Below are 129,092 nucleotides of genomic sequence, written 5' to 3' on the forward strand. Positions count from 1 at the left end.
GTTTGTCACTGATCAGTGTAAATCTGACATGATAAAGTCTGTGGGTGTAACCAGTAAGCAAAGTACAATGTGCCATCAGAGAGGGACATCTTCCCTAACTGCATAGTCCTTGAAATATGCTGAAAAAGTCAAGCTGTCATTTACCCTAACGGTGACACAGCGCTGACAGAAATCTAGAGGGCAAGACTCAGCAACTGCAAGAGGATAATTACTTAGTAAGAGTCAAACACAGAAGGCTGGAGTACTGACTGTATTTCTTCAGGGATCTTTGACTCAAGCAAGACCAGTCCCTACTTGGAGCTGTACATTACTGAGCAGTGCTGTGAAAAGGTAACAGCTAGTTTGGGGAGAAAATGTCTGTATCTGAGTTATACTGGATTAGCTTTAATTTTAAAGGTTTTTTTAAGAGAAGCACTAGGCTTCCTGCTGTGAATCAACATTTCTTGAGGTAACATGGATTATGTGGATGAGATTCTTTTTCTGTGAAGGCTGATGAAGAGAGACTGGCAATGCAGTAAGGGATTAAAAGTGCCTAAATGCTTTAGTGAAATGGCTATAGTGAAAGTAGGTAATTTACACTCATCCTGAGGTTAAGAGCAAAATAATCAGTGTAATATCTCATCTTTCAGCATTGTAGTGATGGATATTTATAATCCAAGTGTGATAAAGAACTTGAACAACTAAATTAAATGGTCCCTTAGCACAGCCTCCTGAGGATGTAATAGATAATAACTACGTGCTCTGCCCAGGATGTGATTAGTGTCAGTGTAATTATTTGTACTAAAGTTCTTAATAGAAAATTCTGTTCTCCTTCTTATGCTTCGCATTGTGCTTTGACACTCCTATATGTTATACTAGTTAAAGCAACACAACTTTTTTAACTGTCACAGAAGAAAATCAATCAGTGGCCCACCTTAGCCTTTTGAAGGGCAGTTTCAGATGTCAAATCTACCGCAGGTCTCTTGAGCCTGACATAGGCTAAGGCTTTAAACCTCCCTGCACATCCATTGTCCTTTGAAAAATGCAAAGATAAGTGCTTCCTCACTTCTTAGGAACAGGAATAAATTCATAAGTACAATGAGAACCTGAACTACTGGAGTAATGCAGGTCATAAAAATCCCACACTCAATAAAAGTGCGTTGTCAGAGGCCTCCCTTGCATCTCCAAGTCTTTCTGAAATCACTGGTAGATCATCAGCACTTCCAGAGCAAGGTAGAAAACCTGCACTGTTCTGCTTAAATTGGGGCTGCTGGCACGTTCCTGAGGGCACTCAACCCTGACAAAATTGCTAGACAATGATGAACTGGATGTCAAAAACCTTTTACTCTATGCTACATTCTGGAAGTTAGAACCCTGGACTCCTCATACACTTATAATGATAATGACTTTTTAAAAAGATAGTTGGCACAAAGATTGAGCATGTAACAAGGTACTCACAATGTGGTTATTAGTTCAGATACTCATATTATCAAGGGCAAAAGGGAACTATCCATCTCCCTAGAGCACCAACCTCTCTTTTCAATGGCATAACCTGTCATTAATTTTTCCCATATGTAGAGAGACATATTCTGGGCTCAGACATGACACAATATCATATCATGCAGAGATAATTGAGTTAGTTTGCTGTGAAAATTGCTGCTTGGACACCTAAGCTAATTAACTCTGCTGGGAAAAATTGTCTACTACCTTGGAAGTGTCCAAAGTTAAGGCAACTTCAGTAGCTCTCACGTCTTAACTATCTCAGCCAAAGCTAACTTATTAACCCCTACATGTCAGAGCACTGAGTTTTTTTAATTTATCCTGGAAAGGATAACATTCCTATATCAGGCTTCAGAATTAGTACAGAAGAAAAAAGGTCTGACAGCTAGAAGAGAAACTTGAGTGTATAAATAAATGTCAGGTTACAGAGAATAGATACAGCTATCTTCATACATAGGAAGTAGCAGCTGCACTTGTAATACATAAAAAATTAAATGATGCCAGTAGTTTTAATTTGATCAGCCTTACTGATGGCAGTGAACTAGGAGAGACGTATGATAAAAACAATTTATCTAGTTTGTTACTCTAGTAACCAGTCTTCCACCATCAGATTTAGTCTTCTCTCCTTACTGAAATGTGGGGTAGATTTTTCAGAGATCACATCTCTTGCTGGCTAGCTCTGCTGCCTGCAGAGATTTTTCCAGGGGAACTGCGAGTTGCCCTCCTTAAGGAACTAGTTAGTAAGATGAAAATACAAGTCTTCCAGACACCCCATGGAAAATGGCTGAGGTGCTTTCTGTTCATTATTGTAAGTTCCACACAGACAGGAATAATGTGGATGAGGTTTGTTTCCCTTTTGGTGTAGACTTAATGCATGCAAAAGCAGACAGATGAATCCTTGTTTGGAATAAAAGTAGTTTCCTCACAAATAGCCATTTACAATTCATCCAAGAAAGAAAGCAATCAAAAGAAAAAAAAAAACAACCAAAAAAAGGGCAGAGGGGTGGCACTTTTTTTTTTTTTTTTCTTCCCTAGACTACTAGAACATAACTTTGCTGCTTTGGGACAACAAACTTTTTCATATTTCAGCACAGAGAGGTGCCTACCTTCCTTACTCCCCAGAAAGCTGCTTTGTGGCATATTTCCACCATATATTACCTATGGAGAGCTATGGTTACAGACCAGCATTTAGCCATGAAATGAGTTTCGTGGATCCAGCTTCAGTCTCGGTGGCACTTTGCCCACAGCAGAAATCCACCACACATTTGAACAGAGTTGGCAGCCACAGCTTAAAAGAGAGAGACATTACTGGAATAACAACTGTGTTGAAAGCCAGGACTGAGGGGTACTGGCAAGGCTCTGGCTGGCTGGCCTCTGCCTTACACAACCATTGAACTCACCTTCCCTGGAAAAGAAAACAACAACTATTAACATTTATGTTGAGAAATCTAATCAGGAAAATAACCATGTAACTTACTGGGGAAACTAAATAGTGGAGAATAGTTAAATGTGTCAGTTTGCCCTGCAGCAGAGGGAGAAAAAGAAATGAGGTAGCAAGTCAAGTGGTTCTGCACTGATCAAGCTTTGCAGTTTTGCAAAGCTTTCTAGAGCCCTCACAGATACCATTTGAAATATGAGGCTGTATTGCTTGCACATGCAAAACTTCTCCTGAAACTGATAGGCATGCATGAGCAATGGTGTTCTAAATGCCCAAATATAAGAACTATTTATATCTCAGGCATTCGAAGGCTTGCACATGCACCTGACCTTGTGCAGCTAGGTACTCTAGCTGAACAGATAACAATAAATACATGGATTAATCTTTGTAAAATTAAGTAATAAGCATAGGTGGGAAAGGCCTAAAATCTACAGTGACCAGGAAGAAATCTACACTCACCACTATGCTGCCTATCAGGATTACTCAGAACTTCATAGTGATGGGTGGGAGGTTGCTTAGGATGGCTGCTACCAAAAGATAGGTTTCTATTCCATTAGCAGCTTGCAACACAGGATGAATGGAAGCAGGGTTTTTTCCATGATAAAGCAATGATCAGAATGCATACAGAAAGAAAAACACCATGTCTGTTTTTGATGTCTTGTTAATGGAAATAATTTCAAATCTAAACATACAAGGCCAAGATAGAAACTTTTCACTTACATTTTATACTGTAACTGACAATGAAGTCTGTCAATTAAAAATTTATTCTGTCAAGAACAGTATTATGTAGATAAGGATTTTGGAACTGTAGATATTCCTCAATTGAGTTGACACAAGGTAGAGATTTTCAAATAACTTCTAATTTTTTTTTTCTAAAATATCATTCCAGTATCTTAACACACTTTAAAAATAATATTTGGCTCCTGATTTTACAGTTATGCTTGTAAACACATTTAAAAATGTAAACACATTTAAAAAGTGATATCTCTGTGACTTTGACACCACCTAAACGGAGTCTTACTATTCATTCATGTCATTTAAGACCCTCTCCCCTATTTGACTGTGTCTTCTCAAAATGCAATACTTTCTAAATCTCACCTGTTTTCTCCAAGAATGCTCATGATCTGATTGCTGTAGCAGTACAGAGGAGGCTAACAGCTTGATGCATCACTCCAAGCTTTATCTGGAAGGCCCCAGTAGAGATGCCAGGCTGCCTACGTTTGGAGACAGGAAGTGGCAAATCGGTGGGCACAAGGCTGCAACAGAATCTCCTTTGATAAGGGTTTTACAGTGTACACATGCTGGCATCATGGCACTTCATTACTATGTTAGCATTTCATGCTCAACAACCAGGAACTCTGTCTTTACTATCATGAGATTTGTGCCCAAATGCACAAAGAATGTAAGTAAGTCCATCTCCTAGTTTCGTAATTATGACATTAACTTGCATTAAAAATAACATAGATTGGAAACTCTGATACCCATAGTATGTTTTAAAGATCAGTTCTCTAATACTGTCTTATAATTGCACTAATTCTGATTTAATTACTATTTTAGGTAATTGCATAGCCTGTTAGCTGAGTGACAGAGACCACCTGTTTATCCTGTTCTGTCCTGTAAATCAGGTCAGACTGAAACCAGTTGTCTTGCAGAATTCCGCCTTTTGGAAGGTTGCTGAAGGAGACAAAAAGTGGCCTTGGCATTTTGAGCAGGCATATAAAACACATTTCTAAATGTATTTTCTGTTTGGCTTTTTTCCTGTTGCTTAAATATTAAGTTGAGACATATATTGTTTTATCCTATGTCTGAGCTTTGTCCAGGGAAGAGGTGGGAGCGTCAGGGAGCTTGGAGGGAATGAAATAATGAGGATTTGTCAATATCAATATGGCGCAAATATGCCATGATTACTTTCTTTAGAGGGGAGTTAAGGTTGTTGCTCACCTCTACAAAAACCATTCATTGAGACCATGGGATCCAGCTGAGATACAGAGATCACAAAGAAGTCCCCTCTCCCCCAACTACAAATGCCCTCAACCATTGACTCTTCAGTTTCTCTATCCAAATGGCTTTTTTGACTTGACTGAGGATCTCACCAAATGTCATATTGAGGAAAAATTCAGGTTTATAATTCTTACCCAGCAATTGCAGTCAAAGCATATGGCTACAAATGATAGCAAAATTAGTGCAGCACAAAGCCAGTAAGTACCCCTTTTTTTGTTACAAAACATGTTGCAGACAGAAAGATTGCACTCTGCTGCCCATGTATGTAATAATTGAGTAAAAGTTTATACTATGAGTTCTGGGCTTTCATTGCCCTGGAGCAGTTAAAACCCACAACACCCACTTTTTTTTCTTCCCTGTGGGTACTCTCTATTCACCCAACACAAATAAAAATCTTGAGTAAGGCTCCAGGTGGATAACAAATAGGCCTATGACTTGCAACACATTTCAGGGAGAGCATACATGTAAGACATGAAGAATCCTGAGTTTTGTTTTCCAAACTATTCGTATCATTTTAGTTTAGCTTAATTTATTTTTTTTATAACTAGGCACTTAGAAAAGCAGAAAAATGATTGCTTCATTGATTTACTGAAGATGATCTCATATCTTATTTCATGGTATTTGTCACATGAGTTATTGCTGATCTCCTGCTGAAAAAATAAAATAATTAAGTGCCTATTCAGTCTGCTGCCTCACAGTTTGATTTTTCCTCGTGCCTAACCTCGTGCCCAAGCATGGACTGCATTCATGTAATTTCCCATCTTCTTTGTCCAAACTGTTATGAGTGGGATGTGTTCACCCAAAGTACTTGCTGTACAGAAAATTGCTCTGACTAACCATACTGCTGTAATAACACTCTCAAAAAAAATGGGAAGGAGAGGAAAGAAGCAATTATGGTATCTAATAATGGGACCAAATTGGACAAGAAACACTTAGCCAGTTTTACATCCAGTCATCCCTTCATGATAGCATAAAATTTCCAGATATAAAATTTCCAAACTTAGATATAAATGGTTCAGACTTATATTTGAGCTCAGCTCTAGCAATTAATCTTTGTTTCTTTAATTATTACTTGGTGATACCTTCCAACTTCACAGCCTCTGCAATTTCCTTTACATTACTGTGTAGCTACCTTTAGTAAAAGTGATTTATGTCTGAGAAAGCCATGGAGTTCCCATGCTTTAAAACACTCAGTCCCTGACTGTAAACGCTCATAAACTTCTCACCTTAAAGAATGCATTTTCTTGTGTTCCTCTCTGCTCTGTGTTGTAAAGAATCTCTCATTGTATTCTGGAGCTAAAAATGTTTGCTCTTCTGAAGTGTTGTTAATAACTTTACCATTCTTAGTGAGAATTTGGAATATATTATTTATAGGATTTTTTTTGTCACCTTTAGTATAAAAAGGGAAAAAGGGCAAAATCAAACACCTGCTGTTCTTTGGCTTTGCTAGCTGGGTATCTACCTCACCTTGATAGCTTTAGCTTCCCTTTTTTTTCTTTATGAATTACCATTTCTAATGATAATTTGTTGTTTCCTCGTACATCTCATACTTCTTACAGCATTAATTTAATCTCTTAGACCATGCCTTGATCATCACACTTCTTAAACATACATTTACATGGTTTCACTGGAGCCAAAAAATCTGTAGGCTGTAACATGCCTCCCTGCCAGGCTGGGTTATAGCATCTAGCATCGTGCATGCTCAGGACCCAATTTGATCCAAATACTTGAGGCTACTGCCTTATGAGAAATAGACTGTGACTGTGGATACTGATAGTAAGTAACAGGAACTCGAATTAGCAACAAAATTTAGAATTTCTGAATCTCAAATAACCATGTCAAGAGTTTTCTGTATTTTGTACAGAAAAGTTCAGAGTGCTCCTACTGGGTTTTCTTTGTAAGGTGTTCTTTTCACTCTGCAGATGAAATAATGTTGAAGATAATTGGGAAGAAAATGTCTGCACAGAATGTCTGTAAACATTGTTTTGTTTGTTTTAAAGTCTATAGCCCTCATCTAATCTTCCCTTTTGTTGTTCAAAAGAGAAAGAGGTACTTCCTTCAAATTCAGCTCACTGCAAAATGCACACCTGAAACTGGTCTGAGGAACCCCACTCTGAGAGTGCCTGTTTCTTCCTATAGACTGCTACAGAAGTGTGTGTGAATGCAAGAAGCTGGAGGAGATTAATCTTACTCCTGGAGCACACACATTGTTTTTCAAAGCTCTAAACTTTAAAGTATGAGGGATAACAGAAAATTAGGCTAATCATCCTCATCTGTAAGATAATGTATTGGTTTTTACTTTTAGAGCAATTTCTAAGCTTTATGCATATTTGTAGTAATGCAGAGAGCAAATTGTTTTTATTAATTGAGTTATTTTCCTCATTGCCTTTGTGAAGTCTTAATTTCTCTTTCACCCTTTGACATAGCTGCAGGACCATTTATGACATCCGAATAACTCCTGAATTTTAGTTGAATAAAGTAAATTAAAAGAATGATAAAAGATTTTTCAAACGCTTATGAGGTCCAGATTGGCCTGATGACCACCCTGTCCTGTGGGTAGAAAATTTGACTGTATCATGAAATGTTTCTATATGAAGACTAAATTAATCCATTAGTATTAATATGTGAAATATGGCTTTAATCTTCATAACATTTTAAATACACATTTCATGCCATGGTAATTTTTTTAAGGCGGTTACTCTACAGCCTCTCCTTGTAAAGAGTATTTCTACACTAGTGCTTTAGATCAGGAGTCTGGTTTTGAGACACTATTCCAAATTATTGCAAACTTCTGTTCACATTAAGGAGCAGTCTCAGAACAGACAAAGTGGATTGTTTTCACCCAAAATAGAGCAAGCCACATGCTCTGAGAGCACAGCTTGTGGATGCTAGCTGCTACTAGACATTTACCCCAGGGAAATAGCTTAGAAGTAGTCCAAACTAAATCTTCCAAAGCATATACAGTGGCAGGCACTGGGACCTCAGCTGTGGCTGTTTAACTGAACTAATTTGCTCTTCTGGTGTTACCTGTTTCTGTGAACCTTGCCCAAGAGTCAACACCAGTTATGACTTCCACCCAAGAGCTGCTCGAACAGACAGATGTCTGTACCACTGCATTGCTTTCAGGACCATTCAACTCAGTTAAGATTTAACTGAGGATGCATAAGATGTAGATAAATTGCAAATTATGACAGGTTGTAAGCATGTGTTTACCTGGATAGTGTTTGCCTTCTTTCAGTACATGTGCCATCAGTTTGTGCATGCAACCTGAAACTTTATCAGGCATTTGACTTATACTCTGAAATGAGGACAGTTTAATGAGGAATAGCAAATGTGATTTATTTCAATGTAAAATATTATCCTTTTTGAAACTTAAGGTAAAGTACCTTTTAATTCTAGGTCAGGATTTCACACTGAGTTTATAGATTAATACAAAGCAAATTTGTTCTAATAGTTCATTCTAATGAATTATTAATATTCTAAAGCTATTTTTATTGACACACAATAGTGAGATCCTCACATTTTATTCATGCAGATACAACACAAGATATTGTAATATCTTTTTATCTTAGAGTGCTAATGAAAGGAACTCAAAATACTGACATCATGCACTTTACTCATAGATATTTCTTAGAAAGAAGCAACGATTAGTGGCCTAGAGTTGACTTTTCCATCTGTAATAAATTGACATGGTAATTGTATAATATTATCATAACAAGAAATATATTACTATGCTGACAGTAAGATAACGGCATGTGAAGAGAGGCCATACAGATATAAGTACTTTTGTCTTATTGTTTCTTTGTTACTTTTGTCTTATTGGGATTTTTTTGGTGTGAAATCTTGAAAAGCATCTTAAACAGCATTTTCCACTCTATGAGCTGTATTTCAGGTTTATATAACAGCAGGGAGACAAATTTATAGTTAAGGCACATGACTGGGCACTTTGTCAAGTCCCAGAATGTGCTCTGGCACTTTGATGACTGAGACAGGTGTTTGTCAAGAGACAGGTCATTGTTTGCCTAAGAAAAAGACAGAATTGTTACCTCCCTCAGCTCTAACTGCCCTGCAAAGATTTTCTAATGGAGCCTAATTTCTTCACCTACTGGTTTCCAGCATTTTATATTTACAGACTCAGGTCTGTATCTGCTGTACAAGAAGATCATTGTTAAACTGGTGTTATTTTGCTTTGCTTTGGAAACCTCAAACAGAGTTGCCAATACAGACAGCCATTCTTTGAATATTCAATTAAAAGCACCACAAGACTGCTCCTATGGAAGGAAATGTGAGGATGTGAAAGTAAGCTGAGGGGTAGTATAAATCATTCAAGTCCCTGGTTAGTAGCTTGTGTTGTAGCAATAGCAGTCACTGACAGAGCTCTGTTGGAAAGGGAAGATGAGTGGCAGATGCTCCTTTGTAATTTCCTGCTATCACCAGAGAGCATAACAGGCATCAATCTACTGGTTTAATCAAAAGTAATAGTACGACCAGGGACCTACCACTTCCAAGGTGCAAATGCAATTGCTGTTGTTGTACATTTGTCCTAGAGGGCTTGTTAGGCAAGTGGATGTCATAATATTTCAGGAGTCAAAACAATCTGAGTTCATGTAATTTAATTATTAACATATTTCCCTTTTCTTAAAAGGAAGGAATGGAAGCATCATAAATCATGATGTCTAATCTCATTCATTTTCTGTTGTTTGAGAACAACACTCAGGCCTTTTGAAGCTTGTGTATTATTTGTTTCACGGAGAAAAATTACATTATAATAACCCTCAGAAGAGCTTAGAGAGAAAATTCTGTTGGTTTTGGATATTTTTATTTTAATCCAATCCAGTTTCTCTGTGTCATGAAGGAATCTATGTTTGGTTTAGGCAGAACCATCTGAGATACCACAGTTGCTTCAAATTGTGCAGCTCATTGAGACAAAACAAAAAGTCTCTTGATAATTGATGACTGAATAAACAAAGAGGAAACTGGAGGCAGATGTGTGCTGGAAAGCTTTCTGAAATCTAGGATGGGATGGGGAGAGTTTGATTTTAATCAGAAGCACCACAATTTTCTCTTCCCTTGAACATTTCCTGCTTTACATTTTTAATTCTTAACCTTTCTTGGGGGAGATTGTCACTGATGTTTAATTTTAAGTGAATTTCCAGTAGTAAATCTAGAAAGATTTTAGGCTAGCAGCTGTGCAGCCTCAAGTCCTCTCTCTGAAAAACAGGCTCTGAAGGTGGAACAGCATAAATCCCTCTGACACTGTCCTGCCAGAAAGCTTCTCCCTGACATGGAAAGATCATGTGCAAGAATTGTTAAACTACTACCACCTTTGTACATCTGTTTTTTATATTCTTGCTGAAGCTGCCACAAAGAGTAACAAGATGTGCTGCAGGATCTCATATTATGGACACATTTAACTCCTTCAGCAGGAGCTGCACGAGAAGCACAGGTTCACAACCGCAGGGCCCATCCTTCAGCTCCTGTCTTTATTTCTTCTTCCACTCCACTTGATTCTCTTCTAATCAAAAACTTGCTTGTCTTTGACAACAAATATGCATCTAAGCTGGCTGGAAGAAGAGTCTCTTCTGAAAGATTTGACAAAAATTGTCTTCCAGAAATTTGATCCTGTAATTACACTTCGGTTAAAGATGAAAACTTTTGACTCAGATTAAATAATTTTTAGTGGAAAACCTTTGACCAGTAACTTTCCATTCAGAAAAGCTGCTGCAATTTTTTTTTCCCAGTCACAGTCATTGAAGGTCTGTACATTTCAGTCTTTTATGTGAAATGTGCATCACTGTCTTTTACTGATTTACTCTGGCATATGAAAGGACTCCCAAGTGACACCTCAGAAGAAGGTCAGCTTGGTTGAGTAACCTCAGACAGAGGAAAATAGGATAATGAGACAGGCATGCTAAGGCTCACCTGAGGAATTCCTACAGCATCTCCAAATCCAACAATAGAAAAATTCCCTGTGAAATGGTAGTCAAAAGTCCAGTTTTCTACCATGTCTCTTGATTGAGCTTATTCACATAGAGATAATAAGTAAGATAGCTACCAAAATACAGCAACACTGCTTTGTGGTAATAGCTTATCTGACACAAAGGCAGACAGATATGGGTTAACACAGGGACAGAAATGACATAAGAGTTCAGGAGCTGATGTAGAAAGTGCCTATGCCAAGTGCAGATCAGTGCTGTTGAGTGGCTCATGAAATTGTCCAGCTGATGGAGGAGCTTTCTGCTTGACAAGATATAAAATTTAGCTCTTAACACTCCTTGCTCACTCATGATCTTGTGGCATCTCTCTTTGTAACAGCAATTATTACAGCACTCTAAAAAAAGGATTTCTTCAGTTGTAAATAAGTAAACTCAATCTTTTATTCCCTCTAATTGTTGTTGCAGTGTGTAGCAGCACATTGCTCTAAACTGGATTTAATTGGGCAAGGAAAAAGAATGAAGGAGGGATTTAGTCATTCTCCTTCCATTTCAGGTTGGCCAATGCAACACCTGCTCCCATATCCTAAGCTGCTATTGCACGAATAGTTGTCAGCTAGCCTTTGACTGTGACAACAAAACCCAAAAATGAGCTGGTTCTAATCAAATTTCCCAAAGCCAGGCCATCAGAATGAGTGCATCTGTCTTGGTAGAACATTTTTTTGCTTTTATTTAACTTGTCTTCAGAAAGCTGCCCTAAAGTGTTGGGTGGTATGTAATGCAAGGCTTTGCAGGAAGTTATTTGTAATTTCTCCTAGGCAAAACATCACAGCAATTTGTGTCTGAGTCTCGGAGTGCCTGAGAAGTGCAAGTGTCAGTTCAAAGGGGAAATTCAAATATGTATCCATTAAAAAAAGTAGCAACACGGGGAATTGGCACAGGCTCTGTCTTCTATAGTTCTTAAGTATTGAAATACTCACTCCAGTCCCAGCAGGGCTTTGAAATCATATGGTTAAACTTATCAGCCAGTTGGGAAAAGAATATGAAGAAACTAATGACAAACAGTCTGTGTTGACTTGAAGGCTCTCACTCCTGCATCTGATTTTACTCACAAGCACCTGATCAACTGTTAAACCACAGAGAGCTACTGTAAAACTAGTTTAATTTATGAAAGAAAAAATGAAGAAAAGAAATGTCATAAATAAAAGACTGGCTTTAAAAGCCAAAACTAAATTCCATTTTAAAATTACAGCATAATCTGCTGCAATTAAAATCTCACACTACTAAAGAAGCCTTCGTATACTGTGGTCTCTGAACTAGGAGTCTCCATAAAAGCAACAAAATTCAAGAGCAGTCTGTGAAGCATAGAATAGATTCCCCTTCTCCCTCATCCTAGCTTCATGTCATAGTCATTACACTACACAGACATTTCACTCTTGCACACACACACACACACCAAACCCTGAATTATTTTTTGCATGGAAAAGCTGCTCCTGCTCAGCACATCTAATGCTGCGGGCAAGGAGTTCTGCAGGGAGCAACAAGTTGTAGAAGAAGCATTCACCCTGGCAGACAGTGAAATTTAATCTGCTCTCCTCCATCTTATGGATAACCCAAGTAAATGATAAACTGCTACATAAATTTCCATGCACAGTTTTGTTGTTATATATAAAAAAAAGGCATCTTTTTCTCCTAGTCTAGTTTTGTAATGGTCACCAGTAAAGCTTGCAACGAGTCACACTCTGTACCTGGCACATGCTGAGAATGGTGATGGAGTGAACACAAGGAGACTGCAGTAGTGTCCCCTTGTCAGATCTGGATGCAGATAGGATGGAAACATGAAAGAAGCAGTGTCTTCTGAGCTCTGCCCTCCTATTCTGAGGTGCTATTGAGCATGCTCATGCTCAGATCTTTCAGACATCATCTGGGTTTTAAGGTTAAAAATCAAGCAAGCAAAGCAAGAAGTCCGCACCAGGAACAGTGTTGAAGCATTTTCAATGTCAAACAAAAGTTAAACAGGAGTTTTCAGGGTCTTATCCTGGAATTTAAGCACAAAATCCTATTTGGAATTCCTAAATCCCGTTTTGGGAACATTTTTTGGATCTAGTCCTTAACGTCTTGATGACCTATGCCATATTCTCACATTCAATAAAAAACAGAGACTGATAGGTCTTATCTGTAATATCTATGCATAGCAGCTGTAGGCTGCTTCTAATCATCAACATTCTTTAATTATTAATAAAAGTTTTATTGGCCAGGAGTCAAAAGCTTCTCTTTTTCTGACAAAGGGCTAGAAAGATAATTTTTCCTTCTAACAGTAGCTGTTTTTAAAGCAACAACCCAACATTTAAACCAGATTCATACATATTAAATGCAAATTCCCAGATAATTAGCATATTTTATAGCTAAATACATAACATACCAAGTAGCTATTTCTCTTAAAGAATATCACCAACAATGATGTAATGCAATCCATGCCTTCTTTTTCTACTTTATAGAGTTTGTTCTTTTTCTAGTACAAGATACTACCGTACAAACTTCATCCATGTCACCTTCTATGCTTAGGAAACATTTGAATGATAACACTTATTGCTCAAATTACAATTTTCAGTGTTTGTTGCTTATGAGATCTAAGGCTAATAAGAAATGTGTGTGAGAGTGATTGATCCCAGTACATAAAAGACCTTTTTCTCCCAGTGCAAGACGTTTTTGTCTTTGTACTTCACAACTACTGGCAGTAATGAGAATGTGGAGTGAAATCAGTGCAACTCAGAAATACGCACTGAAGATTTTCTATATGAATTTGCTGCTTTGTCTCTTACGGGAAAGACTGCCCCTGCATTCCCCAGCTATAAAGGAGGAAGTGCAATGAATGCAGTTGGTTTATCCCCCCCCAGGAGTTCCCTTTGGTAGAGTATGTCAAAGTACTCCCAGCCGTCAGTCTGTCAGGTCTGCTCAGATGTTTTGGAAGACAGCATGCTCTGAATGGGAATGTAACAATAGGAGGCTGATTTTTCAGCAGCCAGCACTGATAACTCTGATAAACAGTCTTCTTGAGGTAAGAAGTGACGCATATCAGAGGTTCCTGCCTTAGACGCCAAGGTTATTTGTCATATAATTGGATATTGTTGGAGAAAACGATAATTATCCCAGATTTAAAGGCATAAGGCCATCTAGTTGATAATATGTGGTTAAAGATAATAATTTGCTGCTGAACCCACTTTAATCTTTCCTATTCATTTACTTTTAAGAGATGTGACCTCACTAGGTCTTATTTAAACAAAGCTGTGACTTACTGGCTTCATGATTATTGTTAAATTATAGACCTGCCACTCTTGGAATTTCATTGCTACAGCAGGGTAAAACTTAGACTCCCCTAATTTAGAAGTCCAGGAAGTTATCAGCTGACAAAAACGAGGAACATGTACCTCCCCCAGCAGACGTGGAGGTCCAATTCTAGCTCCACCCAGCAGAGAGCATCTGTACTGAATACCAGCTACTGTTACAAAGTTCTGCTTACATGCTGGTTTATTTCACCCTGCAAGTGCAAAACAAAAAGAATTCCAGCTGACATATAGGTGGGGTCCATCATTTAACTGTGCCTGAATTTGCCACTTTCAGCTGATCCTGGGAAACTTCAGAAGGCCTAGGCAGTTTGCTACTCCTATCTTTATCTACCTTTTGTCCCTGCATCTGCTCTCTGACTGCTCAGATCACCTTCAGCTAAATTGTGTTAGCACTGGGTGGTAGCAGTATTAATAGTCCCCTTGGAACTGTAGTGGGAGTTTTTATCACATTGCCCATTGACTGACCCAGGAGATTCTAGGAAGTAGCTGGCTTGGCTGCCCAGTGTGCTGAAGCAATTAATCATCTGGTGGGCCATCTCCTGCTTCCAGGAAGTCAGAGACTATCACATCACAACAGGTTTTAGCTCCTGCCCCCAGGGAAATAAACACATGAAAGCTCACAAAGTTATACCAAACAAAGTAATTCCTCTGGCTTGGGCCAGCTGCCGATCCCAGCAGCCTTCTCCCTCGCACCTCCTGGCACCAGAAAATTTATATACCTCTTCCCTTCAATCCTTTGCTCAACCATGTGATAGGAAGTCAGATTCCCTACTGTGCTTGCTGTCTCTTTCATATGCTAATGCACACTTTTGCATTTCTCATTATAAACATCCACAAACTCTCCACATAAACATTATAAAAACTTAATTGTATACAAATCCTACAACCCTAAGCGCTACCTTTAAAGACAGATTTTTGCTTGAACAGCGTCTTGCTTGCTTTTTCATATTCCTTGCATGGCAACCATACATTACAATACTTTATTCCATAAAGGCTGCACAAATAAATGAGGTTTTGGCTTTTCTCCAGGTATTTGGCCATTGTTAACAGGAATATCTGTTTTTAGACGCTTTCCCGTTTTTCTGTAAAGGTAGCCTTATCTTCTTGATCCATCAGTAACAGTTCGTTACTGATGTGGAACTCAGGCTCTTTGAGGTAGCCTTTCCTGTAATTACTGTTTCTGTCATTAACTGTCCCCTGAAACTTGGGCTATCTAAATGGGATTCAGTGAAATTCCTCGGGCTTTTATATAGGAAAAAAAAACCACCAAACCTCTGAGTTCTTGAGAGGCATTTAATTTTGTTTTCTCATCATTATGGGATAGCAGTGTTTGTAAGCTGTTTTCCCATCAGAGGGTGCTTATGGAAATAGATAACCCTGGATAAAGCTCGAGATTGGTTTTGGTGAGTGAAGTGGGAAAAAGCTTGTAAGAAACTGGTACTGAGCCAAAATATCAAGACTCGTATAGATCGTAGGCTTGTTCAGTCATGTCTTATGCATAGATCCAACATATTTTCATGCATATTTTTCCATGCATAGATGCAACATATTAAATAAATTTACAAAAGAAATTATGGATCTTTATAATAAAATGTGTCCTAGTTCTGAAGCCGCCTTGGCCTATATTCTCTTACTCCATTTAATTATTGCTTAAGAAGGAATTTCATCTTGAAAAAAGAAAGAAGGCAGGGCTAGTAGAAAGGCATTGGAAGAAGTGGTTGAAGAGTTCCTCTGCTCTAAGCAAGGAATTTATATTGCACAATAGTGAGAATGGCAAATTCTCTTTGCAGATAGCACATAGCATTACCAGGCAAGCGGCATGCTCTCTCCTTAACTCTTTTGTACCTTTGTATGTGTACAGTAACAATGTCATATATGAGGCTTCCTGACAGTCAGCAGAAAAACACAGGCATTTTGAGAGCTCTTTTCAGCTCACAGTATAGCAATGCAGAGACCTGACATGAATCAAATGATCGATTTCTTTTGTTTCCAAGAGTTTCCTTTTCTGTGAGGAGGCATAATAATAAGAGAGGGTAATAAGACTTTGAGAAGGCTCACATGTATGAAGATGTCCAAGACACTTAGCACTCATCTGCTCAAAACCTTCTGATGCCCTTCAACTGACCAAGTCATATTTAAAACCAGCCAGATCTGATTAAGGAAATTTTTATACACTTGATTGCAGTTAGTGTCCAGTCTGTTAAAAAAAAAAATCACAGGTAAGTCAGACAGAGGCACAGAGAGGCCCTTGCACATTGCATATTCTCAATGTTCAACATGTACGTATGTGGGAGTTGGTATGTTTGCCTTGTCTTTCTACATCTGTATGTTAAAGTAATTTTACATGGTATAATGGAGAAAAATCAGTAAATTGGACATGCTTCATGAATACAGATAATATTCCATGACATGGGAAGAATTAGTCCAGCCAAGACACATGACTCATGCTGGAATGTGTCCAGAGAAGGGCCAGAGAGGGTTGGAGCACCTCTCCTGTGAGGACAGACTGAGAGAGTTGGGGATGTTCAATCTGGAGAAGAGAAGGCTCTGAGACCTTATTGTCCAATATCTGAAGGGGGCCTACAGGAAAGCTGGTGAGGGACTTTTTAGGGTGTCATGTAGTGATAGGAAAAGGGGAAAGAATCCAAGCTAGAGGAGGGTAGATTTAGATTAGATGTTAGAAATAAGTTCTTCACCATGAGGGTGGTGAGACACTGGAACAGGTTGCCCAGGGAGGAGGTGGAAGCCTCATCCCTGGAGGTTTTTAAGGCCAGGCTGGATGTGGCTCTGAGCAATAGGATCTAGTGAAAGGTGCCCCTGCCCGTGGCAGGGGGGTTGGCACTAGATGATCCTTGAGGTCCCTTCCAGCCCTGACAATTCTGTGATTCTGTGAAATTTGGTTCTTTAAGGGACAATGATACCTTTTCCTCAACTATTATATCTTTTCCATCGTAACTCAAAACCTCCGGCTATGATTTTATGATACCAATGTGCAAAATACTAAAAAGATAACCTTCTTAGATGGTACTTATTCATTAGTTCCTGAAAATCAATTCATTTTGGATGTTTCTAATTGGATTGCTTGGTATCAGGACACCCAAATCAACGGTTGTCTTGAAAAACTGCTGCTTCTAGGTTTTACAATTTACTGATTTATAATGAAAAGGTATTTAATACATTCAAATGCTTCTTAGCTTAGCACTAAATTCTTGGTGAAATTTTAACAACAAAATGAAACAAGTACCTTTTGTAATGTGGAAAGTAGTAGTGGAAGAAATGTATGGAAATTGCTTACAGATATTCAGTGACAACTTTCCAAATTCTATTACTGCCCATCAATTCTGCTCAGGAACAAGACACTATCACCTTCAGGTACGAAGGGAAGATCTTCCCACCCAAGGCCACATAGATCTGGAGCAGAAAAATCACACAGAGGAATTTGTCTCATGTTGATGAAGCGCAAACTTGCTTGCCTCAACATCAGCAGTACTTTTTTGGTATTTAGGGAGGAAGGCAAGGATCTGTGCAGCCGATTTCAGTACTGCAGCATGCAGTGCTAGCAATAGGCTAGACATGGCAATTGTTGAGCATGTCTCACTTCCAGAGCATCTCAGCTTCCAGCCAAGCCCACAGGTTTGCCTAGCGTGGGCCAGGCTGCAAGTGTGGCTGTGGCTGCCAGCTGTAAGCACTCAGTTGATCCATAAAAGATGAATTAGTTAAGCACTCTTCCCTGTGTTAAATTAAGGGAAATAACTTGTCCCAAACAATATAAGGGATAAAGTAACTGAGGCCTTTGTTACTTGTGGCTATAAAAGCTGATTTTTAGAATGGATCCTTATCCCACTTTTCTGCCAGAACTGATCTTTAGCCCACTTTTCTGACCAAAATACTGCTTTGGCAAATTTTCCGTATCAAATAGTCAAGATACATACAACCCTTCTCAGTAGTGTTCACACTTCAGCCACGGGTGAACAACCAAGCTTATAGCTATTACCACAGTTTGCAACTGTCCCCTGAACTAATTAGCTCAGAGGTCACTAGCAAGACAATAAATAGTATTTGGTATCATAAATAGTAATAATAAAAAAAAAAGTGTTCAAATGTGAAGGGACAAAAAAAGTCTTTTAAATATTTCTTCAGAATAAAAGCATCTACAGATGTAAGACACTTTTTACCAATCATAAGTGAAGTGGACAATAAGATAGGTCAAGGTCAGGTTGGATGGTGCTCTGAGCAACCTTATCTAGTTAAAGATGTTTCTGCTCACTGCAGGGAGGTTGGACTTTAAGATGACCTTTAAAGGTCCTTTCAAACCCAAAACATTCTATGATTCTATGATTGCTGGACATATCTAACACCTCTTGAACAATGCACCTGCTGTGGATATCAGGGGTGGCTGCAAGTACTTCATCCCTGCCCACAACTGCCAAGGGGAAGGCTGCTCACACATCCTGCAAACCAAGACAATCAGGCCTGGAGGTTAGCTGAAGAGACAGCATTTTGCAAGGTCATGCAGGGTTGCCAGCGTTACCTGACATGACTCATAGGCATTGCAAAGTGATGAACTCCTACACAACTCCCTGAGGAAAACACCACCATTCCTGAACCTGGCTAACATTTCAACATGTATTTGTTATTTGTACTGCCTTGCCAATTACCTTTGAACTCTGAGAGTGCCCAGACAGTTACAAATCTTAATAGTCCAGAATAACTATGTTTGAGCTAGATCCTTAAAAAATACATCTAAGAAGAGGTATATAGCTTCTTTTACTACAGTATGCTAAAGGTTCATTATTCCTAACACTCATTTTGGTTTTACTCCTTGGAAGAAAAGTAACAATATTCCCATATTAGCCATGAGAAAACAGTTACATCTGTAAAATTTGGTAGACATAAGATGCTGCAAGTCATTTAATTCTGGTTGCTTTATCAACTAACATTATCCAGTGCAGCATGATGCTTTTGCAGCTTACATCTCTGGGCTTCTAGAGAAATCAAGGGGAAGAGAGAAAGGAGAAGTAGGTTCCAGATCTCATCCCAGCCTGAGTTGTCTCACATCACCAACCCTGGAACCAGGAGGAACTCTTGAGTTTAGGCAGGTTAGATACAGCTGAAGTGATTAAAACAGATTTTGTAGTATGACACAGGCAATGCCCTAGACCAGGGAGCTGAATTTGTATCTGCTCAGAAAAGAAGCACAATACTTTTTAAGAGTATATGTAAAGTGTGACAGATCTTTTGGATACTCTTGAGCTGACATCTGTAGATATGCAAGGCCATTACAAAAGCCCAGCATGTTTTCCTTTATTTTTCCACAAGGACTGTACAAGGGAAAGGGGAAGGGAGAGATTGTAATTAATACAGCAAAATTCCATATATAAGAACAGATATTGTGGAAACAATAATGTTTTAGTTACTCTCTTAACTTACAAATATTCATACACCCACTACCATTGCTGTTTTCTTGAGCTTCAAAATCTGAATTTGCAAAATCTAAACTTTCCAAGCAATACCACTGGTATAAATAGGTAATAAGCAAATATCAGAAGTTTTATGAGTCCGTTTTAGTTAAAAAAAAAAAAAAAAAATTCTGAATATTTGATTCATTTTATCTTAACATCTTGGAATTCAGACATAAAACCTAAGAGATGAGAATTTTCTCATGAGATCCTTCTCTGGAAACAACTGAAGAGTGGCACCTTCTGCACTGTTCTCATCCTTCCACTTCTGATCTCAGCAGAAAATTAGAGGCAGAGATGACTCCAGTACCTATTTATTTAGAAAGCAATGGAATATTTTGAACCTCAAAACTAAAAGGAAAGTTTAGTTGTCTGGATTTCTATCAAAGATGTGATGAATTCTACTGAACAGTAGTTGTTATAATTCCGGGTGTTTGGTCTGTGCCAATGTTACTCCACAGTGCATTATTGCAATTTAGGGTGCAAGCAGCTTACCCAAGTACCAGCACAAAACTTGGCTGGTTAACTTATTCAGCTGTTTTCCCATGGCTCCTCTTTGAATCAAAGGGAAGACACAGGCTCTGTGATAAGGTGATTCAGAATAGAGGTTAATTTGGGTGGTTTGAAATGTACTCTTGATGACTGTCTCATTCTCTGTTTAGGTTAGTGGCCAAGCTAGATATCTAAAGTAGGTGTTGTAAAAGTCTCCCTGCTTCTTCCATTGACCTTTGTATGATAATTAGGACCTATCTGTATAACATCTAGTAACACAAGGCTCCAACCACACAGACATCTGTTAACAAATTGATCCAGTCCAAAATGATTTGTACTCCCACATACACATGGAGTTACATTGGCACTTAGTAATAAAGGAGAAAAGTTATTAGGAAAGTTATATTTGGATTTATGCTGCAAGGAAATTACAAAAATAACCTAAGAATGTTGTATGCATTAAGTGAAACTTCTATTTGCCTTTAAGACTTAAATGTATAATCTATGAAGTTAGTATTTTTCATCTTACCTCCAACCAACTTCCTCCTTTCATTAACTTTTTAATAAGGTAATTAACCACAGCAAATGTCTACCAATCACTGAATGTATATAGTTCTCCTTTACTATTCATTCTCTCCTGTTTATCTCTCCATAATCTGACATGACAACAGGGAAATTTCTGCCAGTTCCTCTTACCACTGTATATCACATCCCATTGGTCCCAGCCACAGCAAAGGGCATCAACTGCAGAGATGCCAAGGCTGATTTTCTACCACTGTCAGTTAAAAGATATTTGAGTGCTACAGAGATGGTATCAGGTCTTCCTCCCTCTTCTGTGCTACATACAAGACATCAGCAAGGCATTGAGCTCTTTACCCAAATGCATCCTCATTTTTGCATTCATAATGTCCAGTGCTTGCACTTGCTTCCACACACTTTCAGGTGGAAAATGTTCATAAAGACACCTACAGCAAGCTGGAATTTTTTTTTCAGTGGTGTAGAGAGAAGGCAATGTTAGAATTCTTTTCTAAAACTAGGATTTTTTTTTCTATTCATTTATTATTAATTTTTTCTACCAGGGAATGTTGCTTCTCATTTCTCACTTTCTTAAGAAAACAACCAGCATTACATCTTTCCTAGTAATTTTCCTTCACTACTGTTTTGATAATTTATTTAGAATTTAGTACTTTAACGTGTTTATTCAATGTTATTCAAATACCAGGTTAAATGTTATTCAAATATCTGGTTATAGGATCTCTTATTCTAAAGCTATGTTTTGAAGTTATCTCAACAGAACACTTGGTACATCAAAAGGAAAAAATATATTTTCTCATAAGTCATTTAGTGCAAATTTTTAAAATCTGCCTGATGGATACTTGGTTTTAACTTCCAATTGCTAATAAAAGCAAAGTCTGACACTTTTATAAAACAAATTCTGCTTTCCAACTGGCTACTGTTAACCTTGGTTTTATTATGTTAGCAATTGTATTCTGAACTTTTAAAAGAAAATAGTAAGGAACCAACAGGCAGTCCTAGATCAGCAAGCACTTCTGTTTATGCTGTGACTAGAAAAGAAAGTTTATATTCATGTAAAATGAGACTTAAATAAGTATTTCTTATTGGATTTATACAAGCATATGTGATGGCAGAGTTGGAAACCTGAGATTTAGCCATTAAAACAGTAGCCAATGTAGATGGCACATGTCAGCAAATGAGATGCAGCTTACTCTCCAATTCATTAGCATAGGAAGCTAGTGGTTTAATAGAGTGATAGTCCAACTGATGTTTGATTTTTTTCCATACAGGCACAAAATCTGATAAAAGTTACATCACTTCCTTGCATGTTAGCCTCACTAAACTGTTTCCTGAGGCAGTGTTCCAGCTGAAATTGGAAATACTGAAAAGCCAAAGTTAATGGTGGCTGAAATCACTTTCACCTGGTATTAGTTGAATATTGGTATTATACTTTTAAAATAACAGCAAAAACTATGGAATGGGTTTCACTGAAGAGCGTAAGAAATTCCTGATAAAAATAACGGAAACCTTTTACTTATTTAGTGTACATGTAGTATTCCATTAAATACAAGATAGCATTAGCAAGAAGATAGACAGGGACATCACTTGGACATTTTGTTATCTCTGATTTTGGGACACTCTGTAACATCTCCAGTTTTCAAAGCATGAGCATGAACAGAGCTGAATGGAAAGTGAATACAGAACTGGGGAGTGCAGTTGTCCCTATCATTTCAGTGCTCCCTTGAGTACTGAAATTTTCTTTCCTTGGCTGATGGAGACACATAATGATCTCCTTCTCTGAGTGCAGTCAGAACCTTGCAGACTTCAAAAAAAAATGGACATGCTTAGAGAGAGAAGATAGTGTCTGTCATTCTAAGGATCTGAGCTGAGTTTCTCAATTAAGCATCTTCAGAGAGCAACTGTGGGTGTCAGTTTGTGGGAGCAATCAGTTATGTTTATCTCTCTCATCCCCCCAAAAGTGGCTGAAAATGGTTTTGTTGCCTCCTCTGTCAGTAGGAGGTAAGATAAAGAGAGTAACCCAAAAGTCTAAAAATTGTGAGATTAACTAACCAGTGATGTCTTGTAATTGACTTAGCATATGATATTGCACTCCTCAGAAAAACAGAACAAGCACAGGCAAATATAGTCACTAGTATCAGAGAAATAGTGAACAGGAAGAAATTTTGTCCTGACTGTTCTACCTGAAAACTTCAGAAATGACATTGCTACTGATGGAAACATATTTTTATGAACAACAATACTATGATCAAAGCTCACATTTTGATCTGTGGCTAAGGTCTGGGGGGAAATATGCATACGGTACAGTATTTGCATAACCAGTTAATCAAAACAACCTGAATACTTTTCTCATTTACTAAGCTTTTTATCAATTATGTGCTTTGGGCATTTTTAGTAATGTTCCTTACAATTACCATGTATCTAAATGAGTATGTCTATCACAGAAGCTGTGCAGAGCCCTGCAAAATATATATTGTAACAGATATCACAGTATCACAGTATATCAGAGGTTGGAAGGGACTTCAAGAGATCATCAGGTCCAACCCCCCTGCCAGATCAGGATCACTTAGGGTAGTCTGCACAGGAATGCATCCAGGGGGGTTTTGAAAGTCTCCAGAGAAGGAGACTCCACAACCCCCCTGGGGAGCCTGTTCCAGTGCTCTGTCAGCCTCACTGGAAAGAAGTTTCTCCTCACGTTGAGGTGAAATCTTCTACGTTCTAACTTGAACCCATTGTTCCTTGTCTTATCACTGTGAACCACTGAAAAGAGCCTGGCCCCTTCCACTTGACACCCACACCTCAGATATTTATGACATTGATCAGATCCCCTCTCAGTCTTCTAAGACTAAACAGCCCCAGGGATCTCAGTCTCTCTTCATAGGGGAGATGCTCAAGTCCCCTAATCATCCTCGTGGCTCTCTGTTGGATTCTCTCCAGCAGTTCTCTGTCTCTCTTGAACTGGGGAGCCCAAAACTGGACACAGTATTCCAGGTGTGGTCTCACCAGGGCAGAGTAGAGAGGTAGAAGAACTTCCCTAGACCTTCTGGACACACCTTTCTTGATACATCCCAGGATCCCATTGGCTCTTTGGGCCACAAGAGCACATTGTTGTTCCATGGAGAACTTGCTGTCCACCAGTACTCCAAGGTCTTTCTCTGTGGAGCTGCTTTCCAGCCCCTAACCTGTACTGGTGCCTGTTAGGCAACACTGAAAAGCATTTATAGTTTTACATATGGCCAGGATATCTTGGGAAGCATTCAACAGCTGGAACTGCATGACTGAAACCAGCCTGCCCAAATACATCTGAGAGGAAGAGTTTTTCCAAAAAGCCTGCCCTCCATCTGCAGATCTAGTGGATGCCTTTAACCCATTATAGATGGCTTTTCCTCCTATACTCTCTACTTGGAGAATTTTTCTTTCTGCAGCATCACCACTAGCATGACTACCTTTTGAGTGGAAGCTGTAATGAAGAATCAGCATGTGTTTGTGTGATTATCAATGGGTTTTGGATGGCATGGTAATAAAATGTCAACACAGGGGTGACTGCAGAGCTTCAGAGCTGCTGATTCTGGTGGAGCTATATTTACACAAATGCATTTGTAAGAAATGCAGGGAGCTTGATTACAGTAAATATGGGCTGATTTTGCAGTCATGAGAAACTAGGTCAGAGGAAGCTTAGTTTATCACTAGGATGCTTGTGCATCTCTCTTAGACCTTTCCCACGACTTCCCAGCTGCATCTCCTGTCCATCCCTGCCACAAACTGTGCTCACTGATGTCATGCAAGAGGCAAGGAGGGAAATGAAGCTGTAGAACTTCTGTGAGAGGGCAAATAACCTCATCTTTTGTGTATGCTCATCACTCGAAAGCTGATGCGCAGGCAGAATAAAGTGTGGTTACAGCATAAGCATGATTGTAGAAATGATACTCAAGTACCATAGATATTTCATCTCAAATACACATCTGTATTGGTTCTACTATTATTCAGTGGCCTAGGTATTCCCTCAGACCAAAGTATCAAGATTATTTAGTCACTGCTACTATTAGGATGTACACAGCATCAGACACAATGTAGTTCAGTAATATTCCTTTACTGTCACATTCCAAATAGGAATAAATGTGGGAGATGTCTGCACAAGGCCTACCCCTAACCTATGCCATCCTACTGCTCATTATAAGGTCTCAATGGGATTACACACAGAGATAAATCCACCATTAATTAAGTAAAAAAAAGACAAAAACTGAAGAATTTGAGTAGATATTCTACAATATTAATATATGCAGACATCAGATATCTAACACATTTAAAAAGTTAAGAAATACATATTAATTTTATTTTAAATGGTGCTTCTTTTACTAGCCAACTATTATTTCCTCTCCATTTTGAAATCTAAAAGAAAAAACTAAATTATATTTTGTGATACCTGCTTCACAAATGAAGGAGTAAGCCCTATTATTCTTCCTATTTTTATGGTTATATTGATGTCCCATGTATTCTTACTGTACTGTTCTTTCTTTGACAAAAATTTAAACTAGATATTGCTTAATGCAGATTTTTCAGCTATTCATTTTATTTTTATCATTTCTTCAAAAGACAGGAAAAGACAAAATCACAGCTGCAAGTCTTTTCCAAATACCATACAGGGCAAGGACACCATAGGCTGTACAGCCACTAACACTCTCTCATTAAAAGGTAACAGGTGAAAGAAACATTTCAAATGTGACACATCTTTCGTCTTTCAGACTGCTGCCATCATTTTAGATACTTATGTCTCAACAGACAGAATTACATATGCACATGCCCAGACAGCAGAAGTCCTTTGAATAAATTGAATTCATCCAATTACTTAGTATAGTTATGTGTGTAAGGGACATGCATCTCAAAAAAAATAAGAAAAAAAAAAAGTTAGTCCCTTTTTCTACTATCTTTTTTCACTTGTTAACAAAAAGGAATCCTGCAGGATGGAGCAGTTATTCTTGTCATAGGGTTATTACACAAAGATGATGACTAGCATTTCCCATGTCTGATATAATAGGTTATTATTTACTGTCCACCTTGTTTCTACCTACTTTTTCAATCAGATGCGGTGTTATAGAATCAGAATTGCTTTGGTTTGACAAGACTGTTCTTAACCTCCTGCTCCATTACTGCAGTACATTACCAAGCCTCTTGCAAAATCATTGCAATGATCACTGCTTAACAGCTTCTTTTGGGATGGCAATGTGTTTTTCTTAAATCTTTTGACTTCATCTTGTCTCAGGTAAATCTCACTTGCATGTAAGAACTGAGGGAGGAAATAAACTAATAGAGTACATCAGATACATTATGCAACAGTTTAATACAGTGTTGGCAGTTCCCTTCTTCTTCACCTTACTTTTTTCTTTTTAGGGTTTATTAAGCTAAGATGAGTCTATTATCTGTTATTTCCTTTAAAGCCACATAGAATTTCACCGTGTACTGTGGGAGATTTTAAGCATTAGACTCAGTATGCTGAACTTTTAAGTTTTCAAAAGCAGGCAATGGAAAAATTACACAACCTTGCTGTTTCCAATTAGTTATGGAGTTCTGTTTATTCCTTTACCACAAGCATTTTTTCTTAGTTAGTAGTACAAATTGTTAATCACAAAAGTGTGCTATCTCACATGTGTCAACTGCGAAAAAGGAATTGGTTCCTTGCCCTACAGAACTCAAGCAATTCTCACTTTGTTTCCAGAACCTTTTTCCAAGGAATCTGACTGAAAGACAATAACAAAAAGATTACTGTGAACCCACACAACACTACTGTCCATCTTTGACATTTCCTTGTAGGGAAGATTCTCAAGAATTGATGTTACATGCAGCCCAGGCAATAACAAATAGTCCTTCCTACTATTCCCTCAGAAATTCATTTCATTACACCTGACAATGAGATGGTAGCAGATTTTTAAAATCTCCTACTATATATCTCAAGTATGCATCAAAAAAAGTTTCTAAATTGTTAAGAATGCACAGGGAAAATATTAAAATAATGTCAAGGTCAGGAAAAAGTTTTTAGATAAGGTTACAGAATTTAGTATGTCTGGTCTAAAGCAAAGACATAGTTACTGTCCACAAATAAATATAAAATTATTCTTATTTAATATATTATTGGCAATGATAGAGATAACTCAGACTAATTGTTCTTGTTAGTAAGAATAAAAAATAGACTTCTGAAATGAGACAAATGTGGGGCAAAGAATAAGAAAATTATGCTAAGATTTGTAAAGTAATGAAAGAAACCTTCCAGGGGTCATTAGAAAAATTCTTGCAAGTCCTGCATAACTCAGCCAGTTTGTGTTTCTTTTGTCATGTTCTCCAAGCTTCCTAGGCACTCTGTTCCCTTGTCCCTCTTAAAAGTTACTCATTCTTTTTTTTTTTTTTTTTTTCTATCAGTCCTTTTAGGCTGCCCTGAGAATGTGCAGCATCAGTTGTTTGGTGTTCTACTTCATGTGTAATGACTGTGCCCCAGTATTAACACTCTTTTATCATAAACTGACATCACACCCCTGAAGCCCTCTAAAGCTTGATTCCAGGCATGGTGTCATCATTTCATTCTGACCTCCAGCAACAGCCTAGCCTATAGTTTCTGCATGACTCTGAGACTGCTAGGACAGAGGCAATGGCATACTTCTCACATGTGACTACTGATTTCAGATGATTCCACTAATAAGTGCCATCTAAAAGCACATGCCTTCATACTTTCTAAAACTCAGCTTCTGATAGGTTTTGAAAATTATCTCCACATTTGCAGTACTTAATGTTTCTAATCACTTTAAAAATTAGGTAGTCTTTTTCCAGTTTGTTTGGATTTGGGGGGGATGTTTTAATCAGGTGCTGTATAAATAGGCAATATCAGGTCTTTTCAGGTGTTTAGGTGTCTGCTTGGGAATATACTATTATTAAGTTGTGAGACAATGCAGTGGTAGGGGTTAGCTGAAATAATAAAATTTCCAGTAGTAACGAACCTGCCACTCTAGTAATTTATGAGCCTTTTTTCCAGATATTTGCTATCAGATAGAAGTGAGGGGAATAATAGTACATAACTTCTCCTGTTAACACAGAAAGGCAAAGATGCCTGTACTCTAAGGAAGCTGTTGGCAAAGTCACAGGCTGGAGGTCCCAGGATCACTTACAATACTGGCAAGCAGGAGGTAATTTCTGGGGAATGAAGCTTGTGGAGAGAAGCAAAAGGAAAAGACTGGGAGGGTGGAGGGGGAAAATCAAGGATCTTTCTTCACTGTTCTTTTTTTATAGCTTTTGTATGCCTGGACTGATTTGTTGTGGGAGAGCTGCTGGAGACAGTTTATTTGGCACAGGGCAGGGTAGCTCAAAGCCAAAATGATGGTGCTATTGCCAGTTTAAACCATGATTTGTTGTTCGGTCGGTTGGTTGGCTTTTTTTTTTTTTTTTTCCTGTGTGTCTTTCCCCTTCCCTCCTTTTTTTTTTTAAGGAAGGAAAAGAAAAAAGGGGAAGAAAGAGACTTGCAATTAAAACCAGAGCACTGGATTAACAACAGCCCGGCAGGCTTCAGTAGACTGGAAAGATACACGAGGCACTTCCTCTACCATCTGGCATGCAATTCTGCTGTTGCTGCTGCTCTTAGTACATAACTCTGGAGTGAATAAGCAAACAAGTCAAACTTTTTAAGAGACACCAGTCATGAAACAACAGCTATTAATCTGTCAGTTTACTCGCTTCCCTTTTCTCCAACCACAGTCTTGCTTTAAAACTTCAGGTCTCTTCCAGTTCTTGTGTCTGCCTGTGAAAATATGCACTACCTTGTCAGGTTCTCAGATGGCTCCGTTCAGCTTTTCGTTGGTGTTGCTTCTCAGAATGAATGAGGGCCAGAGCTAATACGTTTATATTTCTTTTGTAATCATTGAAGCTTCTTTGACTCAGAGTCATAGAGAAATGCAGTTAGTAGCAATAAAGCCATCCATCTCTGTTGAAAGATTTCCTTCAAGTCTGGATGGAAGTGAGAATGCAAAAGAGAATTTTTAGGTGAGCCGAACTTGCTCAAGGACTGTTTAAAATGCAGTCACAAATGGCTGGGTACATTGCCATGTTTTAATTCTGATTATTTTTCTCAAGAGAAATGAAAAACATTATGTTGAGGTCATATCTTCAAGTTGGGTAAATCATCACAGCACAACTTAAGTCAGAGAAACAGTAAACTTGCAAAACCTGAGCATTTTGTCTCTTAAAAGACTCTGAGTGATGCTACAGATGATTTTTTAATGATGAAAACCTCATAGTCAGATACATGCCTTGCAGGCTTTCCTGTGAGCTGCTCTTATCTGGTTTCATTCTTTTAACCAAAAAAAAAAAAAAAGACATAAGGAAAGTCAATCAGTAATAGCAAAATTTTGGATGAATTAAGGATAATCACTGAAATGTAGTACAACTGTGACAAACAAGTTTAGTAAGAATAAGATGTATTTATTTACTGACATTGTCGTTAATGTCAGGCAACATTTCTTTACACAATCTATCTTTTTCACTTGCAACTGATGATCCTTAAATCAGTGAGAAAGCAGGGGGAAAAAAAAAAAACAACCACTAACAAAAACTCACCAGGCAAGATCAGGTGCTTTCACTTGACACAAATTTTCACAGAAAAAAAAATATATAGAGAGAGAGATATATACTGTCTGTTAGGTTTGTAACATAGTTTCTTGAAACACTAAAACTGCAACAACAGATCACAGTTTCCATTTGGTTTTTGACCGGTCTCCTGCTTTGCATCTGTAAAATTCTAAGTGAAAACAAAACCAACTACAGTGTTTCAACAAAAACAACAATTAGTGTTTCCATTCCGACTGCCTGATCCTATCCACACAAGGCAGATTTATACCAAAGTGACCCAACCAAAATCTTCATAGCATTAAGGATATAAAAAGGAAGTTCAGATTTTGAAAACCCAAAAGCACTTCAATATTCAGATAGCCATCTAAATATTGGGCTGGGCATCTGTGAATACATTCTCTTCTAAGACATCTGGTGTTTTTTTGCATCCAGTAAAGCTGGAAATGCCACAAGGATAGCCTTTCTTTCACAGTGCTCTGGTACTTCTGCTCTTTGCCCAGTGGGGAGCAGGAAGTACAGAGGTAAACAAAGAGGAAAAAGAGTAACTGGGGGGGAAAAAAAAGTTACTGAAGTTACTGCAACTCCTTGTAGCTCAAAACCAAAATGAAGTAGCTGGGATGTAAGGTTTAAGTTGCCCAGTAGGCAAGTAGTCTTATATGTCTTTTGGACTTCAGTTGCCTAGTTTATCCCTCTTTAACAAGAAAGAAAAATAAAATAATATTTTTTTTTAAATAAAGAGAATGCACTAACATGACGAGGCTAAAATATCACAAGAAGCCCATATGAACTTAAAACCAATAGTTTGCCTTTCCACAACATTATAACCATTAGATTGTACAAATATGTTAACGCCTGTGCTTCTGTACTGCACGTGATCATCTATTTGTTTTCTTTGCTCTTAACCCCTTTGCTCCAAGAGTCAGGATATCCTGATGCTAAGAACTTTGGAAAATAACAGTACAACGACAGCAGCAGAGTACATTTTAAGCACTTCACAACTTCAAGACAGAGCCACCTGACAGTGTAGTATGATAATAGTATGGCACTACAGCCTGCAGCAAAAATAGGGCTAGTTTTTGAAAAGCTGTAGTTATCACTTTGAGGTGGGAACATTAAGATCAGAGTGGCAGAGGATCCTAGAACAGGGGAAACAGCATGTTGGCATGAGGAGAAAAGGCTTACACACTCTTTCCCACATGTAAGGCTGTTTATTAACTTTCAGTCCATTCTCTTGGCTCCTCTCTCACTGTGAAAGAAAGTCCAGCTTGTTCACCAGTTTATTTTTCCTACCTGGCGAGAAGGCACAACATTAATTGTAACCCAGAAAAGACAAATTTATTAACTCTGTGTTAGGAAATACTACAATGTCCATTAAAATCCCGTTAAATAAGTCTCCTCAAATTTTATGGAAAATTAAGTGCTGGTGCAGGAGCCTCCACCTCCCTGCTGTATTAACAGCCGAAGGACAGACCAGGACCAACAGGAGGGTAAAAGGAATCTTCTGTATAAAGTCAAATTAAAGTTCTGTAAATCGCAAGACCTCTCCCAGTCAGGGGTCCTAGGGTGCTGCTGAGGTCGGTGTCTGGCTAAAGCCCAGGGAAGGTGCTAGCTAAGGGGCTGCAGAGCCGCGGCACGCCACCTCATTTATGCGTGAGACCGAGCACTCTCCGGGCGGCTTCGCCTTGTTTTTAAAGATTAGCGAGGAATAATTGTCTTCTCGTTGGAGTCTATGAGTGATCGCTGCCACCAGGCAGTGTCCTAACATGAACCCATTCAGGTGGAGCTTTGCAGCCAAAACGATGACGACGCGGGGCAGACCCTGTACCCACCCTTAAACCGGTAATTTGAGCAACTCGTTGGTCTCCGTCCCGTCAAGCGCCAGCACCTTCGCTGCCCTTCCTGCATGCCCGTTTTGGCTACTTCCCCTCGGCCTGGCGTCCTAAAGCGGGGCAGGCGGAGGGACAACACACACTGCAAACGGACTTGTGCCCTGCTCCCGGCCTTCGCAGCCAGCGCAGGACTGTCATCCCGGCCGTAGGGCAGCCGAGGTTACCACGGGGTTTGACTAAGAGGCCAAAACCTCCACCCGGTTCCGTAGATAACCTGGTGAGAGCGAGGAGGAAGTCCAAGGGGAAGGGGGGATTCCCACATGGCATCAGGGCAGGGATAAAGTCAAACCGCCTCCTCCCTGCGCTCTCCACAGTGCACGCAGAGGTGGCTCTGCCCAGCCAGTCCCGCTGCCCCCGACCGACTGCCGCTGCCAGGCTGCGCCGGCCCCCGCACCACGACGCCGGCGGCGGCAGCGGCCCTAGCCCCCGCCCCCGCCCTCGGGGCTCGACGCTGCGCCGCGCCGGCATGAGTTGCGTCTCCGCGCCTGCCCGTCAGCTGCTTCGCCCCGGCTGCCGGCGCTTGGCGGCGGGCTGAAGGCGCGCAGAGGGCGGGCGGATAGCGAGCGCGGCGGCCGGAGCTCGGCGCTCCTTCCTTCTGTGCCCGCAACGCGGGGCCGGGGCTGAACGGCGACGGGGGGCGCCCCCTGCGCGTGGCCGCGGCGGTGGGCGGCTGGGCGCCCCCGCACCGCTCTGGATGCCCATCGCGGCTGCTCGGGCCGCGGGGCACGGGCCAGGATGCCGGTGCTGGAGCGCTTCTTCCCAGCGGCAGAGCCGGGCAGGCGGAGGAGGACAGGGGAAGAGCCAATGCCCTTTCCCATGGGCAGTCTGCCTGGTTATCAGCAGGGGACCCTGGCCTGGGACTTGCCCGAGATGATCAAGATGGTAAAGCTCGTTTGGAAATCCAAGGGAGAGCTCCGCGGGGCGAAGCACAGAGGGGTTTTGGAGAGCGAGGATGCCCTGGGCGGTTCGGCAGGTAGGTTTCCCCTGCCCTGCTGCTCGGAGGACCGGGGGAGAGCAAACGTGACTAGGGATCGGTGGGTGGCGGGGAGCTGTGGCTGGAGCCAGCCTGTCCCGTTGTGGAGTAGACCCGTTGGGGGCCGGGGCTGGCGTCACCTAAGCGGGGCGGGATGGGAAGGCGCGGGGCCGGAGAGCGCTGCCCGACGAGCGTCCGGGTCTTAAAAAGTGCTTTTGGCAGCCCTAGTGCTGTTCCCCCGCGGACATGGACACGGACACGGACACACGCGGAGTTTGTACTGGGTCTGGCAGCCAGATCCAGTTGCTGATGGGGCTCCCCTATGCAATCTGTTGCGTGCGTTTTTCAGCGGGGTGATACAAGCTCAGCTAAAAAATAGAGCAAGTGGCTCCGCAGCTCTGAGGCTGACCTCAGCCGGGGCAGCTGGGCTTGATGCCGGCGCGGGGGAGCCTCTGCCCGGCCCGCACGGAGCCCCGTGGTCAAGGTGATGGGGCCGCCAGGCAGCTCGGCCGCGTCGAGAGCGGGGGCGGCTGCGCCCGCCCAGCGCCGAGGGCTTCCTCGGTTGTTTGAGCTGTGGCTTTATAAGCGCATGGCCTCGACTCTTAAGCCGCCAAACTTCACCCTGATCTTTGATTGTACTTGGCTCATTCCACATGGTGTTGCTGTGCTGCCCGTCTGCTTAGCAGAGCAACGCTCTGGTTGAGTATTGTTAGCTACCAGTATTAAAAACTCGAGACCTGTTCCTGAAATAACACTTCTCCGTCCCATACTTTCTTTTTTGAACATGATGTATGACTGGCTAAAGAGTTCATTACTGTATAAATCTTTTTTCCTAACTCACTAACATGAAGTCTTATGGCACCGTCTCAAATGCGTTTTTGAAGTCCAGGTTGGACTTCCCTGCATTTTCGTTAGGTAGAAATGAGTTGTCATGTAAGCATGGTATTTCTTACTTTTGATTAATTGATACTGCATTTTATTCCATGCTCCACATTGCTCACTGTTAAAACCCTCTTGCCTTCTGTTGGAGGTAACCTCTTGCCTCCTTTAAAACCTCGTGACTTCTGTTGAAGTCATGCTCATAGCCCTACCACTGCCTCAGTATCCGTTGATAATTTTTTTATATTCTCTTGTCATTCCACTACTGTGGCTTCACAGACTTAATGCAACTGTATGGCTCTGTCCTGTAGAACTGTGGATTATCTCATTTCTGTAACCTGGTCGCTAAACTCTTCAGTGCATTCAGGCTTAAAAGATTATGTTTGCATTGTCCTTTGCTGTATGCTTTATGGAGATATAGTTTACAGCATTTTGTACTAGAATAATGCAATTTCTTATGTAGAATAACCTCATTGCAGGTATTTCAAAGCGTGTGTAACTGTACCTATGAACTTGAATAGTAAGTATGTACCTGCGTAATTGCTTTTGGATGCCTATCAAGCTGGCTGGTTGGCCATTGTATGTCCATTATTTCAGATGTTTGCAGGTAAACCGAGAAATGCATGGTTTAGTTCTGGTTTGAAAAAGATAATACAAATTCTCAGACTCCTGCCACTCTATTCTTTGAGAATCACTTCAGTTTAAAAAAATAAGAATGCTGTGGATAAGGAAAGCAGAGATCAAATTGCTCTTTAAGACTTGGAGCAAGTCAGCTGGGAATGGACCATAGCCAGCCAGGGGGATTGAGGTTTGTGTGGTGAGTGTTTGGAGACGGACCTTAATCAAATAGAACTTAAGACATGCTGCATTGGTTACACCTCATGTATGAGTAATAGTGGTTTTTTAGCATGCTTGTGTTGTATCAGGTGAAATTAGTTTCATTAGGTAACAAATGAGATTCGCCTTCAGATTCCTGGAGGCAACTAAAAATATGCGTGAATATACAGAGACAGATTAGTCCACTAGCAGGATATGAGTAACTTGCATTTACTCAAGTGGCTATTACTCGTATCCTGTGAAGGCTCAGTCCTCTTCATGGTGCCAGATCCTATTTCATAAGCTTAGTTGACTTGTACCAGTACAAATCAGAACAGAAGATTACTCTAAATCTCAACACTTTAAATACGAATCATCAGACAGTTTGAGTGAACCAAACCTGGGTTGCTGGTTTTTCCTCCTCAGCAACAGTCATGCTAGTAGTTTTCCCTCTTGTGGTTTCATTTTAGTCACTTTAAGTATATTGGAGTATGTGGGAAAACCAGTAAATGCTGAAATCTTACACTTAGTTAGGTACAAAATCAAAGAATGCAGAAATGGGAAGGCAGGATGATAGTTTGGCAGCATCTGAGGTACTCAGCTTTGTGTTTGTATGGTGGTTGTTATGTGTTTGGCCTTCAAAAAAAAAAAAAAAAAAGACCCGAAACAATTATATAACTTAAATCTTATAAAAAGGCAGTACTTAGTAGGAAATCAGATTTCCTTCAGGTGAAGCTAAAGCAAATAACTTCTGCTCAAGGTACTGCTAGCTAGGCAAATAAAGGTTGATTACTTAGTAGTAGAGTTCACAGCATTTTCCACATCAAGGGCTTTTTAATTTAAATTTTTAAGTGTTCATGTGATAACTCATGTTCTGTTATCACATCCTCATGAAACTACTTTGCTTACAGTAGAAGAGGAGAAAATAAATAGTTTCTGGAAAGAAACTGTCAGGATTTCTGCTGTTTGGTCATGTTTAATAGAGACCTGGCTAAGTAAATTCCCTTGTCCTAGTCTGAGTGACTGAACTCAGCTTTGGGCTGGCTTTCTAGAAAGAAACAACCCTCTTAGCCCTAGGTAGTGAGGAAGAAGGAGAACTGTATTTGAATGTGATGTCAGTTCTATGAATGGTAATGTCTTGGGGACCCTTATAGCTGTAATTCATACCACATTCCTCTGTCTTGGGGCAGGACTAGGGAATACTAGAGAGCAAAACTGTGTGTCCTGGGCTCTCGAATAAAAAAGCTGTATCTGGGTCTTTCATCTTGTTCAGTACTGAGAATAAGCTACTCAGTCTCCCTCCCAAAAAAACCCTCTTTGCAATACATCGTGCAGCATATAGTTGGGATGAACAAAGAACCTAGACCTAGTAGAGACTGTCTGTCTGGGGTTTCTAATGATGATTTATTTTCCCTTCCAAAGCAGTAAAATTCGCATCTTGAGCCTTCTCTTAGTACCACACTGTTTTTTTAAAGTTAATACCAATTAAGACTGCAGACCTTTCTCTTGCTCCTGGCCTGCTGTTGCTTAGTAACTCTTTTTCTCCCTGTTTCAATCTGTGACCAAGTCAGCTCAAAACTGTGGTTTGGTGAAGAACTCTGGCTGTGCCAGAAGCCATTTCACATACTCAAACTGGTCACATGATAGTAAGAAAGTGCAACGATGGAACATAATTAATGTGGAAAACGTTGAGTGGGAAATGGATATAATTCAGTGTCATTCTTTACAGTGTTTCAGTTTATTTGCAAGCCAACACTTTTTACTTCAATAAAATAACAGCATGTGTTGATATTATTACAATTGAATTATTCAAATAATTCTTAATGGAAACCATTTTCATCTCTAGGAGAGAACTGTATTCTGTTTATGACCCTAACTTTCTTGCCACAATCTCCTAGAGTTCAGCAGCATCTTTGCAGAATGAGTACAGGTGTGCCTCCAAATGTTTTCTTTGTGAGCATTAGCAGTCTGTTAATTTCATGGTCATCCCAGCTAACTCCAGTGAGACTTTGTGTACTGAGTCTTGGAGATGTGCAGGCATGCAAGACTTTCAGAGGAGGTGCAACACTACTTAGAATTATCAAGGTCTGCTGAGATGCTGATCTCTGTGGGTTTTTTTGAAATAACTGAATATTTTTTTCCATCTATGTCTGTAAATGATTTCTCAGAAATGTAGCTTCTGATTCATGTGTGCATCACACTTATTGTTAACTGATGAGTCCCTTTGCCATGAGAAAGAAAACAAGCAGTACCACACATCACTTCTATTACAGTTCACTGCTGGGAAAATTTCCACCAATTATTGGTGCGCCTGTTCACTTTGCCCCTTCAATCAACTGTCTCTTTTCCTACTCAGTAATCTGTTCAAACTTACTGCCATCATCCAAACAGACCTTCTTCTTTCAAACTTCAGAGTTGCGTGCTTAGCAGTCTTGTGATATACCTCTTAGAGAAGTCAATCATCTTTGTATTTCTTCAGTGCTTGCTGGAAGGTCTTCCGTAAAGTTATTTGCAGGACCTCCCAAAGACTCAGTTCTTCTATGATGTCCAAGGAAATATGCCTTCTATTTGTTTTTCTTTTGCAAAGAGCAACTTTTGTCATGCTGTGCAGTAGCTTTGCTGTGCATGGTAAAAGAAACTTCATGCTTCCCCTTCCTGTCAGTACTTAGAGGATCACAGAATGATTTGCGTCAGAAGGGACCTTTAAAGATCATGTAGTCCCCCTCCACCTCCCCTCCCTACAGGCAGGGACATATTTCACTAGATCAGGTTGCTTAAAGCCCCATCCAATCTGACCTTGAATACTTCCAGTGATGGGGTATCCACAACTTCCCTGGGCAACCTGTTTCAGTGTGCATTTGCTGCATCATGTTTAGCTGTGACATCTTGAAATTCATGCATGCTTTTGTAGTCCCACTGCAGTAATTAATAATCATTAAAATGCTTTAAATTTGAATCTGTGGATTACTGATAACCAAATGAGCTTAGAAAGCTGATAATTTTGTGTAGTTGATGTTGAGCATGTAGGTGCCACAGATGTAGGTCCCAGCAATAAATAGAATGCAGGACCTATCAGGTGACATTGTCTTATCATTTGACCAATCTCTTTCATTATTCTTTAGACTGGAAAAAACCTTCATTTGTGTCCTACTGAGAGATGCAGAGCAGGGTGGTTTTTTGGGGTTTTGCTTGGGTTTTTTGTGTTGGGGTTGTTCATGTGTGTATGCATGTTTTTTTTTTTAAGGTTTACGTTGAGACTTGTTAAATCCATTACATTGAGTAGAGACAAAGAATGTGAATTTGATAGAATCAATGCTACCCATAGCAACCTCAGTTGCTCTCTGAGTGTCATGTTGGAACTCCAGCCTCTGACAACAGGAAGCATGCTCTTCTATACTCTTGTGAAGAGTTAGTTAAATCAGCAAATCTGTGAAGCAAGAAGAGTGAAAATCACACAGTATGAAGTACCATTTCTATACTGTTTGGAGACCAAATGATAAAAGGCTTAGAATTCAGAGCATATCAGTAAACTGTGCTGTTCAGACGTATATCTTCAGTTTACTTACTGAACATAGGTTAGTAATAGATGTGACTGAGGTGTTTTGTTTTTTTTTCCAGAATATTTTACTAATTAAGGAATTGGCTTCAAAAATTAACAAACCAAAAAAAAAAAAAGAAAAAAAAAAGGTCAGTCTGAGACATTAAATCATGGTCACTGTTCAAATTCTGGTTCTTTTTTAACACTTAACACTTTATTTAGAAGTATTTTTTAAATGTAGTGTACATTGAGATGTTGAACTGGTGTTAAAAGACTTTGGGTTTGTCCTGGGTTTGCTGTGACACAATCCCAGGCCAGCCATGGGCTGCAAGCCATCAACAGTTCTGAATCAGCCAGGACAGCTGACTGGAGTTTGCTTATAGGTGTATCCCATACCATGAGCATCACACTCAGTATAAAGGAGGAAGTTTGCTAAGGAGAGAGGAGCTTCCTGCTAGGGCTTCCTCCTTACCCTTTTTCCTGTTCTTGGGGACTGCATTCCTGGATATTGTGACTGCTGCATTTTTGCTGGACTGAGTATAACTCTGCATGTCCTGTATTGGCATTGGGATCAATTTGGTTATTTCATTAAATCAATGTTTGTTTCAACCTATTTCCCAATTCCCTTTCTCTGCTGTGTGGTGGTACAATAGCTCTATTTTAGCCCAAGATGTGGGCTAAAGGTAGAGAAGTTTTGAACATGTCAAAATGAACTGATGTCAACCCTTTAATTTGGGATGAAAATTTTCATTCAACTCTCTATCACTCTCCTTTACTTAATTCTTACGTAAATTTTCTGTTGTGGGTTTGTTAGGTTTTTGAGATATTTGGAGTCATAGAATTGTAGAATTGTAGAATTGCTTAGGTTGGAAGAACCTTTAAGATCACCAAATTCAACTGTTAACATAGCATTGTCATGTCCACCAAAAAAAAAAAAAAAAACCAACCAAACAAACAAAAACCCAAAGTAGACTGAAGTAAACACTAGAAAGAAATCTGAAAGTCTCAACAATTTCTGAGTGGTCTTTCAGTTCAGCCTTCCTGGCACGTTTGTTGTTTGTGTTATTGTGAATGTTGGAAAACAAATTCTGTTTGCAAAAATACTTGGATAAGCTCTTTGAGCAGCTGTTCAAGTATGTACAGCTACAGAGAAGGAAAGAGATTGCACTATAGAGTTAAGGCTTCAGGATAAAGTGAGCAGATAAAATATAACTGCCCAAGCTGGTTGTTGGCCAGCATGTAGAAGGTAACGCTGCTGGTGTGCTAGAAAAGTGACAGAGGTTGTATTGATACATTTAACTTGGAGACAAATCACTAGCCTGCTAAAAACTATGAACACAAATAGAGCAAATTGCAGAGAGCTGTAAAATTGAGATCTGTTGCTTTCAGTGAAGCTCTTATCAGGAGGCAAAGATGTGGCTTTGTATATAAAAGTAGTGTTTGTAAAGGAAAAAGCTCTACTGTGCTATAGTGCAGACAGGCTTTTTGATGTTCGGAGGTTTGAAGGGTTTTTTTGTGTTTCTTTGCTTCATTAGGATTAGAGCTGATGGCTTTAGCTTCGGTTAAGTTGATTCTTAAGTTCTTTATACTCTACGAAAAATTAAACTGATAAACAGCTACCAATAGAAAGCAGTAGTGATGTTAGCCATGCCTGCCTAGTGGTGCTAACTTTCTGTATTACTTAAATGTTGTGAGAGAAACATGAGAAATGCACTGGGGGAGGCTTAATACTGCACGTAACTTCCAGTGTTTCTAAAGTAGAAGTAGTGTACTGTATGCAGTGTGTTTGCTATTTCAGTGCTCCTTGGTAACAAACTTGCAGCTTGTGGTCTATCATACTTCTTAAAACCGTTTGCTTGGAGACATGCATCCCAGACAGCTTTCTGAAGTCTGGTTTTATGAAGTGTGAGTTTGGCTTTCCAGGCAACACAAGGAAAAGGGTGCCTGTGTCACCATTTTCTCCACTATGATCTGTCCTGACCCCCTTCCCAGAGCTCTGCATTCATAATGTGTTAAACCATTTTACTTATAATTGCTTGCATGCTACTTAACTGCTTTCACAGTTCCAAGGGATATCTTTACAAATGGGCGAAATCCCCAGTGTCAGCTTTTTTAGGTTGGATGAAAAAACTCTGCTGACCTCAGGCTGTTTCTTCACAGTAGTTAGGTACCCAGTTCTGGTCATGATGTTGTAAAACATGCTAGTCCTCCTGTCTTCCCTTCCTAGTCTGGACTAAAAAGTGCTAATACTTAAATGAAACACTGCTGAGACTGTCAGCTTGGAACATACTTCAACAATTGTTAGAAACGTCTTGTAAGCCATCCTAACCTTGTTCAAAAAGAGCATTTTAGCCTACTTAATTATGGGATAAATTGCAGTAACTTAAGTACCTGACTGGTTCTTTGTGTAGACTTGCAAATCAAGATAAATGTCTCTGCTCTTCATTTTTTCCCCTCTGTTCATGACATAAAATTTCTTCTGCAAACGTTATGGTTACAGGCATCCAAACTCTGTATAAGAGAAAGAATAAATCCTTCTTATTAACTTCTGGGATAAAGCATTCTTTTGATTCTTCTGTGGATAGTCAGTTCTGACTTTTCCCTCTTCCCTCCTCAAATCACTGTAAGATCATAAAAGCTCCTTGTCTTAATCTGTCACCTGCTAGGAAGAGGTATCATCCTGTGAAAGTTCCTGCTGCTGCAAAGCTAAACATGGTTTGATCTAAGCAGTGTACAAAGAGGAGGGTCAAATGCAATAAGGGTTTAGCAGGCTCATCAAGAGTATTGCTTATTGTAGTAGCAATAAAGGGGCAAAATCCTTTCGTTGCTCTTTAAACAGAGTATCTTGGAATTCAGCTATTCTCCAAAGTTATTTCAGAAAATGAGAGGTTTTGACAACCCTTGTGAGTGCTGTGCAAGCTGATTCTGGGGATCTGAGGACCTCATTCAAATGGCTCTGAAGCCAGGGAGAGTCGTTACATGGACATGCATGGTCTTTGTTCTAAACTAGGATGTTTGGTGTTATTTCTGGTGAAACCCTGTGAAAGGTGTACTCTTGCACAGGAGACCATTTGAAGAGATTGCTGTAAACTTCCCTGGCTCTGATCCCTACTGAAAAGGGAGCATGTAAAGCTCCACTTCCCTTGTGAGTGTGTGAAATCTTTCCCTCTGTAGCCAGCTTTGGCTTGTGAGGATGTAATGTCCTTCAGATTTTATCTCAGTGTTCCTCTGCTATCCCTGACCTAAGATAAAGGCAAAGTATTAACTGTAAGGCCCACTTAAAAGATGGTCCATGCAGGTGCAGTTAGAAATGAAGCAGTGGCCTGGATGGTTTTCAGAACACCCTATGCTATGGCAGGCATTGCTTCATTCCCAGTTGCTTAAGAACCACCTTGAGATTGAATGTTTTGTTTTGAGCTGCTGGAATTGCAGATAAGCCAGACTAAGTACTACATAGTACTGTTTGAACTCTGCTCTTAAATTGTAAAGTAGATTCATCCAAGTAGAAGGAATTAGCTTTAAGCTTGGTGAAGCTGTGTTCCAAAATAGTAAAACAAAAACCCTAGTGTGTGGCACAGGTGACTATTCAATTGAAAATCTTCCAAAACAATTGGAGAAAGCAGGCACAGAACATCTAAGCCATCAAAATTTTGACAGGTGCAGAAAACACCTTAAGTACTCAGCCCTCTAGCCGGCTTTTAATAGCTTTTGGCTAAGTTCTTCCTTGTATAAGTGCTTCTCCAAACAAGCTTTCTGTTAGTCAAGGTTAGCAGCCATTAGTCCTTGGGGGTTTTCTGTGCATGTGTTTTTATTATCAGACATGGTTCAGTGAAGCACCCAGGTGGTCACCCAAATAGCTGTGTTTTCCAAACTTTGCTTATCCAAATGGTCCATGAGTGCAAAACTTAAGCTGGAAATCTCATAATTGTAGGCTTTCATGGAAGATTTTGTATTTCCTGCTTCCAGACAGAGTGGAGATGTACTGCAGGAACAGCTGCCTTCACAGTAATTCAGCAGTTGCATTTCTGATTCCAAATGGAGCTGAGAGAATAAAAGGGTGAGAGAGACTGGGCTCCTGTGAAATGCTGAAGAGTGATGTGATCCAGCTTGGGCTTTGCATGCAGGTTTGTCTCATTAAGAGAAGGGAGGGAGGAAGAGAATTCTGTACTCACTGCTTGCAGATTGTTTTAAAGCAGATGATGTTCAAGCACACTAGCATTGAGAAGCAGAAAACCATGTGTGAGACATTCTGAACCTTGTACGTACTGCAGTTTATTACTTGCTTTCTCTTCTTCCTGGAAGCACTAGTGAGCATACATTTCATGCTTTCATTTGGGAGCTAAAGCTAATTGAATACATTAGTACTGGCAGTAGCTCAGGGCCTTTCTTGAACTGAAGTTCATTGTGTGTAAAAGGTGTATTGCTTTCCATGACCACTGGAAAAGAGATGAAGCAGAGAAGAATTTAATGCACAGCTGAGAACTACAGCCCTAAAATGGTATGAGCGAGGCTTTTATGTGAGGCAGTGTTAGCATATGTTTCCAAATGAGGTCAGTTTGAACATCCTGCTTAGAATCAGTAAGCTGAAAGCTCTGAAGAAAGGGGAGCAGCAGGGAACAGCCAGCACTTTGACTCCAAAGTGTAGGAGATGGAAGGAGAGAAGAGGGATATCTTTAGTGCTGTTCAGTGCACTACTATGTCTCACTTCAGTTTATTTCAGAGTTCCCTCCTTGTCAGTCATGAATAACTCAGTGATTACTGCTGTATACCAGTGATGGCACATTTTTTTCCCCACCCTTGCTCTGTTCTGTAGTCGTGTTTGCTTACTGGAAACCATAATTGCAGCTGTGGCTCAAGGGCATGGTGACACAGGTAATCTGGACTTGATGCAATTTTGCACTGACTTGAAGACTTTTTTAAGGAGCATTTTGCGAGTTGTGAATTATCTTTTTAGCTTCATGCATCTCAGCCAAAGTAACAAAAAATAATAAGAATGGTAACTCTAGTTATGATGGCATGGGGGGCTTGTGTTGAAGTCATGCAGCAGGCGTGAAGATAGATGAGCTGTTACTGGACTACACTAGCTCAGCTTCATGAGTAATTGGAAGGTTTCATTATGATCTCTTCTGTTCCTTCCTCAATGCTAGTCAACTTAGATGTGGTAGAAGTGAAAGGGATAGGACTGAACTAGTGCTAGTGCAGACAGTGTGCTGCATGCAACCTGAAGTGCAGCTAATTGTCAGCACTGAGTTAGAGATCACTTGTACCCACTGAAAACACAGAAGTCCATGGGCTCTGATGGGGTGCATCCACAAGTGCTGAGAGAGCTGGCTGATACTGTTGCTGAGCCTCTCTCCAATTTTGAAAAGTCATGGAGAACAGGAGAGATGCCTGATGACTGGAGGAAAGCCAATGTCAGTGCAGTCTTCAAAAAAGGCAAGAAGGAACACCCAGGCAACTACAGACCAGTCAGCCTCACCTCCATCCCTGGAATGGAGCAGCTCATCCTGGAGGTCATCTCTAACCACATGGAAGAAAAGAGGGTTACCAGGAGTAACCAACGTGGATTTACCAAGGGGAGAGCTTGCTTGACTAATCCGATAGCCTTCTACGAAACCATGACCAAATGGGTAGACAACGGAAGAGCAGTGGATGTCATATACCTTGACTTCAGTAAGGCTTTTGATACTATCTCCCATAACATCCTTGTAGAAAAGCTCAGGAGATGTGGCATAGACGTAGTGGATTGAAAACTGGCTTGACAAGAGAGTTCAGAGGGCTGTGATGATGGCACAGAGTTAACTTGGAGGCCTGTGGTTAGTGGTGTTCCCCAGGGATCAGTACTGAGTCCAGTTTTGTTCAATATCTTTATCGACGACCTGGATGAGGTTGTTGTTTGCTGATGATAAAAAACTGAGGGAGTGGTTGGCTGACACCCCACCAGGCTGTGCAGCCATCCAACGTGACCTGGACAGGCTGGAGAGCTGGGTGCAGGCAAACTTCATGAAGTTTAATAAGGACAAGTGCAGGGTCTTGCATCTGGGGAGGAATAACAACAAGCACCAGTACAAGGTAGGGGCTTCCCTGCTGGGAAGCAGCTCCTTGGAGTGCTGGTGGACAGCAAGTTCTCCATAGGACGGCAATGTGCCCAGCAATGGCCACAAGGGAAATGGTATCCTGGGGTTCATCAAGAAAGGTGTGTCCAGCAGGTCTTCTGCCCCTCTACTCTGCCATGGTGAGACCACACCTGGAATACTGCATCCAGTTTTGGGCTCCCCAGTTCAAGAGAGACAGGGATCTGCTAGACAGAGTCACAAGGATGATTAGGGGACTTGAGCATCTCCCCTATGAAGAGAGACTGAGGGACCTGGGGGTGTTTAGTCTTGAGAAGACTGAGAGGGGATCTCATCAATGTGTATAAATATCTGAGGGGTGGGTGTCAAGTGGAGGGGGCCAAGCTCTTTTCAGTGGTACACACTAATAAGACAAGAAACAATGGGTACAAACTTGAACACAGAAGGTTTCCTTTCAACATGAGGAGAAACTTCTTTACAGTGAGGGTGACAGATCACTGGAACAGGCTGCCCAGGGAGGTTGTGGAGTCTCCTTCTCTGTCGACTTCCAGAATGTGCCTGGATGTATTCCTGTACAGACTGCCCTAGGTGATCTTGCTTTTGGCATGGGGGTTGGACTCAATGATCTCTGGAGGTCCCTTCCATCCTCTAACATCCTTCTGTGAAATTGGGCCTGGGGAGGAAAAAAAACCAGAATCTGGAAGAAGGGATTTTCTGAACTAGAATGGGATGCATTCACTGGGTGGTCCATGTAGTTTGTCTGCTTGGTGTACTCAGGAGAAAGATAGGATCTTTGACAGGATAGAACCTGGATGCTCAGATCTTCACTAGTAATTGGGTCTGAAGTTCTGGTTCATTCAGATACAAGTCTGACTTCAAGTGTCTAAGAAGCTACCTGATTAATGTCAAATAGATGCTTAAGCCACCTACAGAATTCAGTGTTCTGGTTTTCTGAGCTGAAAGATGGGATCTGTAAAACGTGATCATCTACTGAAGACTCATAGCTATTAAATCATAATTACATTGAAGAGATGGAATGCAAAATACAGTTATAACCTCTGAGTAGGCAGACTCTACAAGCTCATTTAATTTCCCAGTGGAATAGCAGCAGAATAGATCTTCCCTTCCCCCATTGCCAGCAGTGCACATCATTAAATATGTACTTAGTAGCTGGCAAAACAGACTGGAAGTTAAACTAACTTTGCTAATAATGGGCTGGAATTTTCATAATGAAAATGCAAGGTACCTTATTTAAATGTTGGCACCTTGACAGAATCTGCAACACAAGCCTCACAAGACTGTCACTAATCTTTTTGTAGGTGCCCTGTAACCAAAAAATGTGCTGATGTCTGGCTTTGCGCAGACTGGAGAGCTGGGAGATTATATGTTTTGAATAGGATCAAATGACTAGAAGGGAAAAGCACTCTATACTTAGCTGTCTTGTCCTACAGACAGACAAATGTTTTACATGTGACCTTGTTAACAGCATGAGTTAAGAGCAACACTACGAAGTGGAAGCAGAGCTACTGAAGCATAGATCATCACTGAGAATCTGTGTTTTTCTGGTCATCTGCTTAACTTTTTTTTTTTTCCTTCCCCCTCTTGTTCTCCCACTTAGACTTAGTGACTTCACTTTTCATGCTGACTCTGGATCAGATAGAGAGCTGAGGGTGAGAAAATGTAAGAAAACTAGAAGATTCCAGTCTGCTGGTCTGGTTCTCTTCCACATTAGAAAGGCAAATAAGTTTGATACAGAATTTATTTTTCACCATCACTAGCATGTGGTCCTTTTCTCTTAGTCATTTGTTCTCCTTTCCTACTGCAAAGTCTGTCCTGGCATATTCCTCAACCATCATGCCTTTGAATATCTTTCCAAATTATCATAGATCTTAGAATGGACTGGTTTGGAAGGGGCAACCTGTTCCAGTGTATCACCACCCTCATGATAAAGAACTTCTTCCTAATGGCCAATCTAAATCTACCCTTCTCTAGTGTAAAACCATTGCCCCTTGTCCTTGTGCTACATGACTTTGTAAGCAGTCCCACCCCAAGTGTCTTGTAGGCTCCCTTCAGGTACTGCAGGGCTGCTATAAGGTCTCCTCAGAGCCTTCTCTTCTTCAGGCTGAAAACTCCAACTCTTTCAGCCTGTCTGTAGGATGGGTGCTCCAGCCCTCTGATAATTTCCATGGCCCTCCTCTGAACCCTCTACATCAGGTTCATGTCCTCTGTTGGAGGCCCTAGAGCTAGACACAGTACTCCAAAAGAGATCTCACCAGAGCAGAGTAGAGCAGCAGAATCACCTCTCTTTATGTGCTGGCCACACTTGTTTTGATGCAGCCCAGGATGTATTGCTGGCTTATGTCCATTTTTTTGTCCACCAGTACCCCTAAGTCCTTCTGTGCAGGGCTGCTCTCTATCACATCATCTGCCAGCCTCTATTGATAATGAAGATTGTCCTGACCCAGGTGCAGGACCTTGCACTTGGCCTTGTTGAACCTCATGAGTTTCACCTGGGCCCACTTCTCCACCTTGTCCAGGTCCCATCCCTTTGCCATATCAACTGCACTACTCAGCTTGGTATCATCTGCAAACTTGTTGAAGGTGCACTTGATCCCATTGTCTGTATCATTAAAGAACATACTTAACAGTCCCAGTCCTAGTACCGACCACTGAGGGACACCACTTGTCACTCATCTCATGTGGATATAGAGCTGTTGACCATTACCCTCTGGGTGAGACCATTCAGCCAATTCCTTATCCACCAAGCAGTCCACACATTGAATCCATGTCTTTCCAACTCAGAAGGATGTTCTTGGGGACTATGTCAAAGGCCTTGCCAAAGTCCAGATAGACTGGCCTTCCCTTGTCCAGTGACATAGTCACTCCATTGTAGAAAGCCACTATATTGGTTAGGCAGGACTTGCCCTTAGTAAAGCCTTACTGACTGCCTGCAATCACCTCCTTGTCCTCCATATGCCTTGTCAGAGCTTCTAGGAGGAACTGTTCCATGATACTCCCAGGCACAGAGGTGAAGCTGACAGGCTGGTAGTTCCCAGGGTCCTCCTTTCTACCCTTTATAAAAATGGGTGTAATGTTTTCCTTCTTCCAGTCACCTGGCTGACAGGACTTTTGAATATCATGGAGAGTGGCTTGGCAACTACATGAGCCCATTGCCTCAGGACTCTGGGTTGCATCTCATCAGGTCCCATAGACTTTTGTATGTTCAGGTTCCTCAGGCGTTCATGAACTGTGAACAGGCTGACTACCTCACTACAGATTATTCCTATTCTGTTGCAATGCACACCCATATCTTCAATTTAGCTGATTCCCACAATTGCAGTCTTATTTGCCTCTTCTATTTTAGGTAGCCTTTTACATTTTCCTCTCCTGCAGCCTCCACCTCTCAGTACAGCAGATTCTCACCAATGCTGCTGTTGGCAGAAGCCTGACATTAACTGCAGTTAACATCCCCTATAACTACAATCAGTGTGCCCTACAAATGCAGCTTTCACTGTCTCTGTGTGAGTGGCTTGTGAAATGCCTCACAAATACTGAGTCCCTAGCTCAAGTCAGTAGAATTCTTACTTTTCCCCAGATAATCACCCCAAACCATTTTTTATTTGGAGTAGATGAAGCTAGTGTAATGACTATCACCATGCAAAGGCACACATTCTACCAAACAGCAACTATTTGATGTGTTTCAGCCAGGTGTATATATTCCCTTTGTCCAGAAGGAGAAAGTAGGTACTGGAACTTAAGTTTTCTGTGTAAACCTCATTATATTCTGGACCTGGAACACTGCAAACTCCAAAACCATAACACTTGTAGAAGTCAGCATCTTTCCTTGGTGAACTGTTAAGGTGCTGCCAGTAGAAGCTTGGTTGGTTTTAATACTGTTGCTCTAAAGTTATGTTCTTGTTCCCAATTCCATCTTTTCAGAAGGAGCTCAGCCTCTTGTGAGCAAGCATAAGTGGGAAATAAATGAGCAAAACTTTCTGTCCCATGTTGCTCTTACAGTTGGAAGCTGATAAAATAACACAGGACTGTCTGAGCCACACACAGAGACAGAAGTGTAAGGAGCAGAGATCAAATAATATGGAGCAGCATGATAGTAAAAAGAAAAGCATGTAAAAATATGAATGTCAGACAGATGGTTTGAGGGGGAGTGCAGCTAATCCATGGGAAATCAGAACAGTTGGACCACTAGTTTAAAATTTTTTTAAAGGGGGGAAATGGCAGTTTCTTCAGACGGGGTAAGGAGAGAGCAAAATAAGCCCCAGTGAAGTAAGGAAATAATGTTTTCTTAGACATTACTCATGTAGTGCTATCAGACACCACAAATCTAAGTAGCCCATCCTACTTAAATGCTGGAAAAGACCCCAAACTAATTTGAAAGCAAGGGCTTATGTCATCTCCACTGCAGGCTGTCATCCTTAAGGGTGAAAGAATAAAATGCTTTCTTAAAGGCTTGATAGCCATCAATACATGTCTGTGGACAAACCTCACAGAAACAGGGGCAGGGGTTGGTGGAAGGTGCCCAGTGAACAAGAGGTCACAATGCACATAAGAGTTGTCTTTCTCTCCCTTCTGGGAACAGGAGTACTTGTTCTTTGGAGGGAGGGGGAGATGAAAGAATTAAAACTGTTTTCTCTGTTACTTCTCTCCCACTTGTATCAAATGTAAAATCTGCAAGCATAGAAGTTAACAGTGGAACCAGGGAAGAGCTGGGCAAATATTTAATTTTGCTGTCTCTGTTTATGGGATGTTTCAACAATTAAGACATGGAAGGAATTATTTAAAAAATAATAATAATAAAAGGAGCTGTCTGACTGCTTGAAAAGATTTCTAGGAGAGGTGGAAGGAAGATGGGTGTGCTCTGTGTTGGGTTTTTATATGAGTCTTTTACAAGATGCAGAGAGGGGGAGTGAGCTGATTTTCTTCTATTTCTTTTTTTAGCTACCATAGAATCATGAAGGCTGGAAAAGAGCTCTAAGATCATCAAGTCTAACCTTCTACCCAACACTTCCATGACCACTAGACCATGTCCCAAAGTCCCACATCTACCTGTTTTTTTAACATCTCCAGGGATGGTGACTCTACTACCTCCCTGGGCAGCCTGTTCCAATGCCCCACCACTCTTTCAGTAAGGAAACTCTTTCTAGTATCCAACCTAAACTTCCCCTGGTGCAGCTTCAGGCCATTATGTCTTGTCCTTTCATTAGTTACTTAGGAAAAGGGGCCAACATGGGCCTCACTACAACCTCCTTTCAGATAGTTGTAGAAAGCAATAAGGTCTCCTCTCATCCTCCCCTTCCTCAGGCTAAACAATCTCAGCTTCCTCATAAGACATGCTCTTCAAACTCCTCACCAGCTTTGTTGCCCTTCTCTGTACCCACTCCAGCACCTCAATGTCTTTTTTGTGGTGCCCAAAACAGGACACCAGGACTTGAGGTGCAGTCTCACCAGTGCTGAGTACAGGGGCACAATCACTTCCTTCTGAAGGCATGAACTGGTTTACAGGAAAGGCTCTAGAGTTTGTTGGGTTTTTTTGGGGGGGGTGGAGGATGGAGAATAAATATTCTGTGTGTAACTTAATGCCTTCTAGGGGAAGTCAGCTAACAGTTAGAGCTCTTAGATTCCAGTGTGCAACAGATCAGAAATGAACTTGGAGTGTCAGCCATCAAAATACACAGAGAAACCCCTTTAAGGAAGCATGAATTATGCATGAGGCACTTGGAAGTTGCTCAGGGTTAACGGTGTTGACATGTCACAGGTGATCTGTGCCTCAATAGCGGTGGTCTGGTGGTGCCTTCTTGCTGTGTGGCAGGGGTTGTGTTTCCTGGGCTGCCGGGGGATGTGAAGATTGAAAGAAAGCAGACCTGTGTCTCTGGCTTGGGTTGCTCAGCACATGGAGAGTATAGTTGTACAGAACTAAGCAGGGCCACAAAATCGGGAATCAAAAGGAATGGTCTTCTTTCCATGCAGTTGGAGACCTCTTTGTACAGCAAAGTTAATCACCTTCAGGCAGGAGACATTTCAAGCTGCTGTGGCACCTTTCCAGGAGCTAATAAGAACTTGAAACAGAGCCCAAGCCCTAAATACACTTTATTTAGGCTCGGAGTGGCAATTTTTCTTACTGCTGTAATTCAGCAAGGAAAAGCTTATAATCTTTTCTTTTTGTTTCTAGCTTTGAAACTAGATGAACTTAGAGATCCTTTGTGTTAGTTAACAGGTAAGATGAGGGCCAAACCCTCTTCTCATTCTGGATTTACTTTGACATCACCCCTCATCTCCAACAGAGACTACTGTACCTACTAAAAGGGAGAGAACAGTTTGTCTGATAGTAGTGTCCTATACAGTTCACCTCTAAAACCAGTCTGCAGCATGTGGGTACAGATGGATGATAACTTTGAAAACCGTGCCAGTAGGTTCAAGCTACTGTCCCACAAATTCATTAGTCATGTTAAATAGCTTATTTTGCATTGAGAGAGGCTGGTGGTGGTTCCCAGCTCCTCTAAAATAAGAGCTAGAGGGTACCTTCAGCAGCATGGCAGTTGCTTTATAAACCAATATATGTGTCAAGCATTTATCACTTAATCTTCTTATACTCAAAGGGTGGAGACTGCCTGGTAGACTTCATTTTGCTGAAGGCAGTGGCCTGTTAGCAAGACCAGCTACCAGTATGGTTGTTGTGATGGAAGAGATTGGCCCCCATATTCTGTAACTAATTCAACCCTTTCTAATCTCCCAGAATGAACGAGAAAATACCTTTTTTTTTTTTTTTTCCCCCACTATCTGACCCCATTTTGGCAGCTTGAGGCCCAGTAAATCATAAAGTAAAGCCAATGTTGTAGGAATCATTCAGCTGAAGCTCTGTGCCTCTTTCAAAAACATTTAACTTACTGATTTATAGCTTTCATTTTATATATTTGTTTTCATTTTGCAAATTTTACAACAAGGAAGAGTAAAGTGGCAGCTGGCCAAAAAAGCTGAATTCTCAGGTAAACCAACACCAAAATCATGTACTGTTGAAAGAATTAAATGGTACTTCTTCTCACAAATTAGTAAGTACACCTAATTAAACCAGTCAGTATTTATTTACACTGTTTTGATTGCTGGTCTGTAATTTATGATGTTTCTAGAGCTATATAGTATTCTATGCATTTTGAAAAAAATGAACAAAGTCAAGATACTTTTTTCCTTTGTATTTATGCTGATGATAATTAAAAGACTTTCAAGTATGACTTCAGTAAAGCTTTCTTCCTTCTGTCCCTCTCTCTAATGAGCCCTATTCTGCCCCACTTCATGGCAGCAAATGAATGGAAGAGAGGAGCTGAGCCTTCCAGTATCATGAGGAGCTAAGCCAGGATTAGAAACTGTAGAAGTGAGACCAGGAGCTTTTATGTGTCAGTGAGAAAAGATGAGAGTTTTAGAAACAGTGCGTGTAGAACGTGAGCCAAAAAAAAGAAAAAAGTGTAAACCTTTTTGAAGATCCAGCTTCTGTTCCTAGGCATGGTAGAAATAAAGAACTAATTGAGCAATAAAATATGCTTAATGGAGTTGGCTGAGGTGTGATTACTTGTAAAGGATTACTAGCAACAGGATGAGGGGTTTTTTTCCTATGTAGGGAAGAGAAATTAAGAAATATAAAATACATGGGATAGTACAGTCATGAGCATTTGAGATGCACATATGTATAATGTATTTTGCTTCCTTCTGACTTCTGTGTTCATAAAACATTCCTCCAGTTCTTATGAGATTGGGGGGAATAACTGCGAACTAGTGGTAACTTCACCATCACTTGTGTATGTCAGTGCTGCTTTGAGTATTTTAAATCTGTGTGGGCGTATTTGAAGCATGTAAGCTGTGTCAGGTAAGGTGTTCTGCTCACTTGTAGTCCTGATATCTTAGGATAACTCCCAATATAAAGAGTACCACCCATCCTTTACTGTTCTTACTGCTGTGTGAAGGGGTTGCAGGCTGCTGTACTGTGCAACACATGCCCTGTTGTACTATACAGGTCAAAAAACCCCAACGACCGAGTTACTAGATTCCAGAAAACTGAAAAGAAAATCTAATTGGACAAAGCATGGACTTGAAGGGTGGACCAGTCACTGAATAAGGAATGGGCTGGATGGCCGCACTCAGAGAGTTGTGGTCAATGGCTCAATGCCCAAATGGAGACTAGTGACAAGTGGTGTCCCTCAGGGGTCCATACTGGGACCAGTGATATGGACAGTGGAACTGAGTGATCCTCAGCAAGCTTGCAGATGACACAAAGCTGTGTGTCCAGTTGACATGCTGAAGGGAAAGGATGCCTTCCAGAGGGACTTGGGTAGGCTTGAGAGGTGGGCCCAAGACCACCCCATGAAGTTAAACAAGGTCAAATGCAAGGTCCTACACCTGGGCTGGGGCAATCCCAAGCATACATACAGGCTGGGTAAAGGAGTGGCTCGAGAGTAGTCTTGAGGAGAATGACGTGGGGGTGTCAGTTGATGAAAAACTCAACGTGAGCTGGCAATGCACACTTGCAGCCCAGAAGGCCAACCATGTCCTGAGCTGCATCAGAAGAATTGTGGCCAGAAGGGTGAGGAAGGTGATTCTCCCTCTCTGTTCTGCTCTTGTGAGACCCTACTTGGAGTACTGCATCCAGTTCTGGTGCCCTCAGCATAAGAGGGACATGGAACTGCTGGAGTGGGTACAGAGAAGGGCCACGAAGATGATCAGAGGGCTGGAGCACACCTCCTACAGGGCTGCAAGAGCTGGGGCTGTTCAGCTTGGAGAAAAGAAGGCTCTAGGGAGACCTTATAGCAGCCTTCCTGTACCTGAAGGGGGCCTAGAAGAAAGCTGGGGAGGAGCTTTTTACAAGGGCTTGTAGTGACAGGATGAGAGGGAATGGACTGAAGCTTGAGGAGGGTGGGTTTAGACTGGATATTAGAAAGAAATTCTTTACAGTAAGGTTGGTGAGACACTGGAACAGGTTGCCCGGGGAGGTTGTGAGTGCCCCCTCCCTGGAGGAGTTCAAGGCCAAGTTGTATGAGGCCTTGAGCAATTTGGTTTAGTGGAGGGTGTCCCTGCCCATGGTGGGGCAGTTGGAACTAAATGATCTTTAAAGTCCCTTCCAACCCAAAGCATTCTATGAATCTATGAAATGTAATCAATGGATGTGTTTGGAACTGTTCTCAAGTAATGACTGATATTTGTAAGACTGCTTTGCTCAGCAGTAAGGCTATTAGCATTTTACAAGAGAAACATGTAGGAAAGATGTCAAAATGTTTGCAGGGTAGCTGTTGAGGGACTTTTTACAAAGGCATGTAGTCCTAGGATAACAGGTGATGGCTTAAGACTAGAAGAAGCTAGCTTTAGATTAGACTTTAGGAAGAAACTCTTCCCCATGAGGACGATGAGGCACCAGAAGAGGTTGCCCAGACAAGTTGTGGAGGCTCCAAGTCTGGAAATGCACAAAGCCAGACTGGATGAGGCCTTGAGCAACCTGGTATAGTAGGAGGTGTCCCTGCCCATGACAGGCAGGTTGGAACTAAATGATCTTTAAGGTCTCTTCCAACCCAAAGCATTTTATGATTCTGTAAGTAGTTGTAGAACTGGATTTTAAGGAAAGACTGAAGGAAACCAAATTGTTTAACTTCCACAAATATCCTGCTCTGTTCCTGTAAGATAATATAAACCAACAACTAATAATGATTTTTAAAAAGTTTTATTAACTGTTGGAAGAATTATTTCTATCAGCGTTTCCTAACAAAATTGAAGTGACTTAATGCCAAAACTTTCTTGCAAAAAATGCATTTTTTCAGGCTGTTGGAAGCTAGCCACTAAATATGTCTGTAACACATTAGGTAGTGTTTTTCAAAACACCTTGTGGACTGCTAATTGGGGTTTGCATAATCCCACAAAATTGTAGGCATTCCTGTGAAATAAATAGGAATGAAAACTCCTTTTTTGGGGTAAAAGAAAGAGGAAAATTTTAACAAAAAGCCCTAACAAAAATCCTTTGTTTAAATATGTCATAATTATGGTTTGCCTTTTTTTTTCCCCTGAAGAAATTAGAATCATTTGAGGAAAAGTTTTTAAGCAGTCTTGAGTTACACAAGTTCAAGGGGGCCTTGTACATACAGTACAACTGTTCAGGCCAAGAGGTAAACAATTATGAAATGCCTTTGAAATGCAGGGTTGGTAAAGCGTTTCAAGGTTATGTATTTTGTCACTGAACACAACAGTAAGTTGTTGGGAGCAGCAGTGAGTGATACATATGCACAGATGTGCAGATGAAAACATGGAATTTAAAGAGTTCAGGGTCCAAATTCTTAGTTATGACACTCTTGGTAAATCTGACTTACCAGTAGGGACTGGGGCAGGATAAAACCCCCATTTTTTTTAATCTGAGAAATACACTTGCTTAGTCAAAATCCAGATTCATTCTGCTTTTTGGCTGGTGAGTTTGTATGTGTTTCAGGCCTGTCCATCCTGCAGATCTGGGGCTGTAGTTGGTTTGGGCCTCTCAAGACGTTTTTAGGTTAGAACAGGATTGAATCTGGGCTGGCACAGAAAAGCATTAAGCTGTGTTCTCTACTTCTGCCCTTTCTAACCATTGGTTCACTCTGAGCTGTCGGTCCTTTTCTTGGCTTTGAATTTTCAAAACGTCAGTCCGTTCCTAAGTGTTCAACAGTTCACTATGACTTTACATGGGTAGCAGCTCTTAAGGGGAATAGCTGGAGAAAGCCAGTTTCAGAGCATCACAAAAAAGTCATTGGGTGCATGAGAGAACCAGTCCTATCCAATTAATTCCTATTTCTGTCTTGAAATTCTGAAAAGTGCAATTGTACCATCTCATCATGCTCTGGGTGATGTCCCCAGCCTGAAAGCACTAACATTGTATTTCCAAATCTGTTTCCTCTCACTGCATGATTCTGCATTTCATGAAATACAGCAAAAAGAAAGCTTTTAGGCAAGCAGATGTGCTGGATGCCAGTAGAGTTGGCAACTTACACTGTATTTACCAATGGGAACAGTCTCAGAAGCTTGGTACAGCAAATAATAAAGTGGCTTGGAGAGCAGAGAGGTGTTGGGGAAAAGAGATTTTTTTGTTTGTTTGTTTTGAGCATCAGGTTTGACAGTGCTTTTGTTTATATCTAATATCTATCTAATGCTTGTATCTAAGACATGGTATTTCAAATTTGTATAAAGAAGGCTTTAAATGAAAAGGACACATCATTCACGTTAATCAATTACACAAAAATAAAGAAAGAAAATTACCTTTTGTTGTATTTGAAGCACAGGAGGAGGCAGCAAGGGCAGATTAGCAGGGCTTTGTGCAGCAGTGCCTATGCATCAGATAAACAGCTTTTTGACAGGAAGATTACAAAAACTGAAATCACAAAGACAAAAAAGCCATTGCTAAATGCTAAGCGTGAGTTTGCTTTACATACCCACCAGTTTCCTTCTTCTTTAACAGAGGTACATTCTGGGTTCTTGGAGATTTTAATCATCCCTGAGCTGTCAAGAACTTCTCCCCTACACATTAAACACACATTTACACAACCTGTTGGGTGGGAGAAGCTTCTTGCCCTCTTACAAGGTGTGCCATGGGCTCCCTATGCTGCTGATTCTGGGGTGCAAAGTTTATGCACGGAAGCGGCTGGCAGTGCTGCATAGATTGCAGCGAGGAGGAATGCCTGATGCTGTGTATTTTTGACTTTACACATTGCTCTTGGAAAAGACTGGCAGGTGAATAAAAGAAACGCAGGAGGTCAGAGATGGGAAAACATCCTGATGAGAGAAAAGATTCCTTATTCTGTGGAGAGGTTTTAAAACTGAGCCATGAACTTCAGAAAAATAAGGATGAATGGTCGTAGGTATTAATCTAAAGCAAAATTCTATTCTTAGCAGAAAACAAGATCAGGAAGAGTAAAAAAGATCTTTCCAGGAGAGTACAGCATGCACTCATCTCTTTGCAATAGCAATAAGAATATCATTATCCTCTCCCTAGAGTTCTTGTAAGGGTGAGAATCACAGACAGTAGTCATGTAACGACTCAAACTTTCCTTCATTACAGTTCTTATTTTCTCTCCACAAAAAAAACAAACAAACAAACAAAAAAAACCCCACCCACTATAAAGAATGAAATAATGCAATAAAAATACTCATGAGTTAAAGTACTTTTGTTCACTTATAAAATCCATAGACGTTTTTCTATTCAGAATTACAAATAGAGATACTAGTGATTATCTGGAGATAACATGTCAGTACGTCAGCGCTTCTGAAAAAAAGCTGCCATTTCTGTCACGGAGTTTCAGAAGCATCTAGAGGATGCTTCTGAAAACAGAGGAATGTAATTGCTTGCAAGAGAGTCCTTTGCAAAATTTGTTTTCTGCTTCAGGCACGCGAATGTTTCAAATGTATTCTGGTTTCGTGATTCTTAGTTTAGACCTACTTCTTAGAAATTGCAAAGGGGGTCCCTGAAAGTCAGGTAGACTCCACAGTGAGACTGGTGTCTTCTCAGACTTGGGCAAAAGTAACCTTTGCACTTCAGTTTTTCTAGTACTTTACTTCTTTTCCATACAGTTTCTGTGTTTGGCCCACACTACTTGAGGTGTATGCTTATACAGAATCCTGTAAAGAAGTCTTATCTCAATGTCATTTTGAGAACATGAAAGCTGTGAATCATACAAGGCCTGTTTACGTGATCTTCGACTGGAATTTGTCCAAAATGAGTGATCTCCCTTAGCAATCTATCTGTGCTGCGTTGAAATTACCCCCCAACATAAAATTGCCAGACCAGCTCAGCTGGAAGCAAATGAAGCTATATTTACAAGCAAACTGCAATCTAGAAACATGAAATGCAATGAATATGTACAAAATAGACAATATTTACATGTATTTACAATTTATAAACAACACAAGAACCCCTCTGGACAAAACCAGGGGGTTACCAATAGCTTCCCCCTCTCTGTCCCCTTCCCCCCACTCCTGTACAAGGGAAAAGAGAAAGAGAAGAGAGTAGCTTGTTAGTACTTAGCCACCACAAGAATGCAGCCAAGGTCAGCAACAGCCAAGCAAAAGCTACCAGCTAGCATCAGCTAGAGTGAAGAAGCCGAGAAAGAAGGAGTTAATAGAACTAACTTAATGTTAGTTATCAGACCAATGGGATTATTTAGACCTTATCCTTATTTTTCTTTTGCGTGCAATGGTAATTTATTTACACTTCACCACGTTCTACTCAAGATCTGTGGAAAATTTCCTAGGCATCAGCCTGAAACTGCCACACTATCTTACATACATGGAATAGTAAAAGCCATAGGTGTTAATTTGTGTGCTCCTTGAGATATGTCTTAAAGTAATTTTACTCCTGACCTGAAGATGGTAGGTTTGTATGATTTTATCATATCTTATTAAAGATCTTTTGCCTAAAATATGATGGAAACTGAAGAGAATTATTGAGATGGAGTATTCCCTCACTATTTCCAATACAGCCAAAATGTAATTTAACTTTTCTTTGTGACTCTTTTGAGACCAAAATGCTGGCTTTCTACTAGCTGACTCCACCTAAACACAAAAAATTAAAGCAAAATTTTATTATCCAGCAATGAAATCTGTTCGTTCTAGCACCAATTCCATTAAGCAAGCAGAACTTCATCTATATAGGAAAATTAACTGAACATCATCTAGGCAAACATAGTATTCTTCAGTTAGCTGAGTAAACTGCCATGTTGACTCAAACTGTACTTTTCCCACACATGCATTTTGAAGATGCTTTTTTGAGTCTTTTGTTGCTGAAAGTTCTAATTTTGTCATATTGCATATAGCTGCTGTGGAGGTACAGTGAAGTAGGAGTATTAGATGCTTCATAAGAGTGGTGATTTTTGTGTTGTGGTACTGAATTTGGAAAGGCAACAAGAATCTTTACATTAGTGTTCACTACTTTTCAGATAGCAACGATGTACACATTCAGGCAGGTTGACAAAGAATCTTTTCTTGTCTTGCAAAGGCCTTGTACAGCTTGAAAGCATCTTGCATACTGCTTCTTAAGAATCTATGAGATGGTATTTAATGAACTGTTGTAAGCAATAAGTTAGAAAATATTCAGCTATGGGCACTGTATTATGTGGCTCAGTGAATTTGACAGCAATTTTTATAGAATTATTGTGGTCGTTACTGGTTTCTGAGATTTAACTTCACAAAGCATAGTTGTGTACTGTTAGCGGATGGTTGCTAGGGGGCTGGTTTAATTAGTCAAGTTTAAACACAGCTTGCTATGAAAGACAAATATTTCAGTGCGTTATGGTTTTCCTGAATTAAGACTGGAAAAGTATGAATTTACAATGAGAAAGCATAGTGAAAGCTCAAGTGTTCTTGGGAAGTATCCAGAAAATAGGTTTCTGCTGAGAACCTATTTAGATGTCTTTTTTTCCCCCCTTGGTATTGTTTAACTAGTAGCCCTTGAGTTCAGTTTTGCATCAGACAGATAACATTTGAAAATATTTCATTTTCTCTCTTACAAAAAAAAAAAAAAAAAGAGAAAGAAAGAAAAAGGTGATCTTAGCTTCTGAATCCACTCCCTTCTCAAAGCTGCCAGTATTTCTTACATTACTAGAGTAAGAGGAGCTAGGAGTGATCTTGTACCTGTAGGTGTAACATGCATGGTAGGTCAGGGTCTCAGCCTGCCTGCTTGCTGTGCTGTCAGTGCCCAGCAGCTCCAAAAGCATAAACAAACCAGACAGAGCTCAAGCAGATACAACTCTTGCTGCTTACCCTGAGTCCTGGAGGAGAAGTCAGTGAAGCAGGATCCACCACTCTGTGTGACCGAACTCACTACACAGCTACTTTGCCTGAATGGGCCTTAAGTGGCTTGCCACACTATTGCCTAAAAGCTTGCAAAGTTTTGGAGTTTTAAAAGGATTTTGGTCAAAATAACTTTTGGTAAAGCTCACAGGATCTGAAGGCTTGCTGTTTGGCTAATGCAGTCATCCTTTGACCTCTTCAACTGTCTTTTTTTGGTGTGGTGTTACAAAGTAAGAATAGGAAAAAGTAAAAGAACAAAAGGAAATTTCCTCTCACCTGAGTTATGTCTATCACTTAACAATTAGCAATTCAAGCATGATTTTGATGTCACTCCTAAATACTTCATGTCTGTAGCTGTTGAACATGATTTTGGACAGTTTTCTGATTGTGTTCTCTTTCCATGTGCTAAAACATTAAGGAAACATCTACACCATGTTGGAGGTTTATAGTTGTATAGGTTTTTTTGGGGGGTGGGGTGGTTGGTGGTTGGTAGTTTGAGTGTTTTTAAAATCTATGATGAATTACAATTTAAAACAATTCTAGCCTTCTGTTTTTGTCTTGGTCTCCCTCCACACAGAACAGTATCACAGTATTTTTTCTACTCACTTTGGTTGTTAGGGCCAAACAATGTTTGATGTAGTCTAAAGCCTCCAAGAACTGCTTCTTTAATTTTATTTGAAAAATCACTGCTTGAGAGATAACTATTTTTTTCCAAGTAGAATGTGCTACATTTTAGAGGTCATTATGGACAGCATGGAACCCTTAGAAGTGAATTGCCCTGTTCAGTCAGATGGTGACTGCAGCTGTTCCCTTTTGGCTCTCTCTGAATGGTTATGTCCTGATCCACAGTGTGATCCTCAGGAGAGAGCCAGAACTCCCTACAAATCTTCCTGAGACATTCACCCAATAATGCAAATGGTAGCGGTTGTTTTATGTCATGGAGAATTGGTTACAGAGAAATGAATGAAAAGCAAGTTCTTCTTGCTTACTTTTTAAAGGAAACCAAGTTTCCTCCATAGTGATAATCAATGGGACTTGTGTTTGGAACTAGGTGGATTATTCAAAATGAAACTGAATCTGCCCAAGCCAGATTTCCAATGATTCTTACTCTAAGTTCACTTATGCTTTCATAAATTCACATATGCTTTCGTAGTAGTTCCTGAATAATCTTTAGTAAATGTAAATTAAAGAGCCACCCATACTAAGAAAAACCAGCCAAGGTCTAAATTTGCTTTAGGAACAGTTTTAAAAGCAGTGGTCCAATTTTGTCAGCCTTTTCTTCTTACTTTTTTTCAAACTTTTCCAAACTTTTCATTTTCCATATCTAAACAGCATTATAAAACACTGTCATATATATTTCAGATATCTTAATCTTCCTAGTTAGAAGTCAGTGCTGCCTTTAACTGTGCTTGTCAATACACCAGTGTCTTACAGGTGTGTGTACAGCCAGGCCTTTTTAGCTCCATGCTACTCTGCCAGCCTACCACGTCATGCACTAGCATGCCTCGCTGCTCTGACAACAGGACTGGGGTGGGAAGCAGCCTATGTTTCCAGTGTCTGCTTCATCTCCAAGGCTGCATCTGGAAACTGGAGGCAGCTCATGGCTTATTGTCTTTCTGGCAGTTTTCAGCCCTGCAGAACTTAAAGCTGGTTTTGGCCTGTAATCCTCAGACGTGCCTTTTGTGAAAATAAACTTCTGGGGCTTTTGAGAAGCACTAAAGATGCATGAGTTGAAAACATCACATTACTAACTTTCCAAATGGAGTGACAAATAGTTCTACCCTGTCCTGCTGCCATTGTCAGATAAGAAAATTGAGTTCTTTACTCCTCACAAAGTTTGAAATACAAACTCTTGATAGCTAGAACTGATTAATGGCAATTCTGTAATGACAAGAGATTTCAAAATTAATGTCTCATGTCCTCCAGAGTGTTTTTGTTCTCTTTAGCAGTCTCCTCTGGTAGAACATATTTACCGCAGGTATTCTTTTAAACTAGAATTTCTAAAAGGATTCAAATAAAGAAAACAGAGAAATTACTTTGATATTCAGTGACAGCTGTGATATCATGTAAATCATTGCTAATGGAGACCAATTATGGTGGCTCAGAGTCGACTGTAATAGATTTTCACACAAAGGAGGAAGGATGTTGGACCTACTGTAGAGATGTGAAGAAGTAATTACCTATAACTTTTTGTAGCTCTCAAATGAGATTATTTTTAAGATGTCACACTAGCTGTGACATGCTCAAGAACATCATGTTCTAGGCAGTGGGGTGTTTTGTTTTCATTTACATCTTTTAAAGCAGTCATCTATACTGCAGCATTTGTGTACCTGCTACCTATTTTGGATGTGCATGTACCGTTTTGTGCAGTTGTTTGGTAACCTGTTACTGGGAATGTTGGGGCTGTTCAGGATCTCTCCTCTATATACTGACTGCTCTCTCTTGTCTTATCTCAGCCAGCGTGCAAGTTCTTTTTCAAAATGATATCTTTTTTACTTAAAAATGTGACCTCCTACAGGACTAATAACTCCCACAAAGGAAAGACACCCTGTTTCTACAGTGGTACTTAGATCTGAGAAGATTTAATGAAATTAGTAATTTGAGGTTCAAAACTCTAGTGAGAGATAATTATCCATGGCTTATGAAGATGGAAAGGATGCTATTTGAATGCTTGCTTCCTTGAAGGACATTATGCCATTTGATTCTGGCAATTCTGTTAACTTTAATCTGATTTTTCAGTTTTCTGTTATCAGCACTCCCCTTAGTTATGTTCAGTTTTTAGTTAATGCCATTTTTCTTCTGCCTCTGCCCTACAGATTGTGAAAAATTACTGTAGGGCAGTGTGCGTTGACCTGATAGATGGAAGACTTCAACTGCACCTGCAATTAGACTCACCTTTTATTGCATCCAAGGGGAAAAAGAAAGTGGCATTAGGACATGGCAATTACTTTGTCCATTTGTGGACTGGAGCTCAGAACCAGGACCCATCCCCTCCTCTGTACTGCATTAGGAGAATCCCAAAACTTGGGTCCAGCCCTGCATCTTGCCTTACATGTTGTAGTGAATTTTTGGGTCATGGAAACTCAGAGTATGTTGTAGGATCGTTTAGTGACCTGAGTATAAATACAGAACCATTTTCAATTTCAACATTAATTTACTTTTAAGACAAGTCAGAGTTGGGGCTCTTGATGGTTCTCATTCGTTCATCTGTTGCAGTTGTCTGGACACATTACCTATCTACCTATTGTAGGGATGGTGAGTACTGAAAACCTGAAGTGCTACCCAGTTCTCTACCTCTGTACTGAAGTGCAGAAGTCTCTTGGAGACCAAAACATCATAGCTTAAACTAAATCCTTTAATTTATATTTGAGTATAGGATGAATGGTGTTTAATATGAAAGAATTTGAACTTTGTGGTTTAAAAACCTTGGATTCTCAGGACTCAGTTTCTGTTTCCAGCATTGTTTTTACCATCTCTGAAATAGATTTTATATTTAACAGGTACATAGGAATGAACTGAGTCTAGATTGATGCCTTGTTTGCATTAACTGAATAAAGGCTGATGTTCTTCTGTATTTTGGACTGGCCAGGATCACTCTGACCATTTGTAAAAGACTTTGTGAAGGAAAGCAACCTATAAAAATACTAGTTGGAAAAAACTCTTTATTTTGTGACCTTAATCACTAGTCACGTAGAAAATATTCAGTATTTTTGAAGACATAAGAGAGTCAGGGTATATGTGCTTTCTTTCAGTTTATCCCCAAACAACTGTTTTCCAGTGAAGAAGAGTGTAAACAGGGGAGTGAGAGGACAGTTTATTTTCCTGATTTCAATCTTTTTTACAAACTCTTTCATCTTAGAGTGGGGAAGGAGCATCTTCCTGAAAGACTTTGTGTTTAAACCTTTGTTTCCCTTGAACAAATAATTTACACAGAAACCATTTTGACTACCTCATCAAGTCATGGCTGCTGGAGACATCTTTAAAATGTGCTTCAGTATATGTTTGCATACACAAATGTTTTAAATGTGTATAAATATATATGCTGGGGGGGAGGGGGAGGGGTGTTGTGCTTTGCTTTTCTCCCTATTGGAGAACTGTCCAGGCACTTGGCTGATCAAATTCTATACCAGTCTGATTGAACTCATGGCCAACTTTACCACTTGTTGCTTTGTCTGTATAGCTTTTGGAGAAGTCCTGGATCTTTGCTGTGCATTGATAATTTGTCTAATAATAATTTTTAAAATAAACACAAGATCAACAACAAACTAAAAACAAGGGTAAAGTAGTCAGATGTTTGTCCTGGGGAGAACTGCCATGTAAATCTTTCTAGTGGTGGTGTTCTCTTCGCCAGTTCTTATCTCTGTGCTAATGCCAAGTCATGACTAGGAAACTGATGTGGCTCAGGGAACCAGATTTGTGCTGGACTGCCTTGGTTCCTTTTCAGATGAGCCAGTTTTCATCATGGCTGCCATGCAAATAGTTGCAGCAGTGAAACGCTGGAGGCATTTCAGGGACAGGAACTTTGGATAATATAGAGAAGAGTAGAGATGACTTGGCCAAGAAGAGTAAAATACATGTTAGTCCAGTACTGCTCTCTCCAGCTGCTACCTTGAATGGTCTTTGACTTCTAGCCTGTGATGAGACTAGTGCCTCTACTGGTCTTGCTATGGGATACATCACACATACTATCTATTTCAGGATTTTAAAGCACGTGTTTTTAACTGTAGGAGTTAAAAAAAAAAAGATGGTGTGCTCTGAGGCAATTGCATTCTAAAAATCTCTTAATGCATGGGAAACTTCACAGATCAAAGAATAGTGTAATGTCTTATGATGGCATGTTGTCTGAAAGATGCCAAGTGCCCAAGTGGAACCTGAGAATGTTTTATATTTCAAAGCCTTATAAATTACTGGCGTAAATCTGCCTAGCTGAATTAAGGAAACTTGCTCAAAACTTTGTCCCACTGGTAACTTGTTGCTCTTTAGACACCTTTAGGTGAGAAATATCTGGGAAACGAGATATAGGCATCTTATATAGCAAGATTTTCCATATGCCTCAGCAGTTTGAGTGCATGCAAGAGGCTGTGGGAAAGCTGCTACAAAATCAAACATATGTACAGTCTGAAAAATTAGAGAGCTACAGGGGTTGAGACTTAGAACATCACCACCCATCCACCTGTACTTTGTTGAAGGGCTAACACCTTGCAGAGTCAAAAAAAACAAACGTTCATTGGGTCAGAGGGCAGGAGGCTAAATTGTGTAGTGAGATGTGTCCTCAAAACTAGCAATTGCAAAACTTCAAGTAAGGTCTTGTAGATGAGACGATAAGGTTTTAATAACAAACATATTCTCATCAGGAACTTGGCAGCCTAATTGTTCAACAGCTCTGAACAAAGATTAACAATTAAGCAAGATTCCTTGCAGGATTTCTGGTGTATTCCATTCCTTATGCAGCTGGATCAATATTGAAGCTTTTTTTTTTTTTTTGGTGTTTTTTGGGTTGTTTTTTTTTTTTGTGGAGGGGTGTTGATACTGTTTGAACCCAGGATGTACAAGTAAGCATCAATGAACAAAAATTAATGTGGAGTGGGGAGAAGAGGAGGACTTTTTTGATGCAGAGAAAAGCTATAACAGATTACATATGGGTGCCTGGACTCAAACCTGCACTGGATCAGATGAAGCACAGTGCTGTGCCTGCCTGGGCTGGCTGCAACCTGATGTTGCTACCAGAGATAGTCCTGATAGGTTAATCTCAGAAGTGAACTCTCTTGAAGTCTTTGGCAGAAATAAGATTTGGCAGGATTAAATGTGATGTGGAAAGAATGGGGCCAGTGACCTGCAGAATGTGGATACATATTGGGAGCAGAACTCTCAGAGAATATGGTGAATATAGATTCATGAAAGAAACTGACAACTTAATCTCCCAAAGTGGAGAGGAAAGATCCTGTTAAATGTTTAAAGCAAGAACAGCTGCAGTGGCAAAGAATTGCACAGAACTGCCTACAAATTTGCCATCCTTTACTCTCAAAAAAGCCCAGAGCCATAATATACAGTTAAAGTCCCCAAAAGTGCACAGGTGGAAGGACTTTCTGCAGGTCTCCAGTCCAACCTTGTACTCCTAGCAGGTTCAGCTGTGAGCTCAGACCAAATTACTCAGGACTGTTACCCAGCCAGGTTTAGAAACCTCTGAGGGTGGAGGCTGTGCAGCCTCAGTGGGCAATCTCTCTTTGAATTCAAGAAAATTCAAGAGAGAGACAGAGAATCTTCTGAATTGTGTGGGAGGACATTTGAGTTTTAGGCATTATTGCATTGTTTGGCAAGTATAGTGCAATGCTGGTCTCTCAGTTGCCCAAAACCATCTGAAAAGAAGGCTACTGCCTGCCTGAGGCAAGGTTAAACATATCTGCCACCAACCAGCTGAATTTTCACGTGTTGAGGGAAGGAAAAGGGAAAGAAAAGAGGAAAGGATGAGATGGATGTGTCATACAACTGAGTGGTTTACAAAAGTGGGGGCTGACTCTATGTCCCTTGATGTATTATTACAATTTAAGGCAAAAACGTAAAGGAGAGGTGAAAGAAGATGATGCTATTTTAGTAAAACTGGAAAAGTAACCTTGGTGGTAAGTCCCTCTTATGCCAAAGAAATAAAGGCAGTTTTCCTCAGTCAGCTTCCTACTGTTGATGATATTCAACAGGTTTATAAAGGCATTGGCCAGGTATACGTTTATGAGTGGAGTAGCTTTATGTACTGAAGACAAAAAGGATGAGAATAGGAGTTTAGTAAATTATGGTGGAAAAGATCAGCCAGTAAAAATTTTGAAATAACTTAGAGGGATGAAAACCCCTTCTTTATATGAAGTACAGACAGATGTATTATTGTGCTGCCATTATAAGACACACATTTATAGAGCAGTCTGAAGGAGATATCTGGAGAACATGAGGCATGGTGCTGTGTGCAGTCCCCTCTTCCCTGGATATTTGGGGAAATGCTTCCTGAGTAATCTGTGTTGGGGGAAAAAGCAGCAGCCACGCTCAAAGTTTATCCCTTGATCAATCAAGATGCCTGGTAGCTACACAAAGCAGCATACGGAAAAGTTAACACACTCAATTCTTGAGGGGAAAAAGATCCTTCATCCTGGAGGAAAGCAAAAATATTTGTAATATTATTAAAGGAAGGGTCTGCTTACCATCTATACTTCATTCATGCAGATTGACTTATTCTAACGAGTGTTGGCAGACCAGTAGCAAGTTAGATGTGTATACTCATAGCAGTATGGATTCATGGTGAGGGGAGGAATTTCATGTAATAACAGAAAAGTTCTACTATGAGCTATACAATGCAGGATAATAACAGTTAAGTTATCTGACAGTCTTCTGACAATGAAAATGCCACTGAGCACCTTGGAAGGGGACATTTAGAAACACTGCATTTTGGAAAATGTGGCTTTGGAAGTAAGGTGTGTTTCTGCTTGTAAAAATGGTTTTAGGCTTCTCAATTAGGTGAAGGGACATCTTTAAGATGGTTAATTAACATGGCAAGAGCCTCTGTGGTGTCTGCAGCTACAGCAAGAGAACATCTGTCTGCAGCAATTAGGCAGGAACTACCAAACTAAAAGGCCACTCACGGATGGAGCACATAGCTTACCAAGCAGATAATGTAGGACTTCTTTATACAAAACCCACTTTTCTTCTTAAAAGCAGTAGAATATCAAACACATATAGTTGGTTGTCTTTGCATATAAAATTACTTATGATAAATCTGGAATGTTAAGTGCCTGCTTTTTTTGGAAAAAAAATTACACTGGAAGGGGAAAAACTCAAAGTCATAAAGTAGGGTAAGAGTACATACTACAGTGGCAGAAAAATACAAGGTATTTGTGAAAGTTTATGATACAGTTTAAAATAATAAAACCCTTTGAAGAATGGGTAGAGATGAAGCTTTCTGAGATGTGCAGAATAGCTTTCAGTGAAATGCCTTTCACACCTGTCCTCTTCATTACTGTTGTTCAAATTAGAGAATTAATTAAAGAATTTATTATCAGATCTATCAAATGTATAAACCTGTTTTGGTCAGGGAATATATTGCCCTGGAAGGAGTAGGATGTCAGATAATCTGGGGATATTTGATGATACCATATGGTGTAGGAGTTCTTCAGTATGTTTATTTTGCGTGTGTGATGTTAATATTTATAGAAAAGTAAGTGCTCCACTATTGATGAGACAACATAGACTTTCATGCAAGCTGAAACCTATTTCAGTTCAACAGAAAATATGGTAAGACTTAGCATGTAAAATCTTGCAGGAAAAAAAATGGAGGAAAAACGTTTGAATTAAACAGTGGAGAAAGATGTAGAATAGTTGCCTTTGATCTCCCTCCACTCCCTCAACACTCTCTGAAGTATAGTGTGTTTGTAATCTCTGGCTACTATTTCTCTTTATGGTCATGCAGATTTTCTGATGATGGTAAGTGGTACTACAGAGGTTGCTGGCAAAGATGCTTCTTTTTTCATTATCTTGTAGTTGTGGCAGAAACTCAAATAACAGCATCTCTGCTGCTCTGGATTAGATACCTATGCTTTTTTCTTAGAAGTTCACTTTGTAGAGAAAGAAAATCCAATACCCTACCTTTTACAACTGCTAAAAAAACTATAACCTGTGATTTGCTAAAAGCATACTTCAGTTTTTCCATCATGTATTTCATCAGATGAGAATGATTTAAAAAAAAAAAAAAAAAGAGGAACTGTGTCTAAAGGATTAACATTCTATAGCCAGAATCGTCTACATATTTTCCCCTTTGTATGTGTTGGTATGTTGAGGTCAGATTCAAGGTTTACCTGTTATGAACAGTTACATATATTCCATTTTAGAGAGCAAATACTAAGCTCAATTTCTTACCATTTCTGTCTGCTCCACTCCAGGTTTTTACCTGACTGGAAAAAAAATTATAGAAGATTTTTGGATCTGTTTTTTGAGAAGTGTGTTGTTCTCTGCTGAATTGTCATTACAGCCTGACCTCATTGCCCTAGGAGTGCAGGGTGTCACTGCCTGTTTTCAGGACAGGGAGTTCTGTGGCTGCTGGATCAAGGTCTTGAGTGCATGTGGTATTTTCAAGTTGTAATTTCTAACTCAGTTTCTGATCTGAAATGTCAAGACTCCTTAGTAGTATGCAAATGGAATAACATGTCTTCATAATTATAATAGGACCCTGGTTGCCTAAGGTTGTTTCCACCTCCACCACCCAGAAAAACTTTTGTTCTTTCACCAACCGCTGTGGCTGCTGCAGCATCCCAATGCAGATGCCATTGCTCAGTTTCCTGAGAAAGAAATACTTGGAAACAGTGTTGCTGCCTCTGCCCCAGGGGACTAAGAGCCCCCTGACTGGGCTGCTCCATCTGTAGACGCCTCACACCAACCTGTTCCTTTCTTGTTATTCCCGACACCTCCCCGGACCAACGTGTTTACTTTTCCAGGAGCCTCCCAGTGATTATGTCAGTTCTTGAGATTGGAAAACGAGGTCACAGAGAAGATCAAGCAATGGGAAGATGACTGGGTCGTCTCCAGAGCCCCACTCCTGTTTCCATAGAGTTTAAAGTATTTTCCCCTTTTTTAATACAAATGGTAAGTCAGTTTGGGAAAATTAGATTAATATTTACAGGAGAGAAAGCAAAAGAAGCTGTTCAGCTCCCTTGTGGGGAGCAAGCATCTTTAGCCACTTCCACCAGCCCTTGTGCACAAGGTATCTCTCTTCCTAAAGACATCTGCATCCAAGGCTGCTGAGACACCTGGAGACAGGCCAGCAGATCTCAGAGCAACTACATGATCCAACACAGGACTAAATGCACCAATACTTGATACCTGAGATCTAGGAAAGAAATATTTACTGAACTTTATTTCATAAAAATGGAGAGAACAGGAACATCTTGAACTGCAACAACAAACCTGAAGCATGAGCTCACAGCTGTTGTATGCTTGCCAAACAAATAAGATGATACTGGAAGTGATCTGTTTTTCTCTGTAACAATCCCTTTGTGCTGCAGTGGATCTTGTTGCATTCTGTAGAGAGAATTACTCAGTCATGAGATTTTTTGGGGAGGAATAAAACAGGAAGCTTTACTTTAAGGTGATCTGGAATATATATCCTTTGTTAGGATTTTAGGCATACTTCTGTCTGCTGGTAGAATTTTATTGGGTGTTTTTATCCATATAGTTGATAGAGAATCTATGGTCAAATACCCATGAATAGAGTGTACATTACCTTGTGTGGGAACTAGCAGTGTTCTTCCCAGTAATATACATCTGGTAGTAGAGTAAAATGGTCCAAAATATTTGTTTTAGAGCTATAGACAGAATTTTATTACATTCTTCAGTAATGTGATAATGATGAGCTGCTTCTTACAAATCTTCATGGACTTTCTCTTCAGTGTAGAACTAAATAGAAATTTCACTTTTTCAAAATTTTCACATGTTTAGGTAAGTGTTTCATTGGTTCAGTGAGACCTCACCAAATATTTTGGGAGAGGAGGTTCTCCTCAGTTTGTTAGCAGAGTTTTTTAATTGCTCTTCAGTGATTCATTCAAAAGCTAATTTGCAGAACTGTTGTATCAGATACAATTTGTAAGTAGAGTCTAACTAGGTGAGGTTATTTTTCAAGCAGTTCTCACTTTTCTTTGGTTAACAGTTAGCTATTGAATATGTAGCCAAGGTAGAGTCAAGGAAAACCAAGCTTTTTTCTAGATGTTACTTTAACATGTACTGAATTTTTATTCAAGCTGATCTATTTTGAAGACAGTAATCTTATTGCTTTTCCTGTTTTGTCTTGCAATTCCCAGAACAAACAAACAAACCAACCAAACAATCTCTCCCTAGTATGAATTGCACAATGAGTTGAGAAATACTTTTTTTATATGCCTTTCCATGCACATGCCAAAAAGTATCTGCCAGAGTTATTCTCTATTGGAATTTGCAGAGTTTTGTGAAGAGCAAATACCGCTCTTTCTTCTTCAAAATGCTATTTGAGAAGGAGCCTGAGAAGCTGAATTGCTCAGAATAGGATTTGTTCAATGAATATCCAAGACAGAACTCTAGGGTTGCTAGGCTGTAATTCAAAGGTAACTTACAAGACAGAACAGAATTCAATTATTGTTTGTACAGTTTATAGTTCCTTTGGGGTTTATAAAAACTTTTCCAGTATTTTTTACATCCACCCAAAAAATGTCTGTTGTATTACAAATTTTAGGTTGCAGTTTCCTCCTCCTGAAAGACTTTAGTAACTATTAGAATTCCCTAAGAACATGTAAAAACACAGGAAATGGAAACTTCAGCTTCTGTTTTAAGCCCTAGTTGTGGAGAAAGGCAGTACTGCAGCATATGGTGTCAATGAGAAGGCTGGACCCTTCTCATGTAAAATAGTAAAATACTCAGAATGTTTTTGTTGTTGTTTTGGTCTTGTTTTTCTCTCATAACAAAAAAATAGTAAAATGCACAGGGTGTTTAATTAACTTCAACTATAAAACAATGGAGATATGTTTAAATATGTTCAAGAGTGATGCTTCTAAAATTATTGCATAGTTGGAAGACATTAAATAGGAAGTTCTTATGGGGTATCTTGGCATCTGAAATGGCTTTGATGCTGGCACACTCTGGACTGCCAGCATCCCCAGTAAGTTGCCTCACTGGCTTTCTTGGATGTGGGGTGTCTGCACATGCCTCCTGATAGTGTTCTTGGCACTGACACAATAGATAAAGCTTTGGCAAGGTTTCTGTCAGTGATGGGCCCGAACTGCAAACCTGGCTTCCAGGTGTAGCTCCAGCTTAGTGGTTCATGCAGGGAGACTTCTGGGCTAGGCCAGTTAGCACGTTAATTAGTAGTGCAATTTGTACAATGTTCATTCATGTTTCTGTCCATTCGTGGTGGTTTTGGAAGGTACTAAACAAACACACATTGATGCAAATGTTGAAGAGCAGGTATTTCACTGTCTGAAGGTGAGGTTTTTTCCCCACTTCTTGTGGAAGGACATACAGAGTAGAAGGAAGGAGAAAAATACTTCCCCTCACCTGCTTTGTCCATCCTTCTCAGGGAGGGGCTGAGCAAGATCCATTCCTGCTTCCAAAGCAGGACAGGGCATCTCTCTGAGTATGCCTGGCATTTCCTCCCAAAGGGTAGTCTTTGCTACATGTCCTTCATGTGATGTTGCTGTTCATAACTTCAGTTTCCAAGTGAAATCCAGACTCAGTATGCATAAGTATGGGATGAGGGAAGATGCTGCTGATGTAAAGGGTCATTCAGAGGTGCTGTAGTTACAGTGACCTCTGTTTAACCCTCTCTGTGTATTTTGCTAGTTGCTCCTCCTTTCAGATATTAAAGTTTTTCAGTTTCTGGAATAAGGAGCTGAGATAACACCCCACAAGTTGGGTGGAGGCTGCCTGGCAATAACTTGCATATTTGATGGGCTCAGCGAAGCCACCATTGCCAGCATATCCACTGGGGAAGAAGCCAAAGTGCCAACTGCTCCAAGTGCTGCTTGGAGTCCCAGTCGGGGCTCAACCATCTCAGCCAAGGGGAAACACAAAACTAGATTCTGGGGAGATAACCAGTCTTTGCCAATGGCAAGCACCTAATTAGATGTGTTAATCAACCGGTTTGTAATTAGAGAAATATTTGGCTCATGCTGACCTCTCCTAAGAGTGTGCTGTGAATAAACAAGGTAAACTGCTATTTAATTGTATTTTAGACAGTAAATACTTGGTGCAGCTGAACCATAACAGTGAATGGGGAACAGAGAGTTCCAGAGGCCAGTGTTTGAGTAACACAAGACTGATCCGAAGACTTCTCTTGTGCTACTCTTTTCTAAAGTTTTGAATTTTAAATGAGTAGTATGCAGCAAATGTGGTCCAGATCAAGGAGCAGCATATTTGCTAAATTCTAGCCAGGCTAGGGTTCTGGATTTCATAGTTTGTATGTTTATTTTTTTTAAGATCCAATGAACTGTTTAAAAAATGCAGTGTAAAAAAATCGGAAGAGAGAAGCGTTTTCTGAGCAGTATGACAGTCAAGATCAGCTTCCACTTTATGCATCTTGATTCCTATGTCTAGCATCAAAATGAAAAAGGTTCCACTCCAAATAGTTATATTAGCTTCATAAACAAATTTTATATTTTTCTAAACACAGAAACATTTTTATATAAAAAATTAGTTTTTATCAAAAATACTGAAGGAATATTACATGGTAAAATTTGGGCTAGCTCAGGAAATACTCATGTGGAATAAACAAATAATGTTAAGATTACTTGTGCTTATTTTGGACAAAGTTCTCTTGCCTTATTTTTCAGTTATTCACTGATTTATGGTATTTATATATTCCACAAATATTTGTATATTAGAGGAACTAAAGAAAATTTAAAACCAGTAAGAATGAAAGTTTCCAGGTATTTGCCATAGATACTGCTTTTTGAATGCAAAAAATAATTTATTGCACTATACGATGAACAAACAAAACTCAAATCATTAATCTCCAACATTTGTTCCTGCAGTCTCATGTGTAGATAAAGCTCTTAATCAGATCAAAGCTTAAGGTGGTGAGGGAGGTTTTCTCCTGCAAGATATTACAGGCACCATCATGTGCTGCTGAGCCAATTGCCAGTGCTTCCTTCTCCTCCTCCCCACTTTTACTGCTCTCTCCCAGCCATGAAGACTCCAGAGGCAGCCCCATCAGAAGTGCCCAACACTGCTGGGCTTGCTGCTACAAAGTCTGCTACTGTACCTGCAGTACTCCAGGTTCAGGAGAAACAAGTGAGTAGAGGGGAGTCTGAGTTACCAGTGAGTCAAAGAGAAGGGAAGGAAGAAGAAAAATTACACCTGTGTTAGGAATATAAACATAAATATGTACAGTGCAGAGGCGAGCTGGAAAAAAGGTGAAGAACATGCAGAGATTGATGAGGAAGTATCATCCTGTGGTTAATAGGCAAGATTGAGAATTGTGTACTTTATTATGCCTCCCTTACCTCTAAACCTGACTCTATACTGATGTACCTTAAAGGGTCATGCAGACACCACATGATCTTCAGGCAAAATGTTAGTACAAGGACATGGGCTGAATCAGCTCTATTAGCAGAGGCAGATTCTCCTCTTGTATGAGGCGAATGGTGGCCATGCAATTCGAGTGAAAAATGAACAGGGAGCAAATCTCAAAGGTCTTGCACTTTTCCTGCTCAACTTCTCCACAGGCAAAACTGCTATTATGTAAAACCCATGGACAGATTTTAGGTTTTGGCTGGTGTTAAACATCTCAGAGATAGGCAATGTGTTGCTATAATGGCAGTTGCTGTATTACAGTTTTGAACATGTCTATTTTGTGGTTTCATTGGAAATGGAGGATGTAGAACTCTGGTGGGCAAAGCTATGAAAACAGAGGGACATTTTCTTAAGTGTCCTGTTAAGAACCAAAAGCAAATTTTGATTTGATGGCATGAGTAAAACCCTCTGCGTTCATTTTCTTTGAATGTTTCTTAGCTTAACCTTTACCAGTACCAAAAGGAGAGATAATTAGTGTTTGCATTGTGGCAGCACAGAAACCATGACCAGAACTGGAATTAGAAAATGTTGTTGAACCACTGAGGCCCTGCATTAGAGAACTTAGTGTCTACAGTAGGAGCAAGCAAAACACAGAAATGGAAAACCGAGGGGTGGGAAGGAACTGATTTGTTCCATAGGAAACCAGGAAATGAGGTCAGGGCTTATGATTACCATCTTGCATGTTAATTCCGAGAGTTTCCTCTTTCACTCTCAGAAATAAAAATGTTAATCTCAAATTGCAGAATCACCAGATTACCCAGATTGGGAAAGACCTTTAAGATCATCGAGTCCAATCATTAGCCTAACACTGACAAGTCCTTGACCAAACAAAGTCATTGAACATTTGCCCCAAACCAGCTCCATTTGTTCCATTCAACATTGAAATCACCAGCATTTTTCTATTAATGTTTATGCCATTCTATGAATTGCTATTTTATATAAATTAATTATATATATATGAATTTTAATCAATGGCTACGTTAAATACATGTGGATTGTAGTATCAACCAGTTTCTGCTTGTCTACATAACAGTGCCTTAGCAGAAAATGAGAATGATACCTTGTGGCTGAGGTAACTCATCAGTGCAACCCATCAGTGTAACTGGTCAGTGCAATCCCTCTGTACTCGTCACTGGTGAGGCCACATCTTGAGTACTAAGCTCAGTTTTGGGGCCCTCACTGCAAGAAAGAGCAAACCAATACACAGAAAATTGTAAAGGGGCCTCAGAAAGAGCAACTTTATCTAGAATGTTATTACAGTTAAAAAATAATTTATAATTTGGCTAACTTAGGGCCTTGGCATAGCTGTGAGAGAAGAATAATCATCTTTTGGGCGCCAGCAATAAAAGTAACTTGACCTAATGCACTGCAGATAGAGATTGTACCCTGTAAGTAGTATCTCTTTTTGATGTTGATTTTGAGCAAAACACAGATTCTTTGTGCATTTTCTTTTACACAAAATGGAAGTCATTGTATTAAACTACTTAACCTGCTTTAAAAATATGTGTATACGGAATTGGAAGCATACAAGTCTTAGAATTTTGTTATTAAATGCATGTTTATTTTAATAGTTGGGAGTCTAGCAGAAGACTAGAATCCAAAAAGTACAATTTAAATAACTAATAATGTGGGGTTTATTTATGCTGTAATTTATTCAGAAGAGGGATGAGAGTAACATGACAGCAAGATATTATCTTCAAAGTTGCCATGGTAATGCAACCTACTACCTGTTGCTAAGAACATGCTGTAGCTGTTGTTATTATGGTTTTTTATTACAGCTCTTAACCTTTTAGGTATCCTTTAGTCTTTAAGGTGTAATTTTAGATTCAGTTTCATACGTAAGAAAACCAGGATTTTTGCCACTTCCCAGCAAGACTCTAAAGCAATAGCAACGATATCAATGCAAGAACCTGATTCTGCTGACATAGCTCACATCCTTTAATGCAGAGTAATTTATATGCTGTCTAACCATTAGGGAAGACGAAAATGAGCAGGAGTGATGTGATAATCCTCAAGTCAGTCAAAGTGCTACTATTCAGGTCCACAGCAGCAGTGAAACTCTCAAGATGTTGTATACTACTTCTTCTAAATAGTGTAAACTGTAGGCAAGAATAAGAATTATAAAGGGATCTCCTTCCCCCCCAAAAATTAAATTTAAAAGCGTGTCTCCTCCTGGCTGCTTGTTGTTCCAGACTTTCATTTTCATCTTTCACTAGTGAGTTCACCCTCCTAGACAGTAGTTACAATAGAGTTAAAGCAAAATATTTAACAAAGTCTGGATGGTTGTTTAAACTGATCCTTTCAGGCATGGAAGTGGTGATAGATGGCTGCTGTATTCTGTGCTTATAATGCTGTATTTATACAAGTCTTTGTGCTTTCTTGTTGGATTCTTTTTTTGTGGGACCTGTCTCTTGCTTTTAATTCAGTAACTCTTGAGCCTTTGCTACCAGATGTCAACATTTTCTATTTTTTCTTCTGCATATGAAAGCCATTGGCTGAATTCTGCAACATTCATGCCAGCAAACTGATGTATTTGTATTTCATGTCTTGAAGAAGAAAAGTTTGTATGTGAATAAGTAGTCTGTAATTTTTGCCCATATTCTTATGTGCCCTTTTTATCTTTGTGTGCTGTGGTTTAGCATTTTGTGTGAACTTTTAAATAAACTTGCAAGGATTTTGTCTAGAAAATACTGATAGTTAAGTAATCACACAGTAATATCATAGAATCATAGAATTGTTAGGGTTGGAAAGGACCTCAAGGATCATCTAGTTTCAACCCTCCTGCCATGGGCAGGGACACCTCACGCTAGATCAGGTGCCCAGAACCACATCCAGCCTGGCCTTAAAAACCTCCAGGAATGGGGCTTCTACCACCTCCCTGGGCAACCTGTTCCAGTGTCTCACCACCCTCATGGTGAAGAATTTCTTCCTAACATCCATTTTGAATCTACAAACTCCTAGTTTTGCTCTGTTCCCCCTAGTCCTATCACTACCTGACATCCTAAGAAATCCCTCCCCAGCTTTCCTGTAGGCCCCCTTCAGATACTGGCAGGCCACAGTAAGGTCTCCTCAGAGCCTTCTCCAGACACAACAGCCCCAACTTTCTCAGTCTGACTCCGTAGGAGAGGTGCTCCAGCCCTCCGATCATCCTCGTGGCTCTTCTCTGGACACGTTCCAGCATGTCCATATCGTTCTTGTAATAGGGACTCCACCTGGACTCAGTACTCCAGGTGGGGTCTCACCAGAGTGGAGCGGAGGGGGAGCTGTTTTTTTGTTGGTTTGTTGTTGTTGTGGATATAGAGAACAGTACTTCAGTTACTGTTGCGTAAGAAGTGATTTTTGTTTAACTGACCTGTGGGGATAACACTATAGTGCATGGGTGTACACAGTCCTTGTTTTGAGGGTGTGTCCATGCTGGTGTGAACTGAAGGTGTATGTGGCTATTATTACAAAATTAATTATATTATTATTACAAAATAAATAGTGACAGTCACAGGGATAATCACAGTGAAAAGTGTACTTAGAGGTAAGAGTTTTGGTGTGGTCTCAGTTTTCTGAGTATGATACTCATGGGCAAGGTCTCAGATTCTCCCCCCAGTATGCTGTTTATAATCCTAACACCTAATTTAGGAATAGAAGTGTCTTAGACTCCATCTGCAGTCAAAGGCAAAACCATGCAACTCTGAAAGGCAATTCAGTTTCTTTAAGTGCTGTTAACTGGGCAGAGGCACCTACTCTTCTCTGCTGACTTAACCCCTACGAGTACATGAAATAAATCTTACATTAAGGCAGTAATTTGGAGCCCATTATCAAACTCAGAAAGAGTTGAAAGCGTTTCCAGTGCAATATGATGTATTGACATTTTGGAAAGCTACTTCTGACCATTGTTTCAGTTGGAGTGAGTGAGTTAGTTTTGCAAGCTCTGTGTTTGCTTATGCAAGAATAAACAGGTCTGTGAAGAGGGCAATGTGGGATACTGCTTGAGTATCTGAATTTCTGATGACTGCAGCTACCTGATTCTCTCTGGCAGTTTTCTCATCCTCTTGGATTTCAGTTGTCTGCAAGTGCTTTCTCCAAAGTCTGCATGTTGTAATAGCTTTGCCTTAAGATTTTTCAGTTCAAAATCTTGAGTTACTGATGAGCTCTGTTAAAGTTTAAGGGACGATTTCAAAACTGTATATAAAACACTATTTTTACTGTAGTCTAGATGTTCATTTCGCATAATGGCTCAGCTGTTAAAGGCATGCCTGTGGATCCTAGGGTCTTCCTCTGGCTGTATATCCACATGGGCTATTCATCAGTATAAAGGTGAATTTCCTAGGAGACTTTTAGCATTGAGAAGGATTTTATGAACAGATTGTCAGCTTCTGTGTCTTGCATTTAACTAATTGTTACAAGCAGTGGTGATAATATCATTTCAGAGATTTAAGGTAAAAGCAGCTGTATGGATTTTGGTCAGTAAAGAAGGGCAGAAATTACAGTTGGTGGGTATAGGGAGGCAGGGCCACTATTTTATGTTGAGCATAAGTATCACCATTCACTACAAAATAGTTTTATAAGAAAAGAGAGGATGAGTGAAATATTTCACCTGCAGCTGCTGCTGGTCTGGAAATGGAATTTTGAATAGCTGAAAACCAAGTAATTGACTCATTAAAAAAAAAAAATCATTCATAGGGGAACCGAGAGACCTTCTGTGTAAAAAAAGAATCTGCAAAACCAAACGGTGGCTCCTACACTGTCATTCTATCCCTTTTTTGTAAAAAGGGAGTTCCAACAGTTGCCTTCCTTTGCAAGCATTCTGAAATGAAACTACAGGACACATTGGGTGAAATCACTATTTTAGACCTTGTTAGGACTGTTACCAAAAAGAGTAGAACTGTGCATTGTATGGTACAGAAAACCTCATGTTTTGGAATATTGACATGCTTAAAATGTCAGCACTTTCAAAAGGATGAAGTGAGGTTGCTCACCCAGTTTCTCCTACTGGAAGGAAGAGTTGTCCTTTCTCTGTAACCTCTAAGATCAGTCTCATGGGGTCTGTTCAGAGGAAATGTTCTTGTTCACTGAAGATCGTATGCATATCAGGAAATCTGTGTAAAATGCTTTCTGCAGACAAGAATTTATGGTAACATTTCTAGCACTAATACAGCAGAATGAAAACAATCCAAACAAGCACAAATTTAGATCATTTGAATCAAAAATAACTCTATTAATTCCACTTGTTTTTAACCTTACTTGTAATCTGTTTTCTACTTTTACACAGCAACACTTTCTTCGTTGAGCAAACTTTCCACTCAAACCATTATGATACTTAAAACATCAACAATCCGTCTTCCTTCTCATAATGCTCAAGCCTTTCTATAGCTGAAGTAGTGAAGAAGCCAGGTCCTCCATGGAGTCCACAAGACTACTGCCACTCAGTTTTCCACTCAAAGTACTCAGCCACTACAGCCACTGTCCTAAAACAAGTCTGCTTAGGAAATATTTGGATGAAAATTATAGAAAAGCTTGGCTAGAATAAATAGTTGTAACCTCTTGTGAGTTTGCTGTGGTATTCCTGACTTCCCACATGGAGCTGTGTACTAAATAAAAGCAGTAGTTTGGTGGCTGGTCCTAGCTTTGGCTACATGAAGCTGCTCTGTTGTTTTGTCACAGCTGTGGCCCAGTTATCTCTCCTGATTTGTTGTGCTTGCTCAGTGAAATTGAATCCCATGTCATTTGAGAAAAGTCTTGGAGGAGTTGTTTTCCTTCTGCAGATGCTAGGCCACAGTAGTACCATGTTTCTTGACCCATATCTGATTTTCCTGTGACTATAAGCTGTCAGTCATGGCACATACTGTAAAGGCTCCTGTTACCTTATGTGGGTTGCTTTGGTTTGTTTGGTTTGTTTTCTGGTCCATTTTAATGAGGACAAAGTAAAATTCAAAAGCACGGCAGCCCCTGGGAGATGTCCCAGCTGGAAGCTCTCATGGTAACTTGGCTCTAACAAGGGTTCAGCCCTTCGTGTTTGTGACTATAAATGTTCCAGCTTTGCATCTTCAGCCCAAAGCAGCCAAGTAGAACCTGTACCCTTGCTGTTTCCCTTCACCCTGCTTGTTTCACTTGGGAACACAATGAACTGTCAAAATTTCCTGCCCTGTTTCCACAGAATCCTTCCTTTTGCTTGAAAAAGGATTATTTATCTAAATCTACTAATTGCATAAATTGTCAGAACAATTGTTAAGCTTGATTTTAAGGTGGAGAGCAAAGAGATGTAAAGGTCAGGTGGCTGATGAAAGTTGCCCTCAAAGTCTTCTGTCAAAGAAAAAGAGCGAGTCTGGTATGTTGCCATGAACAGGCCTTGCCTCTCAGAAATGCAAAATCATGTGGTATGGTGCACATCTGGTGCAATCCCTATTTTTAGTCTCTCTTTTGAGTGTACGTGGAGGTAATTAAAAGTAATAGGGAAGAATATAAATGTTCTCCAGATAAGTGAGCCAAGAAAAAATGGAGGATGGTAGGTGTGGTTGATTTAGCCCACCACTACTTCCTAACTAATCTTTCTTTAATGATGTGGAAAGAGACTAGGTGGCACCTGGTGAAATATTTTGAAATAACAGATTCATGAGGTAGAGCTACTTGATAACATCTTTGACTCATCAGAAACTTGCCTTCCCGGAGGGTAAAGTTAATAATCCTCGAATATAAGGATCGTAGTGGCTTATGCTAAGTCAGTACAGGTGTGGATTTTTTTTTCTGCATATAGATTCCTACAGTGCTAGAGATAGCTCAAAATTTTATTATATGTAAAAAATGTGAAATGCCACAAATAGCCAATCAGAATAATCAGTAATTTCCCATGACTGTTTTAGTAAAACTCATTCACATTTTCTTAGTTTGAAAAACATAGAGCTGGTAGCAAGTGTATCAGTCATCACATACAGTCCTTAACTATTTCATGTCACCTCTTGTTGTGTATAAAGCAGCCATCAGCTGCTTCAGTTGTTTTCATCTCCTTCTTTAGATTGATACTCTTCCAAACACCTATATGGTTCTTTTCCAACTCTATTGCTCATCAACAGCAGACATTACTCCAAGGTAATTTTCCTTTTATGAAATGGCTCTTTAGTGTGCAGATCATCTTCCTAGAGGTCCTTCTCTTCACTTGTTCCAGAAGGAATTCAGCTTTCTCAGAAACAGTATTTCAGATTAACTTAGACCAAGTGCTTTGACTAATACCTCCCCAGCACTCCCTCTCTTTACTGGAATTCCCTGGCCTGAATAGTGTACATACATGTCTGAGTTGGCTAGTCTTTAGTTCTGTAGGAAGCACGAGCAGCACCATGAGAGGAAACTGGATTACCAGTACAATGAAAGTAGAAGCAGCTGGGGCAGAGAAAGCAACAGCATCAGTGAACTTTCTTTAAAATACCTTTAGCCATATATACCTGGTATCTCCCAGCTTCATAATATATTAGTTCCCTACTAGTGCTCTCCTAGTTTTGTGCCAAGATCATAAATAAAATATTTTAATACTGTTTCCAATAGGGATCTTCTAAAGATCACACAGTAATTGTGCCCAAGAAAAAGTTTCCTATTAATGCACCTTGGTATCTTCTTGCTTTTAGTCTTTTCCAACTTTAGGTTTTGTACTCATTTCTTGTGTTCTCCAACATGTTTACCAAAATCCATATGGTTGAAATCCACTACAGTAATGATTTTTTCCTAATGATTGTCTAACAATTTGCTGTTTTATTTGAGATAATTAAGAATGAGCTTTTATCTTGTATGGTCTGCTTTTGGTAAGTTCATGTTGTGTTTTCTTCTGTGTTCCCGTTTTCTATCTTTAGTGTTCTCTTCCTCAAAATGTGGGGTCATACTTTTAAGATCAGAGTTAGGCATTCTTTTCAATATGTAAACATATATGATTTTGTTATTCTTTAGGACTGTGGTACCTCTTTTGATCTGATAGGTAAATTACTTCATGTCAAGGAAGAAAATCCGTCTTTCTGGGTTTATGGTTATGATTTGTCTTGGGTTTGTTTCAGATTTTTGGAGTTTGAGTTTCCTTAGTTTTGTGGGTTTTTTTCTTTCCAAAGAATCTGTTGATTTAGTCACAAATGACACATTTATCACTGTGTTAATGAAGGAGATTCTTTGCAGTTTCCTGTGAATTCATTGGTGCACACAGAAAAATAAAAGCCTCAATCAAGGCATGCTCTGAATTTACACCCGTTCTTAGTTTGCTGATGCTTGTATTAGTGGCAGGCTCAAGCTTGCCTGATTTTTTTTGAGGTTTATAAAATGTGTACCATATGCTTGCCTTTCTTATTCTTTCTGCATGAATCAGCCAATCTGATGGGTCTACCTGTGGCAGAGAGCAGTGCTTTTAAGTCAGAGTGCTGCCTTACTGGCTCTGACTCATGGGTGCTGAAGAATCTTTCTTTGGTGTTGCACAAACTCTCCAGCTATTTGCTCCACCTTTCTGCCCTGTAACAGAAGGATCACAGGGAATAGGTTTGTATACCTCCATTCCTACAAGTTGCACATGATTTTAAACTGCTGATAAAGGTAGACCCATAGTATTACTGTACCTTTGAAGTACAACAGCTGAATTGCTGGCAGAGGTTTGCACCTCCTGGCCTTGCTCTCAGGAGGGGTAAGTGGGGTCAGTGAACAGCTTTGAGTTGTTTTGGGCTGGTTCCTTAGAGCAAGCAGCTGACAAGCAGGAGCTGAGTACAGGGAACACGTGTTCCATCTCTGGAAACAAAAAGCAAAGTGAAAGTAAGGATGAGAGAAAACAGATTAATATTTATACTAAAAAGTGACTGTGTTTGAAATATCTTGAGTGCACGCTCTTGTGTCTTTCATACCTGTAAGGACCCCTAGAGGGCACAGAAGTGTTTCTCCACCTCAAATGTGTAATTTAATATTTCTACTTGGCATTCGTCCCTTAAACACGATTGTTAAGCACTTTTGAAGTGAATATTAGGTCAAAAAAAAAAAAAAAACCCTGGTGTCTAACAAAGTCCTTCTTTTATACTGCAAGATGTTTGCTTGGTTTTAAACAGAAGCAGTAGAAGCTAGCACTAGTGGCCAAAAATTAAAGTATCTTTGTTTAGATTAGACAGATGCTATATTTGTTTGCCAGAGGAAGCCCATTTCAAACTAATTAATAATTAATAATATTATTACAAACTTTGAGAGGCCTACAGTGCAAGCTGTCTGAGGAAGTGCGGTGGGCATGATTTCAACACAACAGGCTGTGTTTGTGTAGAGGAGGAACTGGTGTTGTGAAGAACTAGCTTACTCTAACCTGAGCCTCCAAAAATCTCCAAATTTCATCTTACTTAAGAATTTTTAATAGTTTTATCTTGTTATTTGCCTATAAAGAAACAATTAAATTAAAATACAAGGTATTTAAAGTCACGGAAATGTAAAAATGACATTTGCTTCTCACTGCTTTCAGTATGCTGGGAGAGGTTTTGTGACACTCATTCTGAGCGTTTTTTAATTAGTATTTTTTTTCCTGTTTCATCAATACTACATAGTAAATCAGATATTAATCAATATGAATTAAACAATTATATTAATTCTCAGTATTGTGTTTTCACTTTGTGACATTTAAATACACGTCCTAACATCCTGGAATGATGTTTGTTTGCAAACATCAGATTTCACTTACATAAAGCAGCTTTGATGTTTGAGGAGAAGGCTGACATTTTCCAGAATGCTCAAACTACTGAAAGTAAAACAAAAAAAAAAAAAAAAAAAAAACCAACAAACCAACACCTTAAAAATCTCCTTGCTTTGTTTGGGCATTTTTTTCATCAACTCATGCTTTTGAGACCAGTCCCACAGCTTTGGTGTTCAGTTCACCTGTGAACCTAGTCCAAGGTTGAGACCTTTGTGATGCCACTACAATTATAATCCAGCTGGGTTTGTCTGGGGAAAAAAAATGGACCTCTACACTGCTCCTGAAGCAGTGAGAGTCTTCTTACTGGGAAAGAAGCTGTTCAAGAAGATAAACACAAGGAGTTTGTCTGTTTTCTGATAAGAGGATCAGCTGTACTGCTTTACTCGATTACTCAGGGATGTCATGGGAGATGATTTTTTGGACCTTAGTTTTCCCACTGGAGGAGTGTAACGTCATGGCTTTGGACAGAAAATAGACCTAGATCTAAACAGCAGAGAAAGGCAGCTGCCCTTCTAACATCTCAGGGGATTTTGTGTTTTGCAGGAGATGCACGGGTGAGAGGTCAGACAGGGGTTCTCTCCGAGCGCCGTGGCTCCTACCCGTTCATAGACTTCCGTCTTCTTAACAGTAAGTGCAACCCTTTCTTCAGGTCTGTATTTGAAAAAAACAATGACAAAGAAAAAAATGTATATAAATCAATGTATCTTCTTTGGTACATATCTGTAGTTCAGCTGTCTTCCCACAGTCAGCATTAATAATTCTATTATTCCCACACAGTGTTTGACTGTGAAATGTTTTGATTGTATGAATACTGTCCATAATGCTGAGTCTGTCAAGTAAATACAGTAGTATTATGGGGTATGCTGGGGGGAACAGGGTGCTTCAGAATTAAAAAGATAAATCTCTGTGTCCTTTAGCCTCTTAGCCAACAGTTGGAACAGATTTATGTGAGTCTGTTATCCGGTCATATAGAATTGGCACAGAAGGGGAGCATGTGACAGCACTGACCAGTGGTTTACAATAACATTAATTTTTCCGACAATTAGAACCCAATCCAAAGCCCCATGGAGTCTTCTCATTGACGTCAATGGATTTTGGGTCAGGCCAGCAGTGAACATCTGTTAAAAATAATCTTAACCTCATTTCGATTGAAGTTATTTTGCTACTGTTACAAATAAAGGACAGCAAATCTAAAAGAAAAAAAAAATTTAGAGATCCTGTTGTGGGTTTTTTTTTCCACCTGATGGATTCTCTATACTGATGCAGACCCATTGGCCAGTGTGTAAAAAATAAAATTAAAAAGTACCAGAGAATGCTTAGTCTTGGGCCCTGTAACGTTCAGTCTGGATGCTATGTTAACTCCAGTGTTCAGACACAGGTAGATCTCTGCTGTGTGTCCTTGTGTATGGCACAGACCACTCCATGTAAGTTTTGAAGCAGAAGTTATTGCTGTCTTCATCAAAACAGACTGAAATTCTGATAGTTTGTTTAGCCATGACACTTTGAAGCTGCTAGCAATTGTGCTTTTCATTAAAAAGCAGTCATCAAACCAAAATTTTACGTCTCTTTTTTGTAACTGCTTGCCCAAGTGCCTGGGGAAGGGAAGTAGGTGACAAGGAGGAGGGAAGAAGCCCAGCCACAAAGGGTGAGATCTGACTGGGAATTGGGGAAAAAAGAAGGGGCTAATAGAAAGGGGAGGACTTGGGCTCTGGTGGGCTGCTTTTGCCCAGGCTGGCAAAGTAGCTGCAGCCTGGCAAAGTGCTTGCATTCAGCCTTACTGATAAAAGATATTTTCTAGGTCCTGAGTCCATCGGAGTGCTTGCTATGGCTGAGGTAGCAAGACAGAAGGGGTAAGATGGGTCCAGCAGTTTTCTCAGGACAAAGGGAATAATATACTGGTTGGGCAGAGCTCTGAGGATAATTTAGTCCTGGTTTGCCAATGAAAGCTCTGAAGAAAAACTTGTTTTAGGCTAGCTGAAAATGTTACTTTTCATGCCCTTATAAAGCCAAAGAGAATATGAAACACTTATTTTCATTCACAAAGTAGAAGTGAATATATATTCATGTTCAAGTGTGACTAAATTAATTATTTCCTTTTGGATGCATACATGTCATTTAAAATTCTCTTCATATGTTCTTTCCTTGGTTAAAGAAACAAAACACTTTTTTTGTTGTTTTTTTGGGGGGTTTGTGGGTGGTGGGGTTTTTTTTTGTGATAGGGCTTTCACTTTTATCCCCTATAGATGAATTCTGCCATCCTTCTGGGATGTCAGCTTCTGAAAAGTGCTGGTGCTGCTGCCTGTGGGCTGTTTAGGGAGAGATCCATGGCAAGAGATGTACCAATGAATACTCAGTCTTTGATCATATAAGGATCAGGGCACTCTGCATAACCCTTCTTCTGTAACTGCTGAACTTAAAAGCAATGCCTCTCTCTGCGTGCATCTCTGGTCCCACAGAGTTTTGTGTTCCTGTGCTTTCTGTCCCAGGGACTTCTGACTTAATATTTCTTTTTACTGCTTTTCCATAATGTGAAAGCAGTCACTGTGGCTGATCATGCTCTCTGTGTAAGGAAAAGCAGTGATCTTTATTTGGGATTTCCCATTGGGTTCAGGTTTTTATGTATTTCCTACTTGCTACCTAGGGAGTGATGTTTCCTTTATTTTTCAATGCAAATTAAAGTGAAATTTCTAGGTACTTGACTACTAATTTTGTAGATGGCAAGTGTATTGGGCCTCATTCACTTAGGGACCTACAGGTAAATGAAGATGCTCAGTGTCAGAGCATGCAGTTTGCCAGGAAGTAAACAGACTTTTATATTACTTGTTCATATACCATCTATCTTTCAAATCCATTTCTGTTGTGCATGCCATATAAGCAGCAAAAGCCATGGTGCTGCACATTCTACCAAAAAGAAACATATAAAAATGTCACTACTACAAAGGTTTCTGAAAAGTGCCTAACACTTAGAGTGAAAGGTTGGTACCATGTTATGTTTGTTTGGGGGCAGTAACTGACAGGCAGCAACTGTATACTGAAAGCTGTTACAGTAAGGGAGAGATGAGACAGAAAATTTTGTGCTAAATCTCCTCAGAAGTTACTAAAAAATGCAGTATAAACATTACTCCAGCTTCTCACTAATTCAGACAAATTGATCTTAAATAGTGATTGTTCCCTCTACCATCTGAATACTATTCCAAAAAACCAGTATCACCCTTGTTTTAAAGTAAAGGAAGACAATGAACTCATTCTTGAAGAGAATTGGCATTCCTTTTGAAAACTGACATTAGAAAAAATAAATCAGGGCATTGCTATCTAATGTTAGATCCAAAGGTTACTTAAATATATCTTTTTTAGCATACTTAAAGATTCAGTAGAACTCGTGGATATTCCTTTCTGTGGCTATGAGGGGCTAACACTGAGTAGACCATATCTTTTGGTGGTTTTTTTTTTTTCTTTTTCTTTTTTTTTTTTTTTCTGGAGTCCTACAGTAAAGTTGCTGTGTAACTTCAGACACCATTAAGGCTTTTTGTATAGGAAAACTTCCTGCACTCTGAAAATGGGATCTTCTGTAGCTCCAGTCAAAGCCAACTGGATTAAAGTTGACTTCTTGCTGTTTGAGCTAATGTCCGTGATGCCATCTGCACATTCCTCCAGTACCTCTCTGGAATATACAGAAATTTAGTGAGCATTATTTCACCTTATCAGTGCCACACTGTCAGGACAGTGAGGATTTTGCTAGATCTGTCTGGAGGAGATGCAAGGCACTAGCATCTTCTTGTCTTTGCCTGGTTTCAAGCTTTCCTTGAGGTGGAGTTGCACTGATGGGTTTTGGGACTCTTAAGATGACCCTGGAGTACAAAATTGGTGATAAAATATTCAGTGCCTCGCAAAGAATTCCTCAGTTCTGCATTGCACAGAGCATACCTATGCCCCAGCCTGTTTAATCCATCCTGCAAATTGTGGAGACCTGCATGGCCAACCAGATACTTGTTTGTATGGAGACATAAGCTCAAAGGGAAGGAATGTAGCAGATCCTCTCCCCAAGGAAGCTGGGTCAGCCAATGCTTATTAGCTAGCTCAGTGTGAAGACCTCCCAGGAGGAAAGTGGAACATCCCTTTTTCTATCCTGTCTTAATTAAGAAAAGGAACCTGCTCCAGATGGCCACAGTATACCCCAGGAAAAAAATAAGCTGGTCATGGCAGACTTGAGGATCCACATTCACTAGGATGCTTATAAATACTCAGATTTAGAAACTCCTAAACTGAAAGTGACAAATTTTGCACAGCTCTGTAAGTTCACAGTAACACTGGGAGAGGGGTTTTTCTTCAGGCATGTTAGGCATTCCTTAAAGTGCAACCAGTGGAAGACAAAAAGGCTTAGCTTATTTTCCAGAAGGGGTGACGGGATGAAATAGGCAAGTTTGAGGTGCCATCAAGCACCTGAATAAAGTGTATAAATGATGTATTATTGATTTCAAAACAAACCTGGACTCTGAACTTGGTAGCTCTAGCTTGTAAGTGAACCTAATGCAGGTTGAAATTAATGATGGCAGTTTATTGGCACTTCTACACTTCCATGGATTAAATTAACCTTTTCGGGTTTTGGGGGGTGGGCGGTGTTGTTGTTTTGGGATTTTTTTGTATTCACAGGACAGAAAAGGAACTAAACTGAATATTTTCAGGCTTAGAAACACTTCCTAAGTGAAAATTAACTTAATCCAATTTTCCATTTAGCAAAGCATAGTTTGGATTTGAGAAATACAGGACTGTAAGGTAAGGCAGCAATAATTTGGTTCTCTGATTGACAAAAGTTACTCAGTGTGTCATTGAATCAGATCCTGTCAGTGACCAATATGCATTGGTTAAAATTTATTTCATTCTCTCATGATGAGTTGTGCAAGTGACCATGATGGTACATTTCTTCATTAACCACAAGATTGAAGGCCAGGGAGTTCCTTGTGATAAATCTAGAAGAGTAGGTATGCATGGAGCAATAACCAAGAAGACCTCACCCATATTAGATACTTTGTTATATTAGATACTTTGTTTTATTGTCACTTTAAGTGAAGTAACAATTTTTTTTACATCGGAGATGAGTAACGTTTTGTTCACAAATTTGTTCATCAAGCTTTAAATCAGAAGACAAAGAGATTCTTAAATAGTGATTCTCCATTTCCCATCTTGCTTTATGCTAAGCTTTCTCTGGATTGATTTTTTTGCTTGCAAATGAGAAAATTACTAGCCACTAACTGATTGCATTTAAATATGTCTGTCATGGAGTAATATAATTTAAATTGTTTCTGCTTGCAGTTTCAACTTTTCCTGAAAAGGGAAAGGGGCACTTTGATTGTCACATTCATACCATTGCTTTCATTATCTAGCACCCACTTCTTTTCAGTAAGCCATCCACAGTATCTCAGTGTCTGATAAAATTCACTTCTCTACACATTGGTCTAAGAGGGATAATAAGGAAAGGTGTAAGATCTTGTATGTGAAGTCTCTGTACCAAAATATTGTTACCCAAAGGGATTTCTGTTTCCTTACACTTTGCATAACAGGAACATAAAGTGGGATCTGAGAATATCTATGAAGCCAAAGATCTTGGTATTGTCCTGCAGAATTTGAGACCAAAAGAGCCTCACCTCCTTTAAGCTAAGCTTAGCAAATTAAATTAGTACCAAATGGTGACAAACAGTGATATTAGGTATCCTTCAGTTTCTCTCCTTGATTTGCTGCCTGGTTTGAATCAAGCAAAATACTCTGGGTTTTGGTTTGTTTGCAAATGAAGTGATGCTTTGCAGGCATGTGTTGAATTAGGTGCAACATAAAGTGTTGTCAGAGTTAGTAAGGGAAGATATGAAGTCATGAAAAGGTCTCCATCGCAAATAACATTTGTAGATGTTTGAATCTGTGGTTTCTGCCTGTCTACAGAAGGGTCTATTTGCAAAATTTGCATTAATTTTTTTTGTTTTCAGATTTTGAACACTCCGGGGCCCATCTCCAGGGAAAATAAAACTTAACCACAGCCACCAGCCCAAAACTGAACCATCAAGTAACCTGAACCCAAATGAATGAGATTAAAAAGAGTTTGGTTAACTGTCATGTTTTGTTGCCTTTGGCTAGGAAAAGAATTAGGAGTGAGAGATTCCTTTTTAGATATTTCTGACCCAGGTTATATTAGGACACTAAAAGTCTTGTGAGGAAATTTGAAGGGCTGATTGGATTACTTGGATCCCAACCCAGCCTATGGCAATGAGTCCAAAGTTCCAGATGGTTATTAAATTAGAAAGGGAGAGATCTCATGAGGCCTGCATCATTTCTACATAATACCTCCCTTAGTTCCTCATGGATAACCGTGTCCAAAAGATACTCATCAGCATCCCGAAGGCACACAGGCTTTTTAATCTGCTTAGCTTGTGTCTGGTTTGAATGGGAAGAACATTTCCAGAACTGAAATCAGCCTATGGCCTTGCTTGTTACCTAGTCAGGGAAGAGGAATTCTCTTAATAGTGTTTCAGCACAAAGATTGTTCTGTTTTCTAGGAAGACTTCACTATATTAAAAACTTCTTGCTGTCACTGGAAGCCAGTCGGGTTCCCCCTTTTCATCAAATAACAGCAAGGGGTTTTCTGTTCTGGGTGTTGTTTGTATTTTAAGTGTTTTTAAGAGTTGTTACCTGCAAAATTTTATAACAAGGTAGATTGAAAATTAAATTCTGCTTTCTGCCTTCGTGCTCCTTGTGTAGCTTTTATGCTACATTTGTGGAAAATGAAAGCCAGAATGTAAAACTGATTGATGCACATGCTCTCTTGTGCTAACAAAATGCAGCACTTGGGGTCATGAATGCTTCAGCAGAACTCATGAAAGCAAGCAGAGAAAACAAAAAAAAAAAAACCCTTGGCATGCCTCACACACAAAGTCTTAGGAACACTGACATGATTATACAGTTTTGTAACTTTTCTCTTTTTTAAATACAGATTTGGGATTGAGTTCAACTGAGAATGTTCCTTTAAAAGTTTCCAAATGATGTGTGACCTGTTCTGTCACCCCACCTTCTCTTCCCTGATTAGAAAAGGGAAAGGGTGTCCTGAAGATAACAGTGAGGATACTTTCCAAATGACCAGAGGAAAAAGAAGAAACAAGGAGAAGGGATAATTAAGATGATAAATGAAAGTGGAGGTTGCTGTTATTACAGGTTATGTTGCTTTTTCTCAAGGGGAGGGAAGGGGGAGGGGATGTACCATTTCCTGTTGGAGAAACTATAATCAGCTATAGAAAATTTGCAGTTTTAGGGGAAAAAAAAAGGTCCTGACTGCTACTGTACAAAGACTGAAGTGGCAAAGTGAAGGTTCATATTGAAATGATGACTTTGTGGCAAAATGGAACACAGGCTGTTTCCTAAGAGCTCGTAGGAGGCTTAATACAAGATGACAAGGTGTTTGTATGCACAAAGGTGATTGATGGCTCCAATGAAGGCTGCAAATCTTAAAGAGAAACACGTCTAAATTAATCCTACATTTGGATTTAATCAATCCCTCTTCCTGTTATTAAGGCTAGTATTCTGTTACCTAACTGGTCTTTGAAACTATTCTTTCTCCACCGCTTGGTGTGATGGGATAATTCAGTATCTGGTATGGGAAATCTGCATAATATTTAGGTTTTGTAGTCTCTTTTAAAACAGCATCCAAAGGAATGTATTTTGTAACAAGAGCAGGAAACTGTATGAGAAATATCACAGTATCACAATATATCAGAGGTTGGAAGGGACCTCAAGAGATCATCAGGTCCAACCTCCCTGCCAGATCAGGACCATTTAGGGTAGTCTGCACAGGAATGCATCCAGGTGGGTTTTGAAGGTCTCCAGAGAAGGAGACTCCACAACCTCCCTGGGCAGCCTGTTCCAGTGCTCTGTCACCCTCACTGGAAAGAAGTTTCTCCTCATGTTGAGGTGAAATCTTCTATGTTCATTGTTCCTTGTCTTATTTCTGTGCACCACTGAAAAGAGCCTGGCCCCCTTCACTTGACACCCACACCTCAGATATTTATAGACATTGATCAGATCCCCTCTCAGTCTTAAGACTAAATAGCCCCAGGGATCTCAGTCTCTCTTCATAGGGGAGATGCTCAAGTCCCCTAATCATCCTAGTGTTCTTCAATATACCAACAATTGTGCAGGAAATTTATGGTTTGGAAAGTGAGCTGTTACAAGCCACCATCACCTCAAGTGATGTTCAAAGAGGAACCTCTACCTCAAGGTGACTCAGAAAGCTGGTCTCCCAGGACCTCTCCCATTTCATTAACTACGTTAGCCAAAGAAACACACAAATTCTGTAAACAGGGCTCTTGATCTCGTGCCTTTCTCCAGATAGCTGAAGAATGGAATCTTGACCCAAAGCAGAAAATTTTTTAAGATCTTCTGTTTTATTTTTTCTAAGTTTCTGATTTTCTCCGATGAGTTTGTAGTCCTCCTCTTTCTCACAGCCTCTTCTGAATTGAAAACAATGTTCACCCCTTTAAAGAGAAATGATACTGTTGCAACCCATAGGAACAGTGGTGTCTAACAGAAAATGTTTGACCTCTAAAAATTGAGCTTTATCAGAAGTGAAGGAACTAAGAAGTTTTTAGACATTAGAGAAGCAAGTAAAAACAAAATGTTTGTAAAAACCTTTGCAGATTCCCATATAGCTTGAGGGAGTCTTGTGAGGATTCCTGCATTTACAAGATTTCAGTACAGCACTTGTTTATCTGTGGATATGATGTAGTGTAAGATGTTCACCTCTGTCTTCTTAGCTGCAGTAATCAGAGTATATTCAGATGATGAAAATTCACACAGTCTTACTATTTCTAAACCAAACCTGTTTGTCTACCAGCTGTAGATGACTGAGAAATAAAACTGGGATATTCATCTGAGCTTCTTCATCCTTCTGTACTAGTCTGAAAGCTTTAAAGCAACAATCCTTTTACATAGGTTTCTGGTTCTTTGTGTATTTTCTCAGGCCCTTCTTCAAAACTGTAGCTTCATTTCCAAAGGGAAAACAGTTCAGAGAGGTTATCTATCCTTCTAGTTTGCCAGTACCTTCTCCAAAATTCAAATTTGAAATATTAAACTTGAAGTTAATTTTTTGATTACCTGTACTAGTTCAGCTATCACTGTTCATGCTGCTGTTGCCTTTTGGATAATATGACAAATCCATCAAGTAAGAAGATATTAAGAAGGCACAACACTTCTTTTTGTGTTATCAGTGCTATGCACTCTTCTTTATGAGAAAAATTTAGCAACCAAGTCATGCAGTCAATATGTCAAACAAGACTTCAGTAAAGACGATTTAAATGCCTGGCATAATTTGACACGCAGAAAAATGGACAACCATGAATTCAAAGAATCGGGGTCGGACCTGATGAGCTCTTGAGGTCCCTTCCCATCTCTAATACACTTTGATACTCTCTACCACAGAACTGTCAGGGCTGGAAGGGACCTCAAAGGTCATCCAGTTCCAAGCCCCCTGCCATAGGCAGGGACACCTCACACTAGATCAGGCTGCCCAGAGCCACATCCAGCCTTAGCCTTAAAAAATTCCAGGGCTTCTACCACCTCCCTGGGCAACCTGTTCCAGTGTCTCACCACCTTCATGGTGAAGAACTTCTTCCTAACATCCAATTTGAATCTACCCACTTCTAGTTTTGCTCCATTTCCCCTGGTCCTATCACTACCTGACATCCTAGAAAGTCACTCAACAGCTTTCTTGTAGGCCCCCTTCAGATACTGGAAGGCCACAATAAGGTCTCCTCAGAGCCTTCTCTTCTCCAGATTGAACAACCCCAACTTTCCCAGTCTGTCTCCATAGGAGAGGTGCTCCAGCCCTCTGATCATACTCGTGGCCCTTCTCTGGACATTCCAGCACATCCATATCTTTCCTGTAACAGGGGCTGCAGAATTGGACTCAGTACTCCAGGTGGGGTCTTACCAGAGCAGAGTAGAGGGGGAGAATCACCTCTCTCAACCTGCTGGCCACACTTCTCTTGATGCAGCCCAGATTGTGATTGGCTTTCTGGGCCTCAAGTGCTCACTGGTGGCTCATATTTGGCTTCTCATCCACCAGCACCCCCAAGTCCTTTTCTTCGGGGCTGCTCTCAAGCCAGTCACTGCCCAGCCCATATCAATGCTTGGGATTGCCCTGACCCAACCTTGCACTTGGTCTTGTTGGACTTTACGAGATTGGCTTGGGCTCACCTCTCCAGCCTGTCAGGGTCCCTCTGGATGGCATCCCTTCCCTCTTTATTCTTCATAAGTCAATTACACGTGGGCTCCCACAAACAGCCTAATCAGCTGTCAAGCCAGGAACCAGTTCGGTAAATTGCATATATAACATATAGGACCAGAGACAAATGGGTTTTCTGTGTCCTTGCTGTTTGCAAACTGTGCAGTAAATTGTAGATCTGATCCTCTTGCTTTACGTTCCCTATGTTCCATCACTTTTCTACCAATCCTGTTGGACTCTGCAAACAGAGCAGTGCCTGAGTACAGAATTCCTTTGCATCCTTGTAAGAGGGCAAAGAGTAAACTCTATGAGTCAAAGGCAGGTGCTTGAGGATTTGATGTATTCTGCATCCTTCTGAACCAGTTGGCTTTTGAAAATTAATAATCCTGTTTTTCTCCATTCATGCTGTTGAGTGACCTGTTTTACTGTACTTTGATATGCAATAAAATTAAAAAAAAAAAAAAAAGTGATAGTATGTTCCAGAAAACTCAGAGGCCTTATTTGAACACGTAACCAAGTTTGTTTACTTTGAAAGAACAACCACCACGTAATGAAAGTCTAGTGCAGTCTTAAATGTCCGAATTTTATTTGTGTGATCATTTCTGGATGTTAACTCAACCATTGGTAACATAATCTGTGTAATTTTTAGGTTCATACGGTCTGCAGGCATGTGCTAATGCAGCAGTGAGAACAAAAGCTAAAAGTCTGGTAGCAGTTTCTAGTGCAGGAAGCCCCTTCTCCTGAACTAGCAGAGGTTGGGGTAGGGTGAGCTGTAGATCATGTTAAGGCAAGTAGGTTTGTGTAACTGGAGGAACTTTGTGAGGAAAGAGAAGGCAACCATTGATTCCTGTAATTTATTAACCTCTTGAGGGCCACATGTACTATCTACACATCATCTATGGTCTCACAGTGTGTATACATGATGTACCTATCAAATTACCTAAAAAAAAAAAAAAAAAAGGCAACCATTCTTGTTGCCTGCTAAAACACTTCAGGAGATCAGACTGCCTGTATTTATGAAGGCAGAAGTTAAGCTTTGTGAGGAATGCTTCTGGAAATGTTTGTGTAATTCGTACAATATGTCTATGTAATTCGTACAATAACTTTGTCTGGCATACAGAGAAGGGTTTCTCTGACTGTTGTGCTGAGCAGTAACTCCACAGGATATGAGAATGAGCATCTTTCAAGAGACACAGATGATGCTTTTTTTTAGGTAAACAAAACATTCAGAAGTTGCCAAAATTATTAAACACAGTTCTCAAGGGAAGTTGTATGAGTATAAACAAAAGACATTCTTGTTTGCCTTTCACGTTCATTTCAGAATTGCACATAATTGCTAAATCCTTCCCGTGTGAGCCTTAGAGCTGATGTTCTTTAACCATATAACATAGCAGATGTTCTAGTACCCATAGTTCCACAACTGAAGTTCAGTGATATCTGCAATGATGGTTTTGATTCGTTAACTTGTAATTCAATGTAGCCTAATTAGAAATAGCCATCAATAACTTTTGTATTTCATAGTCACCATGTGACTTACATTAAGTATCATCATCAAAATTTCACGTTTACAATTTAAATGGAAGGTTACAGTTTTCAATTAAGAAGTGATATTACTATAATTCATTCACATAAACCCTTCATTTCATCTTAATACTGCATGTTTGTTTCGTGTCAGCTTGTGAATCCCATATGCCAGGAATGGCTTTTTCACTGCTGAGAGATTTAAGTGCAACTGCTGAGCTGAGGACAGAATTAGAGCATTCACTTTCAGCTGCTTCACCTTTTGCTGTTCTTTTTCAATCATCTTTTTTTTCTCTCAACTTCATATGGCTGTGCTTGTCTTGTTTGACAACCAATCTTGGGAGGGTAAAGAGAAAAATGATGATGAGATTATAGCAGTTTGGGGGGTGTTGGAGAGGTGCAGAGTCAGTTTTATGAAAATACAGGAAACATATTGTTGTGGGTCATCTTTTTTTTGCATAATATATTGTAAAACGGTGCTCATTTGAAGCAGCACGAGATGCTGTCTGGCAATGATTAGATTTCAGTTAAGACCCCTGATAACTATAAGGAGCAACATGACAAAGCAGTGGCAAGTTTAAGTTTGATGGTTCAATTCAGAAAATATGTTTCACCATAAGAAATCATTCATTTCAACCTGATGTGTTTGTGGTTTGGTAAGTATTAATTGTGCTACTGAAATAATCTGGTAATCCAAAGGATAAAATAACCACTTCCTCATAAACCTACAGCAACTTGCTGGGACTCAGGCCAAACTTCACCCTCAGCAACTCTATATGTGAGTTTTGGAGATATCTGTCTTTAACTAGAAAACAAACAAACAAACAAAAAGCCACCAGATATTAACTTAGATAAAAATTAGTTGGAGCAACTACTCTTTTTTAGTATACAAAAGAGGAGTGTTTGGTACTTTACAATTTAAACTTGTTACCTGAAAGCAGTGACAGTTTGTGGGCAAAGATAGAAGTAGGAGAGTTGGGAAGTCAAGAAACAGCTGACATAGGTTTAAAAGGTGTTTTGCTAACCAGGAATTAATCTGTATGCCAGCCACTTCTTAGAAGCACTATATAAATGAAATGTGAAAACAAGTCTACCAGTTCCTCCACATGTTGCTGTCACTGGGCAACTGTTAGCACCTACATTACTCACTCCTTCAACAGGCCATGAAATTGTTCCAGCTTTTAAAATGCGTGAGAGAATTAAGGCAGGTGCTGGCACATCATAAATGAAAATCTAACCTTCAGGCTTAGTACAGTAGTGACATTGTTACTGCTTGCATTCTTGAAAACACATGGCTTGTCAAGTTGCAATAAAATTATTTCCATTATTAAAAGTTGCTGGACTGCCTACAAGAAGTGAGACTTGTTTTGTTGTTACTGGCTTTGTGTCACTCAATAGCTGTTGGATTACTTGAGGAAGAAACTTGCTGCAGAAAGTGCTCACATACCTGCTGTTGGAGAAATCAAATACTGAACCATCTATGACCCAAAAAAACGCATCTTGATGACTTCTCTGCAAAACCTATCAGAATAAAAATACACATAAAACCAGCATGTAAAGTCATATTTTGATTTCACAGCATGACAGTTTCAGATGTTTGAAAGTTTTTCATAAAAAGAAGTAGCAGAATAGTGAGAGTCATCTTCAATCCGCTGGTATTTTTCCTGAGCTCTTACTTAACTGGAAAATCCAGTTTGAATTGCTATGCAGCTTCTTATCCCAAGCAATCTTTACTGTTCTGTAAAAGAAGTGCTTCATTTCCAGTTTCCTACAAGGTTCCTTTTATGAATAAAACTGTGTTGATTCTTAGTGCCTTTGAACAATGTGTCCTCTCTTTTTCCAAAACATGTATCAGACTGCAAAATACAAACACCACAACTCTACATGAGGTTCTGTTAAAAGTTCAGATGAAATTACAGTTTTAGGAAGCCTGCATATTTTTCTTACTAACATTAAGGTAATTTAATTACTCCTAATTACTGACAATCACTGTATAAAAAGTGCCTCTTTTTTTGTGTCACATTTTGTGTCTCCTGTAGGAAAATCGCCGAATACAGCATTAGAGACTTAGAATTATCCTGCCACTGAGTGAAAAGAACATATTCTCTTTCATAACCAGAAATGCTTCTGTTGGCTGAATATATTTGCTTTCCCAACTTTAGAACTAATTTTTTTTCTTCATTTATAAATTGACTTAATATGTAAGAAGAACAGCTGATAATACAATAAGGTTATCAACCTGTTCTTACTTCCTTTTTTTTTCCTTTTCTCTCCTTTTCCAAAAACTTGTCATACGTTTGGGCTGTCAAACTGTATTTTGAGGTGACTTTTGATGTCACTTTTTTGCTTTTATGTACAAGATCACCTTGTATGCTAGTGCTATGTGATTTTAATATATTTTAGTGACACTCCCCTGAAGTAGCAAGGTAATGCTATTTTCAGTTGTATAGTTAGGAAACAGGCACAGAAGAGTAAGAGTAACTTTCCCATACCTAATTCTGCCTAGCCATTCAGACTCCCTCTAAACATACTCATACCCCCCAACAGTGACTTATATAGCATAATATATCAGCTCCCCTCAGTAACTTAGCCTGGATCATATTGAAGTCTGTGGCAGGTAGTATATTGAACTTGGATCTTCCAAGTTCTGCATTAGTCTTTTTTTTTCTGGAACATACTTCCTTTCTGAAATAAACAAATATGTTACGCTGAAGTATTACAGCTGCTCAATATTGCTCCTTCATGTGGATTGGCAAGAAGCATGAACTTTATGATTTCTGTATCAATGCTTTAAAGTTTTTGCTGTTTTTTTTATTAAATAATTGAGAATGTCATCCTTCATCTTGGATTTCATGGTTTCTGTACTGATTGCTTTTTACAGATACTACACTCTCAGGGGAAATTGGAACCAAGAAAAAAGTGAAGAGACTGTTAAGTTTCCAGCGGTATTTCCATGCATCCCGGTTACTGCGTGGAATCATACCACAAACCTCTCTGTACCTACTGGATGAGGACTATCTTGGTCAAGCAAGGGTAAGAGGGGTCTCCAGATCTCCATTTCTTTTAATAATATTCCAGAGTGTCAGGTTTATTTCAGTCTTCAGATCAACAAATGTATGCCTGATCTTTCTTAACTGACCCATGTAACTTGCCTGCCTTGCAGCAAACAGACTGTCCATTCCTCTTTTGTGGTTACAGCTTTAAAAGCTTAGTCTCAAAGCAACAAGAAAATGTCTAAATCTATTCAGCATTTTCCGTTTCTCTCAACTGAAATTATAATCTGGATTTATTAAAGGATAAAAGATCCCTGGGTGAGTTACTGATCTAAGTAAGTGCAGCCTTGACACAGGATTTAGCTCATCCACTTGAAAAAAGACAGCTGTCTCCCCGTTGGTATGGAGCAGCTATTAGGCAACCCACAATAGGTCTCTGTAATGGCAGACCAGGAGAATTGACTGCAAAGAGCTTCGTAGTAATCACAATATAATTCTCTTATTTTCCAGCCCTTCTAGTTGCTTTGAATAGCATTTTCTGATGAAAACTTGCTCAACCGATGACATCGGGATTATGTGCCTAGGCAATTTTTATTCTCTGCAAGAGAAAATTTTATGACAGGTGTTAGAAAGTAATTAAGAGTCCAGATCTGGTTTGAATACAAGCTAAGTGATTGGACTGAACATACATTTTGTTCATACACATGCCATTGTAGGTCATACAGTCAGGCCAGATAGTCTTGACTGAACCAATGTAGCTGTAAAAACACTGTATATGATGGCGTGATGGGTTCTTCTTTGTGGCTTAGTGGGCTTCACAGCAGCACTGTATCTTAGTTTTTAAAAGCTAATCTTGTGTATAGGTTTGGTTAGCAAATGTAATTCGTGTTTACCATGAGCTAAAATTGTATTTTACTCTAATAAAAGCCTAAGAGAATTTGTACTGAATTAATTTGGAGGCATAAAAGAACAACCAAAAAAAAAACAAACCCAGTTGTGCAGTAATCGGAAATATTTTCATAATACTTTGTTTTATATTATTCCGTGTTTTGAGCATCATTTAGAAGGTGTTTTTAGTGTTAATTTCAAAACCTCCTCAGTTAAAAGTGCACATGATATTTTATGCAATATAACTAAATTTGGTTCCTGATGTCTGATACTTCAAAGGTGTCTATAACTTTCCTGAACCTATAGCTGCAGCAACCAAATCTGTAATCAATTAAGTGGAATAACAATTTGAATCTGCTTTACAGTTTGATATGACAATCATCTGACTTTTCATGGTTGTTTTTTTCTAGCATATGCTGTCCAAAGTGGGAATGTGGGATTTTGACATTTTCTTGTTTGACCGCTTGACAAACGGTAAGTAATTTTTTAAAGTTTTTATTTTAATATCCAGTCAATTAATGTCCAATTAATTAATTGCTAAACATTTCCCATTTACAGAACATAAATTTGCCACAGTTAACTTCTCTTAAAATCATATCCATGAACATTGTCAGACTTTTCCTGAACTGTAGGATAACACTGAAAGTGTGGGTTTGTATTAATCTGATCTCCTGCATTTGTTACAGTCACCTTTTCAGGGAGGTCTTGCAGTTTCCTTTACCTGGGAAATTCCACAGGTGCTTTAAATATACCTTGATTGATACATTGCCTGATAGGTCCAGACCTCTGTAATCTGTCAATTTCTATTAAATACCTTTGACTGAAGATACCTTTGCTTCTGTTCAGCAGCAAAACTTAGGAAAATCATTATGACAGTAATCTGTGAAATGTTTTATCTCATAACCTGTAATATCACACACACACACCAGTGGCTAGGTGTTCTCTTTTCTGTGTTGCCCACAGGAATGAGATCCCTCTTTCCTCACCCCCAATCTAATTAGGTTTGGCTGAGGCAGAAGGTGTAGAAAAAAAAAATAGTTCAGAGGGTAATTCAACAGTGGAAAGGCCTGCAAATGGGAAGGGAAGTGAAAGCATAATTCTTCTAAACTACCTTTCTGTACTCCTGCCCAGTAGTCAAGGCCAAATATGTTTCCATGTTGTTTTCATACATACATTTATTTTCTTTCCTGAGGTATGTTAAATAACAAAAAATGCCCTTTAAGCGTTGTTTATATGTTTTATGGGTTTGTTGGTTGGTTTGGAGCTTTTCCCCCAACTTTTCTGGAGACACTGCTGCTGAATTATGCAGTGCAGACTTTTTAAAATCCTGTGTGTATATGTAGTTAATCAAATAACACTAGTTAAGCTGAATTTTGCCAATGTTCCCAGTATTGAATTCACAGTAAAGGCAGTATAATATTACAGTGGGACTTGACATTGTAAATGCTGCAACTCATTTTTCCTGTCTGCATCATCATTACAAGATGCAATTGTAGCTGAGGTAGGTACGTGAGTTAATTACATTTGTACAGCCATGTGTAAAATAAAAAAGTTAATTACAAACTGCTGATTTCTCAGAAATTAATTAATTAGTACAGTATTAGTACAAAGTGAAGTGGCAGAAAAGCCATTCTCCATTTCTGTTGTTTCTGGAGGTAGACCTGGATTATAAAGATGATGAGGTTCTCAGATAAGCCTGTCAAAAAATTTCCAGTTAAAACTGTGTCAAATTTCCTTCTGTGTTCTGTTGAGACAGCAACAGCAAATGTGAGTTTATGCCACCTAGACAAAAGAATGGTACTCCACTGGTATAGCTGTACCATCAACTCTTGATTGTATGTAGAAGTCATCTATATAAGCTACTTTTGTGTATGTGAGGATCATCTAAGTGTCATATGATAGGATCCAAGGTGATAGGAGCTGACTAATAGCTAGGAAATTGCCAAGATCCTTCATCTTGCTAGGTTCGTAACTGCATGTTAAGGGAGCTCAAAAGTTGTTCTTTTCTTCTTTTAGGAAACAGTCTTGTAACACTGCTTTGTCACCTCTTCAATGTGCATGGACTTATCCACCATTTCCAGTTAGATATGGTTACATTACACAGGTTTTTAGGTAAGTGCTCACCTCAAAGACATCTTTAAATGAAGTTTACAGCTTAAATAAGACATCAGAGAAGGCACCAGCTTGATCTGTGTATCTCCATAAAATCGTGACATTGTTGCAGATGTTTCAGGAACACATTTCTGTGGTATGTATTAGCATACCATTTACAGGCACTCAGGTACTTGGGTTAGTACCTATTAGCTCAGTGGAGGGACTTCAAAAGGCTCCAGCATTGGACTGAAGCACCCCAGTACCACAACTGCCCTGGTGATTTAAAAAGCAGTGTGCCATGCTGAGATGTGGCCATCTGAGTAGGCCCACACAGACAGACAAATATTGCAGAACCTACCCATGCACAGCACAATTGTGGTGCAGTGTAATTATTTTAGTGACTAATAGACCACTGAGACTCAGGGCAGTTAAAAGCTTCTGTGCAAAATTTAACAAATTATATCAAGCTGTCTGCACTGAATAGTGTTGATGAAAGCCCCTGCTGCTGTTACTGCCAACAAAAATATTAGCCCCACGCTGTCAGTGAACCAAAAGAAGAAATTGGCCAAAATCAATTAATTTTTGCATCATGTTTTGAATGCAGCTGAATGCTGGTTTGTTAGGCTGTCAGGCAGAGTTTCCAAGGCAGGGTCTCTTCTTTAAGACTCCTTCTGGAAAACATTTCTCTGGTGTGGAGACAGATGACATCTCCCTGCTGTTTCTAACTCCTGTGGGCAGCCATGAAATGAACACTCAGATAATTAGAGCTAGTGGTACTCAGGGTTTAAAGGATTACCTACGGTAACTTTAGATGCTTGTGGGGCTGGAAGCAAGCTAAAAGCTAGGACTTTCTTTGGCATTCGCCATGCTGGAGATGAGTGCCATGGGAAATTTTCCCATTGGCTTTCTGTTTGATTATTTTGATTGTGTCTAGGAGAGTTCTTTGAGCAAGATTACATGCAGCATCCAGTGTTCATGTGGTGTTATCCCAACACCATCTAATGGTGCAGGCACTGCTGGAAGGAGCAGGTGGGTGTGAAGCACTCACCTTGATGATTTTCTGTGCAAGTGAAAGCTGAGAGTTAAAAAGTTGAATGCTCCTGGTTCAACTGGACCAGTTCCAGCACTGCAAACTAAAACAAGGGACTGGCATTTTAAAATAAGCATATAGATGTGACTAAAATGATCACAGAAGATTTTGCTCCAGATACCCTAGTGCTGTATCTTGTGATTCTTTGCCTGGAGAACATATAAATGCCTTTAACTGTAGTTAGTTACTCAAATAACAAATGATGCCAGGATATCAGGGCCTCACCCCCTGCTGCTGTAAAATAGGTGGTACTGCCTTAACGACATATTACTCCCCTATGAGAGCAGCCTAAATAATTGCACTCTGTTGTGGATAAATTTGCTTCTCTTCTTTATTTATTTTACTTCTGAATGAATGCCTTCACTAAGGCAAGAAAGAGTTGATTTATGAACTAGACCCAGTATACCCCCCTGGGCCTCACAAATCCTTTCATACATTTTTTTCTCTAAAGGTATCCCAATAAGAGCACCAGTCTAAGTAAGCTGCAGCTATTTTGAAGAAACTCTTTAGGTAGCCAACTGTAAAACCTCAAATTGTATTTTAAATCCAGTTCCCACTTGTGGCCATGGCATTCAGAGACAAAAGAATCTTTGTTTTCTGTTTTGGTTCCCAGTTATGGTTCAAGAAGATTACCATAGCCAAAACCCATACCACAATGCTGTCCATGCTGCTGATGTCACACAAGCTATGCACTGCTATCTGAGGGAGCCCAAGGTAATGACAACTTTTCACACTGATGTTGCTTTCAGATAACTCTCAAATCTTTTCCCCAGGATTGGAAAACAAACAAACAAAAAAACAACTATTTTCAGATAGCAGAAAATGATTGCGTGCTTGAAGTCAGCAATGAGTCAGTAGCAGAGTCAGCTGTAGATTACACACATTCTAAACAAGCTACTGGAGTCACTTCTCATCATGCAGGCAACATATCAAAGTGCTGTCATATGAGCTTTAGCTACCATGACTGTGTGCACCAGCCACCCACCAGTGGCTGCAGTCCTTTCTTCAGAGCCAGCAGAAGCCCATGCCTCAGTCGCCTCAGGATGTAAGCTCCTCACATCGATATTTCAAAATATAAAACTGGGCAGGGTAATACCAGAAAAGGGGAGAGTGAGCAGCAGCTTTTGATTGCTGCAGCAAGCTCTCACAACATCAGGGTGTGATGTTGCTGTATGTGTACTGGAAGCCACAGTAGTACTGAGCCACAGGATAAGAATATAATCTTCTCTGGCTTGACTTAAATGGAAAGAAGTTCTGCTAGAATGGGCAAACTGTTAGACCAGAATATAACAATGGTGAGGACAGGAACAGGCCCCAGCTTCCCTGTATTGCCATCTTCTGGAAGATCTGCAAGTCCCTTCTGCCAAGAAGTGTGGAGAACAGCCAACATCCTGAATCTGTACCATACTGCTCTCCATTTCTCATCTTAGATGCTTTTTTACAGCTCACAGACCTATACCTTGTACAGAATCATTGGGCTGTTCATAACTACATCACTCTCACAAACAGAAAATGCTAAGATTGTTTTATGTTTTTTTTTTTTCCAGTAATAACAATATTTGCTTCTGAATTATTAGTTGTATAGCAGAAAAAAAATCTGGGCAGGTTTTCTGAAGTTAGAAAGGTAAATTATGTTCACAATCAAATACTTGTATTTGGACTGAACAGCCAAGTATGAATTTCAGAAGTTTATAAATGCAGCATTTTACAACACAGTGCTGTGCTGGAAAATCAAAACCTGATGTGTTATTGGTATCACTAAATGCTGTGTGAGGCAATAGTTCTCATCATGTATGCTAACTTGTGCCAACCTGCTAGAGTACTTATTTTAGGGTTTTTAATGGAATCTTTTAGATTACGCTTAAGCAATTCTATAACCACAATCCTTGTATTGCCATGAACAATAAAAAGATAAGAACTACAAGCTGTAATAAAATCTGAGTGTATAGTGTAGTGTGATTATCTTTATAGATGTTTGTTCAGCAGTCACCTTAAACATGTTGTTCACAAAATTTATTTCATATTTGACATTTGTGTACAAATGCCTATGAAACTGAGCAATGCCATCATGTCAGCTGGTTTACTGTTCATGTACTTGTGATTCATGTGTGTCATTCAGCTTGCCAACTTCCTCACCCCACTGGACATCATGCTTGGACTGCTAGCTGCTGCGGCTCATGACGTGGATCATCCAGGGGTCAACCAACCCTTTCTGATCAAAACTAACCACCACCTTGCCAGTCTCTACCAGGTAAAACTCCTCATCAAGTTGATAATATATAAAATGGTGTCAAGGACAGCCTAAGCAATTTGCAGTGAGCTTTAATGCCAAAATCTGTCAACAAGGAGATGCTGATCAAATCAAGTCAACAAATCAAAGTCTGGACAGTTTCTGTTAAGCTCCTCCTTGGGTGTCTCTTCTTGCAGCAAAGTTGATAAGTGTGAGAAAAAGGGTGAAAATGTCAGATCTTGTTGAGGACATTTAAGCCAAATCAGTTGCCTGGGTTATTTCTGCTGTAGATCATCTGGGGTAGGAACTGTGGGTGGGAGATTTAAAATCACAGCTAGACCAATGTGTACTTCATCTTCCTTCAGTGAGAGGAAAGCAGCAGGCGTGTTCTAAATTGGCATTGCATTAAAAGAAACTTCTGCTGCATGTGGCTCTAGTAAAATTAAACATATTATGAGCACTGCAGTTTTTCAAAGCAAAATAAAAAGAAGGTTGATGAAACCAAAGGAAAAGTTATAGATTATTTACACAAATGTGCCTAGAGATATAAAGAGAAAACTTTAAAGCAGCCATTGTAGGTCACACCACAGGCTGTCTAGACCAGTATCCTGTTTCTAAGAGCAGCCAGTAAAAGATCTCAGAGAGAAACATACACCCAGGATCAGTACAGAATTGTCCTTCCCCTGGCATACATCCTCCTGGGTCTGAGATGCACTAGCAGAAGGCTTTCTGAAGCAAAACCACAGAGCCTCTTGTTCAGTAACTACCAATAAACCAAAAATGCCCTTATTTTTTAATATATTTGTAGTTATGGCCCATGGCAATCACTGTGGCTCTGGATTTTATCTACACCTGTCCTATGTGTATAATCTTTGCATGTATATATGCATTATTCTTTGCATTGTGCATACATAGACACACTGAGCAATGTTAGAGATCATTTTGATTGCACTAACCATAATTCATAGCTAAAAATGGAGGTGGTTTTGATTTCCAGCCTTTGGAAGAGTTAACTTCTGCACTTGTAATAAGGTGTTGGAAACAAAATATCACAAGTTAAAAATTAACCTAACTGAAGAAGCCTCACTAACAGAGAGGTAGCTTTCCACACATACTTAGCAAATGAAGAATTTGCTGTGATGTGATTACTGCTTGAAAGAGATTCTCCCTTGTTTTCCCTTTCTCAGGCAACATTTGGGTTTTCCCATAAGAAGTGGATTGTGTCAGTTGTCCTGCCCTGAGATGCAGGAGCAGGCTGGGCTGTGGGAACCCCAGCCAGGGTATGGGAATGCTCAGACACTTAAAACTTTGTGACTGGTCTTGTCACGAGCTGATGCAGCTTATTAAGTCATATGCATAGGTGTCTGGTACATATTGCTCCAGTCTTTCTGAAATGTCAGGCCAGCTGAGTGGGGAGGTAGAAAAGCCAGGGAACTAGGCCAGGGGACTTTGGGAAGGTTATGTTAAGGATCTTTTGAAGACAAGTGGCTAGACCCGTTCTGCAAAAACCCTGGTCCTGCGAAAAGGTGTAAACAACTCATTCACAAATTCATGGTGGTAAACAGTAATATGTAGTTAGGTTACAAATTCAAGCTAATCTGAAAGAAATGTAGGTAAAATGAAATATTAGTATCCTGGAGAGGTGGTTTCTGCTCAGCTAACTGGGCTTGAATATATTTTCAAATGTTGGTTAGAAAAGGCAATGACACTACAGCAAATGTGATTTTTTTTAAAGTATCCTGTTTAAGGACATTCACTGGAAAGTGTGACTTACAATATTTTATCTGAAATTGATCCCAGATTGCTCCCAAAGATTTTAGTAGCAAACAGTAATGGATGCCAATAAAAATAACAATGCTGGGAAAAATCTTTGCTGAAGACACTTTTAGTCAGAAATAGAGACTCAGTGACTAATCTTTAATAAATTATGTTCTTCTCAAGATTAGTACTTTAACATGCTTGAAACTGAAAAAAAAAAAAGTTGTAGTGGTTTTGGTTTTAAATAGGAGAGCCACTGAACTGCTGAAACTAATCAGAAAAATGATCAAATGAGAGCAAGTCAGTTTCATTGTAGCTGGCAGTCAGCTGTCACTGAGACAAGAGTAAGTGAGACTAAGGGTCACCTGGTTTGTGGTGACTTTTTGCTTTTGACTCTTTATGCATTGAAATTAGAACTTTACATTGGAATCATCTGGAAAAAAGGTTTTGCAAAATGAGGTCAGACAGTATTTGACAAAGATGCAAAGTGTTTGTCATGTTTCATGCATGACAAGAATTGTGTGTCAGGAAGATAGGTGTCATCACCAATGACTTCAGAGCTTTCAGTGCTTCTTTTTAAACTAAATCCATATTATTTGATTGAAGACTTTTTGTTGTAATCTCCAAGGTAACTTCCACAAGAGACTGTTGCATGTATGGCATCATCCTTTTCCACAAAAAAATTCAAATCTCCAGCATTACCAAGATATTTGAGAGTGTAGCAGGTGACACTAGGGATCTAGACATGCATGTGCTCTTGTGGCCAAGAAGGCCAAAGCCATTCTGGGATGTATTAGAAGGGCTGTGGTTAGTAGGTTGAGAGAGGTCCTCCTCCCCATCTACTCTGCCTTGGTGAGGCTACATCTGGAATATTGTGTCCAGCTCTGAGCCCCTCAGTTCAAGAGGGGCAGGGAGCTGCTTGGAAGAGTCCAGTGCAGACCCACAAAAATGATTAAGGGAGTGGAACATCTCCCTTATGAGGAGAGACTGAGGGAGCTGGGGCTCTCTAGCTTGGAGGAGACTGAGGGGTGACCTCATTCATGTTTATAAAGATGTAAAGGGTGCACCAAGAAGATGGAGCCAGGCTCTTCTGGGTGATGCCCAATGACAGGACAAGAGGCAATGGGAGGAGGTTGAGGCATAGCAAGTTCCATGGAAACAGGAGGAAAATTTTTTTCCTTGTGAGGGTGACAGAACACTGGAACAGGCTGCCCAGAGGGGTTGTGGAGTCTCCCTCTCTGGAGATATTCAAAACCCACCTGGATGTGTTCCTGTGTGATCTGGTATAGGTGATCCTGCTCTGGCAGGAGGGTTGGACTAGGTGATCTTTTGAGGTCTCTTCCAGCCCCTAACATTTTGTGATTCTGTGATTCTTTTCCAAACAAGTAAGTCGGGTGCAGTGGTTTGAATGGCTCAGGGAAAGCCACAGATTGGAGATTTTGAGATAGTCTAAGTTAAAAAACCCCAGGGATTTTCCCTCATGAAGTTTGTGTTTTAGCAATCTACTAGTTTTAGACAGAAGTTGTGACAGAAGCTTCATACTGTGCAGCTGTTAAAAAGCCTCTGCTACTCAGTTTAAAACAAAATTAAAAAAAAAAAAAAAGTAGGAGAGGCAGAGCTGAGAAGCCTGATCGGCATGCTAGGATGTAGACGTTTCCCTTTCTGTGTTATCTCCCCACCAGCCTATGCAATCAGATAGCTCATGGCAATTAGTCTTAATAAGGCTGTAGAGAGTTCCTAGGTGCAATAGTTGCCTCTACTAATTGTTGGCAGCAACTTCAGGGATTCTAGCTCCTTGCATTTAAGAAGGGAGTCATATGACTTCATGCTCAGTTGCCTGTTAACTTGACCTTTCCTTTTCCCTCCTCAATGTACTTTAAGTGGGAAGCTAGACAGTACAGCAGCTTCAGTTTAAGTTCTCTCTGTGGCAGCAGGCAAAGGGCAGAAACTTAGAGAAGTGGGAATATGCTGGGATGGATACATGAGGTCTATTAGATTGACACAGGCAAATTCTTGAATGCCTACACACACACAGAGCCTTGTTTTGGCTGGCCTTCAGCATGGCCAAAGGGCAACTGCATCCATGGAGTGTAATTCTCTGGTTGGGGTAGGTGTCACTGAAGCAGCTCTTCCCAGCAAGTAGCAGCGTCATGCTGGAAGGGACATGGGGGCATGGGGCACTCTGAGGGGGATCTCCTTAGCTGAGACATTTCAAGGGTGCAGTTAGACCAGGGTGCACACAGGCACTGTCTTAAACAAGTGTAAGCCTTCCCAAAACCCAAAGGTGACAGGCAGGCAGGTTTGTCTGATTTACCTTAAGGTAGGAAGATGACAACCTGTGGATTTAGAGTGACTGCTGGAACCAGGATTGAGCCCCAGGACTGCAGAAGTGAAAGAAGCAAAATTAATTTGTTGTTCTGTCCTATTACATTGCCTTATTTTTCTTGGTCAGAGTGTAGGGTTGCAAAAGTCCATGCTGATATATTTAGGCAAGAGGAGAAGAGGGATATTTAAATTGGCTAATGAAGAAAATTGCAGTCAAAAGTAATTTAGATACTGCAGAGCTGATCCAAAGTGCTGAGTCTCATCTCTTGCAAGGAGAAGTGCTGAAGTCTTTGCATGGTTAGAAAGTTTTGGGGTTAGTTTTGTTTTCCCCCTTGTATCTGCAGTTTCTACTAGGAAAAAAAAAAAAAGAAAAAAGAAAGCAACCAACCAAACAGCAAAAACTAACCAACCAAACCACCCACCCCCCAAAGAAGTACCAAACCAACATGTCAGTGATTGTGTGAACTCAAAAGCAACAGAACATACTGCAGAAAATATTGTAATAGGAAATCTAATTTGCACTCTCACTTTTTGCACTAATTTAAGTATAAAATTCTAAGAAAATTACTGACAAGATGACTAAAATGCAAACTGGATCAATGTTTAGGTTTTCAACAGTCATTAGATATGCTAGGATTACAGAGGAGGATGGGGAAGCCTTAAGGAGAAAATACTGTTCAGTTCATCTTGGAGAAGTGGAAGCTGTGCATAACATCCAGCAGGAAAGGCAACATTACTGCAGCTCCCAATCAGAGCTGTGGGACTTCACAGAAGTGATCCAGAGAGAGGGATCTGGGCTCTAGTATCCCAGTTGGCAGTGACAGAGTAGAATCCTTGCTCTGCTGTCTGCCCAAAAGGTATGGTTGTATTTTGGTTTTGTTTTGAATCCAGTGCTTGCCTACTGCAAAAGCCATAAACTGTCCAAAATGGGGATCCAATGTCATACCTCCCCCACCCCAGCTTTGAGAGTGTTCCTGTTGCTAGGTAACATGTCCTCTAGTTCCTACTCTGCAGGTGGTTGTGGATAACTGAGGGGTTTGCTGTTGACTGGAGGGGTGCTCTGCTGGGCTGCTTCTCTGCAGCAAGCAGATGGGTTTATGAATTAGAATAATTGTGTTAGAGGTTTCTGAACAAGTGACATTTCTGAGGCATTCAGTGGTAGAAAGTACTCTGTGAACCAAATGAGTGATGATTGGCAAATTGTGTGTTAGGATAGTAACACAAAGTCATCAAACACAAAATGCCAAATTTGTTGTAATTTACAGACAACCTAGAAAGCTGGGCTTTGGTTCCCTAGAAATTTTTTCTGACCCAACTTTGGTTCCACTTAGTTGGAAGCAAACAAACAAAAAGAACTCAAAATTTGTTGCAGCCTAAGTTGCTGAAGCCTGCAGATGCTCAGTACTGATACTCTTCTTGCTTTCACTGAGCAGCTGCAGGCAGTTTCCAGTTTCCTGGCTCCAAGAGAAATGTGGAAGTTTAGTTTTCTTATTCTTGTCCACTCTGCATTTAAACCATAGAAGGTGAGAAGTCAGCCTGGGACTGTTGTAGGCAAAACCAGGATTTTGCACTCATACTTCAATTCAGTTGTTAATAAATCTGTTAGAATGCAAGATACCTCCCACACAGATGGGATTAGCTCCTCTGTTCACAGCAGGGCTCACAAACTGTAGAACAGGACTCCAGGGCTGACCTTAGCTAGGAAACCTAGAAACAGGCAAGGTCCTTAACTATAGAAATCCAGACAAGTTCCTCAGTTCCAAAAGGTGGCCAAAAAAAACCCTGTGCATTTTAGGCTCGTATTGCAGCATTTGCAACCAGCTCTAGGTATCATGAGATATGGAAAAGCTGTCTGTGTACCATTAATGCCTGCCTAATCCTTGGATTTGTTCCTTTTGTTCCTCCCTAGAACGTTTCAGTGCTAGAAAACCATCACTGGCGATCTACGATAGGCATGCTTCGAGAGTCACGGCTCCTCGCCCATCTGCCCAAGGAGGTGACGTAAGTGTCTGCTGGAGGAAATGAAGCACTGAAACTAGTCCATTGCTTCCTCCACTCTTCTTAAAAGGATGCTGGCAAAGAGGCTTAGGCTTCAGACTAGGCTGATCTTCCTCCTTGCTCTTGGTACCTGCTCTTGAAATCATGAGAGAAAGTTATACAGCAGAAGTATTTTCTAAGATCTTGCCACTTCCTGCAGTGTAGGAGTAGCTGCTGTCAGGTCCAGGAGCCCTTCAGGTACCAGCAGGAATAGAGCTTTTCAGACAACCATTATTGGCATCTTTTGTTTCACGTAGTACCAAGTGAATATAGAAAGATTTAGTGATTAAAATTCAAGAAACAGAGAGAAAAATGAAGGTCTTGGTTGAGTAGCATCGAGACTGTTCAGGACTTCCACACCTGATGGAGGAGGTGTGATTCAGTCTTCACTCCCTTTTTTTGAGTTAAGCAAAAAAAGAAAAGCAGCAACATAAGAACCTTGTCCAGGTTGATGATAACTCTTAACTTGCTGGTTTTGTGCAGTGGTTCTTCCACCAAGGAATGGAGACTGAACAACAGCCTGCAATACTAACTTTTAATCACAGTTGACCTTAGCAGGAATGTAGGCAGGCTACCTGAAAGCAAGAAGCTCCAGAAATCCTTTGCATGAGACCAACAACTTCAATCATACTTGAAAAGACTTCAGTCCAGTCCTTCACAACTTCAGCTGCAATGTCAAAGTTTTAGTATTCACAACTCAACGCTGAGCATCTGAAATCAGATGTGAGGGTTTTCTAGATGCCACATGCTGCTGGTTTGGGTGGTTTGTTGATTTCCTTGTAGTTTTCCAGAAGCTTTCAGAGGCGTCTGTGCCATCAAGCATTTTCCTGCTATATTATCTATTCCTCCTGAACTTATTTAGGCAGCTAGAATAGTTGCATGCTGCAAACCCCATCAGAGACTGACAAAACAGATCAGACTGAATCCATAAAGAAGGAGCTTTATCCTAGCTATGAACTGTAGCAGGTTGTTTTGTGCTATTAACATCCAGTGGTTTCATGATTGAAGGGACTTATTTTCCTTAATTGCAGACAGGACATCGAGCAGCAGTTGGGCTCCCTGATCTTGGCAACAGACATCAACAGGCAGAATGAGTTTTTGATCCGTCTGAAATCTCACCTTGACAATCAGGATTTGAGACTGGAAGATGCAGAAGACAGACATTTTATGCTTCAGGTAACCTTAAAAAATTCCCAGTATTGGTTTTTATTCATTTTTCAAGTGACAGTATTTCCTAGTATTTGTTAGGATCGCATGCAGTTGTGTGTCTGGAGATCAGCATCTCCTTACCTATCACCATAAACACTTTCCTTCTGCCACTTGGCATGTCAGGCAAGCATAAGGTGCCTCCAGGATGTGCTTATGTAATTTCCTTGCGTTAAAAAGCTGTGAATGCTACAGATCCAGGAGAGTGTCAAATGCTGAGAAATTAAGATAAGCTATTAATTATTTTATTTCCAGGCCACCGCTTCTCTTGCAAAGTAATGTTTCAACTGTAGTCTCTTTTCTGGCAAATGTCATTTCACTCATGTTATTTTCTAGCACCATGCAGGAGGGACCGCTTGCCGGTGTTCTTTCCAAGACAGCCTGACATCAGGTGCCTAAGTCCTGTTCCTGTGATGAATGTTCAGAAACTGCCTCTGCAGAGACAGCTGTTGCCATGGCAGCAGGTGTTTCTCCAGTGGATCTGCCCAGCTAATGAAGAAACCATGCTTTTATTTAAAAACCAAACAGATTCATTCTGGTTCTTCCAGCTATGATGTAGTCATTTACAAGCTCTTCAAATTAAACCTCTACTTATTAAAGTATCATTGTGATTACAATATCAGCATATACATGCTTCTCTGGAGAAATTATAATTTCACTCTTAAATACAGAAAGGAGTTTAAGTAATCATTATCATTTGTAAAACAAATATCTACGTGTTACCCCTTTGTTAAGGTCACAGGAAATGAGACAGGGGTAAGGAAACAAGTGCTGATCTATTAATTCTTCCCCCCTCTAGCAGTGTGGGAAATCTGCCTGTCTGTCCTCCATCAAACACTGTCTCCTGTCAGATTCCTGCCTGGGCTATCCAGTCCAGGATGATGAGTTTATGGTATTTCTGGACAGATAATGCAAGAAAGTTGTGCTAATGCAAAAGGCAGAGGGATTACAAATCTCAACTATGGCAAAAAGTTTCTTACGCACTTTCTTGAATCACAGAATGTTAGAGGGTGGAAGGGACCTCCAGAGATAAAGTCCAACCCCACTGCCAAAGGAGGGTTACCTAGTAAAAGGGCACAGACATGGTCAGATTTACTTACCTAGTGGATTACTTGTGGAAGAAGAAAATAAAAATCAAGAAATCTTGATTGATTAGGATAAGTTAAAGAACGTTTGAAAGATCCTTGTAATAGTATCATTAAGGCTAATTAATTTAATTCAGAGAGGAAAAGTAACTTGGAGACTTCCCTCCTCCAGCTCCCAGCTCTGAATTTATACAGGAAATATTTCTTGTGTTTTTCTTGTGGGTGCCAGAATAATTTCTGACCTCTGTCAGGCTAACTGACTGCGTTCCATGTGTGAAGAAACAAGGCACATGACATTTTGTTCCAAAGCAGTAATACAGTCAGACTATTACACCATTTACTTTTCTGAAGCACTTTCTTGATTAAAAAAAAAAAAAAAAAACCTCTTGCCCTCCTGTGTTCATTCCCCAGCAAAACACTTAAAAGTACTAGTTAACTGAGTGAAACCAAGCCAAGGACAGTGCCAAGAGCCCTGTGCTTAGCTTTGTAAACAAAAATATGAAGACATTAAGATGAAGTGTAATTGAAGTGAAATGCAAGGTCACTCACTGTGACCACAGAGAAATGATGCCCAAGTACATCAGCTTGGCGCTTCCCTTCCTTGTCATCAGCCATGAATGCCAAGCCAAGCAGTCAGTAGGAGCCAGCCTGAGGCTTTTGTTGGCTTATTCCTTGCAAGGATTATCCAAAACACTTTGCAGCCTTGGAATTTGGCCCTCCTCTTATCCTAACTATGGTAAAGCAGAAGGCTGAATGGAAGTTTTGTTTGCAGCTTTAATAAATGCTCTTTCCTCAAAAGGCATATTTGGGTGAGACCGAGTCCCTAAAAGGTGATCCTAACCCCTCCCAGCGTCACTGCCAAGGCCTGGGAGTTTTGTGACTGCAGATGTACTGCTGGAGCACTGCTAGACAATAACTTCTTTTCTCACCGCTACTTTTCTTCTTTGCTTTCAGATTGCGCTCAAGTGTGCTGACATCTGCAACCCTTGCCGGCTCTGGGATCTGAGCAAGCAGTGGAGTGAACGGGTCTGTGAAGAGTTTTACCGGCAAGGTCAGCCCCTTCACGAGTGGCAGTCCCCTTTTACCACAACTTCCCAGGCTTTTTGTGTGGTGACACAGAGGTAGCATTCAGCCTAGCCTGTATGCCTTGAAATGTCCCTCAAGACCAAACTGTTGAAGAGATACTCTGCCTCTTTTGAAAAGCAGGAGTGGGTAGAAGAGCAACAAGTAATTCATTGCTCTCCCCATTCCTGTAGCAGTGTCAGGCAAGAGGGAGGGCTGTACTATGCCTCAGTGCTTGAATTCAGCCTGAGAGCCCATGGCCGGATTCTTCTCTGAGAACCCTCCAGTCACCATTAGCGTTTCTGGGCTGGAACAGTGCCAGGACTACACTGCACCAGAATCCTACCACTGCCCATGGTGTTTTATCTCGCTTTCCGTGCTCCCAATTCAGCTCCGATGGGAGCCGTACCCTCGCTGTTTCCCAAATATGACACATTCTTCTGCCTACAAATGCAAAGAAAGGGTTCAAACACAGTTCCCAGCACGCTGTTGAAAGGGCCAAAGTAGGCAAGCCAAAGCTCGGCTAGGACCTATTGCAAATGTTTTCAAACCCCTGCAGAGAGCGCAGTCAGGCAGGGTTTTTTTGAAACACAGTAATTACACCATTTGGCGCTCTCTGCATAGGCAGGGTCATACTGTGCTACAACACAGGGTGCAGGAGAGTTTAATCACTGCTAAATTCTTTGTTTGTCACATCCTGAGAGCTGAAGGAAAGTGGTACAAATGCTGGTAGAGTGCACAATAACGTTCTCAATTCATTTAAAATTCTGCTCTACAAAATTAAGCCACATCTGAGCTTGTACCTGGGACAGTTAGTCCATAACAAGGGCAGATTGTTCAGCAAGCTCATTTTCAATGTCAGTTAAGCTGAAATGTCTTTGAATTTGCAGGTTTATTTAGTCAGATTCATAGTCGAGACATAATCAATATCTAACTCATGAAGAGAGGGCCCCAATTCTGCAATACTTTACCTTCAGTGTTTTGAGGGCCCACAATGAGAAAGACAGCAATCTCAACTGTCCTGCTCTCCCCCAGGAATACATAGAAGATTTCACCTCAACATGAGGAGAAACTTCTTTACAATGAGGCTGATGGAGCACTGGAACAGGCTCCCCAGGGGGATTGTGGAGTCTCCTCTGGAGACTTTCAAAACCCACCTGGATGCATTCCTGTGTGGATTACCCTAAGTGATCCTGCTCTGGCAGGGGGGTTGGACTCAATAATCTCTGGAGGTCCCTTCCAACCTCTAATCTACTGTGGTACTGTGATGCATTGGACAGTTTTAAGACTCAGCTTGGCAAGATGCTGGGCCATCTCATTTAGACTATACTTGTACAGAAAAGAAAAAAAGGAGGGTAATTTTAATTGGTGATTCTCTTCTGAAAGGAACAGAGGGCCCCATATGTTGGCCAGACCCTTCCCACAGGGTAGTCTGCTGCCTCCCTGGGGCCCGGGTCAGGGATGTTACCAGAAGGCTGCCCAAAGTAGTACAGACCTCTGATTACTATCCCCTGCTAGTTATACAGGTGGGAAGTGATGAGGTCAATACCAGAAGTCTTAAATCAATAAAAAGAGACTTCAAGGCACTGGGAAAAGTAGTAGAGGGATCGGGGGCACAGGTAATTTTTTTCATCTATACCCTTAGTTGCAGGCATGAATGCTGAAAGGAACAGGAAAACATTCCTGATTAATAAGTGTCTAAGAGGCTGGTGTCACCAACAAAATTTTGGATTCTTTGATCTTGGGGAACTCTATATGGTCCCAGGTCTGCTAGCAACAGATAGGGTACACCTGTCGCAGAGGGGGAGAAAGATCTTGGCACACAAGCTGGCAGGGCTTGTACAAAGGGCTTTAAACTAGGCTTGAAGGGGGAGGGGAGTGAGCACAACAGTACTAGGGATGAACCAAAGGAGGCTGAGGGTGATAAGCCACAGACAGGGGGAAAACCAGCAGCCCAGCTGAAGTGTATGTACATTAATGCACGCAGCATGGGTAACAAACAAGGAGCTGGAAGTCTTAGTACAAGAGGAAAACTATGATGTTGTTGTCATCACAGAAACATGGTGGGATGACTCTCACAACTGGAGTGCTGTAATCAAGGGTTACAGACTCTTCAGGAAAGACAGGAGAGGGAGAAGGGGTGGAGGAGTGGCCCTGTATATTAGGGAGACTCTGGACATCATAGAGGTTGAGACTAAGGATGATCAGGTTGAGTCCCTATGGGTAAGAATTAGGGGGAAGGCCAACAAGTCTGACATCCTGGTTGGAGTCTGTTATAGACCACCTAATCGGGAAGAAGAGGTTGATTTAATTTTCTTCAAGCAGCTGGAGGCTGCCTCAAGATCACTTCCCTTTGTTCTTGTGGGTGACTTTAACCTGCCAGACGTCTGCTGGGAATTGAACACTGCAGAGAAGAGGCAGTCTAGAAGGTTCCTGGAGTGTATGGAGGATAGCTTCTTATCCCAGCTGTTACATGAGCCTACCAGGGGTTCAGCCCTGCTCGATTTGTTGTTTACAAATAGAGAAGGTCTGGTGGGAGATGTGGTGGTTGGAGGCTGCCTGGGGTCCAGTGACCACGAAATAATTGAGTTTTCAATATATGGTGAAACCAGGAGGGGCAGCACCAAAACCTCCACCCTGGACTTCCAAAGGGCGGACTTTGGCTTATTCAAGGAACTAACTCGGAAAGTTCCTTGGGAAACAGCCCTTAAAAACAAAGGGGTCCAGGAAGGCTGGACTTACTTCAAGAAAGAACTCCTGAAGGCACAGGAACAGGCTGTGCCCATGTGCCAGAAGAGGAGCCGACAAGGGAGACAGCTGGACTGGATGAGCAAGGAGCTTCTAAAGGAATTAAGGGAAAAAAAGAGGGTGTATCACCTTTGGAAAAAAGGGGAGGTATTCCCAGGATGAGTTTAAGGATATTGCTAAGTCTTGTAGGAAAAAAATTAGAGAGGCAAAAGCCCGTTTAGAAATTAGACTGGCCATGGCCGTAAAAGAGAATAAAAAATATTTCTATAAATATATTAATGGTAAAAGAAGAGGCAAGGACAACCTCCACTCCTTATGGGATGTGGAGGGGAATATAGTAACAAAAGACGAGGAAAAGGCAGAGGTACTTAACACCTACTTTGCCTCAGTCTTCAATAGTGGGACAGGCTGTCTGCAGGACAACTGTCCTCCTGAACTGGCAGATGGAGTCGGGGACCAGGATAGTCCCCCTGTAATCCAGCAGGAAGCTGTAAGGGACCTGCTGACCCACTTGGATCCTCACAAGTCCATGGGACCTGCTGGGATCCATCCTAGGGTGCTGAGAGAGCTGTCAGATGAGCTGGCCAAGCCTCTCTCCATCATTTATCAGCAGTCCTGGCTCACAGGTGAGGTCCCTGATGACTGGAGGCTGGCCAATGTGATGCCCATCCACAAAAAGAGCCTGAAAGAGGAACCAGGAAATTACAGACCTGTCAGCCTGACCTCAGTGCCAGGCAAGGTTATAGAACAGGTCATCCTGAGTACAATCACACACAACCTACAAGATGGTCAGGGGATCAGGCCCAGCCAGCATGGATTCAGGAGGGGCAGGTCCTGCCTGACCAACCTGATCTGCTTTTATGATCAGGTTACCTGCCTGGTGAACGCGGGGAGGGCTGTGGATGTAGCCTACCTGGACTTCAGCAAAGCCTTTGACACTGTCTGACACAAGAAGCTCCTGGCAAAGCTGGCAGCTCATGGTTTGAACAGATTCACTCTGAAGTGGGTCAAGAACTGGCTGGAGGGCCGGGCCCAGAGAGTGGTGGTGAATGGTGCCACATCCAGTTGGCGGCCAGTCACTAGTGGTGTCCCCCTGGGATAAGTGTTGGGCCCCATCCTGTTCAATATCTTTATTGATGATGTAGATGAAGGAATTGAGTCCATCATCAGTAAGTTTGCAGATGACACCAAGTTGGGAGCAGGTGTTGATCTGTTGGAGGGTAGAAGGACCCTGCTGAGGGACCTGGACAGGCTGGATGGGTGAGCAGAGGCCAATGGGATGAGATTTAACAAGGCTAAGTGCAGGGTTCTACACTTTGGCCATAACAACCCCAAGCAGAGCTACAGGCTGGGGACAGAGTGGCTGGAGAGCAGCCAGGCTGAAAGGGACCTGGGGGTGCTGGTTGATAGTAGGCTGAACATGAGCCAGCAGTGTGGCCAGGTGGCCAGGAGAGCCAATGGCATCCTGGCCTCTATCAGGAATAGTGTAGCCAGCAGGACAATGGCGCTTATTCTCCTGTACTCAGCACTGGTCAGGCCACACCTTGAGTATTGTGTTCAGTTCTGGGCTCCTCAATTTAAGAGAGATGTTGAGGTACTGGAACATGTCCAGAGAGGGGCAACGAGGCTGGTGAGGGGTCTGGAACACAAACCCTATGAGGAGAGGCTGAGGGAGCTGGGGGTGTTTAGCCTGGAGAAGAGGAGGCTTAGGGGTGACCTCATTGCTGTCTACAACTGCCTGAGGAGAGGTTGTAGGCAGGTGGGGGTTGGTCTCTTCTCCCAGGCAACCAGCACCAGAACAAGAGGACACAGTCTCAAGTTGTGCCAGGGGAGGTATAGGCTGGATGTTAGGAGGAAGTTCTTCACAGAGAGAGTGATTGCCCATTGGAATGTGCTGCCCAGGGAGGTGGTGGAGTCGCCATCACTGGAGACATTCAAGAGGAGACTGGATGAGGCACTTAGTGCCATGGTCTAGTTGATTGCTTAGGGCTGGGTGATAGGTTGGACTGGATGATCTTGGAGGTCTCTTCCAACCTGGTTGATTCTATGATTCTATGATCACCTAGAAAGGTTGGACCAGACGATCCTTAGGGTCTCTTCTAACTTGGTGTTCTGTGATTCTGTGAACTTTTCTAAATGTAAGCTTTTCCCCCAAGACCTAAGATTTATTAGTGTGATATACATCTGAAAGGGGACACTGGAGCATATGAGACCAGCTAGAAGTATAACAGAGATAAAAAGAGCATTTCATGTGGCTAAAAATGTTTCCCTGTTATTTTCTAAATACGTAATTAAACCTAGAAAGGTTTCTCTCTGTGATGGTTTAAGACTCTTTTTAATTTTTCTTCACAAAGTTCGAGCAGAGAAAGTGAGAGAATGTAAATAAATCATATTGGGTATAAGAAAGCAAACTTATTCTAAACACTTCCATTGGAGAGATAGAAACGTTTAAGAATCACTCCAAAAAACAAGGTCGAGCAGTCAGGTAGTCTCATAGTCCATCTTCTCTCAGTCTGCCTGCTGCTTCCTTTCTGGCTGAAGATAACACACCTGCATACTGACCTTGACAAGCTAACAGCCTCTCTGCTTCTTGACTCTCTGCCTTCTGCCAGGTGGGTCTGGGGGGAGTCCTTCTGGCTGGAGGCGGGGGGGAGGTCCCCTGGGGGAAAGGCCCCTTAGGGAAGAAGCACAGCCCCTCAAGGGCAGGGGGAAGCCAGGGGGCTTAGTTTTGTTTTTCTAGTGATTGTACAGATTTGTAAACGTTGTGAATAGTGTATATTTGTACATACTCATTGCATTTCATCATAGATTGTAGTTTTGCTTGTAAAATTCATTTGCTTCCAGACTGAGCTAGTCTGGTTATTGTCAGTGTGGGAGGGGGATTTTGGCTCTCACAGTTACACTCTCATATTTAAGAAACTGCATGCTGCAGAGAGAAAAAAGACAGGGCTTGAAAATGCAGTGATTTATTTGAGGATGTAGCGCCTGACTTCGCTAGCACTGAAGTCAAAACTGCTTATTAGTGAGAAGAAAAGAGCTTTTAAACAAAACCAGTGGATTTGAAGTAAAATGTTTCTTTCATGGGTTGAATACAGTGTTTAGGCTGTTCCAGCAGGTCTGTTTTAATTATTGGAAAGTTTTGCATAAACAGCCCTCACTAAACCTTTATTAGTAAATCAAATCAATGACATATTATTGTCTGAGGGTAAATGACACATCTCAGCTTGCACACAGTCTCTCTTCCCTGCCATGCTGTAGACAAGAGAGGTCCTGTACTTCATGCAGTAACTGAGGCTGTATGCTAGCCAAGAAAGCTAACAATCACAAAGGATCGATGTGTTGCTCTCACTTGTTTAAAAAATTAAAAAACAGAAACCAAACCAAACAAAAAACCCAACCAATCAAAAAAAAATTATTTACATCAATCTTTGCTTGGGGTAATTGCTTGCATGGGGAAATGCAATTTCTCCAGGAGGACAAGTGATTGTGGTCTGGATGGCAATGGGTAAATGAGACAACATAGGCTTTCTGATGAATTCTTGAATCAGTGGAAGGTTTGGAAGCAACCTGTGGGTGTAATCTAAATCCCCAGCTGAATTAGGTTCATATATAACATCCAGGCATGTTTTTTAAGTCTCCAGAGAAGGAGACTCTACAATCTCTCTGGGCACCCTCTTCCAGTGCTCTGTCACACTCACAAAAAAAAAGGTTTTCCTTATGTTTAGCTGGAAATTCCTGAGTTCTAGTTTGTGTCCATTGCCCCTGGCCCTGTCACTGAAAAGAGACTGGCCCCTTGACACCTGCCCTTTCAGTTTCTCCGATACCTAAAATTTTACAGAAAGTCGTGGTCATCACTGATAGAAGATTCCAAACTGCTTGAATCCACACTGTTGCAGTCACTGTAGATAAAAGTAGCAGCAAATTATTTTCTCTTCTCGTTTTTTTGTTTTTTCTTGGTTTTTAGGTGACCTGGAACAAAAATTTGAACTGGAAATAAGCCCCCTTTGTAATCAGCAGAAGGATACAATACCAAGCATACAGATTGGTAAGTTTCAGTTTCATTCTCCTCTCTCCACTTTTAGCTCAGTATGCAGAAGCTTAAAGAGAAGCTTTCTTCTCACCACTTCAAATCTAGTTGTTGCAACAGTAAGAACTGCAGGTATGATAAGAGTCATGATTCACAGTCCAAATAAAAATGTTCAAGTCAAATATTCAACAGAAAGACAAAGGAGTTCTTGTGTAAGGGGGAAAAGGACCATTCTAATACCTGCAGAGAAAAATTACAGCCAACATACGACCAAACACCAGTTACTTTCTAGTCTGAAACATCTGCAGAGAAAGCTGCTGTCTCCCACAGATGTTACTGTTACACATACAGGTAAAGCCTCACCTTGTCATGTGCTGGTCAAAAGTTGTGCATTTCAAAAGGAATTGATGGCTGCTGAAGGGTTTATTGTTATTTCTTGTCAGGGTTTTTGCCACTTCCATTGCTGTATTCCTTGAGGCACTCTGTAGGGCAATGCACTTGTGTAATTGCTTTGTTCCTCTCCCACTGTCCTTTGTGTGTTTCCCCAGGGTTCATGACATACATCGTAGAGCCACTCTTTGAGAGGTGGGCCCAGTTTACAGGAGACACCCCCTTATCGGAAAATATGCTGAACCATCTCAGGAGGAACAAGGCCAAGTGGAGGAGTTTGCTCCACAAGCAACACAGCAGTAGTAGAAGCAATGACCACTCAGGTCAAGTGACTGGCAGCCAAGAACAGACTTTAAATGAGGAAGAGACTCCTTAGTGGCAGCTTTGCACATTTCCTTATAGCACTGCTATCTCTGTCTTGATCACAGCAGCGAACAAAATCCCGAGAAGCTAGAAGCCTGTTGTCAAGACTGTGGAAAGGGAAGACATGGCAAAGCAGAAGCTGTAAGGGTCCTCACAAACTAACCTATGGTTCTGCTGGGTTCCATTCTGGATCTCCTTCATGTTCCTCTCCCCTCTCTTCATTCTGCCCATGCCTGATGCCGTTTGCCACTTCTGATCATGAACTGCCTGAGTCCCAGTCAGCACTACTGAAGCCAGGCTGGTTACAGCTGCCATGAAGCAGGGAGGATTACTGGGAGAACAGGGGAGACAGAGGTGCTCTTGGTTACATGTTCATTTACCATGAGTCGTACTGTGACATATGTATATAGGCCCAGAGTACCACATGCTTTCTAGGCTGGCAGCTGGGCTGCACAGTAAACCACCAGCATCTTCAGCATCCAGAGGACACCAGCTGAGTGAGACAGCACTTGCAGAGGGCAAAGAGAGTCTGGTTATTTTGGTAATTGAAACAAAAATCTTTTTAACTTTTGTATTCTGTGCACTAAACAACAGATCTCTAAACCTTGGGCTGAAGTTACTCTCAATATACACAACTCCAGTGTAACAAGGCTCATTTTGGTAATCATTTTTATGCCACTTTGGATAAAAGACAGGCATCTTCTCCTTGCAAGAAATGGTATTTCCCTCGCAACAGATAGGGAAGGTGTTGTACAGTCTAACCCTTTGAAACACGAACAGATCTACTTTTGAGTACTGTTTCAAGTAACATGTTTATATTCACATATGTACATTTTCTGTAAATACAAAGTGCTACTGATTCCCATGCCAAAACACTGGCTGGAATACTGTGGGATTGCTACCTGTAAAAACATTGGCACTGTGAACAGAATACTGTTAGTTTTAATACGAGAGAAAGCATTTGTAAATACGGTATAGAGTTTATTAATATACACCATTGTTTGTGGATAAAAGCCTTAACTTTTAGCATCCTTCATCTTCTTATAGCTGCCAAAAATCATGTGATCACCACATAACGATTCTGAACTGCCTTTCCACTATCCAAGGTGTATCAAAGGTCATTAAGGAATGAAGTCTGGCAGGATAACTTCTTGAAAACTTCAAGCACATTCCATATGGGTCCGTGTTGTTAATCCATGGCACCTTGCACATTCGGTCTAGGCAAATGCTTCACAGAGCCTGAAGGTTTAAGTTGAAAAAAAAAAAACCCAAGCCCCACAGCAACACCACATAATTTGACAGTTCAACCTGATTACCATTTATTCAAGAGTGTGAATGCCTATTAACTAGCATACTTGTCTACAAAGCACTACATTCTGATACTTCGGGAGTCCAGTTGTTTTCTTGGGTGATGTTGCAGTGTAGCTGATTTTTTTTATCCCACTTTCCCTTGTTAGCCATCAAAGTACAAATGCATTTTGAAGGAAAAAAGATGTTTTGTAGTCAGACTATTAAAAAGAAGTCCTCTGAGCCATCACAGTAGATGAGGAACTTTCTATGCTCTCGTGTTTGTGAAAGATACATGGCCTTATCTATACCATGAACAACCTCAGTTCAGATAGTCCTTTTAGAACTTCACATAAGCTTCCACCATTTCAATGCAATTGTATTCTTGAACACTACCGCATTGTACCAAAGTCATTGTCACCTTCTTTTCTCCTCTGCCCCAGAAAAAATAATTGCATTCAGGTAAAGTATAATGGTGTTGTAAACCCCTAGTACATCAAACCCACAGAGTTTTTTGCAAGAGAACTAGAGCAGATATGGCCATATATATCATGTTTGGACATGGCCAACAAGGAAAGAGCTACATGAGTTGGTGCTTGAAAAGGATTATTTACTGATAATATTGCAATGGGAGATACAATAGCATTTTTCTCAGTTATAGGGAGTATTGATTAGACAAAAAGTGCTCATGCACATAAGGTGATTAATATTTTTAAAGGAAAATAAAAAGTTTCAGTAAAGGGTGTTTTACTCTAGTAATTCACTGGACATGTATCTTCAGAGAAAGAGACTGAAACCCAGTAAAGCAGGAAGGTAGAAATCACTGTGAGAACACAAGGCAGCCCAAAAGTGATGTTTTTCTTCTCCTCTACTATTTTGTAAGCTATAAGCAGTAGAAAATATTCTTCTCCCTCCCTCTCTCTTTCTTCTAAATGGAACTTGCATATTACAGGTATCATAAAAAGCAAAAAGTGTTACAGTAGAATACAATTATTTCTAACTACAGGAACAAATGTCTTTTAACCATCTGATTGTGGGAGTGGGAGCATCACCACTTTGCAGCTTCTTAAGTGTATCTTTCCTTCTCCTGACAGATTTAGGACAATTATTAGGACATTACAGAAGCAATGTAATGTGCTGCTTCGAAGTATTCCAGTACATACATATATACATACAATTTCCCTTGTTTTGTCTTTTTATTAAAGACTTGGAAGCCTTTTTCATTCTAGTTCAAAGATTTCCTTTTTAAATATTCTGAGGTTTAGTTAAACCCAGTCTCTAGCAACATGAAAAGCTCTTGATTAAGTTTTTGAGCTGTTTCTGAAGAGCTTCAAGAAAATAGGTCCAATGGGAAAGCTGAGGTACAAATCATGTTCTGTTATAGCTGCAATTAAACCAAGACCTTTTCTGGAGCCTACAGGGTCCATTACAAGTTTGCTCTTACCAAGTTAAAAGTTCCCAACTTTGAGAAGCTGCTCTTAAAATGAACAGGTTATGGGGTGGTTGTTTTTTGGGTTTTTTTTTGTTTGTTTGTTTTTTGTTGTTTTTATTTTTTTTCGAGCATTGAACATACATGCTAGGTTTCAGTCACCTTATCTAATAAAAACAATGCTTAAAGTGGGTTTAGGATGGCTCCAGAAATGCTTCTGTACTTGAGCACCAAACCCATTACAAAAGTTTGGGTCTGGGCCAGTTTGCTCAGGTGCTCTAGACAAAAGTGCTCCTGAAAGTTAGGCTCTGGCAGCAAATGCCAGGCAGCCAGATTCACTGGGGTTTGTAATGCAAAATACTGCCATTTGATTTCCCATAGAAGCAGTCAGATTGTACCCAATCAGCCAATCCCACAGCACCACTGCTTACCATTTGTGGCTGTGCTATATCTTTGGCATTCTGTAGTCTGGAGGACATTTTTGTACGGGGATTTCTCCTCAGGATGCCAACAGAATGCTAGATGCACAGAATAGAAAAAGCCTCTATGCAGAGAATACAGATTTCTGTCTTGTCAGCCACTTTACATGAAGCCCTAGTAAATTATGTAGCTTTCTTATTGAGCCAGGGCAGCTAAAAGAGTCCAAAGTTTTAAAACTGAGTTAGGTTTTACATAGAAAGAAAGAAGGAGAAAAACTGTTCTGAGCAGGAGCTTAAAATGCTTTTATGCACCACAAATACAATTCATCTGATCAAAATCTACTTTAAGTGCAGATTTTGTACCATCAAAGGGGCAAATTCTGTATAAATACCAACAACAATTATAATAATTAAAGAAAGTGCAAGTAAGTGTAACATAGGCTTGTTAAAATAATGCATACATGTTTATATTTAAGTAATGATTTTTACCTACGTTTGGGGTTTTAACAGTCAATGTTCCAGCCATCAGCCAAAAGGGGAGAAAGAGGTCTATTGAAAATATGTCCCTTTGAAATACAGAAACAGAGAGGAGTAGCTGAGATTAAGTAGTCTATGAAGGGGAAAAAAAACCACAAAAACAAAAAAACAACCACACACACACACACACACAAACAACCAACCAAACCCACATGATCTGCAGTTTTATCTGACCTAACCTACAATATAGGTCAGCTATTTTTATATAAACTATTTGTTTTTGTTGAGAAAAATCAGTCTCCCAAATGATCAGGAGGAAGTCTGATAGCACTAAAAATGAGATAAGCTCATTTTCACGTTGCATGGCTGGCTCACCAGAAACAGAACGCATACCTGCAAGTAGTTCTAATTTTATTTTCAGGTACCCACCAGGGTACCAGCCTTTGTATTTTAAGTCACTCAGCTGAGCTGTCCATAAAGAACTCCCATTCCCTTCCTGACACCCCCATCCCCTGCATATGGTCCACAAAAAAACAAAAACAAAAAAAATTGAATTTTAATTAAGATCCTGCAAATCCAGGGGAAAAAAAAAAAAAAAAACTACTCCAAAATACAAAAAACCACCAAAAAAAAAAAAAAAAACACTCAAGGCAAGCTTCATGCCATGAGAATGTATTCAAATTACTTTGATTGGTGCAAACTATTATTCTTTTCTTTTATTTTTATTTTTTCTCTCCTGTAATCCATCCAATATTTTAGGTACATAAACTTTTAAGTGCAGAGCATAAGTTTGACTTGGATGTAAAATATATTCTGCTTGTCTTTGAATTCAAGATTGTATATGTCACGTTTATTGTAAAGCATTTTATATATACATATTCACATATCTTATACAACTCTGTGGGCCAAACACTGGTCCCACCAACTTCACTGGGACCAAGAATCAGCCCCCATATGTGCGTATCTATGCCATATGCATCATTCTGAAAGAAAGCACTAGATTGTGTGAAAATGCTGTGACTGCTATGCAGTGATGCCAAGAGACTTAACTGTATCTTTTATAACATACTGCTGTAAGTATTCATCATGTCAAAGAATGACAACTAATAAAAAAATTGGGAAAAAGTAAAATAAAAGTGTCTAGAGTTCTGTGGTAAAGCCAGTTGATACAAAGCATCTCTTTAGGTTGCAGGAGACATTTTTGATTTGACAAGGCAGCAAAAGCCCTGCTGCATCCATCCTCCCAACTGCCTCTCCTTCCTACCAACAGAATAATCACTTGTAAAGTGCACTGTGTCTGAGAAGAACTTTTCTCTACATTTATCTACAGCCTTGCTGTAGAAATTCAGAGTTACTAGCTAAAGAAGTCTTCCTATATATTTCTCCTAAGCCTATACTAAAGAATTTTCAAGCCCAGTGGAAAATGTTTCCCCATTTAAGTACTGAAAGAAAGTGGAGTTGTCTTTTACTCTTGTTTCCGTTCCAGTAACTAGTTCTCAGTATCATTGGTCAGCTTTAATTTCCCTATTCTCATTTCCAGACCATATTACATATATGTGCAACGTGACAGATGCTTGTGAAGTTTCATACAAAATCTGGGCATTCTACACTGATGAATATCTCTGTCATCACTGATGGACTTCTGCCATTGCAGGGGCTCTCCCTGACTTTGAGACATTTATAAAGCCATAATTTATTTGTCCTCAAAGTCTGCAGTAGCAACACTCAGCACAGCACTAAGTAACAACACTCAAATACTACAGAATCATAGAATCAACCAGGTTGTAAGAGACCTCCAAGCTCATGAAGTCCAACCCATCACCCAGCCCTAACTAATCAACTAGACCATGGCACTAAGTGCCTCATCCAGTCTTTTCTTAAACACCTCCAGGGACACAGACCCCACCACCTTCCTGGGCAGCCCATTCCAATGGGCAATCTCTCTTTCTGTGAAGAACTTCTTTCTAAGATCAAGTCTAAACTTCCCCTGGCACAGCTTGAGACTGTGTCCTTTAGTTCTGTTTCTGGTTGCCTGGGAGAAGAGACCAATCCCCACCTGGCTAAGACCACCCCTCAGGTAGTTGTAGGGAGCAATAAGGTCTCCCCTGGGCCTCCTCCAGGCTAAACACCCCCAGCTCCCTCAGCCTCTCCTCATAGGGCTGTGCTCCAGACCTCTCACCAGCTTTGTTGCCCTTCTCTGGACACATTTGAGCAACTCAACATCTTTCTTGAACTGAGGGGCCCAGAACTGGACACAGTACTCAAGGTGTGGCCTAACCAGTTCTGAGTACAGGGGCAGAATGACTTCCCTGCTCCTGCTGGCCACACTATTCCTGATACAGGCCAGCACGCCATTGAACAATGTAGGAGCTGGAAGCAGATTTGGTTTCAGTGTTACTCAACCAACATTTTAAACAACTCACTTTCTTAAAACAAATTTTAAAAAACCCACCCTTCAAAATAACAACAACAACAAAAAAATGTTTTCATGTGTTCCCCAGATGTAAGCTGAGCTGCAGAATGGATTTTAGATTGAAATCCCTTAGAAATCTGTCCTATACATGGAGTTCTGATGAATTCCCAGAAGTTTTAATAGTCAGCATTGGAAAACCTCTCACAATTTTCCTCTCACAACAGATTTAGCAGTATTATTTTTGAAGAAAGCTAAGTTAAAACATTTTCCTATTCCACACAGGCACTGGTGTTTAATTGTTCAAAACAAACAGTGAGGACTAGCATGTTGAAATGAATCACTCAACAGCAAAACAAAATATCAGTAACATAGCAAATTTTTGTCCTGGCCAAGACTTAACTGCCATAACCCAGGTGCAGGGCCTAGCACGTGTTGAACTTCACAATATTCACAAGGGCCCAGTCCTCCAGCCTGACAAGGTCCCTCTGGATAGCATCCCTTCCCTCAGGCATGTCAACTGCACCACACAGCTTGGTCTCATACATCTTCTGAGGCTTCACTGTCACCTAGACATGAAAGGGGCCTTGGAGACTTTGCTGCAACTCAGAACGGTACTGAGTTACGTGGAAGTAAGGACTCACATGCAAGGGCACAATCCCTCTGCCCAAGACCCAGACAGACCACAGTATAACCTTGTGTTACCAACAGCCTTCAATGTCTTCTGAATGATTCCACTACTGAGGACAACATGTTTGTAGGCCTTGTAATATAAACCACTAACAAAAGAATCTGGCATTTGGACTAGTACAGCTCAACAGCCACATACAACTGCAGTGCTAGATAAAAGTGGAATTCATCTGCATTGTGGTTAAACGTTGGAGAGCTCTGGTTATAGATCAGCACTCCACAAGGGACACCCATACTGACCCTACCACAAGTCTTCACAATAGAAATAATTTAATAGCAGATTACTGTTACTTCAAAGCTCATGAAGAAAACCACCATGGATCCTTCAGAGCTAGTGTGAAAGGACAGAATTTATGTTAATGATAAAGTAGCTAAACTTCTGTAGTTTTGTGGAAAATAATTTAATTATCAGCATTAAGCACCTTAAAAAAAAAATGTACATTTTGCTGGGTTTTTGGAGGGAAGAGTTTACTCCTTCACCAACCCAATTGTAGTTTTCTTTCCAGTACTTCAGTGCCATTAATTTAGAGGGAGAGCTTACATCATCACTCTTGAGTTACTTGACAGCTTTTCTTGTGGGTTTCGTATTGCTCTCAAGGACAACTTACATAATAATGCAGATGTCACTTTTCAGCTGGTACAGAACATCTTATATTTTACTGAGATCCATGATAGTAAGGAGTCTTCTTAAAGCTCTGAATATCAGCACCTTCAAGAGAAGCACAGGCTCCTCCCTCTGCAAAACTAATAGCATTTTTGTAAGGTAAACAAAACATCTTCAGCCAGAGGTGATCTCTTTCTAAGACAACCTATAATAAAGTACATTAGAAAATAAATACATTTTAAAACTTCTCTGCAGAAGACAAGGTAAGGGGGAAGAGAAGGCACCATTGTCAATAGTGGACTCAGACAGGAAAAAAACTCTTTAAAAAAAGTCCACCTGATTTATATATCCAAGACCTGAGCTTTTAGATCTAATAAGCTTCAATCAACTACATATCAGAAACCACAGGGGTTTATTTGCTGGCTTTGTTTGTTTCACTCTGGATCATTGTAGAACTAGCTTTGGCTTCTGCTACATAGAAGAAATAAAATCACCCTTTCCCACTGTGGCTGGGATTCTCCATCCCACTCTTCAATTGTTTCTAATTGTTTTCACTTCCTGCTACTGGTTAATGTGTTTCTGTCAAGAGAAAGAGGGGCTTAGTGCCTTTTTTTTTTCCCTTTTCACGCATTCACAAACAAATCTGATCATTACAAATTTTCTCTTTCTGAAATTTATAAATCTATAAATTTAAACAAAACCTTTATAGTTTTCTACCTGACTGTAGCAGAACTACTCTCTTTCTTAAATTTATAAATTTATAAATCTATAAATTTAAACAAAACCTTTATAGTTTTCTACCTGACTGTAGTAGAACTACTCTCTTTCTGAACACCTAAGGTACCATCATAGCTTTGAACACCATTATCATCATAGCTTTGTGCCATCATTTCCATTTTCATTATTACTATCAAGGTAATTTCTGGCTTTAGTTATCCAAATTTTATCACTTAGAGCATTACTAAAAATATGAAATATTAACCTAGAACCAATCTCTATAATCCTAGCAGAAATAATTTCTTTGAATAATTCCTTTTACCTGCAGGTTAATCAGTTCTACATCCATTCAACTTAGTGGATAACACGAGTGCTATATTTAATTTACACTACTCAGAGCTCTTTTTGACAAAGATTATTTAAAAGATCTATTTTCCAACAGTCACATGAGATCACTCCTGTTATCTAAGTATCTCCAAATCTGCAACAGGATCCCATCATACAGATTTTTTGCTTAGAACAGATAAATGTTAATTGATCTATAGTCACCTCATTCACCTAGTTTTTCTTAAAAAGAAAACTCAGATGCCACAATTTTCTGTATGTCTGTGTTACTCTGAGGTTTATCCAGAGTGAACATACAAGATCAGATATGTTCTTCAGTCACCTTCTTTAAACTTGCAGATTCAAATTGCTTAACCATCTGTAGTGCAGTTTAAAGCTTTTTTGCCAGCAAGCAGAGTTTTAGTTATTCCTCTATTACAAAATTACTTTAGTAGTATTCAGTGATCCTGGCTTTAAACAATTGCTTTTCACTTTCCCTAAAATCTACACAATTTGTGTGACTTCAATTCTTATTTAAGTAACAGAATAGCAACAACTTCCAAAAGAAATTTGCCAGGGACCATTAGCAGGTGTGATATTGAGGACCCTCAGCTCTTACCAAGTCAGCCACTGATAATTATTGTGCTCAGTCAATGTCTGGCCAC

The 129,092-nt window shown here is 40.2% G+C and overlaps 1 protein-coding gene across 1 annotated transcript; it reads left to right on the forward strand.

The window, feature by feature from the left end:
• Positions 1-31,911: 31,911 nt before the first annotated feature.
• PDE7B (phosphodiesterase 7B) lies at positions 31,912-120,760 on the forward strand. The gene is made up of 12 exons (XM_054399221.1): positions 31,912-32,149; positions 82,539-82,622; positions 96,656-96,807; positions 98,066-98,129; positions 99,672-99,767; positions 101,453-101,553; positions 102,959-103,090; positions 109,062-109,153; positions 110,221-110,365; positions 112,435-112,531; positions 119,255-119,335; positions 119,866-120,760. Exons 1-12 carry the CDS (start codon positions 31,912-31,914, stop codon positions 120,081-120,083), a joined length of 1,500 nt encoding a protein of 499 aa, XP_054255196.1. The 3' UTR covers positions 120,084-120,760.
• Positions 120,761-129,092: the final 8,332 nt, after the last annotated feature.

Source organism: Indicator indicator, chromosome 2 (assembly GCF_027791375.1).
Source record: "Indicator indicator isolate 239-I01 chromosome 2, UM_Iind_1.1, whole genome shotgun sequence".
Lineage (NCBI taxonomy): Eukaryota > Metazoa > Chordata > Aves > Piciformes > Indicatoridae > Indicator > Indicator indicator.

Bases quoted from the DNA above. Each gene is read 5' to 3' on its own strand.
- PDE7B (XM_054399221.1), top strand. From the start codon at position 31,912: ATGCCGGTGCTGGAGCGCTTCTTCCCAGCGGCAGAGCCGGGCAGGCGG. The intron at 82,623-96,655 runs GTAAGTGCAACC...TGCTTTTTACAG, and splicing joins AGACTTCCGTCTTCTTAACA to ATACTACACTCTCAGGGGAA. The intron at 119,336-119,865 runs GTAAGTTTCAGT...GTGTTTCCCCAG, and splicing joins AATACCAAGCATACAGATTG to GGTTCATGACATACATCGTA.